The sequence below is a fragment of the Capricornis sumatraensis genome, chromosome 4, assembly GCF_032405125.1.
Source record: "Capricornis sumatraensis isolate serow.1 chromosome 4, serow.2, whole genome shotgun sequence".
NCBI classification, from domain to species: Eukaryota; Metazoa; Chordata; class Mammalia; order Artiodactyla; family Bovidae; genus Capricornis; species Capricornis sumatraensis.
The window spans coordinates 60,287,341-60,431,519 of NC_091072.1; the positions used below are offsets into that span (position 1 = coordinate 60,287,341).

General features: G+C 38.0%; 2 protein-coding genes across 2 annotated transcripts; one reads left to right on the forward strand and one right to left on the reverse strand.

The window, feature by feature from the left end:
- Window positions 1-30,925: 30,925 nt before the first annotated feature.
- RASSF9 (Ras association domain family member 9) lies at window positions 30,926-84,620 on the reverse strand. Its single transcript, XM_068971407.1, has 3 exons — window positions 84,526-84,620; window positions 61,750-61,950; window positions 30,926-32,183 (listed from the first exon to the last, which is right to left on the reverse strand). Exons 1-3 carry the CDS (start codon window positions 84,618-84,620, stop codon window positions 30,926-30,928), a joined length of 1,554 nt encoding a protein of 517 aa, XP_068827508.1.
- Window positions 84,621-90,584: 5,964 nt separating this feature from the next.
- Window positions 90,585-101,671, forward strand: NTS (neurotensin). Its single transcript, XM_068972102.1, has 4 exons — window positions 90,585-90,715; window positions 92,435-92,496; window positions 98,785-99,009; window positions 101,519-101,671. The coding sequence occupies exons 1-4, from the start codon at window positions 90,643-90,645 to the stop codon at window positions 101,669-101,671; spliced, it is 513 nt and encodes a 170-aa protein (XP_068828203.1). The 5' UTR covers window positions 90,585-90,642.
- Window positions 101,672-144,179: the final 42,508 nt, after the last annotated feature.

Below are 144,179 nucleotides of genomic sequence, written 5' to 3' on the forward strand. Positions count from 1 at the left end.
ACCTGAGTTCGATCCTTGGGTTGGGAAGTTCCCCTGGAGAAAGAAAAGGCTACTCACTCCAGTATTCTGGCCTGGAGAATTCCGATGACTTTATAGTCCATGGGATCATGAAGAGTAGGACACAACTCAGTGACTTTCACTTACTTGGCATTTGTTGCTGAGAAACGGAATTTACAGGGTGCAGTGGACTTGGTTTTCCACATTTAGTTCATTACAGTTATAATTATTTCAAATGAGAAAACTGAGATTTAGAGATGTTTTTCAAACAGCCAAGGTGAATAAGGATTCTATTTCAGAATTCCAGACCTCAATTCCTGTTTCTCTTCTTTTGTTTTTGTTTTTCAAATGTGAATGAAATTGCAAAGTAGGTCCAGATATTGATGCATTTTATCATCTTATTTATTTATTTGAATTTCTGTACTATCATTAGCCTGTCTTTTGAAGCCAACTATATCCCAAAGCCAGTAAAATTCCAAATGTGGCTTTCATTTCAATGGACACTGATAGATTACTTTTTGGTGAATGAGAAACAATGATTCCATTTACAATATAAGACTTCCTAGTTCTTGATGAAATTGCTAATTTGTATCAATAGAATTAGAAAAAATCACCTTGGTTCTTACAACAATATTGTTAAGTGAGCATCTTTCTTAATTTTCTGTTCATTTTGTAGAAGAAAATTTGAGCATCATTAGCCTAAGGCTTTATTCAGGAATACTGGACACGAGAATGTTCACGAGCATTGTCATGAAGAAGGAAAGAAAACTGTAACTGAGTTTTATTTAGCAAGGTCATTGTACACAATTGAGCTAATTTTGGAAACAGTTGGTTTCAAAATCAGTTCTAGGAAGAGGGAGAAATTGTTTTGCAGATTGGTAATTTATTTGTTGGTCCATTCGAATTTCTCAAGAAGCATGAGAGAAAGAGCGACTAAAGTCCTGTGTCAGAAGGGTGGGAAGAAACAGCTGTGTGAGACAGGGAGCTGCCTTGATGGAAATAGTCAGTCTTTCAACTCTCTTACAATTCTATTCTAGTTTATGGCGTGTAGACTCATCTCCCTTCATTTATGTTTAGCTAACATTGTCTGTCTGCACTGCTATTAACAGAACTCTATTAATGTACCTTAAGATTTATTTATAAGAAGATCCAGCTTTTTAAATTCCTTTTTAAAATGAGTTTCTTGGGGACCTCCCTGTCAGTCCAGTGGTTAAAACTCCCTTGCCAGTGTAGGGAACTAATCATGGATTAGGTAACTAAGATCCTACATGCCCTGTGGTACAGCATAAATAAATAAGTTATTTGTACTTAACCTAATCAAAACCCCAAATTTAACTAAAACAAAACAAATATTTAAAACCCTCTTTCACTCATTGTCACTCAATGTTTTTAAAAATATTCCCTTGATAGCTTTGATCTGCATTCTAATATCAGCTATAATTGGACAATAAGAAACAGCTAGGGCTTGCATAATACATGAATATAATATTATACATAATTTAACACAGTAGTTAAAAGGGTGAATTAGTATACCTTAATGTAAGCTAACATTTGAAATCTGTGTTGCTTAAATGTATTACTTGGAAAATAACATCAAAAATTCTTTTCACTGGAAACCATATAATAGGGGTCCTGAAAATGTATGAGAACTAAATAACATTCATTATGGAAATTCATTTTCTAATAACATATCAGTGTAGCCCCTTCCATTGTATTAATATAATATGCTCAGCTGATTTACAGGGCACCTTATATAAAAGTTATCAGGTCACACATAGTTAATAATTCAATTTATCAGCCTAATTTGAAATAACTGATTGCTTTATTGAGCAATATAATTAAAAAATATGTCCATTCTGTTCTGCATTTAACTTATTAACATGGTGACAAAACATTTAAAGGTTCCCAGTCATCACCACAAAACAACATGGAAGGAAGAGCAAAGAAGCCAAGAGGTACCTGTTTATGCACAGTGTGTTCATTGGACCCATTGTATCTTTGGATCAGACTGGTTTTGAAAACAGAGTGTTTGTAAAAATAATAAATGCAGTCACCACAACAGAGAATCTCTCTGTTTTGACAATAATAAAAAATAAAATATATCAGTTGCATAATTTCTTCCACAACATTGCTGTAATCTGGGAAGCGCAAATGTTTCACCTTGTCAATATTTCATTGTCCATATGGAGACCAGTCCTGGGTGTTCATTGGAAGGACTGATGCTGAAGCTGAAACTCCAATATTTTGGCCACCTCATGTGAAGAGTTGACTCATTGGAAAAGACTGTGATGCTGGGAGGGACTGGGGGCAGGAGAAGAAGGGGACGACAGAGGATAAGATGGCTGGATGGCATCACTGACTCAATGCACATGAGTTTGGGTGAATTCCAGGAGTTGGTGATGGACAGGGAGGCCTGGCCTGCTGCGATTCATGGGGTCTCAAAGAGTCGGACATGACTGAGTGGCTGAACTGAACTGACTGACTGATACATTTTAAACAAATGTTGGTATAATACTTTTTGTCTTTGTACCTATAATGCATAGGAAGCCATTTCCATAAATCCAATAATTGATGTTACTCAAGCACAACTTCCTAGCATTTGATTGAATTGAAAATATATAGCAAAATTAACTGAAGGTTTGACCAAATAGTCAATTTCTTATGAGTAAATTTAAATGTAACTTCTCTCTTGACTAAGATCTTCCCAGGAATAAATGCAGCAGATGAGTGACATTAACTGCCTCGCACCAAAATAAAGTTTAAAGTGTATCAAAGCTGCTGTACACCGTGGCCCACAGCCTTCCCCCTCCTGCAGAAATCCAGTGATATTAAAGACTCTTGACTGCCTGAGAGGTTAGAAACAGAGATTCTAGAGATAGTACTTGGGTTCAGACTTTGACTCTCCCACTCACTGCCTTTGGACAAACTGCTTAAATTATCTACTTTAGTGTGCTTTTCAAATAAGAGAAAGAAGAAATAAAAACCTATCTCACAGCATTGCTGTGATAGTTACACTGTTGGGTAAACGCAAAGGACTTTAAAACAGTGCCTGTTTCATAGTGTGACCTGTGTACATGTGAGTTCATGTTACTGTTTAGCTCCATCCCTGTTCTAGATGTCCAGGGTGTTTTTCTGTGAGGGAAATGACTAAATAAATATTAAGGCATAACTCTGAGCAGAGACATGGGTCTTCCCAGGTGGCGCTAGTGGTAAAGAATCTGCCTGCTGATGCAGGAGATGCAGGAGCCCCAGGTTCAATCCCTGGATAGGCAAGATCCCCTGGAGAAGGAAATGACAACCCGCTCAAGTATTCTTGCCTTGGAAATCCCATGGACAGAGGAGACTGGTGGGCTACATTCCATGATGATACAAGAGAGTCAGACATGGTGAGCACAAGCACATATATAGAAACAGCAGAGACATAGAATTTGAATGACTAACGACTAACTTGAGCATCCCAGGAAAGTGGACTCAATGATAATTTCCATCAAAATTCAAACTTTAGGATCATGCACGGAGACAAGAATGAAAGGTCAGATTTTTATATTTTTGCTCTTTTTTCTCTTTCTCAGGTTATTCCTAGAGAGTCAACTACTACACGGGCCTCCCTGGTAGCTCAGCTGGTAAAAAATCAGCCTGCAATGCAGGAGACCCCGGTTTGATTCCTGGTTCAGGAAGATCCCCTGGAGAAGGCATAGGCTACCGACTCTAGTATTCTTGGGCTTCCCTGGTGGCTCAGATGACAAAGAATCCCTCTGCAATGCAGGAGACCTGGGTTTGATCCCTGGGTTGGGAAGATCCCCTGGAAGAAGGCATGGCAATCCACTCCAGTGTTCTTGCCTGGAGAATCTCCATGGATAGAGGAACTTGGCAAGCTACAATCCATGGGGTTGCAAAGAGTCAGACATGACTGAGTGATTAAGCACAGCACCACTAACCACTACAGGTCCACTTTCAATGTAGTTTTGGTTCAAAGTATTAGTTCTAAATCTGTCTCCAAGAAAATACTCAGAAAATATGTGAATTTTGAAAGTAATTCTAATTATCTTTTTACAGATAAAATAACTCAACTTAAAAATGATTACTTAATCTTAGTCATATAAGCAATTACAATAGTTAATCCATATTGGTATCAACTAGTCAGGCATCTAGTTAAACTCATACATTAAATACTTCCATTTGGGATTTCACTATATCAAACCAATGAAGGGTAAATTCAGTTTAAAAAATAAAATGGCTGAGCTACAGTCAAATGAAAGATTTTAGCATTAGAACAGACCATGCTGTCTAGGTTGAAATCATAAGGCAAGATTTGTAATCCAGATGCATAAGCAATTTTATTCTGAAGTTATCAAAACTGCGTGTTTTCCTAAGTTTTGTTTGTGCTCCTCTGATGCTCTCTCTCCAGTGTTAATAAGTATCATTTTTTCAACGTGAATGATACTATGGTGTTTCATCTTAGACTTTACCTTCTCTTGCCCCTACTTCTTTGCAAAAAGCCCAATTATTATACTTCAAAATCCCTCTTTGTCTCCTCTCTATCCCCCATCCATTCATATCTCTAGCTCACTTCAATATTTTACCAGTTTTGCCTGGATTGTTTCTTGATCTCTTTTCTCAATAATCTTCCCATTGAAATCTGAGTATCAAAACCTTAGTATTATATATGAAGGCCGTACATAATGAGACCTAATCCCTTCCACCACCTCTTTACTCCTTAAGTGAAAATGTGAAAGTGAAAGATATTCAGTCTCGTCTGACTCTTGGCGACCACACAGACTGTAGCCCGCCAGGCTCCTCTGTCCAAGGGCTTCTCCAGGCATGAATACCAGAGTGGGTTACCATTTCCTTGAGGGGATCTTCCTGACGCAGGGACCAAAACCCAGTCTGCCACATTGCAGACAGATTCTTAACCATCTGAGCCATCAGGGAAGCCCTTACTCCTTAAGATGAGTATCAAATGTTTCCTGCTCTAAATTTTCATGTTCTAGGTTGACCACTGGGTAAGTTATTGCTTTGCTATTATTGTTTCCTGCTCAGACTTCTTTCCTTTTCCTTACCTCTCACAAAAGTAGGAGGACAGATGGCCCCAGCTTGCTGGTCTCAGTATCCTCACTCTACTGGCAATGGTTACTGGTCTAGAACTGATTTATCCTGTCCAAACAAAGTCTGTTTCCAGTGTTTTTCTTATGATACTAACAAGAAAACTCTATTGTTCTGTAAACATGGAACAGGAAACATGGGATCTGGGTCAGCTAATGGCCATGTTCCCCATTACATGAAAAAGCCTGTTTGTAGGATAACAAATAATGCTAAACGGAGGGGAAAGATGGATAGAAAAATAGTATTGCCAGAGGTGAATTCCTCGTATAAACCCTGAAGTTTCTAGAGATGCCAGGGTTGCAATAGAATTTCCTTTAATTGTGAGATAATCTTTTCTTTACAACATACCTCCTTTTTTGTATAAGCAAATTAACTAGGTTTCTGTCACTCACAACCTCAGAGTCCTAACTATAAAAATACCCAACCTGAACCACATGCTATCTGAGTACTCTCATTTTCTGTTGATTTATGTTTGTATATTTCATTCCCCAAATAAGACTGAAAATTTAAGGGATGAGAAGAGAGGGTGATGCTTGGTGTATGATTCTGCAAATATTAACACAATAAACAATACATAATTATTGAATAAATATGTTAGATTATAAACTTAGCAAAGCTTCCAAAATAAAGCAAATTTAAACTCATGCACAATTATGGATTTTAAAATAATGAATTTTTATAAATCAGTTTTAAAATGTTTTCTCATAATAAAATTGTAAATTATATTTGACCACAGTACTCTTATTGCCCGATGTTACCATTTTGCAGATGAAAGATATAGGCCCCATACTGGTTACAGTTAACCAAAATCCAATCTCCTCAACCTTACACAGACATGAGGCAAAAAAATAAAAATAGTTTTATAGCATTTGCTTGGAATATTCTAGCAAAAGTAATTCAGTGAGTTAAGTTAGATAAAATTACTTAGTCATCTTTATTAGTGCCATTGCTTTGTTAATTTTATTTATTGTTTCTGCTTTTAACAACAAATTTGCAAGGAATTAAAGTTCTAGTCACTATAAAAAATCGGATGACCCAGAGAGATGATATGGCTAGGGAGGTGGGAGAGGGGGTTCAGGATTGGGAACTCATGTACACCCGTGGCAGATTCATGTCAATGTATGGCAAGACCAATACAGTATTGTAAAGTAAAATAAAAAATAAATAAATAAATAAAATAGATTTCTTTCCTTTTTGTGTACTTATGTTTATCCAACAGAGAGTAAATCAATAGTGAAAAAGAGAGTGAGTCTGTCAATATGACACTCCAGGATACATAATTGACTCTTAAGCTTTTTGATATTTGCCCTGAGTATATATTGAGCATCAGTCATCATGACTTTTAAAAGATTTTTTAGTTTATTATAAATAAACAGTGAAAGTTGAGATGAAGCAATCTTACAACATTTTCTCTGAGACAGGCTTCTCACAGATTACTTAGTGAAAAATGAAATATTTCAGAAATATTTGTAAATGTTTTAGTGTTAAAGCTATTAAAACTTCTACATCAAATAAAGAGCTTGTGAAATTTAAAAAGACAAAATTCTTTTTTTTCAGTAAAAAATATTATTTCCTTCAAGAAACCTAGTTTAAACTGTTTATATGAAAAGTTCATCAGTAATATTAGGGATTAATTTTCTGTTTAATTAAGCATCTGCAAAAGAAGAAAAAACACAGCTTCCTTTGTTTTGCTTTTATATAGCATCTAATTTTTTAGTAAAAATTTCACCACACATCACAGTATATACCAAACTTGGCCCTTTTCACCACCTTCATTTCTGTCACCATTATCTAAGCCACTGTTTCCCATCTGAACTGCTTCGGTGGATTTTTACTGTCTTGTATACCCCATATATATAGAACAGCTTTCTGTTCTATATACAATATCCATAGGGATCTTGTTAAAGCAAAGCTTTAATTTTGTGCCTCCCATGTCTTCCCAGTTTACCCAGAGAAATGGTAACCTGTATGATGGCCTAACAGGCCTACACAATATAGCAGTTTCCTCTCAGACTTCCTCCTCTCCATGCTTCTAACCATCCTCTCTTCTTTTCTGTTCTATAAAAACATCATACATGCCCACTCTTCAGGTTATGCACCTGCTCTTCCCTCTGAAGTGCTCTTCAACCTGTCATTTTGTAATACATTTTGCTTATTTCCTTCAAGCATCTGCATAAATGTCACCTGTTCAGGGAGACATGGATTGACCATTGTGCATAAAATTAGTCATACTTTTATAACATGCATTTCTTTTTCATAGCAAGTTACACCAGCTAATATATTGAATATTTTTCTATCCCTAATAACATAATATTAGTTGAATGAGCACAGGGACATTGTTTTGCTCACTGACATATTCTCAGAAACAAGTGAGGGTTCAAAAATAGAGTGTGAAAGAATAGGTAAAAAAATCAATGAATCAGTGAATTAACAGAGTAATAGCATCTAAAATCTATATTGAGACATTTAAGAATGTTTTGTTTCTAACTATTGTCATTGCTTCAGTCATTTTCATTTCAAAGTTTGCAATTTTTATTCCAAATAATTTGGACTGATTCTACAGTTGAAGTTAGATGTGTGACTTTAAGGTAACTAAGGCATGTATTTCTTCCAAGTTAGTGCTTGAGGGCATAATCCTTCCTAAATTGAGCCTTCAGATGAGACCACCTTGATCACAATCTTGTGAACAATTTTGAAGAAGACCTAGCTCAGCTCTTTCTAGGCTGCCAACCTACAAACACTGTGAAATAATAAATTTGTATTGTTTTTAGGCTGCTAAGCTTTGAGATAATTTGTTGTGTACCAATAGATAAATGATCATATTAGGTAATTTTATGTGAATTTCTTTGTGCATAGAACTTGAGATATTAATATAAAGGTTTCTGGTGTGTTCTCTAGACATTTTTTGCTCTTTTGGCAGTGCGGTCATTTATCATTAGCAAAGTATACCTTCTTCATCACTCAGGTATCATCACTGAGGTTTAAGAATAATCAAAACTTCTTGAACTTTTTCAGTTTTTTTAGTATAAAGGAGCTGTTAGAGATTCCCCTGGTGATCTAGTGGTTAAGACTCCATGCTTCCAAAGCAGGGAACACAGGTTTGATCCCTGGTTGGGGACTAAGGATCCCACATGCCTCAGGGTATGGCAAAAAACAAACAAGCTAAAAGAGATGTTAAAGAAATGATTTCATCATATATTATATGCAAAGATTAAATGTGCTCTGATTTATTTATTGTGCTCAGTTTGTTTCTCACATATTCTATTACGTTGTTTCTAAGGAAAGTTGCTTACCTGTGGAACTTTCCATTCCATATCTCTCATAGAGTCTTGATTATTTGCTTTTTGATTTTGGCACATCTCTGAGATTTTTCTTTGCCTACATAATCTGTCACTCAATTGTATGACCATTTTTTTTTCTTTGTGACTCACTACTATTTTTTTGATTTACTGTACTATTTTTTCCTCACAGTGGTATATTAACATTTCTTCTTTCACCTTTTGTCATTAAGAACTTGTATTCAAACATGACAAGCCAAAACAAACAACAACTAAAACAAATAAGCAAAAATGCCACAAAGGCTTTAGGGGTTACTATTATACTTCAACAAACCAGCTCAGTATATTTGTGTTACGACACAGTAGCAGATCATTTGTAAAAACAAGAGCAGCTTTTAAAAAAAATAGTTGAATGTAGCTAAAGTTAATAGAATTTAGAAGTCATAAAACCAGCATTATTAACCTAGAATTTCTGTCTCTAAACTTTCATGAAAGAAGTAGGTGGTCAATATCTTGATTAGTAAGAGTATCATGGGATCGAATAAAATATGCTCAGTTTTCAACAGGTGAGGATGGAAACCAGAGAGAATCTTTTTATTTTAAGACAACTTCATTCTAGAAAGAAAGCCGGAGAAGGCAATGGCACCCCACTCCAGTACTTTTGCCTGGAAAGTCCCATGGACAGAGGAACCTGGTAGGCTGCAGTCCATGGGTTCGCTAAGAGTCAGCATGACTGAGCGACTTCACTTTCGCTTTTCACTTTCATGCATTGGAGAAGGCAATGGCACTTCACTCCAGTATTCTTGCCTGGAGAATCCCAGAGACAGAGGAGCCTAGTGGGCTTCCGTCTATGGGGTCGCACAGAGTCAGACACGACTGAAGCGACTTAGCAGCAGCAGCAGCAGTAACTGCAGAAAGAAAGCAATTGCTGTGCCCTTTTCTCCTATTGGTGAGTTACATTATATGTCCATATAATTAAACGTTTACTGTAATTTGGCCTAAACCCTTCATCTCATTGTTGCTTAGTCATGTCCGGCTCTTTGTGACCCTATGGATAGTAGCCCTCCAGGCTCATGTCCATGTCCCCATGTCCATGAGGATTCTCCAAGCAAGAATACTGGAGTGGGTTGCCGTGCCTTCCTCCAGGGGATTGTCCCAACCCAGGGATCAAACCCAGGTCTCCCTCATTGCAGGTAGATTGTTTACCATCTGAACCACCAGCGAAGGCTATCATCTCATTAGATTCCTGCTCATCACTTGTAATATGTATTTCTGTGTATAGCTGCAACATATAGCTTAATTATGTGTCTTAAATATAGTACAAATCAAACTATTAATTATTTGTCCTTGGAAATCTTTTCCATCAGATACAAGGAAATAAGAAAAGGAAAACAACAGAATGACTTTTCAATCCTAAACAGCAAAGTACTTTCTATTTTCAATTTATTTTCTCACAGGAACTAGTCCTCAATTCAATAGATACATTTTGTTGTAAATGATTAACCTCCTGATTGTAGGCATGTTCAAGTGTTAGTTTGAGCCAAATGAATTTGAAGATTTCTTAAGTGAAAAATAGTTTAATAACAGTAACTTAATATTGTTTAACCTAGCAGGACACCTGATGTTCAATTATTCTTTTAAGAAAGGTTAACCTATGTTTGGATTATTGTTCACTTGAAAGGAGATATTTTTTTCCCACATTGTTTTTAAAATCCACTGAACACCTTTGCATGTGAGATTTTATCTTTCCCACACTCATTTATAATCATATTTTTCAGCATATGTCTAGATGTGAGACACCACAGTATTACATATAATACCACTAGATTACCTCTCGACCCAGGTGTGGACCTGCACTGGTGCAGGCTTACATTTGTCTTTCAGTTGTCTGTAATTTTCTATGAGAATGTGAAACAGCCTTTTAAAGTCCAAACTGAATTTCTCTTGTGATCAGGGCAGCATTTGGTCAAGGAGTTTTTTTTTTTTTTTTAATTGTAGATATAGTATATGCTTATGGTAAAAACCTTAGAATATATAATTGGACCAAATGGAAAAAAAAAATTGAAACCAGTTTCTCTAGAGTACAGTCCAAGGGTTTGCAAAGAGTCAGACACTACTAGGTGACTGAGCACACACACACACACACACACACACACACACACACACTACTATTCTAATGCGTGTTCGTTTAATTTTCTTAAGCCTATGTTATATTTACATGAATCAATATATGTACTTTCATCATATATTTTTTGTATGTGTATGGCATGTATGTATATACAATTGCACGGAAAAAAATAAATGGTTGATGGACCTGTTAATATGTTCTTCTTATGAGTTTTTATTATTGTGGTACCCTCTATTCCTCTGTATCTACAAATATTTTGAGGCCAACACTAACATATTCATAATAATTAAAATTCTTTCATATTGTTTTAGAAATATGAGTATTTGTACATTTCTATAACACCAGTACACAAATATGTGCTTTAATGACTGTAAAATCAAATATTCAATAGAAGCTTCAGTAGAAATGAAGCTTTGTTTACTAAGTTAAAGACAAAGGAGAAATTAGCTGGCTACTTATTTCAATAAAGTAGAATTAGAAACAGTAAAAGATTCCAGAATAATTTACTTCCCAATGAAAGTGAAAAAATAATTGCTAAGACTACAATTTAATTTTATCAGGCAAGCCATTGTTTCCCCAAATGTCTCATAAAATGCTACTTTAGTGAATGTTTTATAGATGTAACAGAAAAAATAAAGTTCAGAAACCAAATAATCTTGGACATAGTTATCTTAAATGAACCAGGTTATTTGTTATTGTGTTGTTCTTATTGTGTATTTTTGTTTGTTTTTAGCACAGGTATTCTCAGATATTTTAACCTGTTAATATGCATTGCAAATAACCAATAATAGTAGGATACACTATTTCCCAAAATATTGGACCATGGCACTCCCCCATTTCTTTTTTTTTTTTCCTAATAACTGACAAGTGTTTTAGTGAAAAATCCCTGGTGAATGCTTGTGTAAAAATATCAGAAATGATTTTTCTTGAATATTTAGCATGTTCTTTCTTTAGTAGCTTCCACTTAGCTACTAAGTGGTCTATATAGACTAGATTAGAAATGTTATGCAATTTTTTTACACAATAGCCTTACAAGGCTTCAAACTCTTTAAATTCAGTGATCTTTAGTCTTTTGACTCTTTAGTCCTCAAGGTATTTGGATGTTAATTTCCATATTTCAAAAAAAATTTTGGCCATGCTGTGCAACATGTGATATCTTAATTCCCTGATTAGGGCTTGAACCTGCATCGCCTGCCTTGAAGTACAGAGTATTAACCACTGGACACCCAGAGAAATTCTTTCCATGGCTTAATCTTAAATTCTGAAATATTTTTCTCTTATCATCTCCTCTATTATACTTCTTTACTTACCTGAGCAAATTCCCAATAATTAGGCATCACAGTCAGTATATCAGTGAACCTCTTCCTTCTTTATCCTACTTTGGTTTTATCAATATAATCATCAGAGCTCTTCTTAAAATCATTATAAGGAATAACCAAGGCTCAAGACTTGGACTGCTAGGAAATCCAACCAGTCTATCCTAAAGGAAATCAGTCCTGAATATTCATTGGAAGGACTGATGCTAAAGATGAAACCCCAGTACTTTGGCTACCTGATGTGAAGAACTGACTCATTGGAAAAGATCCTGATGCTGGGAAAGATTGAAGGCAGGAGGAGAGGGGATGACAGAGGATGAGGTGGTTGGATTGCATCACTGACTCAATGGACATGAGTTTGAACAAGCTCTGGGAGTTGGTGATGGACAGGGAAGTCTGCAATGCTGCAGTCCATGGCGTTGCAAAGAGTCACACATGACTGAGCGACTGAACCGACTGAAGGCCACTGCTCCATGAATTTTCTCTTACTGATAGCAACCGATTTTTTAATTTGAATGAAACCTCAAACCTCAAAATCAGCAAATCAGAATCTTTAATTTTTTATCTACCTTGGTTCTACTAGTCAGTCAGTCAGTCGATTCAGTTGCTCATTGTGTCCAACTCTTTGCCACCCCATGAATCGCAGCACGCCAGGCCTCCCTGTCCATCACCAACTGCTGGAGTTCACTCAGACTCACGTCCAGCAAGTTGGTGATGCCATCCAGCCAACTCATCCTCTGTCGTCCCCTTCTCCTCCTGCCCCCAATCCCTCCCAGCATCAGAGTCTTTTCCAATGAGTCAACTCTTCGCATAAGGTGGCCAAAGTACTGGAGTTTCAGCTTTAGCATCAGTCCTTCCAAAGAAAACCCAGGGTTGATCTCCTTCAGAATGGACTGGTTGGATCTCCTTGCAGTCCAAGGGAATCTCAAGAGTCTTCTCCAGCACCACAGTTCAAAAGCATCAATTCTTCGGTGCTCAGCTTTCTTGACAGTCCAACTTTCACATCCATACATGACCACTGGAAAAACCATAGCCTTGACTAGACGGACCTTAGTCAGCAAAGTAATGTCTCTGCTTTTGAATATGCTATCTAGGTTGGTCATAACTTTTCTTCCAAGGGGTAAGCGTCTTTTAATTTCCTGGCTGCAGTCACCATCTGCACTGATTTTGGAGCCTCCAAAAATAAAGTCTGACACTGTTTCCACCGTTTCCCCATCTATTTCCCATGAAGTGATGGGACCGAATGCCATGATCTTCGTTTTCTGAATGTTGAGCTTTAAGACAACTTTTTCACTCTCCTCTTTCACTTTCATCAAGAGGCTTTTTAGTTCCTCTTCACTTTCTGGCATAAGGGTGGTGTCATCTGCATATCTGAGCTTATTGATATTTCTCCCAGCCATCTTGATTCCAGCTTGTGTTTCTTCCAGTCCAGCGTTTCTCATGATGTACTCTGCATAGAAGTTAAATAAGCAGGGTGACAATATATAGCCTTGACATGCTCTTTTTCTTATTTGGAACCAGTCTGTTGTTCCATGTCCAGTTCTAACTGTTGCTTCCTGACCTGCATACAGATTTCTCAAGAGGCAAGTCAGGGGGTCTGATATTCCCATCTCTTTCAGAATTTTCCACAGTTTATTGTGATCCACAGAGTCAAAGGCTTCGGCATAGTCAATAGAGCAGAAATAGATGTTTTTCTGGAGCTCTCTTGCTTTTTCGATGATCCAGCAGTTGTTGGCTATTTGATTTCTGGTTCATCTGCCTTTTCTAAAACCAGCTTGAACATCAGGAAGTTCACTGTTCACGTATTGCTGAAGCCTGGCTTGGAGAATTTTGAGCATTACTTTACTAGTGTGTGAGATGAGTGCAATTGTGTGGTAGTTTGAGCATTCTTTGGCATTGCCTTTCTTTGGAATTGGAATGAAAACTGACCTTTTCCAGTCCTGTGGCCACTGCTGAGTTTTCCAAATTTGTTGGCATATTCAGTGCAGCACTTCACAGCATCATCTTTCAGGATTTGAAACAGCTCAACTGGAATTCCATCACCTCCACTAGCTTTGTTCATAGTGACACTTTCTAAGGCCCACTTGACTTCACATTCCAGGATGTCTGGCTCTAGATGAGTGATCACACCATCATGATTATCCGGGTCATGAAGATCTTTTTTGTACAGTTCTTCTGTATTCTTGCCACCTGTTCTTAATATCTTCTGCTTTTGTTAGGTCCATACAATTTCTGTCCTTTATAGAGCCCATCTTTGCATGAAATGTTCCCTTAGTATCTCTAATTTTCTTGAAGAGATCTCCAGTCTTTCCCAGTTTGTTGTTTTCCTCTATTTCCTTGCATTGATCACTGAAGAAGGCTGTCTTATCTCTTCTTGCTATTCTTTGGAACTCTGCATTCAGATGCTTATATCTTTCCTTTTCTCCTTTGCTTTTCACTTCTCTTCTTTTCACCGGTATTTGTAAGGCCTCCCCAGACAGCCATTTTGCTTTTTCGCATTTGTTTTCCATGGGGATGGTCTTGATCCCTGTCTCCTGTACAATGTCATGAACCTCATTCCAGAGTTCATCAGGCACTCTCTCTATCAGATCTAGGCCCTTAAATCTATTTCTCACTTCCACTGTAAAATCATAAGGGATTTGATTTAGGTCATATCTGAATGGTCTAGTGGTTTTCCCTACTTTCTTCAATTTGAGTCTGAATTTGGTAATAAAGAGTTCATGATTTGAGCCACAGTCAGCTCCTGGTCTTGATTTTGTAGACTATATAGAGCTTCTCCAACTTTGGCTGCAAAGAATATAATCAATGTGATTTCGGTGTTGACCATCTGGTGATGTCCATGTGTAGAGTCTTCTCTTGTGTTGTTGGAAGAGGGTGTTTGCTATGACCAGTGCGTTTTCTTGGCAAAACTCTATTAGCCTTTGCCCTGCTTCATTATGCAGTAAGTCCTACTCAATTTACAATTTTATGTATGTTTTGTCTCCTTCCTGAACCATAGCCCAATATTTCAAACACTTTCCTACAGTTAATATTCCCGAGTATCTCTCCTATTTTCCCCTCTATAATCAGCCAACCTTTAGTACCTCATTCCCCCCAACTACATTTTGCTATACCATCTATTCAGTTTATCCTTCCAGAATGGTAATCTCAAAAAAGTTTTGATCATGTTATTGCCAATTTATTAACTGTTTAAATTAAATACAAACAAACACAACATTTGTTTATCACTTTTCCCAAGTCTGTTTCCTTTAGCCAGGCTAGACTATTCAGATCTCTTTCTCATTTGTTAATCTTTGTATTCCTTTGTTTACATTTTTTTCTCTCTACCAACTATCGAGACTTCCCTAAGGGTAAAGAGTCTGCCTGCCAATGCAGGAGACCCTGATTTTTATCTCTGGGTAGGGAAGATCCCTTGGAGAAGGACATGGAAGCCTATTAAGTATTCTTGCTAGGGAAATCCAATTAACAGAGGAGCCTTGCAGGCCATAATCTATGGGGTCATAAAGAGTCAAACACAATTTAGGGACTAAATAACAACAACTTCCCAAGTCCTTCAGGGTCCAAAATAAGATCTTTGGCATCATGCACTTAGTTTCATATCTGACTGTATTATCCTGGGAAATATGCTTATCCTCTTTTAATCTCAAGGTTTTTTTGTTTGTTTGTTTGTTAATCTGGATGGTTGAGATGATAATATCTATCGCAAGCTTGTGCAATTGAAATGAGATAATGATTGGAAAGTCCCTAGTTAAATATAGACCCTCAAAAGTGTTAACTTTCTTACCTAATTGATTTTCCCTTCCTTACAGATTTTCTTTAAAATTCTGCCATGTTACTTTTTAATTATAATCATCACTTCCTCTCTTTTCATGGCTGTATGTCTGTCTTGCTTTGAGACTGCCCCCATCGTAAATCATACTTCTTTTGTCTTCACCACAGTACTAAGCATGTTTTGCTTTCATTGTTAGGATCATCAAATATTAGTTGAATGGATTTTGCTAAATAAGTTATACATTCTTCATTTAAGTATAATCTAAAATCTTGAAAATTTAAATTGTGAAGAATTTCATGGGTGCTCCTAATCTGTAGATGAAAAAAAAAAGAAAGCCATCTAACCTCTGGTATTTAAAAAATGAACATAAAAGAGAGGAAAGAGGGGAGGGAGGGAGGGAATAAAAGAGGAAGGAAGGTCAAGAAGAGCAATTAAAATGTAGCTTTTAAAAAGTAAAATGTGTATACAATTTAAGATAAGAAACTGATATGAGAGAACTAAAAGACAAGTTTTATTCTCTGCCTACCACCTTGGAGGATAATGCTTGGAGAAAAATACTTTGATATGCTTTTGTTTTAGCATCTATAAAATGCAGTAAATTCACTTAACTCTCTTCCATGTGAATTATGGTGGTAGGATGATATCATATATGGAAATCTTTTGAGATTTTTTGGAAAGTTTCAATTACTGCTATTTATAAAGTGGAGTCATCATTGTATATACTATAAATATTGCATAGATGTAGTTCTTCCAAATTTAAAATATTAGTTTATTTTTATAATTTCTTCTTGTTAGTGATGATTTCATGTTTACATAGCATTCAGTTTACCTGATATGATCTACTCTTTCTTCCCTCCCTCTCTTGCTGAATATGCTCCCTGAAACTGGGACCTACCTAAGTTCAGCTTCTTCAGTCATCCCTAAAAGTTTTGTACCATAAGTTTTCGGCTAAAGCTCAAAATGTTTGTTATTATAATTAGAGTACAGTAAGCTCTCAATTATCTATGATAATGGGTTACTGGGAGAGCCTATATAAACAGATTGGTTTGGAGATTTTTCACCTTGAGTAAACTCTCCCAGGGTGTCCCCTGGGAGTGGCAAAAAGGGTAGGGTGAGAGGAAAAGGCAGGCTGACTCCCCACAATGACTGGAACTCCAGCGGGTGGCTTAACAGATCACTTCTGGAATGTTCCTGTGTCATTTATCCCTGCAGAATGAAAGGACTGACAAAACTGAAAGCCTTTAGCAAGAAACCTTTGTTGAGTAAATGAGTGAGTGAGAGGATTTACTTGGTGTGGCTCCAGCAGAGAAAACTCTTCTTTTATTTCCATCACAAGTTTGGAGTAAATAAATGCATCCACGGAAGAAAGACTATGGCTGTGCAAACTCTTGTCTCAGGAATGTAGACTTCAACAAGAGATACTCTGTCAGCCTTTTTGTAAAATATATTCACAGCAACAAAGCAACAAATAATAATGAAATATTTTAAAATCTGATAAATATGAAATAGTACTTCTTTAAAGATTGTCTAATACTTATGGCATTCAGAAACAACATTTATTCTGCCCCTTTGGAAACTGCTGCTGATTTTCCTGTAGTTATTTTTATTCAGTCACAAAGTCATGTCCAACTCTTTGTGACCCAGTGGACTACAATAGCATGCCAGGCTTCCCTGTCCTTCACAATCTCCTAGAGTTTGCTCAAACTCACGTCCATTGAGTTGGTGATATTGTTACGCGAGTGTATGTTCCTCGGTTCTTTGTCTCATCACAACAAAGATTTGGAGTGATGGACATTAAAGCCCTCGGCGCATCACAGCTCTCGGGTCTTGGACAAACCGTGTTATAGCTCTTAGGCAAATAAGTGTTACAGCTCTTTTATTTAGAAGATAGCAGGAGAATCCATCCTTGAAGCGTGAGGGCATGCCAACCCAAAGATTTGGAAGAGAGTGGAGGAGCACGTGGGAGGGGGGAGAGAGAGGCAGAGAGAGAGAGAGAAAGAGCGCATGCATGCGGGAGAGGAAGAGAGAGAGAGAGCACACGCATGTGGGAGAGAAAGAGAGAGCGCTTTGGCTCCTCCTTTTATATGTTTGTGCCTCCTCTTTTTATGTTTGTGCCTCCACCTGGGCCTGCCCTATGCAAATTGGGCTTAGCCAGGAGTGCTGTTCATTCTATCTGAAGTCTTCACTCTGGTCCTCGGACCTTCCTTTGACCTTCCTTGGTTTTTAGCCACCACCATTTTGGACTCCGTTTCCCTATTCTACCTACCTAACAATATCATCCAACCATCTCATCCTCTGTCACCCTCTTCTTCTCCTGCTCTTCAGTTTCGCAGTGTCAGGGTCTTTTCCAATGAGTCAGCTCTTCACATCAGGTAGGCAAAGTATTGGAGCTTCAGCTTCAGTGCCAGTTCTTTGAATGAATATTCAAGGTTGATTTCCTTTAGGATCAACTGGTTTGATCTCCTTGCTTTCCAAAGGACTCTCAACAGTCCTGTAGTAGATACACTGAAAAATGTTAACTGCTTATTGAGATAGGGAGATGGTACATGTCTTTGAATTGTATAACCAGTTGTTTAAAATGACTAGTTCATTTGAATTCAACTAATATTCATGAAATACTTGTCAGGTCTAGCATTTTCTAGTACTTAAGATTGAAAAGGTAAACAAAATACTGCAGTTGTCCATTTGTTGCTTCTGTGAGTGTGTGCTATGAGTTACAGAGGGCTTTGATCCCAGACTCTAAAGCTTCCAGGGCTTCATGAGACTTCTCTAACAATACTGTTTTGTTTTCTTATTTTTTTTTCCCCTCAAAGAAGGAAAAGATACTAAGATAAATATTCTTAGAATATTAGAATTGGGACAGTAAGTGGTAAGTTAATACAGAGACTGCAAATATTCTACTTTCCTAAAGGCAACAGGAAGAAAGAGAAAAAAGAATGAGGTCTGAATCTCAGTTATAATTCTGGCACTAACTGTCTTTAAAACATCAGGTGTCTGGAATTTTTTTCATAATATGAGAAACATGAAGTACAGGAACTCTTAAATTTGTCTCAGGCCCTAAATGCAATAGTCATGTCCGACTCTTTGTGACCCCATGAACTGTAGGCTACCAGGCTCCTCCGTCCATGGGATTTTCCAGGCAAGAGTACTGGAATGGCTTGCCATTTCCTTCTCCAGGGGATCTTCCAGACCCAGGGATCGAACCCAGGGCTTCTGCATTGCAGGCAGATGCTTTAACCTCTGAGCCACCAGAGAAGCCCCTAACTGCAATAAGACCATAATAATATGGGATTTTTGAGAACTACGTGGATGACCTAAATAATGGATCATTTAATGTGAGGATTTGATATAGTGAAGAGTCTAAGGAGTTATTGAGGTTTCCAATTGGATAACCTTTGTCTGGGTAAATGTTTTAGAGAGGTTAGTTAACTATTAACTCCTTCCTAATACACCTGAAATAAGAAGGAAGCAGCAGCCAGGGTGATTCATATACTTGACAATTAAGCACTGATTGCCTAAGAAAACTATAATCAATCTTCTTCCTTTTCCTTTCCCTGACTTGCATGTTCTTGTTCTACCCATCTAGAAAAATTCCCCTGGCATATGTGTTAAAAATTCATAACTCACTTAGCATAGAGTAAGCATACACTCTTCAAGCCTCATTTAATTTGTATCTACAAGGAATGATGAATGCTCAGCAAGGGCTGTAATTATAATTTTAAGATAGTGGAGTAAGACATAAAGAAATGACCACCCATGATCCCAGTTAATGGTGGTATTAAGTACAATCAGGTGGAGACGGAGACTTACAGAGCCAGTTTCAGCTGAACTTCCATGGTGACTGAGGCCTGTACACAATGCTTGTAAAAGTCTATTTGTGATGACACATCACTGCATCAAGGCTTTAAAGTATTCAACTCACATCACATCCTTCAATTCCATTATATATAAAAAAAATGTTGCTTACTTATTTATGTGTGTATGTATGAAAAGACATAAGATTTCAGTTCAAAATAAGTATATATTTTATCTTTTTATAGCATTTTGGGATTCTTCATCTTTAATCATTATTGATACCTTGGTTATATGGTAATAGCCATTTAATTTTTTCCTGTAGTATTTTTATTGCTTGAATCTCGAAAATAATTGATATGATTTGCTAAAGTAATCTTTTCTTTTCATTAATGTGACATGGAGATAGAGATTGGAGTTGGTCTCTTTCCAGCTGTTTCATAACTATCATCTATTTCCTCATGTGCTGAAGTCACATACTGCCTCCCTAGCTCAATTAAACTGAAGTAACATTAGAGAAAGCTGGTCAGCAGCCTTTGTTTCTTTGGAAATTGGGGTTTTGTTTATGTCTTTCATGATGTTATCTGTTATGAAATAATAGTGGTAAGATAAAATGTACTATACACAGAATAATGTGTATTTGTTCAGTAATGCTTTTTGAGGAATGAAAGAAACACTACATGTTATAACATTTTTAGCCAACCATTGTATCACTAACTTTTCTGTTATAACAAAAGTGCAGGTCAGTCTTCCTCTTAAGAACTCCTAAATTGTTCTAAATCACAAAGTATTGACAATTATGACTACTTCATATGTACCTATGGAGAAGGCAATGGCAACCCACTCCAGTACTCTTGCCTGGAAAATCTCATGGCGTGAGGAGCCTGATAGGCTGCAGTCCATGGGGTTGGTAAGAGTCAGACACGACTGAGCGACTTCACTTTGAGTTTTCACTTTCATGCATTGGAGAAGGAATTGGCAACCCACTCCAGTGTTCTTGCCTGGAGAATCCCAGGGACGGGGGGGCGTGGTGGACTGCCATCCATGGGGCGCACAGAGTCAGACACAACTGAAGCAACTTAGCAGCAGCATATGTACATAAAATCCTGGTTTCATAACAAATATTTATGAACTTGATCTCATTATCTTGAGAAACAGAGAATGTAAACACTCTATAATAGCTTGATTCCTTAACATAATTGAATAATATTGGAAATTAATTTTTCCTAACAATCAGTCAGATGTTTTTGAAAAACTGTCATTTGGTGTCTGAGAGATATTCTGCACCATACATAATTCACTCACACCAACATTTCTTAACTTTGAAAATTTTGTGGTCTATTTTGAGATTCTAGGCAATTTTTGCTGCCTTTAATTGTCTGTTTTATGAATACACAATCTCTTCATAATTGTCTCAATGACCAAGTATAGTGCAACTTTATCTTATTAATTTCATTAAAATTTTGGTTGTTGCTTCAAATTAAGTATAAATGCAGTCATTCTCCAAGAAAGGAAGGCTGAGCACCGATGAATTGATGCTTTAGAACTGTGGTGTTGGAGATGACTCTTGAGAGGCCCTTGGACTGCAAGGAGATCCAACCAGTCCATTCTAAAGGAGATCAGCCCTGGGTGTTCTTTGGAAGGAATGATGCTAAAGCTGAAGCTCCAGTACTTTGGCCACCTCATGGGAAGAGTTGACTCATTGGAAAAGACTCTGATGCTGGGAGGGATTGGGGACAGGAGGAGAAGGGGACGACAGAGGATGAGATGGCTGGATGGCATCATGGACTCGATGAACGTGAGTCTGAGTGAACTCTGTCAGATGGTGATGGACAGGGAGGCCTGGCGTGCTGCGATTCATGGGGTCGCAAAGATTAGCACACAGCTGAGCGACTGAACTGAACTGAATAAAACTTGCATTTATATTTCAATATATAGCTCTATTTCCATTCTTTTTTTGTACAAAATTTTAATTTTCAGGCTGGATTGTAGTCAAGAATGTTAAATGAAATTTTATGGTGTAGTACAAACTGTGTAAATACATAGCTGGAATGACAAATGGGATGAATAGATGGACACTCTGTAAATAATCCCCCAAAACTGACAGCAAAAACTGTAACATAGCCTACTCTTCAACCCGATGGGCATTTAAATTTTTTTGACATAAATGAAATGATACATGATTATTTCATTATCCTTAACATATTAAAAAGTAATAAGATCGAGAACATATTGTTGTAGTAATACTTGCTGCAATTAAAAAAGGCCTACAGGTGCCATGCTCAGTATTTTTATGCTACATCATTTATCCTTAAAGCGTTACAAAAATTCAGATACTGTTACCTCAATTTTTCAGTTGAGAAAATTCAAGCACAAAATGCTTGAACAATTTGACTAAAATCATGTAGGAAAACAGCCTGATATCCAAATTGAACAGAATTGACCTGGCTTCTTGAGTGAAAACTCAGCTATTTTATGATGAAAGAAATCGTATTTAATTTAAGCTTATAAAACACAACAGGTTGGATAGTTTATAATTCTCAATGTGCAAGCCTACTTACTTGCCTCTTTGAGGAAAAGAGTATGAGACACACATACAAAATACCTACAGTACTTATATGTCAACAGTAGCCCCCACAATAGTCTAATTTCTTCTATCATTTTCACCTCATATTACATGCTGTTTGAAAGCGATACAATAAGGGTTGTGTCCTTGGGCACCTGCCATCTCTGGAGCTGCCTTTTAACAAATTTAGTGTCTGTTTTCAGATTGCCTTTGGCTTCAGACCCTAGAACTGTTTACATCTTTCCTAAGCCAATGATCTCTCTTATTCAGTTTGAGAATTCTTGCTCCTCACATCCTTTATTTTAGCGTAGTAAAGCCTTTAGATACTCACCAGCTCTGCTAGAATTAATAAAACACAGTTGAATGTTGTTGCTTTAGAAACATTAGGGTAGCTGTTGAACAGCACAAAAAATTGGGGCTACGATCTAGACCTCCTTTAGTCCAGTTCTCCAGGGTGAAGTTTAGGAATTTTTAACAAGCACTCTTTGTGAGTCTGTTGTGGAGATAGGTTTGGGGAATTACTGCAGAAAGCTTCACGGCTCAGAATGCCTAAAAAGTTAACTCTCCAACCCAGGGCATATTCCTCCCTAGTCTGACATACTTTTGAATTATAAATCCCAGTTAGCATTACCATGCTTCATGCCAGGAAACTGCTGTTCCTCTCAGGACTGACATTTGTCATGATATAATCTTTTGGAAGATGACCTCAGGAGTGGGTAGTGTGAGTAGATGCTGAAAAGAGGGTAGTTAGCTTTCCTGTCCATCTTTGGGCTCTTTCTCCTTAAGGTAATTTAGCTTTTTGTCAATACTTGAAAAATCAGAAAAAAATATTGGCAACAAAGTGAGAAAACTTATCGGCAATCACTATGTCAAACACTTGCACTTGCTAGAGGAGTGATTCATGAAACTTACATATGCGAAAGGTAATGCTAAGAAGCATTTCAAAGTCTTAGTTTCAGTTCTGAAATGGTATAAAACTCTCTCCATTCTCTTGTGTGAGGTATGACAAATGCTACTTAGAATGAAAAATAAACTTTAAAAATAGGACTCAGAAGGGAAAAACTTTACCTTGAATGTGCCTCTGTATAAGTGCCAGTGTATTTGTACTGAGTGATAGACATTAGGATATAATATTTCCAAGATAGTTAAATTATAATAAAAAAATTATTGGATAGAAATGTCACTTTTTGCATTACTTACAAAATAATAGTTAACATTTATAGAACAGCTTTTATGGTCTAAGAACTGTGCTAGAACTCTTAGTTACACATCTGATTTTACTAAAAAATTTTTGGTAAATATTAGGTGTTAAAATCTGTTAGATTCTGGAGCAATATAAATATAAATAATACAGGCTATTTTTCTCTCCAACTCTATTTCCAGCATAGTTTTTCTGTTCTGGAAACATAAATGATGTTCTTTTTCCCTGGACATGTTTAATTAACATAACCATGACTCCTTTGTCTACCAAGGGCTATGCTAACAGCCTTACAGCCCTGTCCTAACTAATTTGGAAAGAGATAAGAGTGAAAATATTGGGAAAGGCAGAATTTTTAGTTTTAACTCCTTCTTTCTTCAATGGGTTATTTTGATTTAACCTTGCATAGCTGCTGCCAGAAATAAAAGAGAACAGAGCCCAAAACAAGAAATATATCTAGTGTTTGTTGTCATTTACCAAGGCCATTGAATGCATTATCTTACATAATTTAATCAAGCTAGAAAGAACCATTGCTTTTGTTGTTTAGTGGCTAAGTTATGTTCTTCTCTTTGCAAAGTGGACTCTGGCTTACCAGGCTCCTCTGTCCATATGATTTCCCAGGCAAGAATACTGAAGTGGGTTGCAATTTCCTTCTCCAGGGGATCTTCCTGACCCAGGGATAAAACCTGTGTCTCTTGCTTTGGCAGGTGGATTCTTTACACTCAGCCACCAGAGAAGCCAAATGTGGATTAGCTAATTTATTTTTTTAACTTTTCATTTTCTTTTAAAACATTATTTTATAGGTAGGAATTTGATATTCTTGGATTCAAAAGGTTTGCTTATAGCATTCAGGCTTTCTGTTCCCAGTTGGTTAATCATCATTATTCATCACTCTAGCTGTTTGATGTACATGAAATTCTCTAAAAAGTCTCAGAAAAAAATATAAGAAAGTCAGAGGGATATTCTATTATGTACAGAAAACACTTTTAATGTCTTTAGGTTATGATGTGTATATATGAAGTATATTGTGAACCAAATTTTCACCTTAATACAAAAACTCTTAGCAAAAAATATGCATCTTCATTTTTATATGAATTTGCTGTTTGGTATGCATTTTTTAAAAAACAAAATTGGTCAATATACATTTTGACAACATATTAAAAAACAGAGATGTCACTTTGCCAACAGAGTCTGTATGGTTTTTCAAGTAGTTATATATGGATGTGAGAGTTGGACCATAAAGAAGGCTAAGTGACAAAGAATTGATTTTTTCAAACTGTGGTGCTGGAGAAAACTTTTGAGAGTCCCATGGATTGCAAGGAGATCAAACCAGGCATTCTAAAGGAAATCAACCCTGTATATTCATTGGCAGAACTGATATTGAAGTGGAAACTCCAATATTTGGCCATGTGACAGGAAGAGCCAACTCATTGGAAAAGACCCTGATGCTGGGAAAAATTGAAGGCAAACGGAGAGGGTGGCAGAGGATGAGATGGTTAGATAGTATTACCAACTCAATGGTCATGAATTTGAGCAAACTCTGGGAGATAGCGTAGGACAGGGGAGCCTAGAGTGATGCGGTCCATGAGATCCCAAAGAGTTGGACATGTCTTAGCGACTGCAACAGCAATATGCATGCTTTTATTTTTTTTTTAACAGGATTGGTCAATATATATTTGTAATTCCTTCTTTCAAACTAGATTTTTCTGTTGTATGGTCTTATAAAAACATCAGTATTAATGTTTATAAATTTCTCACACAAGTAATACCTCAGAATTTACCTAATTCCTCTATTATTGGGCTTTTAATTTACTATTTTTCATAAAAACTTGATAAATACTTGAATGTATATGTGTTTTCACAAATTTTGGAATATTTTCTTGCCATTTATTATGAAAAATAGGAGTACTGAAAGCTGTGAATAATTGGAGTTGTTGATAGATACCAGTACTTCCAAATTACTTTCTAATGTTAGTTATAGCAATCACCAGGTAAAGCACAAATTCTAATTAAATACACATCTAAATCAATGGAATGCTATAGAAAATCCAGAAATAGACCCAAAAAACATACCAGAGATTGGTTCACCAAAAAAAGGTGGACAGATTTATTTAGTAAGTGATGAGGGATAACTGGTAACTATCAAAATAATTCTCTTTCTAGTAACTATCAAAAAAATTGTCTTTCTACTTTTGAACATTGTGGTAAACTCAATTTCAGATAGTTCAAATGTTTAAAAATAAGACATGAAACAAATATAGCATACAGAAGATATGATAGAAACAGTCTTAAAATCACTTATTATGAAAGGGAAAGGCAGTTTTAAAGAATAATCCCCCCCAAAAAAACCCTCATGTGCTATTAATGAGAAAAATCCATAAATTCAAAATACTTTTTTTTTAATTTTTACATTCAAATAAACAAGCAGCACACACTGTGGAAGGAATGAGTATGATTCCAATTCAGTTCTTAAAGAGCTAATTTCCTTAAAGAATAATTAGCAATGTTCATTAAATTTTTAAAAATCCATTTTTCATTCTTTAACACAGTATTTCTATATCTAGTAATCTAGCCTAACAGAAATGCATTGATGAGATAACAGTAAATGATTGTTAATAATAATAAATGATTGGAATATACCTAAATGTCCATCAGAAGAGGACTAGTGAAATAAAATTATGATTGATATAGTGGAATTCCCTGCTATAATTAAACCTCTACATGAATAATGTAGGAATATATGTGTGCGTGTATATATATACATATATATGCACAGGTTATCTCTATAACAATAAATAACAGTGATATTTCTGAGGAGGATATCTAGATAATTAAGTCATGGGATAGAAGGAAGACTTACTTTTCCTGGTACACATTTTTTGAGTATTTGAATTATAGTAATAATAATAATTTGAATATCATATGTCTATTTTACTTGAAAACACACTCAATGGTATTACATATACATTATATATATATACATATGTGATGTAGGGAGAGACTTAGCAGTCTTCTATAAAAATGTGTCTGATATTTGTATTCAAAAAAATTCAATAAATTCCTTTTTTAAAAACATGAAAGCATTTAGTTTTTCACTTCCTGATATGAAACTATTCATTATGGACCTTACAAACTGTGATTCTCAATTCCAAGGGTTATTGAAAACACACATTAATTTTAGGTTAAGAAAATGACTACTGTGTATTTTCTGTCACTATTGAGATACACTAAAACAATGTTAACTTATTTCTATGTGTCACTACTAAATATTATATACAATCTTTTAAGAGCAATTTCATGGTCATTTATAAAGTGAACAAATGAGTTTCCTTATTTTCCAAATTATTGAGTTATTTCCAAAATTAAAGGTAATTAAAATTACTGTTGCTTGAGAAATAAGGGTAATGACAAACTGAATAATAGCAGGGTAGATATATACTTGAGTATTTTTATTTTTAACTGGATTTCATTATAGAAAGTAAGATAGCCATCTAGTATCCATCTAGTATAAATCCAGCCATCTAGTATAAAAGGGAGGACATTCTTTCATGATAAGTTGAAACAAATATGTATGAAACCCAAAACAAAAAGTTTTGTTAGAGCATTTTGCTCTATATTCATATTGTTATGAAACGATGCCTGATATTAACTTGTGTGAGTCAGCATGAAAATTATATAATTTCAATGGATAAAAAATTTATTTTTAATATAGACAGGTAACACACCCCGAAAGACAAACAATATCACATAAAAATATGCAACTATTCCTTTTATTATTTCGGACCGGTTGCACCTGAAGAAATTGTTTGTATTTTGTACTTGTCACATCAAGTTATTAAACCAATCAGGTAGTATGAAAAGAAATAGCCTAATATTTAAAAGAAATCTATATCACATTAAAAGGTATTCCTTTTGTCTCAAGAAAAATACATTTCAATTAAAATAATAATCCTACCTTGAAAAATTAGAAAACAGCCACAGATATATATTTTGTCATGTACAGTAGATGTTTAAATAAATATAAAAATAAAATTTTAATGGATTAAAATAGCTTCTACACACCAATGAAAGGCCATTTATTTATATTTTTAATGAAAAAGAGAAAATAAAATAGTTAAGATATTTCAAAGTTATTTTGTGTGTCTACCACTTAAAACCGAGCTCTATAAAATATTTTTTATTAAATGCAGGGATGCAGGGAAAAACACCATAATTTAACCACTGATGCTTTTATAAAGAAAATATTCCCATTGTTTGTAATCAGTAACTCTGTGAATTAAAAATAAAATAGAAAATAGTACAGTAACATTTTTTCATAATGACACTAAGATGTAGTCTCTCTTCCAAAGGATTTATAAGTAGAATTGTTAATGTTTTAAGTTTGCTAAAATGCATATTTATGTATAAAATGCACCGGTATCATTTACCACGTATAGAAATAATTTTTTTAAAGTTATAATCTTCTAAAATTTAGCAATTCAATTTCAGAATTGAGTAGGGGCAAAGAGACTGATTAGAGGAAGTAAGGTTAACAAGACAGACAAGTAACAAGACAATAAAAAAATGTTGAGGGAGGGAAGTTAGGTAAGTACATATATAAATATATGCTAAGCCAGAATATAAATGCTAAGCCAGAATATAAATGCTCCTTTATGAAAAATACACCTAAAATAATTGTGGGTTCAGAGATAAATTATTACAATGGTTGAATAGAAAAACATGTTTCATAGAAAGAGATAACACATCGAAAAGCTTGAAACGGATGGTATTTCAGTATATAGCAGATGGAAGAAAAAAAGAGACATTTCAAGTGGGAGAATGAACAAGACACAGTCTGTGAAAACCTGTCTTGTTACAGGGAAAAGTAGTCAGGTTTTGTTTGCTATTTCTAGCTTCATATAACAATTTCATAGCTAATCTGTTAGGTTACTCAAGAATTTATAAACATTTTATTTTAAAGCTTCTATAAATAATTAAAATACTACAGTTTCTATCAAGTTCTAAATTTAGAATATACATTCTCATTTAATTCTGCATTGCTCAGTATCCAGAGATGCTGCTACTGCTGCTAAGTCGCTTCAGTCTTGTCCAACTCTGTGTGACCCCATAGACAGAAACCTGCCAGGCTCCCCTGTCCTTGGGATTCTCCAGGCAAGAATATTGGAGTGGGTTGCCATTTCCTTCTCCAATGCATGAAAGTGAAAAGTCAAAGTGAAGTCGCTCAGTCGTGTCCTGACTCCTAGCGACCTCATGGACTGCAGCCTATCAGGCTCTTCCATCCATGGGATTTTCCAGGCAAGAGTACTGGAGTGGGGTGCCACTGCCTTCTCCAATTCAGAGATGAGGGTACTGCATTTTAGTATTTTTATTTGTATTAATATATTATTCTAAATTAGAGATTCACCATGGTAATTGATGATTTAATACTGTAATGAATCAAAGGCACAAATACATTTGAATAACAACAGAACAAGTTGAAATTGTAATATGATTTTAAAACTCAATAGTCTTGCTTTTAGACAAGAGTTTTTAACATTATTTACTGAAAAAAATAGAAGAATTAGCCCTTAGAATGCTTCACTATGCTTAATTGTATAAAATCAGACATTGTATAAAATCAGGCAAAGTTTCTAAAATGCCATTATCCAACTAGTTCTATTTCTTACCAGATTTGGATTCAGATAATTAATCAAATTATATAGCAGATAACAATGTTCTTTTCATTATTTTCTCACTAGAGAATAATCCAAAGAGATTACTTTTGAAAAACAATACTACAACTGTTTTATCTTTGATGATGATCTTCTGAGTTTAATCCCGAGAAGAGAATAATGAATATGTCAACAGCTTTCCATTGTACTGAATGATTAATGAGATATTAGGCAAATAAACTTCCCTTTCTTAAATGACTATTTAATTCTCTTCTTATTTCAAATTAATCCCACGTTTGTGTTATTACTTATTATCATACTTTCCCTACAGTGGAAATGCCTACTTTTCTTACCATGCAACTTCAGATAAGGCATTTATCATGTAACTGCAAGTAAGGCCTTCAGCAGAATCTTAGTATGAAAAATGGTAACATTAGATACTCCCCAAAACTGAAATATTAAGAAAATTCTAAATATCTTCCCAAAGGTTGGCAAAATGTCTGGAGGATGGAGAAATTTTAAAAAAGATTAGGAAACTGAGTTAAAACATATTGTGCAGTAAGCATAAAGATAAAAAGGAAAGAAATGAGAAATACTGAGAATTTTAACCAATATCCACATATTAAAACTAAGTAAAATAATCTTTCTGTCTACTCACATGTGGGAAAGTTGTTAGCTAAAAGAAAAATGAACTGCAGCTGTATTCATGTAATAGTACAACAAAACAGTTTTTAATATGATTATGTCATGTGTTCAATAGCAGGAAACAAGTCAGGGAAAGAAGGAGATAAGAGAGAGAAAGAGAAAGAAAGGAACTTCCTAACAAAAAACCAAGCCAAACCAAGCCTCTTCTGGCACTATAATGATTGTCAGTCAAGACAGAATCTAAATCATCTATCCAATTTGTTGGATACTTACTTTCATGCTTGAGAGTGGGCTAGAGTAGAGCTACTTTTTTTGTTGTTTGTTTGTTTGCACCTTAGATGAAGGACCGTATAGACAATCTGAATTATAGTGTAGCAGAATGAAAGGTTTTTGTTCACATGAGTTCCTATCTCTATTTTCAGAGGAAAAATACTAATATTTATGGGTGTTTTTTTGTGTGTGCCAAGTTGCTTCAGTCGTGTCTGACCCTTTGTGATCCTATGAACTGTAGCCCTCCAAGTTCCTCTGTTCATGGGATTCTCCAAGCAAAAATACTGGAGTGGGTTGCCATGCCCTCCTCCAGGGGATACTTAAGGTACATGGAACTCTATTTTACCCACACAAAAGACCCCAAGCTGCATCCCTTTACTTTTTTTAAATAAGGTATAATCAAATAGGACTATGACCCTGTGATTTTTCTCTGTAACCCACACCGTATCTCACTCAAAGAATGAACCTGCACAGATGACTGATCTGATCTAAAGGTTTGCATATCAGATAGAGAAAGCACATAAATATCTCTTATTAATTTTCAGCTTTTTTAGAAAAGTTGCTGTTGTCTGCAAAACTTGGCTTTTCTTATTTATACCACTGTCTGATCCACTGAAGGTATTTGTACATGTCCCAGTAACGACCCTTCCATCTCCTGTAATCTAAACCTAAACAGGTAGGGGGGTTCAGGAAGTAACAGAGATGCTATACATTCTAAACAGCAAAGAAATGAACAATGATTTGAATTAATACAGTTACAATATAAGAGTTATCATATACTTTACAGATTATAAAATACCAATGATACAGTGTTGAAAACTCTATAACAATACATCTTATTTTTAGATGTTCACGTGTATAGTTTCAATATATTGATGTCTAATATTAAGAATTAGTTTGACGTTTGAATAAATCACTTCTCATAGAAACAGATTATAATTCACATCAAATTATTTCTCTGTTATATACCTACCAGCTATTTTTGCTGCATTCCTAATAAACAGCTCATTGTTTGAACTTGTAATAATTAGATAACACTGGAACTCTTCATTCAAAAACAAACCAACAAACAAAATTCTCTAGTTCTTACTAGCCACTGAATTCCTTAACATTATTTATATTTTCCTCCAGAGTGGAATATTTAAATTTTCCTACTAAATTAAACAAACACAAACAATATTAAAGTAGGTCAGAGTGAAGCCATTTAAATTACGTTGACAACAGCACATCTCCTGCAGTTGCTTCCGAGTCCTGACTGTGGTTAGAGCTGATACCAGTGTCTGAGTCTGTGTCATTTGTATACATGTTAAATATTCTTTGAGTAAAAGGAGAAACCACCCCATTGCTGGTGGGCACCTCAGATTCCTTTCCTCTGTTTTCCTTTAGCTGGCACTCATCTGTGTTGCTGATATGAAGGGAACTGAACTCCTTGGCGAGGAGCTCGTATTCCTTCGCTTTCATCTGAAGCAATGAGTCACTGTATTTAATCTCCTTCTGGATGCCACTCAAGTGAGAGTAGATTTTCAAACCAGCTTTCATGCTTTTCTCCAAATCACACTTAACACTCTCTAAATTAGAGCTTTCAAGTTCACTGGCAGCTGCCCCTTCTGCATCTTCATTCATCTCCATGCAAACACTTTTTACTTCTTTTTCTATTTCAGCAGAGAGCTTATCAATGAGCTTTCTGTAGTAGGTCAGTCGTTCCTCCAGCTGTACAATTCCATCACTTTCTCTCAGGTCCTCCAGAATCTGCCTTTCATCATATTCCAAGCCTAGCTTTTGCTCAACTTCACTGAAACCGGGCATCAAATATGCATCCTGGACATAATTTTCTCCATTATTTTCTACCCGATCAAGATGAAATTTAGCTTCACACTTTTCAATTTCCAGATCCAGCTCTTTCATTCTCTTGACTTGTTGATTAATAGTGTGATCCTGGGAAATAATCAGATGAACTAATGTCTCCATACTATCTCGCTCTTGGGAAACTGTGTCCTGCTTAATTTTAGCCAGTTTCCGGAAAGTTTTCCTGACTATTCTTTTTTGTTTATCTGGTGGTAATGTCTTCATGTAATTTGCCGGGCTGAGCTCCCACAGTTTTTCTGTGTTTTGCACTAATTTGGCTTCAGCTGTCCGCCACAAGGGAACTGGAAGAAAAGCATCTGCTTTAACCAAAACAAACTGCATATTAGGCTGCTCGTCTCCCCATGCTTTCCAAAGCTTCAGGATTCTAGTTAGGGGAGGAAGAACCCGTTCAGAGCCTCTCCACTTTTCTATGATGCAGTAATCACTGGGCTTTCCCAGAAGAAATCGTTTCTCCCCAAATGCAGTCTCGTGTTCCTCAAGCAAAGCCTGGATGACGTCGGCAGAGGTGGTGCGTTTGGTTAGCCCACAGATAATCTTCTCTTCTTGGCAAACCCAAACCACAATTTCCTTCTCTTCTGAATCCATTTCTTTAGTTGGAGATCTAAAAGAAAAACAAAGTACATTATTCTCCTGTCATCACTGTATAAACTCAGAAAGATGGTTTAATTTTAATACCCTCTCTAAATCTTTCCCTTAGCGAGAGATGCATTTTGAGGTGAGACGACATAATCATCAGATGTTTTATGGTAATAAAGAAAATTTAAGACCATGAAAAATATCTTAGTTTTCTTTTTAACTCTTATTGGGTTCTGGAACAAGCAAATTGTCGTCAAAGATAATGGAGGCTATTTTATCTTTAGAAAGCCAGACACAATATACCTGCAGTTAGAATTACCAGAGTTAAGATAATAATCAACGTGGTGATGAATAAAAGGTAGAATAAGACTATTCTGGGACTTCCCAGAGTGGTGCTAGTGGTAAAGAACCTCCTTGCCAATGCAGGAGACGTGAGTCGCCGGTTCAATCCCTCGGTCAGGAAGATCGCTTGGAGGAGCACAAGGCAACCTACTCCAGTATTCTCGCCTGGAGAATCCCATGGACAGAGGAGCTACAGTTCATAGGGTCACGAAGAGTAGGACACAACTGAAGTGACTTAGCATGCACACCCGAGATTATTTTGCTGGAGACATCGGACTAGGGAATAACCATGGAAATGTAAATAGAATGTTAATAGAGTAAAATAATAGGAAATAGTCCTTTATTGAAATTAGTGATTATTTCATCCTGCAAATATTTACCATATGTCAACCATGTGCCAGATATGCCTAAAGATGCTAAAGATATAGCAATAAGCAAGGGAGACAAAGACATGGACATAAATGTGTAATTAATATATGGTAGTGGTAAATGCTAGGAAGAGAATTAAAGAGGATGAAGTGATAGAGAATGACTTGGAAGAGGAGAGGTCTACTTTATTTAGAGAGCTCAGGAGAGACTTCTCTAAGAAGGTGACATGTGAATTGGAACAAAGTCACACAGTTAGCAGTGACAGAGTGAAGATTCAGCCTAAGCAAAAAAGCTGACTGGAGTGTACTTTTAATTGATGCACTGTAAAAACAAGTTTATGAGTTTAATGGCTTAGACATGTGGATTAAATTGGAAGAAAAATCATAAACTACTTCTTAAAGAGGAACTTTATCACATAAATTAGCCTTTGATAGCAGTGGAACCATAATGCCTCATTAGAGCACCCAACTGGTCAAGGAAGGACATTTCCCAATAGCCAGCCATGGAGAAAAGTATGTGGAAATGTATTACCTTCTATGCCTTTTTCTTATTAATCTTGTTCCTGCTTTCATACAGCAATAAAGGGTTTTGACTGGCCTGGATGCCTCCCTTAGCTGACAAAACTCTCATAACTATAAAAGCCCTACTGCTAACTCCTTAGAGTAATCCTTATGTCCTGTTCCATTTTCTAGATGGGAGACATCAGTTCTGGGTCTGTAGCTAAGGATGACACATGACTTATAAACACTTCAGCTCTACACTGCACCTGTGAAGACTGGAAAACAGGGATCAGGGAGTCTTTATGTACGCTAGAATAATAATGACAGACAATGAGAATTCCCCAGTTCTTCCATAATCCCTGCTCTAATTGGGATTCTCTTGTTTTGGAAGGAGCAAGGGCTTATATGTTATGGCTTCCACTAGAGACCTGATAGTTTTCAGCTCATGTGGATGATATAACCCTAACAGTCATTATGCACAATCAAGAAAGATTATTATTTCCATATTATATATGATAAATTGAGTATCTTTATTAATAGTCTCACAGGCTAACTGGTTCCAAACACTTTAAAAGTTTGCTCTAAATGTCCTTTTAGTTTCTTGAGTCAATTATTCTCTAAATATTTTGAGGAATTTTTATTATCATCATTCAAACTAGGTAATTTTCAAAACTTCTGCCACTTGACTGAGCATGTTTAAAAGTAATGACCATTCTTTATTGAATGTAGGCAGTAAATCTTCCATACCTAGTATAAGCTTCATTATGTTTAATTCTACTTTATAGCAGGCTTAGGATTTTGCAAACTTTGTTTATTTTATAGTATGACTCCAATTGAGTTTTTATTCACTCATTCATTTGACAAATATTTGCTGAGCATCTCTTCAGTGGTTGATACCATCATGGAAATGTGGATCACAGAAATATTTGTATGATTTAGAAAACATTTGCTGTTTAGTTACTAAGTCATGTTGGCCTCTTTTATCACCCATGGACTGTAGCCCTCCAGGCACCTATGTCCATGGGATTTCCCAGGCAAGAATACTGGAGTGGGTGGTCATTTTCTTCTCCAGGGGATATTCCTGATCCAGGGATAGACTTGTCTCTTGCATCTCCTGCATTGGCAGGTGGATTCTTTTACCCCTGAGTCCCCTGGAAATCCTGATATATAAGTATACTGCATCTATAATTATGTAGTATTAAAGTGTGTTCGTTGCTCAGTCGTGTCAGACTCTTTGTGACCCCATGGACTATAGCCTGCCAGGCTCCTCTGTCCATGAGATTTCCCAGGCAAGAATATTGGAGTGGATTTCCATTTCCTCCTCCAGGGGATCCTGATCCAGGATTGGAACCCAGGTTTCCTGCATTGCAGGTGGATTCTTTACCATCTAAGCCACGTAGGAAGTCCTTATTATTATATACACAATATATACTACATAATTATTTAGTATATATTATGACCTTTCCCATATGTACACTTTAAAAAATTATATATGTATTTTACACTTTATTAAATTTGATATTATAGAATATATTCAAAGATTCTAATTAAGTATTGTTTTGTTTGGGATCCAGATTTCTGGGAGAAATATCAGTAGCCTCAGATATGCAGATGACACCATCCTTATGGCAGAAAGTGAAGAGGAACTAAAGAGCCTCTTGATGAAGGTGAAAGAGGAGAGTGAAAAAGCTGGCTTAAAGCTCAACATTCAAAAAACTAAGATCATGGCATCCAATCCCATTATTTCTTGGCAAACAGATGGGGAAACAATGAAAACAGTGACAGATTTTATTTTCTTGGGCTCCAAAATCACTGCAGATGGAAACTGCAGCCACGAAATTAAAAGACGCTTGCTCTGTGACCAACTTAGACAGCATATTAAAAAGCAGAGACGTTACTTTGCCAACAAAGGTCCATATAGTCAAAGCTATGGTTTTTCCAGTAGTCATATTCTTGGCTGGAGAATCCCGTGGACAGAGGAGCCTGTTAGGCTACAGGCCATGGGGTCATAAGAGTCAGAAACGACTTAGCGGCTAAACCCCCGCTACCATGTTTGGATGTGAGAGTTGGACCATAAAGAAGGCTGAGTGCCAAAGAATTGATGCTTTTGAACTGTGGTGTTGGAGAAGACTCTTGAGCGTCCCTTGGACTGTGAGGAGATCAAATCAGTCAATCTTAAAGGAAATCAATCCTGAATATTCATTGGAAGGACTGATGCTGAAGCTGAAGCTCCAATACCTGATGCGAAGAGCATTAGAAAAGACCCTGTTGCTGAGAAAGACTGAAGGCTGGAGGAGAAGGGGATGACAGAGGATGAGATGGTTGGATGGCATCACTGACTCAATGGACATGAGTTTGAGCAAGCTCCGGGAGATGGTAAAAGACAGGGAGTCCTGGTGTGCTGCAGCCCATGGGGTCGCAAAGAGTCGGACATGACTGAGACTGAATAACAACAACACACTCTGTTTATGTTTTCAAATAGTTTATAATCAGAAAATATGCTTAACAATTATTTACGTATATAAAGGAAAGTAAAAAACACTCATAGTACCACAGTATCCATTTTTATCTGATGCTTTAAATTCTTTTTTGCCTTCTGAAACATTAACAAGATTTATTTGCAAAGATTTTCAAAAAAGGAATAGTAGGAACAATACTTGATAGTTTAAAATATGATTTCATCTTAATTTTCACTAACAACTCATTTTCACTAACTAATTCATTTTGAATTCTGAGAAACTATTTTAATGTATGGAATTTATTCATAAATTTATTTATGAATTTATAATTAGAAAAATTATAAATTTTTCTAATCTTCTGTACTCATCACTGTAATATTGCTCTCTCTCTCTCTATATATATATATCTGACTCATATTTCTCACAAGATTCCTTCAAATATCAGAAGGAAAAAGAGTGCTTTGAAAGTTGTGGAAAATGTACTGGGTAAATATAGGTTATTAACACTAATGGTAAAATTACTGTTATTACTTAATGATGAGAAGGGTGTGGTATTATTCAGTAACATTACTGAGCTTGCTACAGTAGTTAACCGTATTATTTTCAAAATATTTTCCAATCTATCCCACAATATTTTTTTACCTGTTTTCAGTTAGTCAATATTTTTGCATGTACACTTCCAATATAACACAACTGTTTATCTAATAAAAGATGTTTAAAAGGATCATTAATATAATATTTGGATCACAGATGAGCTGAGAATCTTTTTAATCTTTCTCTGATTTATAACTCTCTAATTTTAACACTGTGCAAATAAAGTTTATTACACTGAAAATAAATCTATATATATTTTTTATTTCATCTGACTACTCTTCTATAACTATTTCATTATTCAGTTTTTGCCTTTTAGACTATCTTCTTCAGACAATTAAGAAAATTTATACGCCAAATGAAACTCTTCAGCAACATGTGTTAGCCTCACAGGTACTTTTCCAGATTTATTCTGAAATAGAGTGAAAATTATATATGAGGATTTTTGCATTCACCCTGTATTCAATCATGAACTTAAAAATGTCTCCACTGATAATTAGCTTTAATACCACAAAACACACAGAAATAAGATGAATTGGCTTGGAATTACATATGCAAATTCATACAACTAAATATTTCTTCAGCAAGTTTCCATTGAATAACTATGGTGCATAAAGCAGTAGGGAATAAATCAACTATTTAAATCTGGAAATCTTAAATTTTAAATAAGACATTTTAATGTCAAATTGAAGATCCACAACATAAGTATTTACAGAAAAAAGGTTAAGTGTGAAGGCAGAGAAAAATTAAGATAAATAGATAATATTTGGCTACCTTTATTAAGTTGTACCACCAAAAAAAAAAAACTGAACTTGGGGCCCAGGAGAATAATTTTAAAAATGGCATTTCTTCCTAGTATGGTAGACATTGAAGTTTAATTGAAATTTGATGTATAAAATTTATCAGGACAAATATTTCATATTAAGCCCTACTTAAAAAAAAATAAGAATCATTAAAATGAGAAATTATTAAGAATAATTACATTATAAAATATGCTAAAACCCAGTATATGTAAACTAGCAATCCATGGTATTTATAAAAAATATTTAGATCTCTGAATGCATTTTTCCAAAGAATCTGCATTATAACTTTTTATTTCCTAGGCCAGCCTGGAAGTATGATACTAACATAATCCAGCTGCCATATATAGGAGTGATTCTAAGTGAAATGCTCTTATTGCTCAACTCTGCAGAATCATATTCCATGCTTGGAAATCAAAAGTTATACTTTTATCAGTTTCAAGCAATTGGTGGAACCTCTGTCTGCAGACAGTGATGGAAGTCTCCAACAGTTTGAAGGATACAGACCTGTGAAGCTTTACGGGCATCTTGTATGTATCTCTTAGTGTTGCCTCATTGCCCAAAGACTGTTCTGTTTCTTTTTATTACCATTGCTTATTATGTAAACTGAACACTCTCCTTCTAAACCAGTGGTTCTCTACCAGCGGTGATTTTGCCTGAAATGTGTGGGGACATTTCAGGTTTTCACATTAGGGTCTGGGGATGCTAGGAGCATGGGAATGATCTAGCCTAAAATGTCAACAAGTGGTGCTGTTGAAGAACTGTGTATGCACGCATGAGTCGGCTCATTGCTTAGTCATGTCTGACTCTCTGTGACCCCGTGGACGTCCACCAGGCTCCTCTGTCCATGGGATTGTCCAGGCAAGAATACGGAATGGGTTGCCATTTACTCCTCCAGGGGATCTTCCCCACCCAGGGATTGAATCTGCATCTCTTGTGGCTCCTGAATTGCAGGCAGATTCTTCACTGCTGAGTCACAGAGGAAGCCCGTTGAGGAATCCTGATCCATATATACAACAAAATATACTTTCATCACAGCTTTGTCTATTCTGTTTTTTCTTACATCTTGTGGAGAATCTAACAGTATAATATATTAAAACAAAAATAACAAATAAGTGAGACATTTCCAAAATAAGTGATGCAAGTTGGCATTCTACTTAATGGGTTACTAATGGAACTTTTTCTCCTTTCACCCTCATGGCCAGTCTTTATGATTATTATTATTAATCCTGCCCAACTGGACTTCCCTCAGTTAGTCCCAGAACTGGTCCTAAAGAATACTGATAGCTGCATTAAGATGCTATAGAAACACAAGTATTCAGAATAGGATTAATTTTAGTTCAGGGGAAAAAACCCAAACTTGCATTCATAGATTTCATTAAGAAATAGTAAATCTTCCTTCTTCATTAAGAAATAGTATTCGAATATCTGACCATTAAATGGGGAATGGACAGTAGGAAGAAAAGATGTGGGGATGAAATGACAGGATAGAAGTGGCCAAGGAGACTAGGGCAGTGCCAGAGGCATGGAGTGGGTTGGAAGTCAGCAGAAAGGGTTTCATTGTATTTCTCCCTTACTCTTTCTTTGCAGGTTTATGCTGCCCTGTGACAGAGTGGACAACCAAAGACCAGAACTAGGAATGAAAGTTTTGAGACACCTTCAGTTTAGGGGAAGTAGTCAAGATAATATCCGCAGTCCTTACAGGACCAAAGGGAAATTCTCAGAGATAACCAGGGGAAATGAGAAAAAAATATAAATCTATCACTTAGTTAAGGCTGTGGACAGTACAGGCATGTGTGACATGTCTAGACAAGTTAGAAAGTATCTTTAAAAATACCCTAGCAATAAAACTACACTGAATATAACATTTTCTTGCTTTCGTTATTCAAAGGCACCCTGGAATATAATACTGTCTTGAAGCCACATTATTCAAATGAATTGGAATACAATACTGTATTTTTAAAAATCTGGTTATTTGTGCTTTTCTGATTGCTGAATACAAAACAAAGGTTGCTATTATTCTAAATTTTATCAGACTTTTGGCCAAACTAAGATATTGTCTTAGTATTTTTTTTTACATGCAGTGCAAATTAAGTGAATGCTTTCCAGTCAAACTTCTCATTCTATAGAGAAGTAGGAATTACCTCCTTAATATTTCCTAACACATAGTAAAATTAATTCCCTTTGAAATTTTGATTAAACCTCAAAATATATTTAAACTCCTCAAAAGACAGACATTTATTTTTCCCTGATATCATCATGCAGTTCAAAGCCATAGCAAGGACCACAACCAGAATTAATACAACATATGTTATTCATTTATGTATCCTATAATAAAAATAAGAATACAGAGAAGAAAAATACATGTTGCACTGAGATTCTGATCCAGTACAGAAAACAGATTTCAATGCCTCATAATAGTCAGATTTTTCCATGGAAAACATAGATGCCTGTGGAATTATAAAAATCCTTCTTATGAAGTCTGTTCTCAAAATATCTTGACCAAATAAATTATCACAGGGAACTAGACCCAGTCTATATAAGTCTTCAGTGTCTAACCCACTACATGTGACTTTCATATTTAAAACAAGTCAGTAAATAACACTTGGAGACAGACTAACTCAACAATGCAAGATTCAGAACTAATGATTAGGAATGGCAGCTATAATACAGTAATAAAAGAAATTCAAATTCAGGATATTTATCTCAGGCTCAAATCTAAAATAACCTTGTAGAAGTTTACATTGTCTTGAATAAAAGCATATAATTCATTAAAGAATAAAGACAGGTGAAGATAAAGGGCAAGTTTACTAAATCACACTCCATACCAAAGATAATAAACTGGTATTTTAACTTACAAACACAACTCTATACCAATTATGAAGTTTAAAATACTGAGGGATGCCATAAGTAATTAGTTTGGGTAGTCAGGGTTTAAATTACATGACACATCTCTTTTCAAACTAAAAGGTCAAGTTTCCAAATGTAATAGCATATTTTCCCAATAATCAAAATTATCACAATCCAAATACTGGTTTGGCCATAACATCTTACAGAAAAACTCGAATGAACATTTTATCCAATTCACTACAATGAGTTTAGCTAATTAATTAGTTAACATCACTACTATTATGTAAGATAAAAATTTATATTTTGTGTACTATAACTGGGTGGCTTTGTCGTAAGAGAAAAAGAATGACCCAAACAGAAATTTCAAGACAGACTGGTAAAGATAAAAGTTTAAATATATGATTGAAAAAAAGTTCTATGTAAATCAATTGAATCTATCCTGATAACTAATAAGTTAGTTATTCCCCAAATAAATTGTCCATTTTGAATTATAGCATATATATTTTTATAACTTGATTCGACATTCATTTCTTAACACATTACTGACCAGAGGCATTAGTTTCTGCAAAAAATCCCCTGGTCAATAATGTGTTCACAGAACTATGATTTTACTAAATGTGAATAAATAATGAGGGTAAAATTCTATAGAAGATAAGATGATCTTTAAGTTCAGAAATGCATTATATAGCTAGGGAAGGAGAAAAGATATGCTTAGAGAGAAAGAGATTTTAAAAATTCGAGACCATCTTAAATATTATTGGAAATCATGAGATATTAACATTCTGTATAAAAATGCTACAAAATTTTTAAAAAAGCAATAATAATCAAAGTTAGGTGATATGTAATAAACCACAAGAAGACATAGAAGTTGACCCCAATATCTTCAAGACATTCTCAATTCCCATAACCCTTTAAAGTCAAATTAGGTATAAGAACCTCATGAGATTTCATTTGGGACAGGATCTTGGATCCTGGATCTAAGATCCTTGGATCTTATCTGTGAGGAGGACTCTTTCAGTTTACTACTTAACATGATGATGTTTAGGCTGGGTAGTTAAGGAACAGTTACTTAGAAAATAAGTCAGGTGACTGGGGAAAAGAACAGTGGGGAGTGTGTAAAAGGAAACATTAGATAACAATAGCTCACATTTATCGCATGCTTAATATGTGCCAGGCATTGTTTTAAGTGCTTTACATATATCAACTAATATAATTCTCATCACAACCCTATCAGTTATGTCCTGTAATCAAATTCATTATAAAGATTAAAAATCTGAAGCACAAGAAATTAAGAATTTGTTCAATACCACCCTCAGTTAGTATGTGGGAGAAAATACAGATCATGTAGAAATAAGGAAAATAAAAAGAATTTGGATTAAATGAGTTAGAATTGAATCCATATTGATGAACTCCCTATTGCCTACTACAATAATCAACATATTTCATTAAGTTTTCTCTCTGGAAAAAGATACTAAATCTGAGTCAGATATAGTCATCTACTGAAGATGGAAAAAAAAACCCAACTTTTGTGATATTATGATAAAAGTATTTTATATATTTACTTACTACCTGCTTCTATACATTGTCAATACATACAGGATCATTTATTAATGTGATATTTAATGACTGACTTTCTTGGAAGTCTGGAGGTTTGTCAGTACACAGACTCTTAATTCTTTCACCTGTTTTAAGAAGCAACTATAAAATTATTTTATAGTTCCTCTAGTAGACCTCTGGGTAAAATGCTGAATTGCGCATTCAATTCAGATTTTTTTAAAAGTACTTTATTCATCCCAGCAAATAGAATTAATATTTTTTCTATACATATGCTACATTTTTAGTAAGTTCTAAAGCATGACATGGTCCCTAATTATTTAAAAGCTATATTGAGCACTTCCCTGTGATCCAGTGGTTAAGAATCCACCTGCCAATGCAGGGTACACAGGTTCAATCCCTGGTCTGGGAAGAGTCCACATTCCACAGGGCAACTAAGGCTGTGAGCCACAACTGCTGAGCCGGTGCGCTAGAGCTCACACTCCACAACAAGAGAAGCCACCACGGTAAGAAGCCCACTCGCCACAACTAGAGAGTCTGTGCACAGCAATGAAGACCCAGCATGATCAAAACTAAACACATTTTTAAAGCTATATTGACTTTCAAAATCTATTTTGTTTGGGCTATTTTCTGTACTTAAACATTGATCACCTTAATGCACCATGAAGTCATGTTAAGTAAAGCAAATATACTATTGATGGGATTCAATACATGATACTTCAAAATATGGTACCTTGAGTATTTTAAGCGGAAGGAGTTCTAGAAAATGGGAGAAAGGGGGAGTTCACGTGGACATTCCATCCAAGCCTCTCCCCTAAAAGTGATCCTAGCACCCTCAGGTGAGAGATGCTCTTCCTATATCTGAAGGAAAGGAGCACTCTTATCTCTGAATACAAAGTGAAGAGAAGAATCCAAACAGACTCCATTAAATTTCTCCCAGTTTACTATACTTTCTTTGTATTCTTTGACCTACCTACCACACTTCTCCATGACTGTGCATTCTTCATTAAACCTAGCATAAAACATTTGGGATTTAACCATTTCTTTAGGTCTTCATTTCCTTAAGAAGGCTCCTGTGTTGTGTAAAACTTACAATAAATCAATTTAAATGCTTTTCTCTTGTCAGTCTGTTTTTGGTCGTTTAATTTTCAGAACCAGGCATGGAACTTAACAGGGTCAAGGAAAACTTTGTATTCCCCTACATTACCCATAAAATTAAAAAAAAAAAAAAAACAAAAACTACTAAGTGACAATTTTGACTCTGTAATGTTTACACACTTAAGTTCAGTCGCTCAGTCGTGTCCGACTCTTTGCGACCCCATGAATCGAAGCACACCAGGCCTCCCTGTCCATCACCAACTCCCAGAGTTCACTCAAACTCATGTCTATAGAGTTAGTGATGCCATCCAGCCATCTCATCCTCTGTCGTCCCCTTTTCCTCCTGCCCCCAATCCTCCCAGCATCAGAGTCTTTTCCAATGAGTCAGCTCTTCACATCAGGTGGCCAAAGTACTGGAGTTTCAGCTTCAACATCAGTCCTTCCAATGAACAACCAGGACTGATCTCCTTTAAAATGGACTGGTTGGATCTCCTTGCAGTCCAAGGGACTCTTAAGAATTTTCTCCAGCACCACAGTTCAAAAGCATCAGTTCTTCGGTGCTCAGCTTTCTTCACAGTCCAACTCTCACATCCATACATGACCACTGGAAAAACCATAGCCTTGACTAGATGGACCTTTGTTGGCAAAGTAATGTCTCTGCTTTTGAATATGCTGTCTAGATTGATCATAACTTTCCTTCCAAGGAGTAAGCATCTTTTAACGTCATGGCTGCAGTCACCATCTGCAGTGATTTTGGAGCCCACAAAAATAAGGGAATGGTTTACACACTTCAGTTCAGTTCAGTTCAGTTCAGTCACTCAGTCGTGTCCAACTCCTTGCAACACACTTAGACACACACAGAAAACAAAGTCTGAACAAAACTAAAATTAATGAAGCAGACAAATGGTGAGGAATCTCTCTGCATCCAAAAGCTAAAATAACTGGTTATTTTACCCAGAGAATAACGCATGCCCTCTGAAGTAACATTTTTGAGATCATAGTACTGCAGTCTCAGGAAGAGATAATCACAGATCGATCGTGTCAGTCACAAATAATACAAGTCCTTGCTTAGGCTGCTATGCAAATTTGGATTACTATTTTGATAGATAAATCATGAAAATAGTGCCATCAAATAGTTTTCATTAAGCACAAACTATTTATTTTATTCACATAGTTTTAAAACTAGAGTCCTTCAGAAAATTAATCATTCTATGAAAAATAAGGGCAGCAAAATATTAAAACTATCTTGGAAATTTAAATTTTATGCATAAATATATGCAGAAAAAATCACTAGTTCTATGCATTACTAATATCAGTTTTAATTTTCTAGGGTGTAATAATATAAACCAGTCATTTAGGCTAAGAAAAACTCTAAACATTCCATCACTGCAGGGTCTTATAAATACTATACATAATTTCCATAAACAGAGAAAAGGGAAGGGGATGTGTAAAGAATGTGTATTGGAGATTACTGGGGGTTAAGTAAACTAAGCTTATAGTTCAGATTCCGGAAGTTGATTATACTCAAAATGTAAATATTAACATGTAGTGTTTACCAGATGAAATGCTGAGAAAATATCTAATCTTATTGGAAATTCTAGGGCTTACTTCCAAGTGTTACTTGTGCTTCGCAAATACCTAAAGTTTCCTTATTGATTTGTACTTTGTAAAGAAATATTTCATAACAACAGAGCATATTCATTAAAGGAAAGTTACCCAGCCTGAATATTTAGTTTAACAATAGCTATAGCTATGTCAACTACTAAAATTCGTTTTCCTTTTGGCAGCTAAGCCCATAATTGGTTTTGCCTTCTTAGTGGAAGCTGTTTTCTAATGACGGTGATTTTCAGCTTGTATTTGCCTGCAGCCACCTACTCATCCCCTCTCTAAATGTGTTCTGAAATATGCTGGCAGATTTGAATGGCACTAGAAATGTGTAAGAATTTAAATTTCCAGTAGGATAGCTGAAAACATAAGAGGAGCCCCTTTACTCCTGATTTCTATATTCTGAACATGGTCTATAATAAACAGTAATAAACTGTGACTTCCAACTGGAAGTTTTATCTAAAATAATCATCTCTTCACATTAGTCACAGATCAATTACCTAAAGAGCAACAAGTAAATTACTTATAGAAATAAGAATATACCAGGGCCTCATGCCATTTTTTTAAAGAGCTACTTGAAAATGTTACCAATAAAAGAAAAACATTGAAAAGTATCTTATATCCATTTACCTTCTCAAAGTTTTTAACTCTTTAATAGCCTCTGAATGTCACCGTCTCCACATCCTCTAGGACTTTGCTTCATTTATCCCTTCTTTTATAATGTTTTAAAATAACTTCATTTTTATTTATTTATTTGGCTGAGTGGGATCTCAGCTGCAGCACATGGGATCTTCATTGCATCATGTGGGATCTTTTGTTGCGATGCACAGAATTCTCTAATTGTGGAGCTCAGGCTAAGTAGCTGCAGTGCAGGGGCTCAGCTGCTCAGGGGCATGTGTGATCTTAGTTCACCAACCAGGGGTCAAACCCCTGTTCCCTGCATTGCAGGGTGGATTCTTAACCACTGGACCACCAGGGAAGTCCCAGTTTATCCCTTCTTGCTTTCCTGGTAGCTTGGACAGAAAAGCGTCTGCCTACAACGTGGGAGACCCGGTTTCGATCCCTGGGTCAGGAAGATCCCCTGGAGAAGGAAATGGCAACCCACTCCATTATTCACACCTGGAAAATCCCATGGACCGAGGAGCCTGGTGGGCTAAAGTCCATGGGGTCGCAAAGAGTCGGACACAACTGAGCGACTTCTCTTCACTCTTCAAACTCTTTATATCTCCTATCTTTACTTCTGGTTGTTCCTACAATCAGGTCACGCAATTTGACCACATACACACCTCAACTATCTTTCCTTCACAAACTCAAATAATAACCCACAGTCACTTTCTCCAATTCACCTCTTTCCAATAACAACCACTTTAAAGTGACTTCCACCACCACACACCCACAGTAGACACATTTTTTCCTAGCTTTATTAAACATGTAATTTCTAAATCCAATTGCTATTTTTGGAACTGATCTGACTTGACCTCTTTATAAGATTTTTGTTGTGACCTTTTCCTCTCATTATTGCAGTAGTCTGTTCCCTTGACTTCATAACTTTATTCTCTCTTCCTTTCCCTTTCTACTTTTCAGTTCCGACGTGGCCCTTGCTTCTGCATATTCAATAAATGTAGATGTCATGCAGGGGTGGCCACTAATTCTTTGCAGCTTTTTCCATTGAAACATGGAATCTATTTCTTTTTCCTTGAATAGACCTTAGGACTAAGTATGGCCAATAGAATGCGATGAAAACCACATGTGCAAGTTCTAGAGTCCAGGCTTCAAGAAATCTTGCAACTTTTCCTTCTTCCTCCTGGAATGCTGTTCTGAGACCACTGTTTAATGAAAAAACTTGAGATGAAAGACGACATGGAGAGACGGGGAGATCCAGCCATCTCAGCTGACCAGCTGACCCACTGGACCCTAAGACTTGACAGACTCACAGTGGCTCATGAGAGAGCTCAAGTAAAAACCAGAATAATGATCCCAGTTTACCCAGAAAATCAAAGCAAATAATGCTTTGCTAGAACTTACCTGGTAGTCCAATGGCTAACACTCCATTTTTCCAATGCAAGATGCCCAGGTTCGATCCTTGGTTGGGAAACTAGACCCCATATGCTGCAACTAAGACCCCATGTGGCCAAAAAAAAAAAAAAATGTTGTTTCAACCACTAATTTTTATGATGCTTTTATTATCAGTAAATGATAACTGATACGATAGGTATCTTCCAGGTTTTTAATGACTCATTTCTTGTCTCACTATATACACAGGACTGGAAAAGGTCAGTTTTCATTCCAATCCCAAAGAAAGGCAATGCCAAAGATGCTCAAACTACCACACAATTGCACTTGTCTCACACGCTAGTAAAGTAATGCTCAAAATTCTCCAAGCCAGGCTTCAGCAATATGTGAACTGTGAACTTCCAAATATTCAAGCTGGTTTTAGAAAAGGCAGAGGAACCAGAGATCAAATTGAAACATCCGCTGGAACATCAAAAAAGCAAGAGAATTCCAGAAAAACATCTATTTCTGCTTTATTGACTTTGCCAAAGCCTTTGACTTTGTGGATCACAAGAAACTGTGGAAAATTCTGAAACAGATGGGAATACCAGGCCACCTGATCTGCCTCTTGGGAAACCTGTATGCAGGTCAGGAAGCAACAGTTAGAACTGGACATGGAACAACAGACTGATTCCAAATAGGAAAAAGAGTATGTTAAGGCTGTATACTGTCACCCTGCTTATTTAACTTATATGTAGAGTACATCATAAGAAACCCTGGGCTGGAGGAAGCACAAGCTGGAATCAAGATTGCCGGGAGAAATATCAATAACCTCAGATATGCAGATGACACCACCCTTATGGCAGAAAGAGAAGAAGAACTAAAGAGCCTCTTGATGAAAGTGAAAGAGGAAAGTGCAAAAGTTGGCTTAAAGCTCAACATTCAGAAAACTAAGTTCATGGCATCCATTCCCATCACTTTGGGGAAACAGTGGAAACAGTGGCTGAATTTATTTTGGGGGGCTCCAAAATCACTGCAGATGGTGATTGCAGCCGTGAAATTAAAAGATGCTTACTCCTTGGAAAGAAAGTTATGACCAACCCAGAGAGCATATTAAAAGCAGAGACATCACTTTGTCAACAAAGGTCCATCTAGTCAAGGCTATGGTTTTTCCAGTGGTCATGTATGGATGTGAGAGTTGGACTATAAAGAAAGCTGAGTGTCAAAGAATTGATGCTTTTGAACTGTGGTGTTGGAGAAGACTCTTGAGAGTCCCTTGGACTGCAAGGAGATCCGACCAGTCCATTCTAAGGAGATCAGTCCTGGGTGTTCATTGGAAGGACTGATGTTGAAGCTGAAACTCCAATACTTTGGCCACCTGATGCGAAGAACTGACTCATTTGAAAAGACCCTGATGCTGGGAAAGATTGAATGTAGGAGGAGAAGGGGACAACAGAGGATGAGATGGTTGGATGTCATCACCAACTCAATGGACGTGGGTTTGTGTGGACTCCGGGAGTTGCTGATGGACTGGGAGGCCTGGTGTGCTGTGGTTCATGGGGTCGCAGAGTCAGACATGACTGAGTGACTGAACTGAGCCGAACTGATATATATCTTAAGGGTGACTGTAATGTCAGCCACAACTTTATCAAACAACTGTATGATGATAGTTCCAAAATCTATTATTTTTCCCTTTGAGCTCTAGACCAATATTCCCAACTTTGTATTTACATGTTTACTTGATCTTTATTTATATTATGGCCACCTCAAACATGGCCCATCAAAATGAATTCACCACTTCTTCCTCCCACATCTCAAACTCTTCCATCTCTTGATTTCCCATCCTATCAAATGGGAATCACTATCACCCTGCCATTTCACTCAAGTTTGCAAATTGGGAGTCCTCCTAGATTTTTTCTCTATCTCATCCCCCTTTAACACAGTCACCATGTCTACCTGTCTAAGTGTTCTTTTATTTACTTATTTTTTTTTGGAGCATGAGTGGTGGAAGGGTTTTGAGGGAGAAATAAATAAAAGGAATTTTTCAGTCAACTGGGACCTGCTGATTATAACTATCCACTCCATGTAAACAAAAATTGGTTTATGTACAGTCACACCCACTTAATTCTGAATTGTCTATTTCACACCACATGGACAGAGTTGAGTGGTTGAGACAGTATGATAGGAATAACCTAAACATTTATTATACGACCTTTTACACAAAAAGTTTGCCAACTCCTGACCTAGATGATTTACTTGCATCAAAAATCTAGATTTTGTTTATTTAATTACTAAAATATTATTTGAACTCTGATATCTATACAATAGTTCTGTCTATTGTTCTTTCAGTTCAGTTCAGCTCAGTCGCTCAGTCGTGTCCGACTCTTTGAGACCCTGTGAATCGCAGCACGCCAGGCCTCCTTGTCCACCACCAACTCCCAGAGTTCGAACTACTCAAACTCACGTCCATCGAGTCGGTGATGCCTTCCAGCCATCTCATCCTTGGTTGTCCCCTTTTCCTCCTACCCCCAATCCCTCCCAGCATCAGAGTCTTTTCCAATGAGTCAACTCTTCACATGAAGTGGCCAAAGTACTGGAGCTTCAGCTTTAGCATCATTCCTTCCAAAGAAATCCCAGGGCTGATCTCCTTCAGAATGGACTGGTTGGATCTCCTTGCAGTCCAAGGGACTCTCAAGAGTCTTCTCCAACACCACAGTTCAAAAGCATCAATTCTTCATCACTCAGCTTTCTTCACAGTCCAACTCTCACATCCATACATGACCACAGGAAAAACCATAGCCTTGACTAGATGGACCTTTGTTGGCAAAGTAATGTCTTTGCTTTTCAATATGCTACCTAGGATGGTCATAACTTTTCTTTCAAGGATTAAGTGTCTTTTAGGGGATAAGAAAGTAAAAATATTGTGAGGGAGGTTCAAGAGGGAGTGGATATATGTATATTTATAGCTGATTCATGTTGTTGTACAGCAATTATCCTCCAATTAAAAGAAAGTAAAAATAATCTGGTCTTTATACAGTAGAATGCATAATCTCATGGAAGTCATGACCATGTTTGGAAGTAATTTCAACCAAAGGCAATGAGTGAAGGCTCACTAAGATGATGGCAGTGAAATGCTGTATGAAGAATGAGTGGGTTTAACATAGGATTAGTCAGCTTGAAGCTCTTGGCTGGGAAACTAGTGTGTTTTGCCTTTAAAGTCCCATTCCAGGTGCAGTATGTTCCATATTAATCAGTCCCATATGGATGTCAGGCGGGATGGGAGTAGGCTGGATGAAAGGCTGCTTTCAAAGTGCAGTGTGTCCAAACACCAGGTGTTTGGAGGTGGAATATTTGGTAACATTCAAAGGACACCTTGAATTTTTTTACTCTTCACCCTCATGTTCTTCTCTCCCTCAAATTACTCTTGCCGTTTTTTTCTTTTCTTTATGATGATACGACTATATTCCTATTTATTCAGAGCCCAAATTGTAGTTCTCATTGATTGGGTTTTTTTTCCCATCCTGATACTTTCTATCATGCCCTTCCACTCAGTTTTGAATTCTTATAAGCTCTGTCTCTATAGTGATTCCTATAACTGTAATCTCTACCTGAAATTTCTTGTTCATTTATTGTTTGCTTACTGTCTGCCTGTCCACCACGGCACTATAACTTCAATAAGAACAGAGAGGTTGACTGTCTGACTTTTTTATCTGCAACACATAGAAAAGCATGTGGCACACATCTTAAGGTAAATAAATGTTTTTGTTGAAAATATAGATTTTATTATGATGTTTTAAAATACCTGCTTGTATTTTAATTATTTAAAGTATGTCTGTGTGTCTACCGAGCAACAATTTCCTTAAAGTAAGGTCCATGTTTGATTCACATTTAATTTTAATAATGCCCCCAAAGAAAGAGATTCATTTGATATTTTTGAATTTTAAAAAATCATCAAATAACCATTATCTTGAGTCCAAACAAGGGAAATATATACACGTAGATGCCAAATCTGATAGAGTGGGAGAGTTGAGAATGTTTTATTTTCAGATGCTAAGGTAGATAATAAAGCGATACTGTTATATGCTGAGACTACATAAGGCATTGCATAGCAAAAGCTGCCATTTTACTTAATTCTCTAAACTGCGATTAAGCAAGTTCTCCTAACTAAAAGTAGAACCACTAAAAATGATCATTAAAAAAAAAAAAAAACTTAGTCTAAGTTCCATGCCTATTATTAATAATTCTAAGAAAAAGTTCTTTGACTTTCACTACCAAAGTAGAAGAACAAGCAGTCAAGAAATTAAATATAATACTTTGTGGTTGCCTGCTATAAAGTGCTTGACTTCCTGTGCATTAAAAATGGTAGAACTCAAAGGTCCACTGTAGTTTCATAAGTGCTTTTGCTGCTGCTGCTGCTGCTGCTAAGTCGCGTCAGTTGTGTCCGACTCTCTGCGACCCCATAGACAGCAGCCCACCAGGCTTTCCCGTCCCTGGGATTCTCCCGGCAAGAACACTGGAGTGGGTTGCCATTGCCTTCTCCAGTGCTTTTGCTAATTGTGTACAATTCTTTTCTTCTTATGAGATTGTAGTTATTATATGTCTACTCCATGGAGACATCCATGGTTGTTCAATGGCATCTCTCATAGCTTCCAGACAAAGGTAATTATGTGCTGAGTTAAAAATACACATCTACAAGTTCTACTCTCAAGGTCTGTGGGGGTGTGCACGCTAAGTCACTTCAGTCATGTTTGATTCTTTGCTACCCTACAGGCTGGAGCCTTCCAGGCTCGTCTGTCCATGGGATTTTCCAGGCAAGAATACTGGAGTGGGCTGCCATGCTCTCCTCCAGTGGATCTTCCCAGGGATCAAAGCCATGTCTATTGTTGCCTGTGTTGGCAGATGGGTCCTTTAGCAATAGCGCCAGCTGGGAAGCCCAAGAAGGTCTGTGGTCTCCCTTAAGCTGATTCACTGCTAAGAGTTCTTACGTACCTCCAATTAATCATAATTGCAGGGAATTCTAGAAGGATTGAAAAAAAAATAAGAGTAAATGAGGAGCATAAGCGTAACCAAAGACATCTTAGGTGGCTATAAAATATCTCAGTCATTGGTTGAGACCAAGTATATACTGTGTAGTACATCAGTAAAACCCAGACACAAAATTCCTACCAATTATAATCATAATTAGTGAGGATGAAAATTTGTTGAAATTGTACCACTATCTGCATTAGTAGAGCTAAAATTCAAAAAGATCCACAAAATAGCAGAACAACTCAATTCTATAAACTGATAGACTGACCAGTTTAACATGATTATTAGAATAAACATCAGTCAATTAAAGTTGACTGTAAGTCTATTACTCTTATATAAACACATCCTTAACACTTTTCTCAATTGTAAAATCAGCAAGATTCTGGATTCTTGCCAAACTGACCTTTTTTCTGCCTGCTTCCTGAATTCTTCTCTTTTGATCACCCTGAGTCATTCCTAGCTTTGTACGATTCAGTCCCCTCCCACCTCTCTTTATAAACCTTGTTGTGTTCCCTTCTCTTGTCCAAGCCTGTCACCTAACTGTGGGAGTTTAATAAACACTATCTAATTATGACGATGCTCCTTTTATTTTTATTTTTCTCCATTTACTTCTCTATTATGTATTTCTATTTAGAGTCAATCAAAAACATTTAGTGAGCAGCTACTCTACAGAAGAACAGCCTTCCTCAACTTTAAAAGATTATACTTTCATTTTTTAAAATTGTAGTATAAAGATTATGACTTTATTTACCCTGTCAATGATAGTTTCCCATGGAAGAGTGATTTTTAGAAAACAATTTCATGCATGAGCTACTATAGTGCTGTTTTCTCAATTAGGAGTTTAATCTCTTAGGAATGAGGTTGTGTCTTTGCATGTTTGGTACAATACAAAATACAGAGTTTACCAGTCCTGAATAAATAAAATAAAATGATAGCTATTCCTAACATTTTTACATTTATGCTACTAAATTTAAAATTGTGCTTAGCAAATACTCAATAATTCTTAGATATTATAATTTATAAACTAATCATGTCTCTTTATAATTGAAAATAAACCATCTGACTTTTACCATGTTACCTATCATGGTGGAGGTTATGTGGCAATGCATGAGATGTTTAAGTAAAATAAAATTACAAGAAAAAAATCTTTCTTTCAATTCCATTTTTAAAAGTTTTCTTGAAAAGGCATAAAAAGCAGGACAAGAGAATTGAATTATATTCTGCAGAGGGAATTTTAAAATCACAGAAGCTTGAAACATGAAAGACACCTTAAGTATCTAATTCAGTCTCACGTATTATTAAACAAAGATAATACTAAAATATTCAAATTATGTATCATTTTGTTTTAGTTAAAGTTCACAGAGGCACATAAAGAACTGTCTCTTAAACTATGCCGAGCATCGCTGCATGCTAAGTCACTTCACTCGTGTCTGACTGCACCCTATGAACTGTAGCCCACTAGGCTCCCCGGTCCATGGGATTCTCTAGACAAGAACACCAGAGTGAGTTGTCATGCCTTCCTCCAGGGGATCTTCCCTACCCAGGGATGGAACTCATGTCTCTTACGTCCCCTGCATTGGCAGGAGGTCCTTGACCACTAGCGCCACCTGGGAAGCCCTATGCTATACATTGCAAAATCATTAATCATCTAATAATTTTGCTAAGATGAGGTGTGACAATTAAAGGTAAAACTGTCAGCATTGAAATATTTCATCAAGATCCAAAGTTAGTACTGTGCAACATTTATATATTTATTTTTAATTACATTTGGTAATTTTTGATGTTACGTCTTTGTATCTAGGGAAGAAAAGAGATCAGTGGTGATCAGGAAAAGAGACCAGGGTTCTAGTGAGTCAAGATTGAAATTTTGAAGCCCAAAATATCATGTTTAGGTATTAAAAACTTAAGATATACTTCATAACATATTTAATCCTAGAGACTTGAACAAGGAGTGAATATTTACTGAATTTTTACTGTCCTAGTACTGTGCTAAGTTTTTATTTATATTCAGATTTAATCCAAATTCTTGATAGTTTAGGATTAACTCTGTTTTAGAGATGAGAAAACTAAATACTAAATAAACCATGCAAAATAATGGTTAACAGGATGGATTCAAATTCTGTCTCTGTCAGTTATTAACTGTTGTACTACTCTGGGTCTTAACTAATGTATGAAATGGGGGAAAATTCGTACCTTCTTCACAGGGCAATTTTAAGTATTATGTAAATTACTTAGTGCACATAGTAAGTGTTTTAAGATGTGTTATAAATGGATTTACTCTGCCCCATAATGACTTTAGTGTATTATTAATCATAATTGTGTATTTCCTCTACTTAAAGAGCAGCCTCTTTAACTGTCAACCTTAACATTTTGCCTTTGCAGGATAACTGCTTTACAGAGTTTTTCTGTTTTCTGTTAAAAAAAAAATTGCCTTTGCTTGCTCTTGTTACTGTTGTTGTTGTATTAGAAAGATAAAATAGGGACTGCCCAGGCAGTCCAGTAATTAAGACTTTGCCTTCCAGTGCAGAGGGTTTGGGTTCCATCCCTACTCAGGAGAGAAGATCCTACATGCCTTGAGGCCAAAAACCAAAACATAAAACAGAAGCAATATTGTAACAAATTCAATAAAGACTAAAAAAAAGATGCACACAACCAGTGATGGCAAATCCAAGATAAGACCTAAACTCTAGGTGCCTAGAGAACTGGAGTTCTCAATTAAGATTACTTTCTGCCTATTTCTAGCACTGGCCCGTTGTCTCATAACTGTAATTGTCTCATACAAAGAGCATAAATCCTCCTTTCATGTGAGAAAACGAACAGTTCCCCAATTGTATTTCCCTCTTGTCTCCACAGAAGGAGGAAATGTGCTACATTCAGCAGTGGGGTCTAGAGTAGCCAGCTACCGTCACCCGCCAAACCTAACTCACATACACACGTGGCTACATTCAAGGAGCATGAGCGGAAGTGAAAGCATCCCTAGAGAAGAATGAATCACCCTGTGCCTTGGTTTGTTTTTTACCAGGAGTACAGTAAAAGTCTCTTACAGCCTCTATTTCTCATAGATGGCCCTTAACCATCTGAAGGCAAGGACTTGAGCCTAGAAGCAGGGATGATGAGAGGTCAGCCATGAATTTATGGATTCATTCTTTGACTACCCATGATCTGTTCACCACAAATGTATGACTCTGATGCAAATGCTTTATGGGGACCAGCTGTATTTGGAGAGTATATGAATTCATTTATTCAATCAACAAGTTTTATTGAGCACCTACTCAATCTTATCTAGAAAGAAACAAGATAGGAGAGGTCCCTGATCTCACTGAGTGTACACTCTATGAGATTTTCTTATAGGTATCTTAAGTCACTTTACTTATAAAAACAGAGGGCATTCTAGCCTGCAGATATAAACCACTGAGAGTAATTTGCCTTGTCAGTCAGCATATTTAATACCCATCACTCATTTTTGTTCTTGAAATAGTTTACTGATCACTGCCAATGCTAAACATCTCCCTGAGACTCTATTTCATTCACACAAGTAATTATTACATACTTTGCTGTTGGGTGACCATTTGCATTAGTAATTACTTCAAATTACAATCAACAGATATGCAAACTTTCTCTAAAAGGTGTAGCCTTGCAATAGTCTCCACAATAATTGAATCACAATCCATTTTATAAAAAAAGAGATATAGAGAAATCAATGTTGTATGTGTTATGCATGTTTGGCCGAATGGATATCTTTTAAAACTCCTAAGCAAGTATACACTAAAGAACATTATTACACAGAAGTATGCTGAATGTTTTCCGGCCACGTGTACATAATGCAGATGGCATGTTGCCTTGTTTAAGAAAGCCAATATGTTACTAATAGATTTCTTATTAAGGACTGGCATCCACATTTACCTAGAAGAGGTAAACTCATACTACTACTTCAACTTTCTTCCATTTTTAGAAATAAAATCAAAAGGAAAGAGCCATAGTTTTGTGAATTACTTAGAGCCATTATCAAATATACTATTTGGTATATACTACCCAAATATATACCAAACAAATAACATCAAAACTTTCTAAGTTAGTCTAGCTAATAAAAAGGCCATATAAATAAAACTGTTAACTAGCTACAAACTTTTAAATACTTAGAAAAAAATCCTTAAGATTTTCATCTGTACATGTTTCACGAATTGATATGGTGCATAATAAAGCATCTTATGTACTGGGCTCTAAGTTGGCTTATAGTTTTTTGAGTAACAATTCAAGATTTAACCTAGGGCTCAATTTCACCGCAGCCACTGCTCTCAGGGTATTTTTGCCAGGGTTAGAGAATTCCAATCATTGTTCCTAATGCACTGTCTACTGCCAAGTAATAACTACTTAAGTTACCAGGTATCATCAGGGGAAATCTCTTTCAGGAACACCTGGGAACTGAAAAGATGTACGTACTCAAATATCTGGCATTTCTCAAGTCAGTTTCAGGGGCATTTCAAATATTTACTGGAGGTTAGACAAAATAGAACATGATAATTTCCTGTTTTACAGAATTCATAAATTACCATACTTCTAATTACAAAAAGAAAACATCCGGCTTGCCAGTAATTTCTATCATGAGCACAAAACTTAATTCTTCCTTCTGATGAAGTATTTGTGGCATTCGGAGCTTCAGAGAGCAATATGAGGCACCTGGTTTTAGAAAACTTGATTAGATATGTTTTCATTCATTTAAAAGCAAATTTTAAAGCAAATTATATGTCAATCATAAAACAATATAGCTGTGTTATTTACTACTAATAATTTTTTTACAAAATGTTTGGAGACTTTTGATTTCAAGTTGATATTAGGACAAAGTTTGTTATTACCTCTGATATAGGTATAGTAAAATGCCAAAGGAAAGACAAGTTGTCTGAATTGTACATCCATGCATGCTAAGTCACTTCAGTCAGGTCAGAATCTTTGCAACCCCATGGACTATAGCCTGTTAGCCTCCTCTGTCTGTGGGATTCTCCAGGCAAGAATACTGGAGTGAGTTGGCAAGGCCTCCTCCAGGGGAATCTTCCCTACCCAGGGATCAAAAACATGTCTCCTGCATTGGCATGAGGGTTCTTTACCACTGGCCCCACCTGAGAAGCCCAGCTGAATGACACCTAACGATAATTATAAGGTCTTATTCACACAATTAGACTATTTCATAATCATTGTTAATTTTCAGTGAATCACCTGAAAAAAGTATTCTAATTTTATATTTCCAACAAACGTATGAAGTACTGCTTTACAATGGCAATTTTTTTGCTTCTAGCAAGGTTTGGTAAAAAGTCCAACCAATTCTCTGCCCCCAAATGTTACTAAACACCAAGGAATTGTAGGGGTTTCCCAGGTGGTGCTATTGGTAAAGAACCCGCCTGCCACTGCAGGAGATATAAAAGACGCAGGTTTGATCCCTGGGTTGGGAAGATCCCCTGGAGGAGGGCATGGCAACCCACTCCAGTATTCTTGCCTGGAGAATTCCATGGACAGAGGAGCCTGCCAGGGTCACAAAGAGCTGGACACGACAATACAAAGATAAACACACTCACAGATGGAACTTATATGAATACCTAAATATGTTAATAATCTAAATTCAATTATTGAATGTCCATTTAAAATACCAGTGAATTCGCACTTCATTATTTGCTTCTCTGGATTTTCTATGAGAAACAAAAGCCACTTAGCAACTTTGTAAAAACATTTTCATAAACTTTAAGTGTTCGTTGAAAAGAAAATATCTAGACTCTCCAACATTTTTATTCTTTATGTGAACAAAAAGTTGCATAAGAAGGTAATCCTCAATCTTTGGGATTCAGTCACAGGACATTCTAATTATTATTGGAAACAAAGTAAACAGTCCACTTCCTGAGACCAAAGGGTCTTCTGAAAAGTGTACTCTTCCTGTTAAATATTATAACGATCAGAATGTTGTAAAACAATTATTCTGATTGAAGCATAAAGATTTTAGATTGGCTCCATTTCTTTCAAATATTTACATGAAAGTTAGAAATGAAAAGCATAAAATGTTTATGTGTCCAATTAAAATTGCTTTGTGACCAAGCATTATCCTCAGTATTCCTGAAGACTATTTTCCAGTTTTTTGAACTGACTGATTCTCAACATTTAGAAAATATGTTCTGGTAGGGGAGGATTATCTTAGTGTTCAAATCCATATAATTTTTTTGTCCATCTCCCTGGTTTTTGGATTGCACCAATTGTCAACCAATCCTTTATAGAGTATTCACATTTATATAATACCAGGTGATATCAGATGATGACGAGAGAATGGAATGTTGCTGTTGTTTTATTTGAGTACAAGTAACAATTTTAGTTTATAAAACTACATAAACAACTGTACTATATAAGTCCATCACACGTCTGGCACTGTCCTGAGAATTAGAACCAATGGGGACTAGACAATGGTGATGGTTGGTGATGGACAGGCAAGCCTGGCGTGCTGCAGTCCAAGGGGCCACGAAGAGTCGGACAAGACTGAGCGACTGAGCCGACTGGGGACTAGACAGATACGGCTCTACCCTCCTCAATATTTACAGGGCATGTTTCCTAAAAGTTTTTATGCTTCATACTTTGAAGTTTCATTTGTTTTTCATCTGTCTTTAAGACTCAAATATCCATGTATTATGAGACTACTGACAGAACTGCCTTAAGAGGTTCAGTCTTGGGTGATTAAATATCATTCTATTAATAAGAGTGAACAAAACTGAAAAGAGAGAGAACATGACGCAGGAAACTTCAATAAACAAACTTTCTTCAAATTTTATGATCTCAAAATCCTAATATTCCCCCCAAAAATCCTCATTTTTTCCTGCCAACAAAGATAAAATAATCTTTTAACTGCATACACTTTATATTACAGTGTACACAAATACATTGCTCAAATTCTTCCTTTACTTTTTACAAGGAATTGTATACTATGTACTTGAAGAATGCATTGGCTGTTATCAGATAACTGTTTTATCATCAAAGAATGAATCGATCAAAGGATGAATCACCTGTCATTTAAGGAAAGTTATTTGGTTTCTATGTTCTGGAGTATAATTATTTAAATCATTATAGAACTCAGGAACTGAAACTGATAAACTTAATCCTGTAACTAAATTTCACTTGTAGTTTCACCTTTGAGAATATGGAAAAACAAAACAGACAAAACAAAAGAAATCTCATCTATAGCAAAACTAAACCTTGAAGCAAACAAATATACATTAATTCTCTTTCAACACACCACGTGGCTTATTTAGCTGCTTAGTTGGAAATACCCACAGTTTTTTCGTCGCAAGTCACCTCTGTGGTTTAAGTGTTTCTTAAGGATTGGAAAAATACAAATCTTTAATAACACAGTTATTACAGTCATTACAGACTGTTACCACTTTCACCAAAACACATGTTCATAATAAAGCATCGCCTTCGATTGCTTCAATACCATTCCATTTTCTCAGAGCAACTTAAAATACTATTAAGCTTCCTGTCTTTCATTGTCTGCTTCCACTTTTTCATAATTTTGCATAGAAAAGGTCATCTTAAAATGTTCGTATACTCACCTCCCTGAACAAAAGCCAGTTGTATGGGTAGATGTTGAAGAGTCAATTTGAGGCAACGGAAGTAGACATGGGAGGGAATCTCCCAGGGGTGTATCCAGGTTTGTTGTACTGTTATTTGGCGTACCAATGACAGAATTCTTGAATTATTTAAAACACACACACACAAATACAAAACAACTCTTATCTACAGGGGTGCTATTCAGAAAGATCACTATGCCAAAAACATAACTTGTTTCATAATACCATGAACTTTCCCAAAGTAATCTTTGTATCTCTCTACAGCATTAAACAAACACACTTCAGAAATAATGGTACTGAAATACCCTTCAAAAAGCAGTAAGGATTTTCTTTTGGCAAAGGGAGTTGTTTGAAATAATTTTTAATGCATCAGCAGTACTAAAATACAAGCCTATTTTTGATAACTATCACTACCATATTTTTAAAGACTACCCTGGTAGCTCAGACAGTAAAAATTCCGCCTGCACGCTGTGCAGGAGACCTGGGTTCAATGCCTGGGTTGGGAAGATCCCTTGGAGAAGGGAATGGCTACTCTCTCCAGTATTCTTGTCTGGAGAATTCCATGGACAGAGGAGCCTGGCGGGCTACCGTCCATGGGATTACAAAGAGTTGGACACTGAGTGACTAATACTTTCACTTTCTTTAAGATACATTTAACATACACATAGTCTCATTAACTATCAGAAATATTTGTGATATGTATTCAAATTATTAGATAATAAAACATATTTAGAAAGTTTGATAGTACTGATTATTGTTGCTTTCATTTCTTAAGTTAATTTAGTCAACTAAATTATAAAGACACTTGGAAAGAGATAATGACAGTGTTTTTCAAGTAGACATTCAGGCCCAAATTAAAGTCTAGAGATTGACTTTAAAGTTGTACTACTATAATGTCATGCAGACCCTCTAAAATAATCATATCATTTCCTGCCATGTAATTATATGCTTTCAAATTTATACTAAGTAAACTTTGACAAGTACAAACAAGTGTGTTTGAGAGAAAAGTTGTGGAAAAGCCCTTGTGTCAAAATATATTAAAAAAGTAAAGCCCATCTCTACAGTTACCCTCACATTTTTTTAGGCATAAAAATGTGGTATTTGAGTTAATAAAATATTTAATAGGACTGACACACACATAAATACATATCAAGAAAAATTTGCATGTATGTGAAATAATGTATTTACACTATGGGCATTGCTGGCTTGAAAAATGGCAAATCAAATCAAACAGTAATAATAAGGATTAAGGAGGACATCTGTTTGAATCGTTTTTTAGTGCCTAAAATCACCTAAGGTTCTCAAAGATTTTCGAAAGAATGAGTTCACAAAAAGTTTCTCTACAGAGTATTTTCACTTTGGGAACTTTCCAGGTTTCAAGAATGTCCCACTCAAAGGGGAGCCAAAGCATTGTTTCCAGATTATATCAGCAGTTCTGTGTGTTGTTTTTTTTTTTCCTAATTAGTAGCTAATAAATTCTAGTTCTATCTTCATCTAATACATTAAAATCCTGTCTGACACAAAAGAAAACTTGCCATTCCAGTACTATCAAAAAGCAAGGCAACAAGCACAAAGAGCGGGATGCTAGCGGTGGAACCAGCAGTGGCCAAAGGAAGAAAAAGAGTTAAAAACATCATTTTTTATTTTCAGAGATCCTTCAGCTGCGGTCACTGCAGTCACTGCGACTGGAACAATATCGTTACCAGCGGAGTACAAATACAAGCCCCAACTCTACAGGACTTTATTCCAAGAGCATTTTTAATCAGAATCTAACTACCACAGTACACATACTTTCACACAGAAGCTTCCGAACACACACACGCTGAACTTTTACCTGTTTTTATGCCGAGTCTTTAGCAAGTTTCTTCCAAAGGGAGCCATGGTCCGCCAGGCCAGCGAACAGCAAGGATGATATCTTAAAGTTCTCGCGGGTGAGAGTGGGGGTGGGATGCGGGGGGGGAGGTGTTGGATTTGTAGAGTGGAGGGAGAACTGAGAGCTTCCTCTTCACCTCCTCAGATGCTCCTGGTTTCTTAGCTCATTAGTAGCCGCCTAAAGAGAGCGGCTGAAAGTTGTGCAACTGCTGCTTAACTTTGAACTGCGGGATTGTTGTGACTGCTGCACCTTTGGAGACCTGCCCAGCTTCAGCCTCCAAGAAGGCGTTTGGAGGCAGGAAAAGGAAAAAAAAAAAAGAGAGAGAGAGAGAGCAAGAGAGGAAGGGAGGGGGACTGTATTGTGTTCTGTAGTTATTTGCAGACTTGCTAAACTTTAAAGAACTGCCAACCCCACAGGCATGATAATACCCACGAATGGGAATTTCACTAGATTTGGAAACCCCCCCCCTCCCCCGCTCTCCACACCCAACCACACAAGGTGTAGTGAACACATACAAAAGATTTAAAAGTAAATGCCCCCACCTCCCAGCCAGCTCCAGTCTGTGAAAAGTAATCTGACCGAGGCCAGCAGGAGTGAGGGTCAAGAATTCTTTGCCTACCGATTCGCCACAAAAATCCCTGCCTGGGGTTTCAGACTTAGAGGAGCGAAGCTGGAGGCTGGGTCCTGGTGGACTCGAAGACCACTTGGGAATCTGAGCCCCCCGAGTTCAGGCGGTTAAGAGGTCCCCAGCTCCTCCACTCTTCCAGTTCATCTTTCAAAAGTTGGAAGACCTGAAGGACCAAAGGGCTCCAGGGCTGAAAGATCGCAGCACGGGCACAGGAACCAGCCAGGGTTTGGGGTCTCGACCCCGCCCCATCTTTGTCATTGACTAGCCCTTTTGGAGTTTGAAGGAAGAGCCAACTGCTTGCTCTCACCGCTGGACGAGTAAATTGAGATAGGACGCGCCGGGCGCCTCCTGGGAACGAAAGTGTGTAGTGCTGGTCGAGGGACTGGGAGCATCGCCCGGTCCCGCGTAGGCTCGAACCCGGGACCCTGGCAACCCGTGGGTGCGGGGCGGGCGTTGCTCGCCTGCGCGAAACACCGTGAGAAACAAAGCGCTGTCCAGGGGCGAGGCCCTGCAGAATTTTCCCAAGACATTTTTTTCTCAGGTTTCATTTCCACCCCTCTCCTCCGACTTCCCTCTCGTCTACCAGCCCCCAGCCCCGCCGCTCTTCTGATCTTTGCTTGGAGGAAGGGAGGGGAAAAAAAAAAAAAAATCAAAGCACTGTGGCTTCAATCTGAGTAACACTTCATGCTGGTGGATCTCTAGTCCTCAGCAAAGAACATGAAAGGCTCATACTTTGGGAGCACACTCCTGACCCTCAACAAAAGCACACCGAAAAAAGGGTGATCTCTAAGTTTCCTATAGTTTTTATATGCACTGATTTATACAGAATTGTACAGAGCTCAAAAAACTCGTTTTTCCAAAATTTACTATCATAATTCTTACCTAGTCCTCTGTGCTATATATACATATATGTATTTTATATGGCACTATTATTTAAAATTTACTATTTGTAATTGTACATAAATATTACAAGCCACATATATATCCCTAATTGCTATAAGTTAGCTCATTTATTACAATAGCCAGTGCTTTAATTCCATTCAGTTCGGTTCAGTCATTCAGTCGTGTCCAACTCTTGTGACCCCATGGACTGAAGCACTGATAGGGTTCCCTTACCTTTTATCTACTCCTGGAGGATAGGATAATTTTTTAAAAATGCAGTCATCTTTTAAATGCATCTGTGGCAATGATGCCAGAGAAAATCTTTAAAATACTAACAGTAGTAAGTATTAATGACATTTTGTTTTATATGTTTATATATATATACATATTAATTTATACCTGTATGGGGCTTCCCAGGTGGCTCAGTGATAAAGAATCTGCCAGCCAAGCAGGAGACTCAGGTTTAATCCCTGGGAAATGGCAACTCACTCCAGTATTCATGCCTGGGAAATCCCACGGACAGAGGAGCTTGGCAGGCTACAGTCCATGGGATTGGAAAGAGTCAGAGAGGACTTAGCAACTAAACCACCATCACCACCACCACCATACACATGTATGTGTATATATACGTGTATATATATACACATACACACTTTACATGCAACATAAATAAAACAATTTTGGATATAATTCAGCTTCAGTCCTTGACTTTATTTACAAGCACATCCCCCCAAAATGATACTATCATGGAAACTTGCCCAGTTATTCTAAGTTGTTCAAAATAGAATCCCCTAAAGCTATACTGTTCACTTATTAACAATGGCTGCAGCCAAGTTGGAAAGAATTTTGCATTTACAAATATCCTTGCGTTTCCTGTAGCTTCAGTCCTCGACCCTTATTAACATTATTTATATATGTAGTTTTCATATAAAACAATTTTTAATAGAGCAGTTTAATGGAACAAGAGGAAACAACATTATATCTTTATTAGCATAATCTTATGTTGAGTTTCAAGTTAGCACAAATGAACCTCATTTAGGATGTAATTATTCCTCACATAAAATATTCTAGCAATACTATTTATGACAAGCTCTTTGATATATGAGAATTAAACACAAAGGATTAATATCCCTCAGATATCAAAAGCTGAAAGGAATCGAAAACATGGTCACTTTTATCTAAATAGAAATTCAAGCAAACAATAATTTGAAAGAAAATAACAAAACCACATTTTTAAAAAACAGCTATTAACCAGATATTATGTAGATAAATTGAGATGAGATTTTATTTTTCATCTACCAAATTGCCTGATTTTTAAAATGATAATGCTCAGCTGTGTCAGTTGATGGTCAGAGTATTCTACTCGACATGAATAGTACAGATGGTCATATCCCTGATAGAAATGAATTTGGCTATGTACATCAATAACCTTTAAAATATTTGAACTCTTTTATCCAAGTTTTTCCTCATAAGAATTTTTCTTAAGGAAATATTCAATTTCATAAAAAGGCTTATGCTCTGTTGAGAACTAAATAAAAATTACACATGAAGTGTTGACACAGTAATAGACAAGGAACTGGGTATTTTTCTTTATTAGGCAGAAAGTAGTATAAAAATTATCTTATATTGAAAATAAGGCAAACTAATAACTGCATAACCATTCAGTGATATAGTGGAACTTTTTCTAACAGTTCCTCTCAAAGACTATTCAGTTCCCTGGAAGAATGAGATTTTTTGAACTTACTATTTACTACTGATTAGGCCCAAGCTCTGTGAAATAAGGGCTTAAGTTGTATAAGAAAAAAGAAACAGAAGAAAAGAAAGATGCAAGTAGAAAGATAACTCAAAAGATTATAGTTTTCTTGCCCTGTGAGACATCAACCAGTTTTACATCTAACTTAGAACTACTTCAGCCTTCTTTCTTTAATTCACTAACTATTAATATATATGGCAATCTTTCCTATCCGCTTTTGGACTGGCTTTACAATTCTATTGAATTCCTGATTAATACGTTAATCATTGACACTTGCACACTATATATTAATATTTGTATGAGATTCGTACAGCTCAGGTTTTTTAATGATATACTTTAGAAAAATTCTGAGCATGCATCTATTCTTTTCTGAACCAATGGGAAATCTTCATAGCAAAAATATGGTTAACTACCTATACAATCCCTATCTTTATTAAAAGATAAAAAGTGTAAAATGTGTTTTGATGGTAGAAAATGGAATCTTCCTTTAATCATAGTTAAGTATGCAGCTCAGCCAAAATAAATAAAAATAGTATATTTCTTTATATATTTAAATTAGGATGAAAATCAACAAGGAAGATGCTACATTATAGTTAATAATAGAAGAATCAATGTTCTCCTGAATCATATGAATGCTGTTGAATCTGTGGTTAAGCTGTTATCAGCAGCTAAACAGTGTTAAAACACGTATTCTGATAGAAAGGCCTGTTTTAGAAGGAGGCATAACAAGATATTTGTATGAATTTGGGGTCCAGTTTATTCAGAGCCTCTCTTCATATTAAGACTTTTTTTTTTTGGCTGCACCATGCTGGATCTTAGTTCCCTGACCAGGGATCTAACCTGTGTTCCCTGAAATGGAAGCATGCAGTCCATTGGACCACCAAGGAATTTCCTAGGGAGTCTTTTTTAAACTGAATTTTCCCAGTTTTATTGGGATATAATGGACATATATCACTGTATGTTTAAGGGGAATGGCATAATTGTTTGACTGACATGTATTGTGAAGTGATTACTATAATAGGTTTAGCCAGCATCCATTTTATAGATAAAATAAAAAGAGAAAACAAAAAAAGAAAAAAAAAATTTCTTGTGAGAACTCTCAGGATTTACTCTCTTCAAGTTAGTATACCTTTTGAAAACGAAAGTGTTAATTGCTCAGTCATGTCTGACTCTTTGGGATCCCATGGAGTGTAGACCGCCAGGCTACTCTGTCCATGGAATTCTACAGGCAAGAGTACTGAAGTGGGTTGCCATTCCCTTCTCCATGGGATCTTCTCGATCCAGGGATCAAACCTAGGACACCTGCATGCAGGCAGATTCTTTACCATCTGAGCCACCAGGGAAGCCCAATGTACTTATACACCAGTGTTAACTATAGCTATCATGCTGTTTGTTGTATCCCAACACTTATTTATCTTGTAACTAGAAGTTTGTACCACCTACCTCCAATTCCCCCTCCCTCAACCCTGTCCACACTTCTGCTGGCCTTTTTATTATATGCATTTGGCTGACTTTTAGCTTTAGCAGTGTTACTTCATTAAAAGGATAGTAGATATGAGTACCCACTCCAGTACTCTTGCCTGGAAAATCCCATGGATGGAGAAGCCTGGTAGGCTGCAGTCCATGGGGTCACTAAGGGTCAGACACGACTGAGCGACTTCACTTTCAATTTTCACTTTCATGCATTGGAGAAGGCAATGGCAACCCACTCCAGTGTTCTTGCCTGGAGAATCCCAGGGACAGAGAAGCCTGGTAGGAGGCCGTCTCTGGGGTCGCACAGAGTCGGACACAACAGAAGTGCTTAGCAGCAGATATGAGTACAGCCTTCCCAGGTGGCACTAGTGATAAAGAACCTTCCTGCTAGTGCAGGGGACATGAGAGATGCGGATTCAGCCCCCGAGTCAGGAAGATCCCCTGGAGGAGGGCAGGGCCACCCACTCCAATATTCTTGCCTGGAGAATCCCTTGCACAGAGGAGCCTTGTGGCCTACCGTCCATGTGGTCACATGAATGAGTGGCTAATCACTCCACTCCATATGGTAATCTGTGAAGAAATAGCATACTATATGTTATTATATTTTACTAAATATAACAGCTTGTTATAATCAATTAGTTTACTGATTTACTGAAAACCGCACTTTCAATTTAGAGAAGAATAGTAAGACAGAGAGGGCTTCTCAGGTGGTGCTAGTAATGAAGAACATACTTGCCAATTCAGGAGATGTAAGAGACTCAGGTCTGATCCCTGGGTTGGGAAGATCCCTTGGAGGAGGGTGTAGAAACCCACTGTGGTTTTCTTGCCTGGAGAGTCCCATGGACAGAGGACACTGGCAGACTGCAGTCCATGAGGTCACAAAGGTAGACACAACTGAAGTGACTTAGCACAGCACAGCATAGCACAGTAAGACAGAGAACCTGTTTTATTTGGACAGTGAAGAACTCAGAGATAATTAAAACTAGCCAGAAGAGTGGAATCCAAACTTGGATGAGAATCTTTGGCCAGTCAAGATGTGGCAAAAGGGCACCCTGTGGAACAGAGCTGTTTAAAGCAAAAGGTAAAAAATCTAAAAAAAAAAAGTGAGTGGAAAATGTGGTCAAATGGAATTCCAGAGCTATTATTACTGTTATCATTATTCCAATAAGTGCCTATCTTCTAAAGTTCATTCCTCTCTTAAGGGTGCTCATGGAAGAAGAAAGCACGTCTAAAAAGGGGAATGGATGTACTTTTTCTCACAGAATCTTTTAAATAATGGATGTGTTATGGGTTATGAAATAACCTCTCTAAAAGTTTGAGCAAGGAAGAAGTAACAATCTTGAATGGTTGAAGAAAAGCCCAGAAACACAGGTTCATTTCAGTTCTGGGATTCTACAGTGGCAATGCTCTTTTGATTCTCCAAAAAGAAAAATTTTAGAATGGCACTTTGAAGCTTTTGAAGGTTTTACGTAAGCACATCTCTAGTTAGTCATACAGCTTCAATAGGTGGCTTCAAGCTTTTAATTGATTAAACAGTATTTGAAAAGCTGGCTTGTTGGGTGTTGGCCAGGTACCTGTGTCCTAAATAAAAGGCCAAATTTCTTCCCTTATCAGCCATGGCTATTATTAACCCTAAATGAGATAAAGTGACAAATCCACATAAGGAAGGCTGTTCCTAGAAACTGATCAACTTCAATGATTATGTTGTGAAACACAGCTACTTTAATACAATAAAATGGGTGTATATGAATATATAAGCATCCTCAAATATAAATTCACCTGTTATATGAAATAATATAATTATAACATTATGTTTTAGTGCTTTACACAAAGCATTTATACACTTGATCCCAGTATGTTCAGCAAAAGAGAAAATATTGTTTTAGTTTTATAAATAAGAAAAACTGAGGTGTAGAGCCATGTGACAGTTTAACTATTACTCAAAACAAAGAACAAAATGTGGAGTCAAAGATGACTTTAGTATAAGTAAGAAGCATAGCTCTAGCCGCTATTTCGAATCTCTCATTATGTAAATGAAGAAGATGAGACTCAGATATAAACGCACTTGCTCAAAAACATGTGTTAGCATGAAGTGGAACCAAGAACAGACCTTGTTGGCTATATTAACAACTCAAATATAGCTTTTTGATTAACATTAAAATAGAACAAAATAAAAATATACAGCCTAAATAGCATAATTAAAATCACAGACCTTAGAATTCATCTGTGCAAGGGCTCATTTTACTGCTTAAGTGCAGAGGAGAGGAGATTTCCAAATTTAATGCAGTAGTAGGCTTTAAACACAGTTCTCCCAATTCAGTATTCTTGTAAAATTATATAACTGTATGTCCTTAATCTATTTTCAAGCATTTAAATGACCAGTTCAAATTTCATAGGCCTAAATGACCTCTATTTCATAGTTAATAAAGAAGGAAAACTATTTTAATTCAGTGACAGGAATTTTATGAACTCATGAAGCACTAACAGATTTTGCTGCAAAAATTATATGTCTTATAGAGACATGTGATGTGTTTATTATGAGAAATTTACTATTCAAGTTTTAATATGCCAGAAACTAACAATTTTAACATTCAAACCTCTCCTTTAGCAAATATAATATGGAATGAATAGGAGAAGGTGATACAATATGTTTTCTATAAGGAAATTAAACACTACTTTAGGTAGTTCAAGATAAGTGAGGTTTGATGCAGTGAATTGGTTACAAAGGTGTTGGAAAGACTGGAGAAATACAAGCAGAATATCAGGAAGTTGCTACCATGATTGTACTGAAACCCATGAGCTAGCACCAGATTCTCAGCTTCTGGAGAAACTTCTTCAACTTCTTCCACTTGTGTTTTAACTATTCCTGGTGAAAATCCTGAAGTGTGCACTCCAATAGCACTGGGTCAATTTTTGCCAATCTCTCAGCTTCTCCAGCTTTCCAAACACTGCCCACATTTCTCAATGTTAGAATTTAAGAGAAAGTTTGTACTGAAGCCACTAGCTTGGCAAGTTCAGTTCAATCACTCAGTCATGTCTGACACGACTGAGCTTGGCAAAGCATCTCATAAATATAGTTTGCAGGCTTCTAACCCTGTTGACGTGGGGAAATAAGAGAATGATATGGAATTAAGAACATCATACACAATTTGACATTTGGTAAATAGTATTTCCAGAGAAGGCAATGGCACCTCATTCCAGTACTCTTGCCTGGAAAATCCCATGGATGGAGGAGCCTGGTAGGCTGCAGTCCATGGGGTCACAAAGAGTTGGACACGACTGAGCAACTTCCCTTTCACTTTTCACTTTCATGCATTGGAGAAGGAAATGGCAACCCACTCCAGTGTTCTTGCCTGGAGAATCCCAAGGACGGGGGAGCCTGGTGGGCTGCCGTCTATGGGGCTGCACAGAATCGGACACGACTGAAGCAACTTAACAGCAGCAGCCGCAGCAAATAGTATTTCAGTGTAGAGCCACCAGGAAGATTTCAGAGACAAAAGACATGCTTTCTGTGTATGAACTAAATGAGTGAAAAAAAAAAAAAATTCTAGAACATGGTCCAAAGAGCCTGAGTAAATAGGCAGACTGTTGGTATGGCCCATCTTATGACTGATGTAAAGAGAAAACTATACAGAGGGTGCTCAAGGCTTGGTTCATACTGTTAATGGAAGCTCCCAGTCAACATTCCCTTCTCTAAGAAAAGGGTCTAATGTTCTAAGAGAGAGAATTATTGTCAATAATATAATTTCCTAACTAATTTCAAATAGAATCCATACCTAATGTGACTATTATGAAAATTAGTATAGTAACAGAGATAACATTCAAAGTACATTATACCTGATCAATAAAAGTCAGCTCCATAAACCTGCAGTCCTTGCCACTCTGGGTGTGTATGTTCAGCTCAGTTCAGTTGTTCAGTCATGTCCAGCCTTTTGCAAACCCATAAACTGCAGCATGCCAGGCCTCCCTATTCATCACCAACGCCTGGACTTTAGTTAAACTCATGTCCATTGAGTTGGTGATGCCATCCAATCATTTCATTCTCTGTTGTCCCCTTCTCTTCCTACCCTCGATCTTTCCCAGCATAAGGATCTTTTCGAATAAGTCAGTTCTTCGGATCACATGGCCACAGTAACAGAGTTTCAGCTTCAGCATCAGTCCTTCCAATGAATATTCAGGACTGATTTCCTTTAGGATGGTCTGAATGGATATCCTTGCAGTCCAAGGGACTCTCAAGAGTCTTCTCCAACACCACAGTTGAAAAGCATCAGCTCTTCTGTGCTCAGATTTCTTTATAGTCCAACTCTCACATCCATACATGACTACTGGAAAAAACATAGCTTTGACTAGACTGACCTTTGTTGGCAAAGTAATGCCTCTGCTTTTAACTATGCTGTCTAGGTTGGTCATAACTTTTCTTCCAAGGAATAAGCATCTTTTAATTTCATGGCTGCAGTCACCATCTGCTGTGAATTTGGAGCCCAAGAAAATAAAAGTCTGTCACTGTTTCCATTGTTTCCCCATCTATTTCTCATGAAGTGATGGGACCAGATGCCATGATCTTCGTTTTCTGAATGCTGAGTTTTAGGCCAACTTTTTCAATCTCCTCTTTCACATTCATCAAGAAACTCTTTAGTTCTTCTTCACTTTCTGCCATAAGGGTGGTGTCATCTGCATATCTGAGGTTATTGATATTTCTCCTGGCAGTCTTGATTCCAGTTTGTGCTTCATCCAGCCCAGCATTTCTCATGATGTACTCTGCATAGAAGTTAAATAAGCAGGGTGACAATATACAGCCTTGACATACTCCTTTCCCTATTTGGCACCAGTCTGTTGTTCCACATCCAGTTCTAACTGTTGCTTCTTGACCTGCATGCAGATTTCTCAGAAGGAGGGTCAGATGGACTGGTATTCCCATCTCTTTAAGAATTTTTCAGTTTGTTGTGATACAAAGGCTTTGGCATAGTCAATAAAGCAGAAGTAGATTTTTTTTTTTTTGGAACTCTATTGCTTTTTCAATGATCCAACAGATGTTGACAATTTGATCTCTAGTTCTTCTGCCTTTTCTAAATCCAGCTTGAACATCTGGAAGTTCATGGTTCATGTACTATTGAAGCTTGGCTTGGAGAATTATGAGCATCACTTTGTTAGTGTGTGAGATGAGTGCAATTGTGTGGTAGTTTGAGCATTCTTTGGCATTCCTTTTCTTTGGAATTGGAATGAAAACTGACATTTTCCAGTCCTGTGGCCAATGCTGAGTTTTCCAAATTTGCTGGCATATTTAATGCAGCACTTTCACAGCATCATCTTTTAGGATTTGAGATAGCTCAACTGGAATTCCATCCACTAGCTTTGTTCATAGTGATGCTTTCTAAGGCCCACTTGACCTCACATTCCAGGATGTCTGGCTCTAGGTGAGTGATCACAGCATTGTGATTATCTGGGTTGTGAAGATCTTTTTTTGTACAGTTCTTCTGTGTATTCTTGCTACCTCTTAATATCTTCTGATTCTGTTAGGTCTATACCATTTCTCTCCTTTATTGAGCCCATCCTTGCATGAAATGTTCCCTTGGCATCTCTAATTTTTTTGAAGAGATCTTTCCCATTCTATTGTTTTCCTCTATTTCTTTGCATTGATCACTGAGGAAGGCTTTCTTATTTCTTGTTGCTCTTCTTTGGATTTCTACATTCAAATGTGTATGTCTTTCCTTTTCTCCTTTGCCTTTCACTTCTCTTCCTTTCACAGCTGTTTATAAGGCCTCTTCAGACAACCATTTTGCCTTCTAGCATTTCTTTTTCCTGGGGATGGTCTTGCTCACTGCCTCCTGTACAATGTATGACTCAGGCTCAAATTATCCCATTGGATGGATTGTTCTTGGACAGAATCAGGTCACCTCTTCTCTTCTCACTTCCTCAACCACTCACAAATGAAATTGATAGAATTATTACTAGAGAAAAATTAAAATTGGTTGTCAACCTTCAGGTTTGACTAGGTTATAGTTATTATTAGTAAATATTTAAAAGGAGTTAACTTTTATATGTTGAAGATGAGAAATAATTGGACTATTCTTCAATCAGAGCATTTAAAAATGTTACAAAGGACAATCATCTATTCATTTAAGACTCTTGGACTGTGTCAAGTATTATAGCTAAAATTAAAACCTTAAATCTGGTTTTCTTCTTTGAAATACATTTTGTGAGTGAGAAATTCAAATTAATTTGTGGTAATTCACAAAGAATTTTAGAGAATGGCAAATTTTGATGATTTTTTAACAAAGGTTAAAAAGTTACATTATTAGTGTTAAAAAGATACAAGCATAATCTTAATACATTTGCTAATTAGTATTTCTTCTCATTTATGTTTGGTTCATATTTAACAAGCACATTGGCTTAAGGCTAATAAGTTCTTTGACAGAATAAATGTTTATTAGACACTAGAGTATGCAAAGCACTGAATTAAAAGTCTGCTCTTAAAAGGTGAGAAGGCACTGTTCTAGTTTTCAAAGAGTTTGAGTTGAATGTGAAAAACAATGGTAATATAAAGCATCATCCCTTGAATTAAGCTGTGCATGAAACACAGTGGTTATACGGGGGAGAAGCAATTAAATCTATTAAGGCATGACAGAGGAAAATCATAATAGCTCTGAGAACTAGGTATTATTATTTCCATTTTATGAATGTTTGCAACAATAATAATTTAGAATTATAATATAATCATGTGATCTTTGGAAAATTTTCCTCAGATGATACTTAATAGATATGTTATTAAGTACATTTGTTTCCCTTTGTTTCCTTTTTTCCCATTGTTTCCTTTTTTAAACTTAGTAAAGATTTTGTGAATGTAACTTTAGTTCACCACACTATCAGCCATCTTTCTTTATGATGTGTAGAAAGTAGTAGCCTCATATGTGTCAAAGCACTAATATTGATTGTTATGGACAGAATTGTGTCCTCCCCGAATTAATAAACTGAAGCTCTAACCCCCAGTGTGACTGTATTTGAACAGAGGATATTTGGGGAATCACCTAAATGAGGTTAAATGAGGTAAGTGTGGAGTGCTGCTCCCATAGGGCTGGCGTCCTTATAAGAAGAGGAAGAGACACCAGCACCTTGTCTCACTGTAGGCATGGAGAGGAAGGTCATTAGGACAAGAGAGAAGACAGCTGTTTATGAGCCAGGAGGAACATCCTCATCAGAAGCTACATTTGCCAGCACCTTTGTTTTGAGTTTCTAGCTTCCACAACTCTGAGAAAATGAATTTCTGTCGCTTAAGTAACCCAGTTTGTGATATTTTGTTATGACAGGCGGAGCAGACTAATATACCAATAATATGAAGCAGATACATTTGCACTAATCTTTCTTGAGGAAGAACAAACCAGAACCTTTTGTCCCAAAGGAAAAAGCCCCCTCCTTTAATATTCCTTGTGTTCTTGGAGAAGAGGTGGGGGAGTTTGCGCTTTGATCTGGGAGCCTCCTGAGAAGTGCAGGGGTCTCAGTCCATACCTTCCCTTTGAGATTTAATATTAAAGAATTTCTCAGTGAATAAAGGTGCCATTCTGGACCAAAAAGATACCAGGGTGGCCAAGGGTGATTCAAGTTCAACTTGAAGGAAGTTTTCAGGTTGTGTCTTTCTCACTAGTGTTCTATCAGAAAACTCTAGTCTGTGAGGGAAGACTTATTCTGGAAAACTGTCAAAGCACAGCCACCAAAGACTTTCCAATTCTACCTATGTTTGTTAGTGTAGGTTAGGAAGAAATGTGTGACCTTCCAAGCTGCCTTTTCTGCACTTGCTTTTTAGGGCAGTGGACACAGATCTGACTTTCTGGTTCCAGTTTTTGAGACTGTAACCTTGTGAGAGCGAAAGGGACAAGGACAGGTAAAAATCTAGAACTGCAAGTAAGCTGTTCACATTTGCAAAATTTCCTTCCCGGCATTTTCTGTGAGCAGGATTGCTTTGTTTTTCTAAAGAAGGAAGAAAGTAAAGGAGAGAGGGAGAGGTGATACTAGATTTCCTCATAAATATAGGCATTTACTCAGGTGATTGATGCGAGAGATATATTTTTAAAACGTGACTCTGTTGCTACTCCAATCTCGTGGCTTACAATTTGTAGATTCTCAGATGCAGCAGAGCTGTAAAACCTATGACTTTAAAATAAATGGTCATGTTTGTAAACGGAAAGTTCATAGAAAGATTAGAAATATCCAGTGTTGAAGTGTTAAAAATATTTCCACAGGTTCTTTGATGCTTCTTCCTTCAATAAGATGAAGCTTAATTCTCCTCCCCTTGTGTGTTGACAGGTCTTAGAGACACACTTAATAGCCGTAGGTTTGACTTAGTGACTTTCTTCTAACAAATAATGGCAGACGAGACCATATGGCCGATTTATTATAAAAGGATATAACTCGGGAACAGCCAGATGGAAGAGACATCCAAGGCGAGATACGGGGAAAGGATGCAGAGCTTCCACGCCCTCTCAGAACGCTCCACTCTCCTCCCAGTTTCAAATGCAGGTACTCTCTGAACCCCATCCTTTTAAAATTTTATGGAGGTGATGTTACCTAGGCATGATTGATTTAATCAATAGCTATTTGTGATTGAACTCAACCTCCAGCCCCTCTCCCCTCCCTGGAGTCGATGGGGGGCAGGGGACTGACAAGTGTAACCTCTAATCAAATGGTTAGATCTTCTGGCAACTAGACCCCCATCCAAAATTCACATCATTTACATAAAAAAGACAGACATCCTTATCATTCTCACATAGTAAATGCCAAGGGTTTTAGGACCTCTGTGCCAGAAATGGGGATGAAAATCAAATAAATATTTCTTATTATCCCATCCAAAATTCATCTCATTTACATAAAAAGACAGACATCTTTACCATTCTCACCTAGTAAATTCCAAGGGTTTTACAACCTCTGTGCCAGAAATGGGGATGAAAATCAAATAAATATTTATCATTATAAATCACAATATTACACAATATTATATGGTTAGATAACTATTATAATCAGATTTACTAGATACCAGAGAAATGCTAAATAGAACAACAAAGTCAAGTAACTTTTTCAACATTACATTGGCCAAATTTTGAAAATAACATTCACCAGGGTATACACATTTTGTGGGTATTTAATCAAAATGATCTGTTTGGAGAATAATTTTCCAGTGTACACTCTATAAAAATGTAAAGTACACATTGCTTTGATTCAGTGGTTCTGCTTCTAAAAATCTAACCTAAAGGAGTATTTGTAAGTGTCCAAATGGTGCACTATTGTATCATTGTGTGTAATAGTGAAAAACAAATTGTGTAACGATCACATTACATGTTAGCACTTTCCTTAATTCTTTTGAGGATCTATGCTGTAAGCTCATTTTTTACATCACTCAGTTCAGTTCAGTTCAGTCACTCAGTCGTGTCTGACTCTTTGCAATCGCAACACGCCAGGCCTCCCTGTCCATCACCAACTCCCGGAGTCCACCCAAACTCATGTCCATTGAGTCCGTGATGCCATCCAACCATCTCATCCTCTGTCATCCCCTTCTCCTCCTGCCCTCAATCTTTCCCAGCATCAGGGTCTTTTCAAATGAGTCAGCTCTTTGCATCAGGTGGCCAAAGTATTGGAGTTTCAGCTTCAACATTTATATAATTATGTCACAGATAAGGGAGACTGGAATGTGCAGAAGTGAACTAACTTCCTTGAGGTTGCAAAGCTACTAAACAGCAGGACAGAGAAGCAAAGCTATGTTCTTATCAATTACAATAGGCTGCCTCTCATAAAAAGAAGCATTTTGAATACAGTTTAATAAGAAAGTATTTAAATAAATAACGTACTCCAATTTTAGGCAACTCTATTAAAAATAGTAAGTTAGATCTACATACAGTTTGATGAAATAATTTCAGAAATGATTCCTTCAAGCTAAGCTACATATCAGGGATATGTAAGGAAAACACCTGAAGTTGTTAATAGCTGATGCTAATGAATACAGTGCCCTGGACAGCTCAAGCAGATTGGAGTGATGTGGAATATGAGTCCATTGGAGCTATGCTGTATGTGACCCTGTATTGCCCTGTAGCAAAGCAGTTGAGAACTTGGGCCCTTGAGCCAGATACCATGTTGAATGCCAACTCTACCACTTGCTAGGTGCTCAATCTTTCTGTGAGAGAGTACCTCTGTTTGTAAAACAGGGATTATAATAGTATGTACCACTTCAAAATACTGTGAGAAAATAACAGCTGAATAAATATTACCTATTATAACTGTGCAAGCAAAGTATTAGATTACCAGAACCTGGTGCCAGAAACCATTCTTATCATTTAGCAATCTTTATGCTGATTTCATTCTCACAAAACAACTCTTGATTATAATAGACTTCTATAAAATGAAAGAATGTTTTGGTCTAAGGGTGTGTCAGCATACTTTGAGGGCAGTTGAGAGACCTCAGTATATATTAAGAAATTGCTCTTTCAGAGTAAATTGCTGTTTACACTTCAGTGAGTTCAGTTATCATGAATTAAGTTGTCTAGGATTCAATTATATCTAAAACTAAGACATGGTCATTTTTCTGGATTCTAAATCATGACAAATTCACTAATAGAGATACTAACCAAAGATAACTCTTGGTATCTAGGCGGTTGAAATGCTCTATTTTTTGTTTTCCACTGTGAGATTTGTCTTTCAGCTTTCTCTCTTAAAATTGAAAGAAAAAATTATGTCTCTCTTCCTCATTGTTTAATTCCCAATCTTTAACCCAGTGCTTGACAAAAAGTCACTGTTCAATAAATATAAATGAATCAACAATTAAAAAACAATTTTCTTTGCATCAGCTGGTTTGTTGCCATTTAACTTGTTTCAATCGAAGTGTTACTTTAGAGAATGATTTCTCTTTCATTGACTTTCCCTTTTAGTTGAGTTCCAAGTATTGAGTATTTTGCTGTGTCTCTTACAATTGGAGCAGGAATTGGAGAGTGGAAAATGAGGAGTGGAGGAAAAGAAAAGCAATGAGCTATTTGAGAGAACATCTTTCATTCCTTTGAGGGTAAGAGTTTGCGATAATCATTTATATACACAGCCAGAATACTGGCCACAGCAGAATACTGAATGTCAGGTTTATCTTCCTGCCATAAAAAATGAACAAAATAGGGTAAAATATATGAAACACCTTTTTAAGCATTGGGAAAAAACACAGCATATAACCATAATTCATGAAAGAGGGATAACTCCAGAACTGAGTCCCACATTCCCTTCGATTTTCTACCTGGGCACATTCAAACTGCTGCCTAAGGATGAAGAACTCCCAGAGAAGAGAGCAAAGCTTCTGGTCAAAGGAAACAGTGATTCTATTTTGTTGCTGCTAAAGCTGCTATATTCCATGGCATAGGCCAGCAGAGATGAGGCAGAGGCAAGAGAAGGAGCCTCAGAAATTTGCATAGTGGCCCCTTCAGATGTCCGACTAAACAAACGCTTGGCAATACCTTGCAAGACTTGACTCCACATACAGGCACACAGTAATTGCTCAGAAAGTGAGAGCAGAGATTCTGGAAGTAGCCCAGTATTGGAAGAAATTGGGTTTCCAAACTGCCAGAGAGAAGAATCTTCAGAAGGGTCATCCTTGGGGAATAAGGACCATGCCTGAGTGCAGCCTTAGCATCATTTGGGAATTTGTTGGAAATGCTGATTATGAGACTCCAACCTGGTCTACACAATAAGGGCTTTTCAGGGTGGGATCCAGCACTTTGTGGATCAGAGAGAAAACCTGTGAGTAAATTAGAAAATATTTTAAAATAAATCGTAGTGAAAATACACTTTAATTGGAATTAGTGAGAAACAGCTAAAACCATGATCTGATAAAACAGTTAAAATGCTTAAATGTTTATATTGGGGAAAAAAAAAGAAGAGGTTTGAAATTAATGTTCTAAACTTAACCTTTAAAAGATAGAGAAGGAAGAATAAGCCAAAAGTAAGAAAAAGGAAATAGGAATAAAGCTAAGACTGAAAATCAATAAAATAAAGATCAAATGATGGAAAAAATAAAGACAAATGTAGCTTTTTTTGAAAGATGAATAAAACTAAAAAATCTGTCACAAAATTGATCAAGAAAAAATGAAAAAAGAAAAGCACAAGCAATATCTGCAAAGAAAAAGAGAATGTTGCTGTAGAAATCTCAGACAATAAAAAGATATAAATAATAAAAAATACTTTTAAAAAAAAAGTAAAGAAATATTACCAAAAATTGTATATGAATAACTTTGATAACTTAGACAATTTAATAAAATTTATTGAAGGATATCAACTACTAAGAAAAGGATAATTCAATCAGGTAGCATACATGCATTTTAAAATAGTGAAATATTGAGATAGCATCTCAAACTGATATGGTGATCATGTTGCCAGATTATCAGACAACTTCCTAAGATGACATAATGAAAGACAATTATTGAGAAGTGTTGGTGTTAGCATGTATGCTCATTTAAACTGTTGGTTATCCCTGCCTTAAATAATTTGTGATGTCAGAGAAGTTTACTGGGAATGTGTGCGTGTGCTTGCTAAATCACTTCAGTCGTGTCTGACACTTTTTAACCCCATGGGCTGTAGCCTGTCAGGCTCCTCTGTCCATGGGATTCTCCAGGCAAGAATACTGGTGTGGGTTGCCAGTCCCTTCTACAGGGGATCTTTCCAACCCAGGGATGGAACCCAGGTCTCCCACATTGCAGGCGGCCGATTCTTTACCATCTGCATCACCAAGGAAGACTGAAATTATTATTTTCAATTTACAAATGATAATACAGGCTCAGATAATTAAAGTCTAAAGCCACAAGGAGAAAGTTGTTGGAATAGGACTAAAAGCAGGGAGTAGCAGAATGGTGGATATTGAGGCTGAATTCAGTACACAGACATTTCAGTTTGCTTGGTACTGCAAAAGAGAAAATTGAAGAAAATATGTGCGTTTAAAGATTGTGACTTTCCATAAGAATCTAAAATTTTGGAAAATACTGAAAAAAATTTAAAATTTGCCATTTGGGGTCTGTTTCCATGTGGAAAAAAATCATCTGAAACTCGGTATCAAGCAGAAAGTTAATGTTAGTCGCTCAGTTGTGTCTGACTCTTTGCCACCACATGGACTGTAACCAACCAGGCTAATCCATGGGATTCTCCAGGTCAGAATACTGGAATGGGTTGCCATTCCTTTCTTCAAGGGATCTTCCTGACCCAGGGATTGAACCTGGATGTCCTGCATTGCAAGTGGATTCTTTACCATCTGAGCCAGCAGGGAAGTCCCAGTATCAAACAGATGATCCCCTTAAATAGGACTTAAATAGGACAAGTCACCTCCTTGTCCCTAAAGGCATTTGAGGCTCAGTGGTAAAGAACCCAGCTTGCCAATGCAGGAGACAAAGGAGTCTCAGGTTTGATCCCTGAGTTGGGAAGATCCCCTGGAGGAGGAAATGGCAAGCCACTCCAGTATTCTTGCCTGGAAATTCCCATGGACAGAGGAGCCTGGGCTACAGTCTGTAGTGTCGCAAAGAGTGGGACACGAATGAGAAGGCATACATGCACCACATTTATGACCATGTTTTTCTGAATTCAGGGCCAGAGAAGACATAGGGGAAAAGGTCATATTACACTGTGATATGACAAAAGATCATATGAGTAAGTAAATCTATGATGTAGAAGCTAAAGGATTTGTGTTTACTGAAAGAGAGCAACAAAACCTGATAATGCCCAAAGCAAGATATTATATAAACGAACAAAACAAAAAAACAGACCTGTCCAAAGTAAAAGTCCATTCTACAGTGACTAATACCCATTGGATGCTTTCCAGCTTGTCGTGGGGATGCTGTACTGTAACAGAGAGACTAATAGAAGATAAATTAATTTCTCAAAATCACTTGACTGATATTGAAAAATAACCTCCCTCTGGGATAAGAATTGAAGTTAGACTCTGTGCAGTCATGACCAATGTGATGAAGAGTTGGAAAATAGAGGAGATTTGTAACTCATTTAGAATGTCTAGATCTGTGTTCCCTTCTCTAAAATTTAAATGTAAAACCGCTTAGTAATTTGGCTTAATCCATTCTTTGGCTTCATGAATTAAGATGACATTAAAATATGACCTGAGTCCCCAGAGTGCTTGTGTGGTGTTTTCATACTATACATACAAATGCCTCCACCCAGAGTCCGAAGTGGGAAGTGTGCTCCTTTTCAGATGACTCACTGCAACTCTCCACAAACTGTAACCTCACTTAATTTCCTGATTTTTCTTCCATACTTTCTAATTTACGGCCCCAGTTGAAACATTTCAATGCATGTAGAGCCACTGAGATGTAACATAGCCCTTATAATGAACCCTGCTCCATAGTAGGTTATATCACATGAAATCAAATTAATTTGGCACCATAGATTGTCACAGAGTAGATTTTCAATAAATAAATTTCAAGTTTAATCTTCAAGTTACTCTGAGGTCTATGGTATTCGTTACGGTGGTTGTTTCTAGACTCAGAAGAAGAGGATTCTGAGATTATTTTTATGATTATTTATTCATTTGTTTAATATGTGCAGCACATCTAAACCTGAAAAGGGAGAAAAACAAGGCTAAGCTGATGAATTAGAATCAATTTAAAAATACAATCCAATCTGACTTTTACTAAATGTACTTTTAGGTTAAAAGTATTAGCCAGCCGTTTATTTGGCATAGCATTTTCTATAGCATGTTAATACAAGATTTTCTCTGACTTGTACTTGGATCCAGCATTAATATTACAAAGATTAGTTGTTGCTTTAGAAATGAAAGCCTTGTTCAGTCCTATCCAAGTTCTACTTAATAAGTCTCTTTATCCTTATTTAAACTCACTATGGCCTTAGTTTTTTTAAACCAACACAATGGGAATAATATCATTCTGTGAACCCTGCTTCATAGTATGTTATGTTACATGAAATCAAATTAATCTCGCACAGTGTCTATCATAGCGCAGGATTTCAATAAATAAATTTCAAGTTTAATCTTTATATTACTCTGAGGGCTGTGGTATTGGTTACAGTGGCTGTTTCTAGATGCAGAATGCTATATTGTTGGCTGTAGGCCTCTGCCTCTAACAACTTGTCCCTCTATCTACTTTCTGTACAAATTGGAAACATCAACATGTGCTTTTAGGACCGCCATACTCCCACTTTTCCTTAATGATAACTTGCAAAATATTAATTGCAATTAAAAATAAAATTCAAGACTCCCCTGAAGGGAAGCATTCTCTTATATCATTTGAGTAAAATTCTCTCCAAAAGAAATTTGCTTCCTGGATTTCATTGTACACAGACTGCAGAGTGAAAATGTCTTTGTGAGAGATGAGAAGAAATAGCCACCCTAAAACTATCAGGGATGGGTACTAAGAATTTTGTTAGTTCATTAATTCATCCACTTGACAGTATTCACTGAGTCCCTACCATGGAAAAGTATTATTTCATGTTCTGGTAATATGAAAAATAAGACCAAAAAAAAGTCCTGCTTTTATGCACAAAAGACAAAAATAAGTGGACAAATAAAGACTATAGAGATTGAATCAAGTAGCAGTGGGATAAGTTTTAAAATGACAGTTGCTTCAGTCAACCATTGCTGCGAAAATGTGGCATAACAAGCTACCCTAAAACTCAGCCACTTAAATAATTTAATTCTCTTTGCATAGCTGTGAGTTAGTCAGCATGACCCTGCCTTAGGCTCAGGAAGCTCTGCTTCACCATTGCAGTTTTGCAAGTTGACTAGTTCTGCTTTGCTTGATGTTTCTTCTCATTCTGGGGTAAAGCAGGGAAAGTTCTTCTTGTGGCAGTGGCAGAGAAGCAAGAGGGCAAGTCCCAAGATGCAACTGATATTAAGTCTTTGTTTTCCTTATGTGTACTAATATCTCCTGTCTACTAATATCTCCTTGGCTAAAGCAAGCCTCATGGCCAAAGTCATAGTCAAGGGTATGGAAGTATATTCTACCCACTCTGGGAGGGCGCACGAGATGAGTATTTGCTGAATGAAGGTCACAGAGAGTCAGACAGGACTGAGTGACTGACACTTTCAGTTTCTATCTAATTCCAATATTTATCGAAGATCTCCGAAGGAAAATGTTGGCTTCTTTCGGGAAAAGTCAGAAGCCCAGTGTGCTTGAAATATACAGACAGAGAAGGAATCAGAGGCCCATTCAGGATAATAAAGGTCACAGTCAGAAGTTCTTCCTAAATACAGCAGGACACCTTTAGAGAGTAATAAGAATAGATTTACCTAAGAAAGAAAGAAGACAAAAACAGCAAAAATCAACAAAAAACTTCTCGGTATGGTGACTGGATTGAAATGGAGTAAGACTGTTGGTAGGTGTACTATGTAAGTGACTATTACTGCGGCCCAGAGGAGCAGTGGCAGCTCAGGCCTGAATGGTGATAAGAAGATGATAGCTTGGAGCTGAATGGTGATGGTGGAGTCAGGAAAAGGACTGGGCCTTGGAATACTTTTGGGTGACAGGCCTGCATCCTAGGGAGATCTGATAACTTGGAAGTGATGGGAGCGTGGAAATTGTAAATGACTTCCAGTTTTTGGATCTGTGCAATTCAGTGAATGATGCTTCTAATTGCTGAAACAGGGAACACTAAGGGAGGAGGATATTTTTAGAAAGGTGTTCAAAGGCCTCAAAAGTTTTATTTTGGGCATGCCATGGCCTCGGGTGGAAACCCTGACACCCTGGAAACAGAAGTGAGTCTTTCTGGAGGCCCTTGACTGGACCCCAGGTCCTGGCAGAGGGACTTATCTTCTTGGGCCAGCGGAGGGTCAAGGGCAAGGAGTGTCCTTTGTGAAGGGCGACAAGGGCAGCCCCTGTGCCTCACCGGTGGTGCTCAGCTACCCTGAACTCAAGGTCCTCCAGGAAGCCCCCTTCAACCTGCAAGACCAGGAGTCCTCCCGGTGTTCCCTCATTTCTCTTCATCACCCTGGAATGGAACTCACCTGTTCATCTCCCCTGCATGCTAAGTCGCTTCAGTCATGTCTGACTCTTTGAGACCCCAGGGGCTGTAGCCCACCAGGCTCCACTGTCCTTGGGATTCTCCAGGCAAGAATACTGGAGTGGGTTGCCTTGCCCTCCTCCAGGGATCTTCGTGGCCCAGGGATTGAACCCGAGTCTCTTAGGTCTCCTGCAGTGGCAGCTGGGTTCTTCACCACTAGTGCCATCTGAGAGCCCTCAGCTGCCCTGCTAGAATATAAACGCTATGATGGGTGATAGGAACCATGCTGTCTTGCCCACCAGCTGTAGCCTTGGCACCTAACACAATGCCTGGCACACAGAAGACACTCGAATAGACACACAATTCATGAACTTTGGAGTCAGTGGCTCAGGGAGAACTGGCTAAAGAGCTTGAGGAGGAAGCTTCAATGTTTCCCATCCCTGCTCCCCTGCCTGCTCCCAGGCTGCCACCCCCCTGCCTCAGTGTCTCTGTGGTTTACTCGGAAGACCCTTTAGTCAAAGTTACACTAGCAGAAATGAATTGATACCCCGCTGACAGTTTGGTGAGGATTAAATGAGATCACACAGAAAGCAAATTAGCATCATGGGGCTGTGGTAAGCACTCAATGAGTAAACGGGCTGCTGCTGCTCAGTCATGTCTGACTCCTTGTGACCCCCACAGACTGTAGCCCACCAGGCCCCTTTGTCCATGGGGTTTTCCAGGCAAGACTACTGAAGTGGGTGGCCATTTCCTCCTCCAGGGGATCTTCCTGATCCAGGGATCGAACCCGTGTCTCTTGCGTCCCTGCATTGGCAGGCGGATTCTTTACTGCTGAGGCACCTGGGAAGCATGTAAGCAAATGTAAATCCCTATTAATTCTGAAGGTGACTTCTTGCTTTTCAAGACACAATTCCCTTGTTCCTATCACTCTGTCCCTTTCTCTAGCAGCGGAATTAACCCCCTTGTCGTCTGTGTCCTAGGCCTCTTTCTTGCGTGTGTGCTGTTACAGTACCTCTCACACTGTATTAAAATTACTAGTTTAGGAGATGCGTGCACACCTGCGACCTGTGATCAGAGCACTCTTCCTATTACAAGAGTCCTCCATTCACTGTAATAGTTGTTTTCAATAAAGTCTCTCCTTACCTAAAAAAAAAAAAAAAAAAAGCTGTCTTTTGGACAGTAAGTATACTTTAAGTAGAGCTGCTGAAGATGGGTAGGCAATCTGAGAAGTTGGAGATGCAAATTGATGGGATATTAGGGAACAGATAGGACTCATAGCCATGAGATTTAACAAGATCAGCAGGCAAAGAATCTAACTTGAAAAAAATAGTAAGACAAAGGAGTAGTAAAAATATATACCATTATATTCCAAATTGAGTGTCTAATATAGTCTTCAGATAAAGAAAAAAGTCACTGAACCTGCTTCTGGTAAATGGGGACTCAAGTACATTTGTTCAGTTTTGTGTGTTACAAGTGATAGAGAAATCTTCTTAGAGTTTATAATCAAAAGATAGAGATGGTTTTCTTTAAAATAAAACTCATTCATCTCATTTTTTTACTCAAAATAATTACACTCTAATTTGTAAAACTAAAAAAAAAAGAAGAAGAAGATTGTTAAGACCTTTTCCTGTAATTCTTTCATTTTGATCTTGTCAGGCGAGTGTATTCTCCTCGGTTCTGTCTCGTCTCAACAAAGATTTGGAGTGATGGACATTAAAGCCCTTGCATGTCATAGCTCTCAGGTCTTGGATAGACTGTGTTATAGCTCTTAGATCAGCTCTGTTACAGCTCTGTGTTGCAGCTCAGTTTTATTTAGAAAATAGCAGGAAAATCCATCCTCGAAGCGTGAGGGCATGCCGAACCAAAGACGCAAAGAGAAGACAGTGGAGGAGTGCGCCAGTGCGCGGGAGAGAGACCCCCGGTCCTTTGGCCCCTCTTTTTATGATTTTCCTCCCCCTGGGCCTGCCCTATGTAAATTGGGCTCTCCAGGAGAGCTGTTTGTTCTACCTGAGGTCCTCATTCTGGTCCTCAGACCTTCCTTTGACCTCCTTTTGTGCTATTTTCACGGGCTTTTCCCTTCCTCGTCTTTTAGCCACTGCCATTCTAGACTCGTGTTTCCTATTCTACCTACCTAACAATCTTACTCAAAAAGGCTTATAAGGACAATTGCTGGAGCAATATGTCCCCACATATAGAGGGGAGTAATTTTTGTGAACATATAATTTTTTTCTTTGATATGAGAAATGAGATTATGTGAGATCAGCAGAAACTACAATATGGAAAATCCTTAGTCAAATATGGCAACTCATTAACATGTGAATCCCAGGCAATGCTTGTGTTATAATTGGAGTTCAAGTTGCAAAATATGCTTTGGCTGCAGAAATCCGTCGTCAAGTTTCCCAAGTTAATTACCACTACAGATGCAAGAGCAGAGACAGGAAGAGCCAAGGGGAAAGAAGCTGGGAATTTATGGGGATTACGGGCAAAGCACGATTACACATAGATTGGAAAATTGGACATTTGCTTTACATTTACCTAACTCTCCAAGGACTGGATTATACCTGCTTTGTGTGTACAATAGTATATGTGGGTGTGGGTCTGTGAATGCATTTAATTGTCTGTTTGTTTAGAAAATGGACCTTAACTGAACAGAAAAATCAATTGAGTTTACAAAGAGATTGGCATCATTGTTTGTTCAGAGGAATCACAGTTCCAGTTCCAAACCAGAGACCCATTTAGAGGAATGGAGTAAACCTGCAATTTATTCACTCAACTGGTGAATGCTCATGATCCCAGGTTGTATTTCTTAAATATCCTTTTAAAGTTGACTTCCCCAGTCAGGGAGGACACTAATGACTAGAGTGAAGTCTGAGAGAATTGACCTCATTAGTGAAGACTCATATCAAATATTAAGATTAGTGATAACAGGAGTTCTCAGTCATTGAAATTAGAGATGTGGCTAAAAGAAATGTCATAAAAAGAAACATGGAAGAACAAGTTAGAAATTTAAAATAATCAGCATTTCAATTCAATTTAGTGATTATTGGCTCAGACGGTAAAGCGTCTGTCTACAATGCAGGAGACCCAGGTTCGATCCCTGGGTTGGGAAGATCCCCTGGAGAAGGAAATGGCAATCCACTCCAGGACTATTGCCTGGAAAATCCCACGTACAGAGGAGCCTGGTAGGCTACAGTCCATGGGGTAGCAAAGAGTCGGATACAACTGAGCAACTTCACTATCACTATGTATTGAGTACCTACAGACTGTAAACCTTGGAAGAAGGGAATATATAATCATGTATGAGCATCCTTTTTTTCTATAAGTTTATAGTTGAGTGTGTGTGCTTAGTTGCTCAGCTGTGTCTGATTCCTTGGGATCTCATGAACTGCAGCCTGCAGGCTTCTCTGTCTATGGGATTCTCCAGGCAAGAATACTGGAGTGGATTACCGGTCTCTTCTCCAGGGGATCTTCCCAATCCAGGGATCAAACCCAGGTCTCCTGCCATCTCCTCAGAATCTCCTCAGATTCCTTACCATCTGAGCCATCAGTGAATCCCTATTACAGTTGTAGGGGAGGGGAAAATTTTTTCCCTCTACCCTTCCAGGTTTTCATTGAGATCCCCATCCCCACCCTCTGCACCATAGTAACTGATTAACAGTTTACAAACAGAAGTTTAATACCAGGTACACTTCCTGCATACATGGGAGATACCCAGAAAAACTGAGCTGCTCCCCAAAACGGTCCAAGCCACCACAATAAATATCGTTTTCAGCTAAAAACAAAAGAGAGATGTTGGGAAGGGGCTTGGGAAAGGCCTGTTAATGGGAGATTATCAGCAAAAGCACAGTAAACCAGGATATAATTGCTATGCAATTGGTGCCTTCTCCACTGGGGAGAGTTTTCAGAGGTGCAGTCATCCTTCCCTTCCAGGCATAGCTTTGAGAGGAAGATAACCTTACAAGAGGAGATTCTCCTTGTTAAAGTAAAGGTCCCTTAAAAATGGGGTAACTTTTACTCAGTTTTCAGAGCTTCTCTTGTCTCAGCTGTGTCTTAAAAATAACCAGCTTAAGATAATCAACACAGCAAAGAGGCATATTTTGGGAGTGCAAATTCTGCTTCCCTTCACAGTTGACCACAAACAGCTAGCAGAAACTGGAAGGAACAGAAACAGATGAGACTTTCAGGATTCAAACTTGGAAAAGTTTACCTTGAAAAGGTCATAAAGCCTTTTTAAAATGAAAGATAATGTCAGAAAGTGAAAGACAGAGAGGTCACAGAGAAGAAGGAAGGAAGATTCCAGATGATAGAAACGCTACAGGGTAAATTTTAGGTATTAAAGTATAAAAAGGTCAGAGAGGCCAGGAAGCTCTATGTAAATGGGTTACTGGAACTTCCAAAGGTAGAGGAAGAAATCACCTGAAAGTGAAGAAACACTATTTATTAAACAGTTCCTGAGCTTTCCCATCTCCATATTAAATATGTTTACAGACCACTCTTCACAGTTGCCAATCCTTCAGGTATTTCTGTTGATTTTTTTAAAATCAATAATCAACTAATACAGGTCTGAATTAAGCCACAGTAGAAACTCGGAACGGAGAAGGCAATGGCACCCCACTCCAGTACTCTTGCCTGGAGAATCCCATGCACAGAGGAGCCTGGTGAGCCCATGGGGTAGCAAAGAGTTGGACATGACTGATGTGATTTAGCACTCAAGTATTCAAGGATTCAGATAAATAGATAAAACCTGTTTAGAATTAGCTGCCCCATGATGACCTCAACCTGCTGCTGCTGCTGCTAAGTCACTTCAGTTGTGTCCGACTCTGTGTGACCCCATAGACGGCAGCCCACCAGGCTCCCCATCCCTGGGATTCTCCAGGCAAGAACACTGGAGTGGGTTGCCATTTCCTTCTCCAATGCGTGAAAGTGAAAAGTGAAAGTGAAGTTTCTCAGTCGTGTATGACTCTTAGCGACCCCATGGACTGCAGCCCACCAGGCTCCTCTGTCCATGGGATTTTCCAGGCTAGAGTACTGGAGTGGGGTGCCATTGCCTTCTCCAGACCTCAACCTGGAAGGCCAACAAATAAAGATTGTACTCAATCACTTCAATCGTGTCTGACTCTTGCAAACCCATGGACTGTAGCCTGTGAGGCCCCTCTGTTCATGGGATTTTCCAGGAAAGAATACTGGAGCCGGTTGCCATTTCCCTTCTCCAGGAGCTCTTCCTGACCCAGGGATGGAACCTGGGTCTCCTGCATTGCAGGGAGATTCTTTACCAACTGGGCCACTAGGGAATCCCAGGGTAATGTTCAAACTCTTCACTAGTATTTCAAGAGCTAAATAAAAATTAGGGCTTTAGGCATAAAATCTTTAGAATAAAGATATTTCACCCATCTCCATAGAAAGGAGCCTGAAATCCTGCATAAAAGGCATCATCGTGGTACTTCTTAAAATACTTTAAAAGGCAAATATCCACACATAACTTTCCTTTTCTTAGAACAGATAATTTAATTGGCTTTCCGTAGCTTAAAGGCATTGGGGCTGAAAAACAAAGGTGTAACAGACTTTTTAAAAATACCATTTCAAGGTCAGATAATGTTTATCTATATCATAATTTTACCACAAAAGTCACATACCTTCTTTTCCCCACAAAGAAAAATAGTGTATACAATCTATCTGATTTTGAATCATTTGACATTTGTTTATACATTTCCCCCAATTCTTTCAGTTTATCATATTTAAAATAATTTCTACACTGACAACTAATATTAAAGTGATACATTTAAAACAAGGAGAAGGCAATGGCAGCCCACTCTAGTACTCTTGCCTGGAGAATCTCATGGCAGGAGGAGCCTGGTAGGCTGCAGTCCATGGGGTAGCTAAGAGTCGGACATGACTGAGCAACTTCACTTTCACTTTTCCCTTTCATGCATTGGAGAAGGAAATGGCAACCCACTCCAGTGTTCTTGCCTGGAGAATCCCAGGGATGGGGGAGCCTGGTGGGCTTCAATTTGTTTTAAATGGGGCTGCCGTCTATGGGGTCACAGAGTCAGACATGACTGAAGCGACTTAGCAGCAGCAGCAGCAGCCCCATTTAAAACAAATTGAATTCCCATTATCCATTCTTCCCCCTTTTCATCTAACTAATTAGGAATAAATTTTGCCAACATTTCCCTGAGCCTCATGTATTAAAGAAATCAGTTGAGATAAATAGGAATCACACTTACTTTTTACAATCTGGCTGCTATCACACATTTGAAAAGATTAGTTTTCCTATTTGCAAGTCAGAAGCTCATAAAATGACTAATTTAAATGTGATGCAAAGAATATAAAATTTCTTGCTATATTTATTAAAGTGCCCTTGAAGTATTCTGTCACAAAGATTCTCTAACAGTGAGAAGAAAGTAAGCATAATGCTCAAAATTCTAATATGATCAGTTAAGTGAAAATAAAGCTTTTTAGACCTCTGTTGTGCTCCCTAGTGGCGGGAAAGCAAATTCAGAGTACATATTTCACATTTCTTTGCTAGTTAATTACACTGTATACACAAAACTTTCCTCAAGTGAGTCGTGTTCAGTGCTGTTTGGCATGTAGGCCTGTAAAACAAACTAAAAGTAGTAAAAATATCAGCCATTGTTAAATTCCTAAATATTAAATTACATGAATGACTATTTAAAATTATTATTAACAGTTGGAAATTGGTCCTTCTTCTTAGGTGTAGGGTAAAATAGAGTAGCCAATCCCATAGACACATACTATAGGGAATAAATCAACTCTCTGTAGTAATCAAGACTTCTTTTCTAGATTGTTACTATCTGATCTGTTTCAGAAGTGAGCAAGTCTCAGACCCCTTAACCTCAAATATTCACATTTCTAACAGCACCATCTTTTCAGCTCACATCATATATCCTGAAATACTTAATGCAAGAAGAAAACTTCACTCCAAAAAACATTTTGAGCAATTTTCTACTGATAACCCCGAGAGGGAATGAGTGTCATTGTAACTCATGTGAAGTTGCTATCTTAGAAACAGGACTGGTGGACAGTGGTTATTTAGAATTGGCTCCTTTCCAGAAGCGCAGTCTCATTTTTGTGACTGTCATGGGGAAGAAATCTGATACAATGGTGAGAAACAGTGAGAAGGGGGTTACAGACAGAACAGAATGTGGCAGCAAGAATGAATGTCAAAGGAAATGCAGACAGAAAAAGAGGAAAGTATCAGAAAACAGCAGTCAGTGATACAGCAATACATGCCTGCTAGCACATAAATGATTTATAGATGGATTTTGTAAACATGAAATTATTTTTCTAAAACATTCAACCATAAGTCAGCATATGTAATTCAATCATCCTTCCAGTTACTGGTATAGATTTTACGATTTGTTAGGAAATAATACTCTTAGAGCTACTAGTCTCCCTTAAAATTCGTTTTCTCTCCTTTCTCTAAATTTTCTTGCTTAACCTAGTATTATAACTGATTCTCTGCTTATCTTCCACCTCCTTTCTTCTTCCAGAGCATTGGCAACAGCATATAACAGAACTATATTATTCCTGAAACCACAAAACACTTGTTCAAAAGTGTGGATTATCAGAAAAGAATCCTAACTCTTTAACAACTTCCAAACCTAAAGAATTACTGACTTTAGGCATTCATCCTGAAGATTTTACTCACACTAGAAATAACAGATCTTATGCTTCACAAAATCAGAATGACAACTTCTTAGAGTCAGAGAATGAGAGGAAATGGGGGAAAGAATAGTACTGGAAGTTCTTTTCCAGTATGCTCTATATGGAATTGCTTTTGAATGACTCCTTTTGTGCGTCATTAATCTGGAGCACCGGTGGCAATTAGGGAAGATGTCACTGTTCCTGGAGGTTCAGAAGTGGGGGTGAGGTGTGAGGGGACAAAGGAAAAGGGGAGGAGGAAGTGGGGTGGGTTGGAGATGAAGGGTACATCGTGAAGAGATAATCTCTGTGTACTCATGACATCATCTCCTGCATATATATATATATAGGGAATGGTCAAAGCATCGCTCATAGTTCAGTACTTCCAAAGTCAGCTGTGCTAGAGAGCCCCCTTCAGCCTGTCCCTGACGTTTATGAACTTGGCTTGCTAGAAGGCTCAAGATGATGGCAGGAATGAAAATCCAGCTGCTGTGCGTGATGCTCCTGGCTTTCAGCTCCTGGAGTCTGTGCTCAGGTAAGCTCAGCTGCATTTCACAACTCCTTGAAATGATATCTTTTTCTGTTTTTGCAATGTGTTGCTACTATGTTAATGTATCTGGGGAGAAGAGTTTCTCCCTTATTCTGATTTGCTTTTTAGTGATAGAAACTGTATATTTTCTTTCTCTGTCTTTATGATTACAAGAACTGAAAATTTTCCTTTCCCTTTTAAAATTTGCTAGGTAGTAAAAGGGATTTCAATAAGACACTTCATGTTCCCGTTTGCAATGTAATCACTAGGAAAAAAAAAAATGTAAAACTTAAGCTGATCTAATGAAAAGTACAGAAGTGGTGCCTGTCAAAATGCAAACTCATAATTCAAACTGATTCTATTTGAAATGTTTTATATCATCTTCATTCACTCTCTTAAGACATGGTGGCTTCTCCCTTTCAAAAATTATTTTCTTCATAGTGTGTGTATTAAGATAAAATGAATATTGATGTTTAATGAATCAACAGAAAAAAGCATTATTTGTAGAAAATGATCTCTAGGAAAATACAAAAAAATGCCAAGCTTTTTTTAAGAATATATTTTAAATAACTTTTTTTCTGTGACAAGTAGACATATTACAAATTTCACCATTTTCTTGCATGTCATTTAAGTTAATACATAATGTAACTAGAATAATATTATTCTTATATTGATAACAATTATTTCCCTATAGTATATTTTGCATGTGGTAATTAAGAAGTCATACATTACTAAATATCTTTCAATAGCTTACCTTGAAAATAAATTTCATATTTTAGAGAGTAATATGAAATATAATAATTGCAATATGCTCCAATTAATGTTTGAAAAATGATTGAATGATCACATCAAGGTAAAAAAAAACAAGGGATAAGTTTAGCAAAAATCATTTAACTTGTTTTATACTGTAATGTCATAAATATGACACTGAAATGTTTAATTCAAATTCCTGTTCTGATTTTCATTTAGTGTTCCATAACTTTATTTCTATTACCTTATGTATTTTCCAAGATTTTCTTCTCTGTGAAATATTTATTAGTGGAAACTGAACGGGTGTTCTAAAAAATATCGGAAGTCCATTTTCAACACTCTTGTACATGTATTGGTGGACATCTTTACTTTTGCTTAAATGATTTTTTAATAGCCTGTGATAAAATTGCCAAGTACACATAATTCTAAATCCTTGCTAATATAGAGAAACAAATCTTTCAAAGGGTGTTTTGTAAAATAGCATCTCAAATAAAATAAATCTCAGTGTCTTTCTTATTCCAAAATTATCAATAAGTAACTTCCTTTGGTTTTGTCTTTAAAAATCATCTCGTACTTACCTTTTCATTATGTTACTTTGAAAATATCAATGTGTATATACTCTATATATATGTAAACTACTGCCAGTAAAAATTAACCAGCATATTTGATGACATCTTTGTAGTATAATCAGGTTTTATTATCCTGAGATTCAGAGATTTAACAACTCCAAATCATCAAGAGCTCTCTTGGCATAAAATCATGTGCCTATTTTCATAAAAGTGCTTCTATTGTTCTGTTCTGTTAGCCTAAAATAAAACTATAATTTTTTTTAAAATATTATTATAAGGAGAATAAATACATAGCAAAGACAATAAACTTCTAAGACAAAGTTTTTTGAGATTAAACTTAACTATTCAAGTTATAATTATATGATATGTGGTTATATAGTAAACATGTGCTTTTGATTTTACTCAGATTCAGAAGAGGAAATGAAAGCGTTAGAAACAGATTTATTGACCAATATGCATACATCAAAGGTAACTTTTTCTTTCTTTCTAAACCAAAGCCTGAAAACATATGAACTCTTGTTATAAACATGGTGTCCTCTTCCTATAGTAATAGCTTCCCATTGAGACTGAAAAGCTCATTGGGAGGCATTTCCTTTTGGGGGGAACTGTTCCTTAAGTTCAAAGGACTTAATGGTATCGATGTGGCAGGGACAAAAGTTTGGTGATATCAATCACTACATTGCAAATTTAATTAAGTAGTCACATATTATTTATGTGGAAATCCTCTCTCCATTTCAATCACATTATTTATGATGAAAGATACACTGACTTCAGGTTAAAGACATAAATGAAAATTAAGTGACATTTTTACCTTTTGTTTTGCTATTGGGGAGAGTGAAATGGAGTTCCTAAATTAAGAATGAAAGTTTGTGAAATCCATGAAGAAATGTGACAGAAAGTAAAGAGCAAAGACCGGCAAACAGAAACCTGGAGATCTAAGCCTGCAACTGTGACTTGTGAACAATTTGATCTTAAGCAAGGGGGCTAGTTAATAATGCTTGCCTTTGTATCCTCATTTTCAAATGTTGGAGTGGGAGTTTATGATCTCCTAGTTATTTTTGATTAGTTGCTAAGTCATGTCCAATTCTTTTGCGACCCTTAGGCTGTAGCCTGCCAGGCTCTTCTGTCCAAGAGATTTCCCAGGCAAGAATACCGTAGTGGGACATTAACATGAAGTCCTCCTCTGGATTTAAATTCTCCGCATAACACAAATGTTTTGGAACCTGCTTATTGTTTGTATTGAATCAGATAAAACTTTGTACTGGACCTTTTTATTCCTCTCTTGGGATCTTGAAAGCAAGGTTTTTAGACTCCAGCCTATACCTAAGAATAAAACTCAATTAGAATATCCCCAGGTACCACGCTACTACACAGTTTTGATTTACCCAGAATGAAATAATCGGAATATATCTAAATGTAGAGTTAGAGAACAGGGTTCCCAACCAAAAGATGTTTCTCAACAAAACAAAACCAAAAATCAAAAATATATTTTGAAGTGAGGCCCCTGTGTAATCACTGTTGTAACACACGTCCCAAAGTTGAGGACCCAAGATTCCACAGATGCTGTGATTAGAAAGTAGATGTTCAGAATTCCTCCTGCCACCTCAGGTCTGCCCTAATTAGATGATGAAAGATATATTGGGCAGATATCCAGGGCAATACCTCTGGCATATAAGTAGAATTATGTTCAATAGTGGATGTGAAGGGGAAATACCCATTTGTGTGTGTGTTTAAGAGTGTGAGGCATTATTATCTAAAAGCTAACAGACATATTTTCTACTATGGTCCTCAAAAGACATTTGGGTATTTCCACAATTGTCCAGATCTATAAAAGTTGAACACATTGAAACCAAATTCTACCATAACTTGTTAGACTTCCTATCACAAATGATCAAATTTTATTTAGTCATTAAAACTCAGTGACCAGATATATTTAACTTTAAGAAAATAGATCCTTTGGTTAATATTCAATCAGAATATCCATGACTACAATCACTTCAACTCATAAATAGGAAGACAAGTGAAGTCAATAGTCTTATTTAAATAATGAAACAGATTAGTATGCCTTAGTGTCTTGGTAGAGATTTTGCCTTTATGATTTCAAGTTTAAATTGATAAATAAAGGTCCTAAGTAATCTCTAATATGTGTTATGGTTCAGGGAGTGGTAGCTACTTTGCAAAAACATGGGAGTGGTTATGATTCCTTCCCTGATGAAGATACTGCAAGGGAAAAGCAATTCCAGTATATGGTATGGTTTAGTTTTATTCTTAAGAAAAATACATAGCAAAAGTGTAGACACAAATATATATTTCTCTTTCATTCAGTTATGGAATATATCTTTAAAACAGATCGTGGAAGAAAATCTGAATCCCATTGCCTCTTTGAAATAAGTAAAATACAGACTACTATGAGGAAGCACTCAGAAGTGTAATTATCCCAATTTTGGTGCTAAAATTGGAACAAAAAGCTCATTTCTTGCTTTGTACCAAACTACTACCACTTATTTCTCTCTGATTCAATTCATGTTTACTGTGGGTATTCTATGCAAATAAGGACTCTAAACTTTTGACCATTTTAAGCAAATTACTGTATTTCAATTTTTAAAAGGATAGTATTATTAAGACTATTTATTAATTAGTAACACTATTAATAATTCCATTATTAAAAGCTTCCAAAAACTCTAGCTTTCCTCTTCCCACTCTAAAGGTAGAATATGTGAGCAGTTTCAATTTTAAAGTAAAACGGTTTAGACACAGAAATGTAGCAACAGAAAGTCAAGAGAAATGGCAGTTTGACAAGAAGTGGAAGATAAGGATTTTTTTCTCACAATACAATTCTCTTCATTACTGATCCTAGTGCTTTGGTATAGATTTACTAAGAAAGAGAACTATCCACAGTATGCAGAAAGGTCAAGTTCAACTCCAAATACAACAAAGGCAAGTGTGGGTTTCCAGCCAAGGAGCAGGGTTGGAGTGTGGGGTAGGGGTGGGGGTCAGTGCATGGAAAATTACTAAAAGGAAACTCTAAATCTAGGAGGATTCTTGCTAGACTACTCAGCAGAATTCTAGGATGTTCAGATACCAACAGTGAGGCATTTTTACGAACTTGACTCCAAAGGATTCTTGCTAAAATTGGACTCAGTTGGATGAAGGACAAAGACCAAGTTTGGGACCTCATCAGGAAGAGGGTTCAGGGGAGCCTGACTCAGATTTCATCAAAGAGAGAGTCTTTGTCATTTTCTTGAGCAAACTATTTAAACATCGTAAGAAATGTTCTCAAATATTAATGCCTGTCTATTTAGACACCATATGGTCCAAAGCACTCTCTCTGCTATGCTTCCAGAGTATGACAGGGGCTAAGGTGATATTAAATAGTAGCACTAAGTGTTACAGTGACTGTTTTAACTGGCAGAAGAGAGCAAAATGCTTTACTGTTTTCTCAACCAAAAATTAATCAGACAACACAAGTCCTGACAAATAATTGATGAATAAAGCATTCTGTGGCTAATTAGTTTGAGGAGCATTGGATATTATGTTGGCGCAATTGAAAAGTTGGCTTCCCTGGGGGTTCAGATGGTAAAGAATGTGCCTGCAATGCAGGAGACCTGGGTTCGATCCCTGGGTTGGGAAGATCCTCTGGAGAAGGGAATGGCTACCCACTCCAGTATTCTTGCCTGGAGAATTCCATGGACAGAGGAGCCTGGCTGGCTCCAATCGATGGGGCTGCAAGCAGTCAGACATAACTGAGTGACTGACATACACATATACTAAAAAGTTTTAATGAATATTTGCAAGCAAAAAATTCTGGGGATACTAAATTCAAGAAGCTTTTAAGTTTCCTTTAAACTCAAGTTTTCCAATTTACTTGACAGCAAAACTCCTTTTCAAAAACAGTGAGTACAAAGCTAGTGTTTTAAAGAACATATTCAGACGATCTCTAAAGAACTTTCTGGATATAAAATTGTATCATTGCCTTAATTAGCAAGACATCAGGTGTTGCTGCCACAGAATGCAGCATGCTGCCTCTTAAGTTTCCCATGGCAGAAAAATTGAAGCAATGGACTAACAATCATGTTCAAGGGGCATAAGTGAAAGGGTTTCCAAACTGGTTGGAAACATTATAGTGAATATCTTTGTACTTATAGGTTTTCATGTCCCTAGGATAAAATCTTAATCAAAAGGTATGCATATTTACAATTTTAATACATATTGCTAAAAACACTTTTCAAGAAGTTATTGCAAGGTTTACTCAGACCAACAAATATTTGGAAGATAAAGTGTTGTTCCTCCATATTCTCATAAGTACATCGAGTGTACTTATACTTTTAGGGTCCTCGATTTGCTAGTAGCCAAGCTGAACGTCATTCCACATATTTCTGTTACAAATTTCTTCTTTGATGAGTGATTCTGTGCCTGTCTGCTCATATTATTTGCCTGAGGCTTAAATTTTTTTTTTAATTTTTATTTTCACTTTATTTTGCTTTACAATGCTGTATTGGTTTTGCCACACATTGACATGAATCCACCACGGGTGTACATGCGATCCCAAACATGAACCCCCCTCCCACCCCCCTCCCCACAACATCCCTCTGGGTCATCCCCGTTTTTATGGAGTATTCCCCAGTTTCTTTTTGAAGAGCTCCTCCTGTGTTAAGTATATTAGCATTTTGTGACAGCTTTTACACTATATCTTGCTTTTGATTTCAGTTAAGGCTGTTAGCATTCTAGAGATAATTTACAAATTTATGCATGTAAAATTATCTTTTTCTTTATGAATTCTGGTTTGGCTATTTGCTTAACAATATTTTTCCAAATTTATAAAATAAATTCTATACATTTACATATTTTTATTTTTACTCATATTTAACCCATCTGGATATTGTTAGACTATAATATATCAATAAAAGTTATAACTAGATCTAAATCCAGATTTCCCCTGAACCAACTGTCTCAAGGACTTCAAATGCACACTTTGCTATGTGCTTTTCAATCATATGGACTTGGATCAAATTTTGGACATTATATTCTCTTTTGAGTTTAATATTTATTCTTGCTGTATTGATATACTCTTTGATTCAGTCCAGTTCAGTTCAGTCGCTCAGTCATGTCCGACTCTTTGTGACCCCATGGACTGCAGCACGCCAGGCCTCCCTGTCCATCACCAACTCCCAGAGTTTACTCAAACTCATGTCCATTGAGTCAATGATGACATCCAACCATCTCATCCTCTGTTGTCCCCTTCTCTAGCCTTCAATCTTTCCCAGCATCAGGGTCTTTTCAAATCTGTCAGTTCTTCGCATCAGGTGGCCAAAATATTGGAGTTTCAACTTCAGCATCAGTCCTTCCAATGAACACCCAGGACTGATCTCCTTTAGGATGGACTGATTGGATCTCCTTGCAGTCCCAGGGACTCTCAAGAGTCTTCTCCAACACCACAGTTCAGAAGCATAGATCCTTCAGCGCTCAGCTCTCTTTGATCACTCTCTGATCACTCTCTGATTACTCTCTGATCACTCTTTGATCACTGAGCTCTAAGATATCTTTCAATATCTGGCAGAGTAAGTCCTGCCTCATGACCTTTTTATCTTCCTAAATTTTCTTGGTTCTCACACATTCATACTTGGAAATTAACTTCATAATTATTTCCCTACACTCCCTCTTCTTCCAGTCTCCCCATATTTTCCAGATTGGTACATTGATTTGCAACTGCACTGCATTTGGAAAATAATTCAGAGTGAATTGATGCCAATAGAATTGATACTAATATTTTTGAGTCTTCTGATCACAGCTTTGTGTTCATTACAAAAAATTTTTTATGTTCTTTAGAAAAAATTGATGCTTTTCTTCATCTGTGTCCTTTGAGGTTTATTAATTTTTAAAAGTTATTTCACATTTAGTTTCTCCTAAAATTGACAAATGAGAAGGCTGTTTACTATGGTAATAATGATTTCATATAGGGAGAAGGCAATGGCACCCCACTCCAGTACTCTTGCCTGGAAAATCCCATGGACGGAGGAGCCTGGTGGGCTGCAGTCCATGGGGTCGCTGAGAGTTGGACACGACTCAGTGACTTCACTTCCACTTTCACTTTCATGCATTGGAGAAAGAAATGGCAACCCACTCCAGTGTTCTTGCCTGGAGAATCCCAGGGATGGTGGAGCCTGGTGGGCTGCTGTCTATGGGGTCGCACAGAGGCAGACACGACTGAAGCAACTTAGCAGCAGCAGCAGTAGCATAGGGTCTTATTAGAAAAGGATAGTTAGTTTAGAAACTATTATAATTTTCAGATAAATAAATTAGTCAGCTTTGATGGTACCTATGACAACTATTAATGTGTGGAATAGATTTGTGGTCTCACAATACTATAATTGCCAATATTTATTAGTATCATCATAGTTGCTGTTCCATTAGACACTAACCTGAAATATAATAAAGAGAGAGTGGTATTTGAATATTTTCACCTGTGCTGTATACATATATATTTATGCATTTCTATTTACTGTAATTTCTATTTTCTTTCTTGCTTTGCTTGTGTATGTGTGTGTTTATGTATGTTAGCTAAAGCCTTTGTTAAATAGAGGATATGAAGTATTTGGAGCTATTCAATTTTGTGATATGAAGTTACTAAGTTAATAACAGTGTTAGGCTAGAGTAACAGTTAGATCCTAAAAGGTAATGGGTTAGCACAGTAGAAATTTATTTCTAACTCATACAACACAAGGTTAATTACAATAGCTATTTCTTTCTACATTTCAGATCAGTAAGGGAAGTGTTCCCTCTTGGAAAATGAGCCTGCTGAATGTCTGCAGTCTTATAAATAACCTGAACAGCCAAGCCGAGGAAACAGGAGAGTTTCATGAGGAGGAGCTCATTACAAGAAGGAAATTTCCTGCTGCCTTAGATGGCTTTAGCTTGGAAGCAATGTTGACGATATATCAGCTCCGAAAAATCTGTCACAGCAGGGCCTTTCAACACTGGGAGGTAAAACAAAAGAAAAATATGAATATGATTATGGTTATACTAGTTAACTCTCATTTATACTGATTGTTTTAATCCTGATAATTATCATAACAGGAAGACTTACAAATATTAAGGAGGAATAAACCATGTGTTGAGGTTAACATTCCTTCAGATCTGCAAAATGTTTTGCAAATATTTGAAGTTTAGCAAAATATCTCTTCTTTGGTCTTTAAAGGGGGGTCTATCTTCAGGCAGATTTGATCCACATGCTTTTATTGTGGATGGCATGCTTAGGCAACTTTTGGTGCTGGTGGTGATAGTGGCATACTGACGAAATTTAAGAAACTCAAAATGCTTCCTTAGAAACACTAAGTCCTGTGTGTTTGTTTATAAATAAACATAGAACACAAAAGATTTCATTTGTATTTGAAAATATTAGGTAAATAAAACTGGAATGATAAGTGTGTGTGTATATATATATATATATATATATAATTTCCACTTATACTTCTATTTCTATTTTAATTGAATGTGTGGGTTGTGGATTTTAATCATCCTTAGAAGCTGAATTAATTTGATTTGGCTAATAAAGCCAAATTTCACTATACAGAACTACAGTGAAGGAATGGATGCATATTATACACCAAATGTGTAAAATAGATATCTAGTGGGAAACTGTTATTTAACACAGGGAGCCCAGCCAGTGCTCTGTGATTACCTAGAAGGGTGGAATGGGGGTAGGTGGGATGGAGGCTCTAAAGGGAGGGAATATATGTGTATACTTATGGCTGATTTGCGTTGTTGTTTGGCAGAAACCAATACAACATCATAAAGCAATTCTCCTCCAATTAAAAATTTTAAAATGAAATTAAAATAAAAAAATACTACACTGGTGACTCACCACCTTTGGTTTGAAAATATTTGGAGGAGAAATGGAAGATGAAAATGCCTTAAGAAAATTTGTAATTTTCCCAACAAGGGAAACATTTCTTTCAGATTAACCCCTAAGAGAAATTTACTTCATGTTTCATATTCTGGGCTTACATCAACATCAGGGATCTGAGGGTCTGAGGGTGCCTTTCCTGCTAATATAACCATCTCTATAACATGCTATCACAGAGATACCCTGTAGAAAAGAGGAAATGCAGTGCAGAACTTCTAGTATTTATTCTAACTTGTAAACAAAAAAAGTATTTTCCAGATTAAAATAAAATGAAAAAACGTTTTTTAATTTTTCCTGCTGGATTGTTTATCCTCTAATTCCAATTCCAGTTAAATGATTTTCTCTTTAAAATATTATGTCAATAAAACATGGAAAATTGGAAAATGTCAATTATGTGCTCTTTATTCAGAAAAAAAAAAAAAACCCTTAGTAAACTATAATACACAAAAATCAGGTGCGCAAAAGATTAAAACTTTTGCTATTTGAAATGTTACAGAGTGATTTAAAGTGAAATGATGATATTATTCAGAATGTGGTACAAGTAATTACAGACTATGTGCACAGAGAAACAAAAGATTAAGGAACTAGATTGTCTGACAGTAGCTGTTTTTCCTTCTCTGAAATTGAATAGCTGTGGGTTGAAATAAAGTATTTGTGATATGATCAATGCATACAGATTATGATTAAAAACTTAGTCTCCTATTAGTACTAATTATAGTCACCCCAAAGTTTAGAAGACAATCACAAATATGAATATAATTCTTATCTTGAGCATTAGCATTGATTTTTTAAGAAATCTTATGGAAATCATGTGCAAAACTCTGGGAAGAGTTTCTAAATATTTTGTGCTGGTTGAACATTTTGAATCAGAGCAGTACTATCTGAAAAAGTGTTTGGAACTAATTTTAGAATACAGTGAGTTCAATGAGATATTAGGCAAGATTTTACATGAAGATTAACTCCCTTGAGTTTTTGAATGTGAACTTGATTTTAATGATTAATTAAAGAAGCACAAGCCAAAGATCTTTAACACTTAAACAGAGCCTTCACATATGTTAATTCTAAAACAGATAAGCAAGTAGGCAGAACAAGCATTCCTCTCTCTATGACTGAGAAACGGATCTCTAGAATGGCTTTCAATTCAAATCATTAATTAACTGCAATTTAAATTTCTATTGACCTTTGAGGCCAAACTTGGTTCACTAAATTCAGATCTCTATATTTGTTGTGACTTATGATATATTTCCATCTTTTGATCTATCATACATTGAAGAAAAATACTGAAAGTAACTTTAAGTGAATTTTTTTCATTTGGAGGTAGTAATATGGCCTCGACAAATAATAAAAGTTTAAAGCTAGCTTGATGAACGAGGAAGAACATTGAACAGAGAACAAGAAAAATCATGTTTTCATCCTCTCAGCCACCTGTATCTACTTGTCCTCAAGCAAAACACTTAATTGCTATGAACCACATCATCCACATATGTCTTATGTCTGAATGCAAATGAGATAAAAGGTAGATGAAACACCTTGAAATGGAAGACTTTAATGCATGTAAGTTTGATTCATATTCTGTCTATCTTGCAGTTGATTCAGGAAGACATTCTTGATGCTGGAAATGACAAAAATGAAAAGGAAGAAGTGATAAAGAGAAAAATTCCTTACATTCTGAAACGGCAGCTGTATGAGAATAAACCCAGAAGACCCTACATACTCAAAAGAGGTTCTTACTACTACTGAGAGGATAAATATTTTATTTACATGTGATTGTGATTTCTTTTAATGAAATATCATTATATTTGTGTGGAAATGTGACAGAGCACAATTATTTTGTCTCTTCTGCAGTTGTGGTTTATTAGATGTGATTTTTTCTGCATTACTATAAATTGGACTAAATGTTTAAAAATAAATCTAGATCTTGAGCATGAAGTGTTGTGTATAATTGGAGTAGATATTAATTAAGTCACATAGAATGTTTTGTCATTTTGCAAAACACTTAATGGGTTGTTGAAGCAGTTAAAATGTTTGCCATTCTAAACCAAATTAAAAGAGATTAGAATAGTTTTACCGCAAAGTCTAGCCTACCTGTCATTAACCCAGAACAAAGTAATACTTGTTTTATTATTTGAATGTTTCATTGACCTGAAACACATGCTCTTTTCCAAGACTCACTCATTAATCTCAGATATGGGGAAGATAATAGCAGTAAAATAGGACCATCTTCAAAGAATGATTAATGAATTATTGTTAATTATGCTTATCCTAATGAATGATCTTAGACTGAATTTGTTTTTCTGTTAAATGAACGTAGTAGCTAATAAAAAGACAACAGCCATCAGAACTATGTTTCTTTGCAAATTTACTTCCATTAGAATAGTTACCCTTATCCACTTTTCCCCCTCACATTCAGTAAATGATAGCTTTATTTTTAACTTCACTGAGGAATTTGTATGACTAATATGTTTCCCACTTAGGAGAACATTTCTGAGGCAAAAGGAATACTTTAAATGACTCCTCATAAATTTCCTTTAAGACTGTAGTTACGGTCTCGTAAATCCTCACAGTCCTTCCAACCCACCATTAATGGTGGTCTCCTAGACTGCTGCTTTGACAGGTGGCCTATGAGGACCTCTATTTACAGCACTGCAACCAAGTCCCATAGTCTTCTATGAAGGAAGATTACCAGGTTTTGAGTTATTCTGGAATTAAGGAGTTTTGAGAAGTCTGTGTCCTTTAGTTGAGAGCACTCTCTCCCATAGGCTAAACTCCGCTTAATAAGATTTAAGTGTAGCCCACCAATCTCCGAGTTTTTTTCTGGTAAAATCATGATTTCTCATAACCACCTCCCCACCATCTTTTACAATCCTATCAGCTTCAACATTAAAAAGTGCTCAAGGAACTGATCCTAAAAAGGAAACTATTCCATAGTGCTTAGGAGTGTCCACTGTGGAGTCGGAACACCTAGCTTCAGCCCCACTGTTCACTAGTAGTCTTGGACACCTTTCTGTTTCCTCAACTACAAAATGTCAGATCTAGGTGAGGGCAAAGTGGTCTGATATGGCATAAAATGCTTAGAACAGTGCCTGGAATATATCAACCACACTACATTTAACAGTTCTTCTAGCCACTTTCATACCAGTTTTCCTTTCTCCTTCAAAAAACCACAGAGCATAAAACAATTTCATGGTCTAACCCTTGGCGTTTTGAACAATGGCTGATCTCTTATTACTTGCTTCATTCATTATCCATGAGAAGTTTCACCTACGTGGGCAAAATCCCTCCACAATCGCCCTCCTCAGTCCCTGACATCTTCACTTCCAATAATGAACAGTTTAACCATTTCATCTCATCCCATCATTTCCACAGTCATACTATAGAACTTATTATACTCTCAATAAATTCAACTTCTCCAAAAATCTCAGTTTCAGACACTCTGCTCACTCTATCCATGTCATCTTCTCTTTTCAGTTCATATAATCTATCGTTCTCACTCTACCATTGATGATCTTACTGAATCTATTGCCCACCTCTGTTCACTTTTCAACTACTAATCACACTATCACTTTGCACTTTACTTAGATTTTATCATCCAAAACTAAAATCACTATCTTACTACCCTCAACATCCTGTCCTTCCACCTTATATGAGCCTGTGGAAACACCATTAGTTAAACTGAAATCTCCCCTGATTCTGGCCTCACCTGAGAAGCTGAACACAGCTGGAGAAAAACCCCCAACTTGTTGATGAGACACACTTCAAATTTGTGATCTCCAATCTCAAGTTGGGTCCTTAGTCCTGCCCAATATCCCTATTTCATTTGCCTGATAAATTTTGCCTCTAATTCTCTCTGCTGGTTGTTTTATATCTTATCTTTTTCCCTGAATTGCAACTCTCATCCTTCTCCTCACATTTGTCAGATGTCTTTCTAAGGATCTCACCTAAAATTCAAAGCAATAAGGAGAAAATTATATTGTTTCCCTCCAATTGAATGTTACAATCCCCTAGCATTTCCCTTTACTCTGTTCCATTTCAATGGAGGAAATGTCTCTTCTCTTCTGAGGTTCACTGCTTCATTTCTGCTTGTCAGTAAATGGTCCCACCACCTGCTGAGGTAAAAAAAAAAAAAATCTAGTCATGATTCTTAACTCTTCTTTGTAACACGCCACCACCCAAGTGGCTCAGAGGAAAAGAATCTGCCTGCCAAGCAGGAGACATAGGTTTAATCCTTGTGTGGGGAAGATCCCCTGGAGAAAGAAATGGCAACCCACTCCAATATTCTTGCCTGGACAAACCCATGGATGGAGGAGCCTGGCAGGCTACAGTCCATGGGGTCTCAAAGACTCAGACATGACTTTGTGACTGAGCATGCACTCACACTCTTTAATACGAACCTGGGATTTCATCTGTTAAGAACTTTTGCTGTTTTGCATTCAAAAGACATCTCATATCTGTCTGCTTCTTGCCACATCATCCAGCATTACCACCTTAATTTGCAAGTTTCCCCCTCTTGCAGGACTGTGACAATCTCTTCCTAACCACTTTCCCATTGCCTTTCTATTTATCTACATCCATATAGAAGAATAAGGTTTCAAAAAATATTAATTAGATTACGCCATATGTCTCTTCTCTACCCCCCACAATGTCTTTCCATTTCACTTTGAATAAAATCAAATATTGTCATGAAAGGCCTGAAATGCTGTGGTATTTGTCTATTCTATTGAATTCCACTCATCCTCCTCTGGTCTCAGGGCTTTCCTGGTGGCTTGGAGGGTAAAGCATCTGCCTGCAATGCGGGAGACCTGGGTTCGATCCCTGGGTTGGGAAGATCCCCTGGAGAAGGAAATGGCTGCCCACTCCACTTCTCTTGCCTGGAAAATCTCATGGGCGGAGGAGCCTGGTAGGCTACAGTCCAAAGGGTCGCAAAGAGTCAGGCACGATTGAGTGGCTTCACTTCCTCTGGTCACACTGGCCTTCTTGCCATTCCTTTAACATATCTGGTTTGTTCTGCTCCAGAGCCTATACAGATGCTGAAACTTCTTTTCTGGAAAGCTCTTCTGGCTAAAAATCTTTTTTCTCTGTACACAGGACACCCACTAAAAGACAAGCCTCCCTTTTCATAGGAATGCCTAAGTTAGAGCCAACAGATAATGGGTAGAAAAAATGTAAAAATATAACTTGTGGCTCTATTATAACTTAAAGAGAAACTTCATTCCCTGAACTTTGACTTTTTCCTTATTTTGGTTTTTTCTTGGTCTTAAATGTGAATTTATTTTAACCACACGAATGAATACCACTCTCTTGAAGATGACATTGATTGATAGAGCTTAAATCCTTTAACAATTCTGTGGACCAAATCTGCCTTACCACCCTGGATCAACCAGACTGTTACTTGAAAGAGAAATGTATTTCTAACTTATTTCAGGCACTGCATTTTTCAGCCTCCTTGCTATGCCTCAACCATTATTTTAATTGCTACGGTCTTCTCCAGAGCTTCTCATAGTTTATTTTTCACATCATTTAGACCTCTGCACATGTGATATGCATACAGTAAAGACTTTTCTTAAATTGCCTTTATCCCTGAGTCAACATCCATCTAACTTTCTTTATTTGTCCACGGCCATACTTCTCTGAATGCGTTCCATCTCATTTCATCTAACTTACTTTATTTTTCTTCATATGTGAAAAAGAAAAGAAAAGCAGCCACTGACAGCAATCAACTGGGAGTTGTCCTGGCACCAGCAGCGAGGCTATGGTGCCCTCCTGTTAAATGATTTCATAGTATAAAACTTCAGACAGGGTCATTCTAACCCTGATGGCGAAAGACAATAAACAAGACCACTCTGTAATTGTGTCTGAGCAAAATCAAAAACAAGAACACCACAAACCACAGAAATGATCAAACATCTTCCTTTCCACATAAGTTGATCGAGGCCATTTTCAGCTCTATTTTTCTACCTCTAGCGTAAAACCACCATCATATCTAGTCAAAAAACTACCCTTATTTTTCTGAAAACACCCAAAGCAGAGTAAAACCACACTTTCAGAATGTTCCTCCAATCACAAATCTAACTCCTGTATAAAAAGAAAGTGTTAGTAGCTCAGTCGCGCCCGATTCTTTGCGACCCCATGGACTATCGTTCGCCAGGCTCCTCTATCCATGGAATTCTCCAGGCAAGAATACTGGAATGGGTTGCCATTCTCTTCTCCAGAAGATCTTCCCAACCCAGGAACTGAACCCGGGTCTCCTGCAATGCAGGCAGATTCTTTACCGTCTGAGCCACTAGGACCCTTACATATACCCTCTTATTGGGATCCCATGATTTTCCACTGAATGAGGTTTCCAGCACCGGCAAACTCAATTTTGTGGGAGTGTGCTTTCTGTGGTCTTTGGCTGGCAGGCATCAGCAAAGCACATGTCGTAACGTGAAGCTATATAGCCATTTATTTGTGTACTTGTATATAATTTCTCACCCCCACCCAAATGTATAATCTTTGTGAGGACAGAGATTTTGCCTTTCTTATTCAAAGCTGAATTCCCAAGGTTGAGCACCAGTCCTGCTAAGCATGAGTAAGGATTTGTTAACAAATGAATAAATTAGCAGCAAGAGGGTTTTTCTCTTATAATAATGTGACCTAACTCAGGCCAGCTGCTCACTGCTCAAAAGCCAATAAAGAGGCCAAGCTGGTGGAAAGGGAAGTTTGCTTTATTTTGGATACCAGCAACGAGGGGAGAGAGGGAGGCAGACCTCGGTCCAAAGGCCAGCTCCCCCCAGCTGACAAACAGTGGGCAAGAGCTTTTATAGTCTGAGGGAGCGAGATACATGCAGAGAGAGCACAGTCAGCTCTGACAGTCGTCTTGAAATTGGTCATAGGTGGGCTGATCAGCATCATTTTGTTTTAGGTACACTTTATCTTCAGTTCCAGGGTCAGTGTGTTTCCATTTCTTTGAGGCCAGTTCTCAGAACTGTGGCACCTTTTGTCATGGCCAGAGTCTGCTCATCATGTAGTTAACTTCTCCACCTAGTGGGGGTTTCAGTGTCTATAAGACATAAGACAGCTCCCAAGTTACGGCTCAGAATATTATCTATAGCACCTGAGAAGGAATAGAAGATCCTTGATGATGCTTAATGACTGCATTAATATTATTTGGTCTTTTTGGACTGTTTTCCCTTGTTTCTGCATGTTCTCATTTCTTTGCTTCAACTCATTCTTTGGGTAAAAATTTCCACAGACAAAAGGCAGGCTGAAGACATAGGGGGCAAGGACCACACGGTCTTGCTCCATTTCAGTAAGAGGTTTTCCACATAGCTTCTACATATTTTTAAGCCCCAACTTAGTGCTTCCACTTCAGAGGGGTTGGTTATGAGCTCAGGTATCTATACAATGTCCCTGATTTTATATGAAACAACACAGAATCTAGGTAAAAACTCACCTTCATCAGTGGCAGCCTGGGAAATTATGCCTCAGTTTTTGTCTCTTAGATTCTGTTCTGAGAAGAAAACAAAAATGTCAAGTGAAATTGACAGTGTTGCTGGTCCTTGAATAACATGGAGGTTAGGGGCACTGACACCCTGTGTAGTTGGAAACTCATATAACTTTACAATCAGCTCCTTATTTATTGCATCTTCAGGTTCAACCAACAGGGATTGTGCAGTACTGTAGAATGTTGCTGCTAAGTCACTTCAGTCGTGTCTGACTCTGTGTGACCCCATAGATGGCAGCCCACCAGGCTCCCCCGTCCTTGGGATTCTCCAGGCAAGAACACTGGAGTGGGTTGCCATTTCCTTCTCCAATGCGTGAAAGTGAAAAGTGAAAGGAAAGTCTCTCAGTCGTGTCCGACTCTTCGCGACCCCATGGACTGCAGCCTACGAGGCTCCTCCGTCCATGGGATTTTCCAGGCAAGAGTACTGGAGTGGGGTGCCATCGCCTTGTCTGAGTACTGTAGAATATATTCATTTAAAAAAATCCGTATGTAAGTGGGTCTGTGTGGTTCAATTTCATGTCATTCAGGGTCAACTGTAGTTTAAATGGGAAAGAATAGATTTGTGAAATACAAAGAGAAAGAACTACTTGAATGTGGAGGAAATAATACGGGTATATTCTCAATTATTTTGAGATGTAAAGTTAGGAACCTCGCTCTGTATTTGCACTTTTTGAGATTTCTCAATCACTGTTGGGTTAATTTGAACTATGTGAGACTTAAATTTAAATCCACCCCCCGCCTGAGGTCCACCACGATGACAGCATCAAAGGCTCCTGAACCCCTTCACCGGAAGGCATGCCAAATTTACAAGCATCCATGGAGAAGACTCTTGAGAGTCCCTTGGACTGAAAGGAGATCCAACCAGGCCATTCTAAAGGAGATCAGTCCTGGGTGTTCTTCGGAAGGACTGATGCTAAAGCTGAAACTCCAATGCTTTGGCCACCTCATGCGAAGAGTTGACTCATTGGAAAAGACCTTGATGTTGGGAGGGATTGGGGGCAGGAGGAAAAGGGGACGACAGAGGATGAGATGGTTGGATGGCATCACCAACTCAATGGACATGAGTTTGAGTGAACTCCGGGAATTGGTGATGGACAGGGAGGCCTGGCGTGCTGTGATTCATGGGGTTGCAAAGAGTCGGACATGACTGAGTGACTGAAATGAACTGAACTTAACTGATGGAACCATTCCCTTTGAAAGAAATCAAGAAACTAGCTGAGCAACTCCTACACATTGGGCAAATGAGACTATACCACGTTGAAACAGGTAAGAAAAGCTGAAACATGCCTTGGCAATACAACCCAATCTTGGCACCGTGGCATACAATTGGGAGGGAATACCCAACTCCTAGTGTCACCTGCAGAAGCAGAGGATTTGGACTGCACATCTGGTGCCCTTACTTTTTACACTTCCACTTGAGGGACAGACCCCACCCCCCCCACCCCAACACTCAGTCCTGAAAGCCAACATGGTTTATGTCCATGAGACCTATAAGACTGTGGTAAACAAAGGAGCGGTTCTTAACAGGCATGCTCACACTTGTGCAGTGTTGGGTATTGGTTGATATGATTCAAAATCCACTTGTTTTTTTGTTCTAATGAAGTTGTTTTCTAATGAAGTTGTTTACATTGAGAAAGCTGTGTCAGGATATCATCATTAGCAGGAACACTCAGTAGCTCAGCTATTGACACGTACAGCTGGGATCTTATTGAGAAGCACTTTGGGGACTTCCCCAAGTGGTCCAGTGGTTAAGAATCCATGTTGCAATTCAGGAGACATGGGTTTGATCCCTTGTCCCAGAACAGCCCACATGCCGTGGAGCCACAAAGCCCATACACAACTACTGAGCCAGCATTCCAGAGCCAGTGAGCCTCAACTACTGAGCCCACGTGCTGCAACTCCTGAAGCCTACCACTGAGAACCCACACTCCACAATGAGAGACACCTCCACAACGAGAAACCTGTGCACCATAATGAAGAGTAGCCCCCACCCACTAGAGAAAGCCTGTGAGCAGCATCAAAGACCCACCACAGCCAAAAAATTAAGTAAATAAATCTTTTTTTAACTGAAAGAACTTTTGTGAAAGAGTGACTCTGGCTAGAGGATTTTAAGCTTTAAATATTAAGAGGTTTGACCAGCAACTGAAGAGTGTTTAGCCTGAGGAAGGCAACGTTTCCTTGTTAATCAAAATAGCTTTCCAAAGACCTTGGGGGTACTAGCTTCTAGCTGGGCAAGTCGATTCTTTGCTGGCAGTGGTGAAAACCATGCAGAGGCTCCAAGAAGAAAATCATCTTTCCCATCAAAGCTGGCATCTTTGTACCCTAGCAACGACCCTAGCAACAACGGACTTTTGCTTTTGCACCAGCAGTTGGACAACTCTCCCAAGAACCACACATAGAAAGGTACTGCTCCACTAAATTTGGGCTTTATTCCTTTTATCTTCCTTGCCTGAAACAATATTGTGATTAATCTATTGATGGTTTGGAGTAGATTATTTCTTTATTGGCTTATTAAGAGACATTATCCTGTATACTATTGGCTTGTGAAATTATTACAATTCCTGCAGTGAACCTGTGGTGGACAAATTATTGGCAAAGCAGTCTCTGTGTCTGAACATAATTTGCTGCCAGATGAAGCATGTTTTAATACTACCTATCCCCCAGGGCTCAGTAGAGGGAAAGCAGGCCAAGACTCTCATCTCTCAGTCTTTTCCTACAAGGGGTCTACCTTCATATTCTACAAGCTCTGCCTGAGGATCTGACTTCTAATTTTAACACACATCTAGGGCCTGACTGTGATCCTCCCCAGAGAACAAAAAAATGTGGACATTTTCCTCACCTTCTCCTTCTGGCTCTCTATAGTGATAAAACGAATATCTCCCTGTTGCTACTGCTGCTAAGTCGCTTCAGTCGTGTCCGACTCCGTGCGACCCATAGACGGCAGCCTACTAGGCTCCCCCGTCCCTGGGATTCTCCAGGCACACTGGAGTGGGTTGCCATTGCCTTCTCCAATGGATGAAAGTGAAAAGTGAAAGTGAAGTTGCTCAGTCGTGTCCGACTCTTAGCGACCCCATGGACTGCAGCCTACCAGGCTCCTCCATACATGGGATTTTCCAGGCAAGAGTACTGGAGTGGGGTGCCATTGCCTTCTCCGGAATATCTCCCTAGAAGGAGCTTACTCACACATCTGGTGCCCCAGACTTTGTAGCTGCTGCCTGAAGGATGGATTCCCCAAACCACGCCCATGCCTATCTCTATTTTGAAAGTCAGAGATAATCTTCGACAAAATCAATGTTTTCTTTTTCCTATTTACCTTATGCCACCTAACTTGGTGGTACCTAAAGAGTTGGCAGCTCTCACAAACATTTTCACATTTTCAACATGTATGATATTTATCTTTTCACTTTGATAAAACAAGAACATTTCTAAAGCACAAAACTCTTTGCATATATCTAACCACTCCCTAAATAATTCCAAACAAAGCTTAGCATACCCAAAGGCTAAAAATTCTAAGGAACTGATATAAGAATATAATTCAGTATGGAGACTGAATTAATGGCCTGGTACTTAGTATGTCAGGGGCTTCCCAGGCAACACAGTGATAAAGAATCAGACTGTCCATGCAGGAGATGCAAGAGATGCCACTGGGTTCAGTCACTGGGTCAGGAAGATCACTTGGAGTAGGAAATGACAACCCACTCCAATATTCTTGCCTGGATAATCCCATGGACAGAGGAGCCTGGTGGGTTACAGATCACGGGGTCACAAAGAGTCGACATGACTGAAGCCACTGAGCATGCATGCATTTTATTGATGGAGACTTATTTTCCACCTGACAATCTGTTTGACTTAATTAGACCTCCTCTGTATCAAGTTCCAGGTTAAAAGGACTTCCGTGGTTATCCAGTGATTAAGAACCCACCTTGCAATGCAGCGAACACAGGTTTGATCCCTGGTTGGGGAATTAAGATCTCACACACTGGGAACTAGTGAGCTCACATGCTCTGGAACTTGCAAGCCACAACCAGAGAGCCTGTGCATCACAAGGAAAGGTCTCACATGCTGCAACTAAGACTGAATACAGCCAGGAAAAGTTACGGGTTAAATTAACAACTTACTATTGCCTCAAGTAAGGGGACATGATAAACTAAAGTTGTCTTAAAATTCCCTAGTCTTTCTTATAGGGTTACAAATATATATACTGCTGCTGCTGCTAAGTCACTTCAGTTGTGTCCGACTCTGCGACCCCATAGACGGCAGCCCACCAGGCTCCCCTGTCCCTGGGATTCTCCAGGCAAGAACACTTGGAGTGGGTTGCCATTTCCTTCTCCAATACATGAAAGTGAAAAGTGAAAGTGAAGTCGCTCAGTCGTGTCTGACTCTTCGCGACCCCATGGACTGCAGCCCACCAGGGTCCTCCATCCAGGCAAAAGTACTGGAGTGGGGTGCCATTGCCTTCTCTGATATATACTAGAAACTCTAAAATCACTAAATAAAGTTTTATTATGCTACCTTCCATTACCATTCATACATGTAAGTAAGTTGAGGAGGGAAGGGAGGATCCCATTTTAACTTGTCTGCCCTGGTTTTCTACTCTGCCAAACTCCACCTCATACTAAGATGAGAAATCTGATGAGGTGCCACATCTGGGGCAGAGTTTCTTTCTGGTAACTGATTCAGTTTTCATCTGAATGATTATTAATGGCATAGAAGTACTCTTGAAGTCAAAAGAACTTGATGTAATGAATCTTTAATTTCACAGGATCAGAATATTGCAATGTTTTAAAGTTATGTCAATGATAAAATCTAAAACTATATTGAAAATGAGTCTGAACTTTCCTTCTGCTCTGAATTCACTTAAGTGTAAAAATACCTCTAAATAAGCCATCCCTCATCCAACACGGCATACACTAACACTTAGTATATGACCAATCTCTCCAGCTTCATCTTCCCTCACAGTCATGCTCTGTGTGTTTACTTTAAACCACTTCATGATTTGTGATTTTTCTTTTGTGCTTTTTGCTCCACACTTTCTCTTGCTTTTTATTCTACTTAACATTTACTTCTTGGCTTGTCCAACTGATCATGTCCCTTTCTTTTTGAGATTGAGATAAAATCCCACTTCTTGGAAACATTTTTAACCTATCAACTCACCACCCAAAGCTTAGTTAGGTCTCCTTTGTATTTGTCCCAATAAAAAGGGATTATTGCTATAATTCCTTGTGTATGTTCCTGTTAGCACATTTCCTGCATGGTATAATAATAAATTGCATGCTCCTCTGAAAATAGGTCAATGCATGCAGATCCTGGTACATTTAAGAAGATCTTTGTTGATGAATAAACCATTCTTTAGCTGAGATAGGCAGTGGTTGTAACTCTTATTCTCATTTCACTCCTTTGAGGATAACCCTCTGGAAAGATGCCCCTGAGAAAGAACCAAATCTATCCCCTTGTAGATTCAACTATAACATTCTCTATGGATACAGAGATTGTACCTGTATCAGTCATCATGTTCTTATTTCACAAGGACCATGGAGCTCTCCCCAAATTTGGAGTGTCATTAGCTTCTTAATGAGCTAATGGCTTCAGGGATTGACTTATCCAGCTCAGTATGTGATAGTTCAGTTCAGTTCAGTTCAGTCGCTCAGTAAGTGGCATACAAAATGAAGTCCTAGAGAGAAAGCAATCCTACCTGTCTGATATTCATCCAGGAAGCATCTCTGACCCATTCAGGAAGCACTGGGAATTTGTTATCCTCTTATAGAGCCCAGCTACCCTGGACAACAAATTGGCTCCTTCCGCCAGGCATTGCTACCCTGATCAAGACCAACACAAACCAGTTTTTCCTCTAATTGAGAATAGCAGGCTAAATATAGTTAGGCTTTCTAGGATAGGAAATCTTCTAGTGCTTTGAAGATTTTTGCAAAGCTTCATTAGATTGCATCTGATTTTACCTTGTTCAAATTTAAATTACTTCAGACATTTATAGGGCATTCAGTATATGGACTTTCACTTTAAGAGAACTCAGATAAATACTGAAATACTAGCAGCTGAAAACACGTGTAAATGAATCAAAGTAAGAGTTTTTGAGTGTTTTCAGCAAGGCCCTGGGGAAGAAGAAAGTGAGGGAATTGAAGTCATTTCTTGTGATATTGGTAACTTTCAAAGGAGGTGTGAAATAACAAAGTGTGTGACTGCATTTACCATGACACAGCCTCATGAAGACAACACATCTGGCATTTACAAGAGAAGACTTTATGTTTCTTGATTTGAATTCAGTAAGTGTTAAGATACCCTCTGGGTCGTGCTTGTAAAGCTGAATTTCTATTCATTTATGAATTCCCCACTTCCTTAGTAGATAGAAGCCTGCTGTTTAACTGTCTTGAAGGAAGCAATCTGACTCACTGTTTCTAACCAATTTTTAATCAAGAGAAAGCTGCCTACAGACAGAGCAGTTCAGAGATGTTAGATATTTATTTCTTCCTGAAATGTCTTCCTGGTATCTAAAATGTGCCGAAATGAAACAGACATAGGACTGCCAAAATATTTTCATGAAATACCTGGGAAACAGTCACAAAGATGCTAGAGTGAGTTCCAAGTCCATATCACCTTTCTGAGACCATCATTCTTTCAGATTTAAAGTTTTAGATTTTTTCAAAAATTTCCCCAAGATTTCTGATTTCTTCAGAGTTCAGTTGATAATTTGGTTACTCTTTTAATTAACAAGTATTTCCTCTGTATGTACTCCCTGAGGTACTGTGCAAAGCACTGGCACACCAAGTTAAAGTCATGCTTCCTATTGTGTAAAAATATGTGCATGTGTGCGTGTTCAGCCGTGTCTGACTCTTTGCCACCCCAGGGACTGTAGCCCACCGTGCTCCTCTGTCCACAGAATATTCCAGGCAAGAATACTGGAGTGGTTTGTCATTTCCTCCTCCAGGGAATCTCCCCTCCAGATCCAGGGATCAAATCCGCAGCTCCTGTATTGGCAGGCAGATTCTTGACCAGCTCTTCACCTAGGTACAAATAATACATTCCCAAATCACATACTACGTCAGTGTGACTGAGTTGGCCATTGGGATACAAGAGGAAGGGTTAACATGACAACTTCCTAGAATCTCCTTGAACATACAACTGACACACAGTCATTGTACCTTGTGTTTGATCTCTTCTCCATCCTACCTCCTGGAATGTAAATACCATCTTGGACTTTAATATCTAGGGCAACACACAGTGTGGCATGGTGACCTAGAAGGAGTTCAAGTCCCTGAGAAGCAGAGCCAACTGACCAGCACTGAATTGTGCACTTTCAAATTTGCAGGTGAGAAATGCTATGTACACTGGGGGCACATGAATGTTTTCATCTTTTTCAGATTTATATCCAGGGATAGTATTGCTGGGTCATATGGTAGATCTTTTTCTAGTTTCTTGAGGAACCGCCACACTGTTTTCCATAGTGGTTGCACCAATTTATATCCCATCAACAATGTAGAGGTGCTCCCTTTTCTCCACATCCTCGTCAACGTTTGTTCTGTGTAAACTTTTTGATAATTGCCATTCTGACAGGTATGAGGTAATATCTCACTGTGGTTTTGGTTCCCATTTCTCTTATGGCTAGTGACGTTGAATATCTTTTCATGTGCCTGTTGGCCATCTATATATATTCTTTGGAAGAATGTCTATTCAGGTCTTCTGTCCATTTCTTGGTTAGGTGGGGTTTTTTTGATACTGTTTTGATACTGTGTGTGCTGTTTATATAGTTTGGATATTAATCCCTTATTGAAAGTGATGCAAATATTGTCTCTATTCAGAAGATTGTCTTTTATCAATGATTCTAATTAAGAACTTTAACAAACTAAAAAAAAAAGAAAGAAAGAAAACTTTTACAAACTGGAGAATATATAAATAGTGAAGATAAGAATAATAAGAGTGCTTTTAAAATGAGTTATAAGGAATTGGGGGAGAAGGCAATGGCACCCCACTCCAGTACTCTTGCCTGGCAAATCCCATGGACAGAGGAGCCTGGTAGGCTGCAGTCCATGGGGTCACTAAGGGTTGGACACAACTAAGCAACTTCACTTTCACTTTCCCCTTTCATGCATTGGAGAAGGCAATGGCAACCCACTCCAGTGTTCTTGCCTGGAGAATCCCAGGGACTGCAGAGCCTGGTGGGCTGCCATCTATGGGGTCACACAGAGTAAACATGACTGAATAGACTTAGCAGCAGCAGCATAAGGAATTGGAGCTCATATCTTTGAAAAAAGAAATTTTAAGAGGGGCATAAGTGACTTCAAATAGAGAATTTTATGCATAAGAAGTCTGGATTATCACTGATTTGCTAGTAAGTGGAGAGAATGACTCCTAGGATTCCAGCCTGAGGAATTAAGATGCACTAAAAGACAGTGGTATTGTTTCATTTATTTTCTGCTCAGTGGTTACTGTTGAGTTTGGGGAGTGGGTAGGTAGACGTACTAGTTTCCAAGGGCCGCTAGAACAAAGTCTCATGACTTAAATGGCTTAAAGAGCAGACATTCATTGTCTCACAGTCTGGAGGCTTGAAGTCTTAGCTCAAGATATCTGCAGGATAGGCACCTTCTGGGGGCTGTGAGGAAGAATCTGTCTCTTCTGTAGCTTCTAGTTGTCTGCTAGCAATTGCTGGCCCTCCTCGGCTCATGGACACATCAGCTCAAGCTCTGCTTTCACCTTCACTGACATTCTCCTGGTGTATGTGTGTGTGTGTGTGTGTGTGTGTGTGTGTGTGTGTGTGGCCAAATGTCCCGTTTTTATAAGGACACCATCACACTGGATGAGCGGCTCACCTTACTTCAGTATGACCTCATTGAAACTCATTACAATTAAATGAAGTGTTAGTTGCTCAGTTGTGTCCAACTCCATGGGCTGTAGCCCATCAGATTCCTCTTTTCATGGAATTCTCCAGGGAGAGATACTGGAATGGATTGCCATTCTCTTCTCCAGGGGATCTTCCTGACCCAGGGATGGAACCGAGGTCTCCTGCATTGCAGGCAGACTGTTTACCACTGAGCAACCTGGGAAAGTTTATTGGCAATCGCCTTATCTCCAAATAAGTTCACATTCTAAGGTACTGTTTTTAGAAGTTCCACATAGGATTTTTGAAGGGACACAATTCAACCCACAACAATAGGGAAGTCACAGTTCAGGAGTTGACCTTGCTCATATTGGGTTTCATATATGTCTGAGACATCCTTCGATATTCCCAAATGTAAATTGTTTGGTAAGTGGCTGAATAAAGGAGATAGCATTTTAAGGAGAGGTCAAGCTGGATGTACAGATTGTGAAATTAAAAATCATAATTATATAGATAGTATTTGATGGCCTATGCATTACTGATATTAATTAGTGAACAATAATAGAGAAGAGAACTTAGGACTGTATATTGAACTTTGTTCAAGAAAAATGAGAAGAATCACATTCATTCATAATATTATTTAACTATCTGTAAGGGTATAGGGAAGTACTATATGGAAGACAGTCATGAAACTCATTAAAGGAAATGCTATAACATCCTCACCTTTCAGAATAAAATATGAAAGTGACATAGGCTGACCTTCACCCTGTTATCATGTCACTCTCTCTCATTCTCTCTCATTGCAATAATAATCAATTTAAAAATCCATTTCCTACCTAACGCAGTGTGCATATTTCTATGTCAGACTGACTGGAGTTATTGAGGGCAAGATTTGGAATAAGGGTATTTTGGATGGAAACTTTTAAAAAAATGTTTAGATTAAAGAACTGCTAGAGTTATTCCAAACTAATCTTGTTTTCCACCAGCCACCAATGACCTTTTCATTTTTAGTTCAGTTCTTCAATCCTAGTTTGGGAAATCATGTTATAAGTTTACGTGCTGAGACCAGAGTCAGAATCTCTCTATATTAATGGACAAAGAACCAACATATATTTTGGACATTTCTGTGAACTACAAAGGAGCATGATGACTTCAAAAAATCTATGATTTGATGCAAAGGGACTACTGTGAATCTTATTTTGCCCTCTTCTCAGGAACCTAAACAGTCTTTGAAATAAGTACACAGTTCTATTTGGATCCTTCAACAAAATGCAAAGATGAAAAGTACCCAGGACATCACTGCCTTGCTCTTTGAAAGGAATCTCTCATCTCTTTGTGGTGGGCTATACTTTGACCTGGGTCATTCCTGTGCTTTTGGCAATAGATGATTTCTGAGAATCATTCTCACTGTAGCTCTTATTGAAGCAATCAGCATGCTGCATCAGTTCCAAGGAATTATGTGTAATGATGCAAAACCTTCCATTGCCGCCATTATTTGTGACTAAAAGCTAGAGAAAATAGCTCCTAGAAGCATTCTGCCTCTGCAGCAAGGTTACACTTATTAACTAAGGGGTAGAATAATAAGTTTAGCCAAATGCTCTGGCCTAGGGGTCAGAAAGATTGCCATAAATACGTAAAGGAAAATAGCTTCTGGGATTTCATAAGGGAGTAGAGAAATCAATGCCACTTTGGGAGTGATGGAATAAAGCCTTTCTCCTTTCTATAGCTCAGTGACGGGAAGTGATGAAATGGCTCAATCTTGCAATATAAGAGGAAAAGTTAATGAAACCCAAAATTTTGTATATCTTGAAGATTTTTTCTCAAAGAATAAAAAGTGAACCAATTTTTACCTCCAGGTCAGGATGGCCTGAAAAGTATCAAGTTAATTGGCACTGATTACATTTACATGATATATCAGTGAAAATTGAGACACTGTCAATGAATTGTCACCCCAAATATTCAGTTAATGTATATATATTGCATTGCCTAGCCAAGTGTTTTTAAAATATTTACATGTAACACTAATTTCCTGGGATATGAATGTTTGTTTTTTAAAGAAGTTTTCCAGACATTGCACATAAACAATTGTGCATGTCCTGTGACTGCTCATTACACTCTAGGTTTAATGGAATGCCATGGTTTTGATGCCTGGTCATATTTATAAGCACTTTCCTATGGATGGGGCTATAGGGAGCAATTTTATCCCAAGCTTGGATGTGAAATCCAGGAGCTTCAGCTTGCAAAAAGTAACTTTTGCACCAATGTAAGGTGATTATGCTGAGGTTTCATAGTGACATGTAAGAGGTTTGAAGAACACCAGAGAGACCTCTACCAAGGCAAGCAGAATAGCACCATGAGCTATTCCATTGTGTCTTCCAGGAGGAATTGGAGACTTGGGAATTCAGGTCCATGAAACATTTCCACAATCTGCTAAGGTCTGTATGTTTTGCTGAATCTGCCATGACTTCTTTAGGATTTATTTTTCACCTTGTTCATTTTTGGCAAGACTCTGGCCTGCTACTCACAAAAAATGCATGACACAAAATTTGGGAAACGCTCTGCTAAGCAATGTTAAACAACTCATTTTACTTCTGGATTCTGAGGGCATCTCTGGTAGCTCAGATGGTAAAAATTCTGTCTGCAATGCACAGGACCCAGGTTCAATCTTGGGTCAGGAAGATCCCATGGAGAAGGGAATGGCTATCCTCTTTAGTATGCTTTCCTGGAGAAATCCATGGATAGAGGAACCTGGTGGGCTACAGTCCATGGGATCACAAAGAGTTGGACACGACTGAGCAATTAATACACTCAGCCCTTCAATGTCATCATGAGGAAATGTAAGGTATATGATTTCCTAAAGTTATTGAACCAGAGAACTCCCTTTCATATAATATTTCTTGACATTGTCCATGTATGCATTTCAAAAAATATCAACTGCACCAACACTAACTTATTTCATGTACTCCTATTACATGCCAGACAAGGTTGTAAGTGCTAGAAATCCAAGGAGAATAGCTATCCAAGGCCACTGCTCTGAGAAGTCTCATTTCTAGACCCAGGTACAAAGACAATAATAAATAAGGAAAAAATGAATGAACAAAATAATTTAACTCAGTAAGCAGGACTAAAAAAACAAAATTATATGGAAATTTACATGCATAACTTTAGGGTGGGCGATCAGATCCAGAGAAAGACATGAAATGGCTACTTCCTGGGTTAAAATTTCAACTTCAGATTCCCGATAGAATCAAATTAATTATCTAAATATTTGAAAAATTTTTGGTAGAGTTTTTGACCAGTTTCTATTTTCCTTGATAAGTGTAATAAGAGCAAAATGAGGATAAATGTATTAAAAAAAAAAGGAACCATCCCAAATTTACTCTCTGACAGACAGCACCAGCAGGTAAAAACTATAGGGATTTCTTTATAAATCATACATTCACAAGACATCATTAACAAGTGAGAAAGCTTCTGATGTATTTTCTGTAACAATAACCACTTCACAGTGTAAACGGGGACTACCAATGTGTTCACTTACAATTCCAGAAAGAAAGGCACAACTTGGCAAAACAAAAAGTTTCTTTGGATTCTAAAGTTAAGTGCCATTATTGAAAGGCAGACTTGAGAACAGTCATGATCCATTCTTAAGCATAGAGGGGCAAAGACTGCTCCACCCAGAAAGGTGAGTCTTTCTCCTTCCTTGTTAAATCCTCAAAAGTAATGCTTTGTTGTCTGCTTAATATCATCTGTATAGAAAGGGAATTGAGAAAAAAAGGAATCACAACAATATCTTGAACTTCCAGCTGCTCCCACCAATACATCGACTCAGGTTTCCCACAGGGACTAGGAGCACTTCAGTTCAGTTCAGTTCAGTTCAGTCGCTCAGTCGTGCCCAACTCTTTGCAACCCCATGAATCGCAGCATGCCAGGCCTCCCTGTCCATCACCAACTCCAGGAGTTCACTCAGACCCACGTCCATCGAGTCAGTGATGCCATCCAGCCATCTCATCCTCTGTCGTCCCCTTCTCCTTCTGCCCCCAATCCCTCCCAGCATCAAGGTCTTATCCAATGAGTCAACTCTTCGCATGAGGTGGCCAAAGTATTGGAGTTTCAGCTTCAGCATCAGTCCTTCCAATGAACACCCAGGACTGATCTCCTTTAGAATGGACTGGTTGGATCTCCTTGTAGTCCAAGGGACTCTTAAGAGTCTTCTCCAACACCACAGCAATCATCAGATAGGAAAACAGAGACTAATCGCTTCAAAAATGACACATGAATGAGGTTGATAAATTAAAGCTTTCACATCTATTATTTGCCTGTTCCAACTTGGTAGCATTCATGCAATACCAGAAAGAAAAAAAAAAACAAAACAAAACAAAAAACTTCATAATCATTTGGCATTAGTCACAATTAAGGGGATTTTAGTACAAATTTAGTACATGTACTGACTAGTATATATAATAAGAAAGACACTCTTTCTTGAGTGTCTTTCTTCAAGAATGGACATCCAGCTCTTCAACAGGGTAGGCACTGGTGAGCTAAGCTATGTCACCTGAAATTCCCTGCTCAGGTGTTCACCTCTCCTGGTTTTAGGAAAAAGAAGGCATTTGGAAAGCATCTGGAGGATCTTGGTGCTCTAGGGGCACCACGAACTGTGTTTAAATAAGCAGCAACACTCAGGCCCTGACTCTCTAGTGACTAAAATCAGTCTACTTGAAAGCATCCTATTTAAGGTTTCAAGGTTGAAAAAAATATTGGAATTCTACAGCCTTGGCTTTTAAAAAAAGTACTTTCAAAAAACAAAAGAAAACTGGGTTTGGGGTTGGAAGAATACAAAACAGTTCCCTAAAGAGACCACAGGCCTTGTCCACTTATCTGCATACGTGTCACCACAGAAGTAAGTATAAAGTACCCCCAACTCAGCCCACTCCTCAGAATCTCTTCTAGGACTAACCCCAAGGATCTCATGGATGGTGCACTGCCTAACCGCCTGCACTCGAGGCCTTCTCCAGAAAGTGAGGATGGATTCATCCTATTGGATGGAAAGTGAAAGTGAAAGTGAAATTGAAGTCGTGTCCTACTTTTTGCGACTCCGTCAACTCTAGCCGGCCAGGCTCCTCTGTCCATGGGATTCTCCAGGCAAGAATACTGGAGTGGGTTGCCATTTCCTTCTCCAGGGGATCTTCCCGACCCAGGGATCGAACCCAGGTCTCCCGCATTGTAGGCAGACGCTTTAACCTCTAATTCCCCAAGGGTTGGTGGCTTCCAAGGGAGTGGGACAGCCAAGCTAGGGTCAGAGACCCTGAGACTACAGCAGCAGGTGGAAAACATCCACAAGACCACCATCAACCCCAACAAATGTCTCATTTGCCACCCTGTCCTAAGCTGCGAAAGCTCCCTCAAGAGGCGTCACTGTACTCATAACGGGGAGAAGCCGTTCCAGTGTAAGATCTGTGATTGGCCTTCTCCACCAAAGGCAGCCTGAAGACGCAGCTCGGGGTCCACCCAAACAACATGCAGGTAAAGATGCAGCATTAATGCTGAATCTGCTGGAAGAAGTTTACCAATATTTGAAAGCACATGGGTGATCAGATTCTCAGATGCCTCTGCCGGAGAATCCCTGTAACTTTATGGGTCCTGAGCCAAGGATGATCAGGGGAAATGGGACCCTCTGACATAGGGATGTTGTCGAAGTCATCGATGTAGATGAAATCTGCACCCAGGAGGCCCCAGGGAGCTCCTCGAAGGTCTCCGAGCGGCATCCCAGCATCCACTTGTCATCACCTTCCTCTAGGGTTGGCCACGGTGCCATCCCAAGATGTCCCAGTGAAGGCAGGTCTCACTAATTTTGTCCTGATGCTGCAGAGCAGCAGAGAAATGCGTTCCGTGCAGAGCAATGGCTTAACCAACAACTCTTCCTCCCCAGTGATGGGGGACAAGGAGGATCCTGTATCCGAGTTGGAAGTCCAAACATCCTGGAGACCACATCCTTCCAGGAAGTCTTCCTCGCCAACAGCCAAGGGGAGAGTGTCAAGTCCAAGTCTGCTGATGCTGGCGGCAACGCGGACAGCTCCCAGAACAGCTGCACTGAGATGATGGAAGGTTGGAGCAGTGTCCCTTCGACATGTATCCGAGCCCAGCCAACCTATGCCAAAGTTGAAGTTTCTGGTGTTGCTCATTGATCCTGAGACCATGTTTCCATGGATGACAACTTACTTAGTGGCCCAGCCAAGCAACAGGGCTCAGCACCCATAGAGTCACAGGGACTCTCTGGCAGAGGCATCTGACCGCTACAAATATCATCCACTCTCCGCTTGATGGACATTTGGATTCTTTTTGCTGTTGTTGTTTTGCACTCTAATCCTATGTTTATTCAGCACAATTCTTTTACTCTACACAACAAGGTACAAATACAACATTATCTAAAATGCTACAAAGTTACAAAACTCGAAACAGAAAACTTATAGTACTGACCGTGCATTAAAAGCCAACAAAAGCAATGCACACGTTGCCAAGGTAACCTGCAGGACCACTATTAATATCAACACACCAAGGGGTTCTGTGGTGACCCTACAGAGCTGTCAACTTACCAGTTTCAGGATGGAAGGGAGACGTGGGTGTGTGTTTGCGTGTGCACAGGAGTACATGTGAAAGGAACCATTTGGGTAGGCTGGGATGCATCACACCACCTAGAATCCTTTGCTTATCCCCACTGGCTTTGCCACTAACCTGGCTTTCAGGAACTAGAAATATAGAAGCTTTCTAGCAGAAAACTGGAGGGCACCTTTATAAGCAGGACCCCCAAACCAGCAACTCCTGCAGCCAGAACTCTGCCGGCTTGAAAAGTGACAGAAGTGAGTTGGATGGGATACAAGTCACAGGGGCAGACCTCGGGTGGCCCTGCTCGTGGAGGGAAGGAGTTGAAGCTGGAGAGGCTCCTGTGTCGGTGACTGGGGGGAGGGGAATAGGATCTCCAGCCCCCAGGGGACATGTGGCAGTTCTTTCCCAGCAGGGCTGAATCGCCTGGGGGAATGGGGAGGCAGGTAGGGCGGGTGGCTGAGGCCAGGGGGTCAGCACCTTGGTGGCAGTGATCTGGCCATTGACTTGTCCTCCATTCATGCGCTTCAGCACCTTCTTAGCCTCATCTGGACGCTCAAATTCCACATATGCGGAGGCTTTATAGACAGATGGGGGTTCATCCTTTCTACAGGCGTGTCAATCATCTGAATCTTCCCATAGGTGGAGCTACCAGAGCTTCCCTGGTTGCTCAGTTGGTAAAGAATCTGCCTGCAGTGCAGGAGACCCGGGTTCAATATTTAGGTTGGGAAGATCCCCTGGCAAAGGAGATGACAACCCACTCCAGTACACTTGCTTGGAAAACCCCATGGGCAGAGGAGCCTGGTGGGCTACATACAGTCCATGGGATCGCAAGAATCACACATGACTTAGCGACTAAACCACCACCAATAGGTGAAGAATATATGATGTGAACCTTGGTCACACTCCTGCTGAGCCTGCCAATGTGGGGAAGGGCTTGGCCTCTACCTTATCTCTTTTGGGACCTAGGCCTGGGGCTGCTGCTACCACGGGAAGTGCTGCGCCTCTTTCAAGTTTTATCCCTGATACTAGCCTTCTCGCTTGACTCATTCAGTTCAGTCGCTCAGTTGTGTCTGACTCTTGGTGACCACATGGACTGCCGCACGCCAGGCCTCCCTGTCCATCATCAACTCCTGAGGTTTACTCAAACTCATGTCCATTGAGTTGGTGATGCCATCCAGCCATCTCATCCTCTGTCATTCCCTTCTCCTCCCTCCTTCAGTCTTTCCCAGCATCAGGGTCTTTTCAAATGAGTCAGTTCTTTGTATCAGGTGGCCAGAGTATTGGAGTTTCAGTTTCAGCATCAGTCCTTCCAATGAATATTCAGGACTGATTTGCTTTAGGATGGACTGGTTGGATCTCCTTGCAGTCCAAGGGACTCTCCAGAGTCTTCTCCAAGACCACAGTTCAAAAGCTGATCAATTCTTCAGCGCTCAGCCTTCTTCACAGTCCAACTCTCACATCCGTACATGACTACTGGAAAAACTATAGTTTTGACTAGACAGGTCTTTGTTGGCAAAGTAATGTCTCTGCTTTTCGATATGCTGTCTAGGTTGGTCATAGCTTTTCTTCCAAGGAGTAAGAGTCTTTTAATTTCATGGCTGCAGTCACCATCTGCAGTGATTTTGGAGGCAAAAAAAAAAAAAAGATCTGTCATTGTTCCCACTGTTTCCCTATCTATTTGCCATGAAGTGATGGGACCAGATGCCATAATCTTAATTTTCTGAGTGTTGAGTTTTAAGAAAACTTTTTCACTCTCCTGTTTCACTTTCATCAAGAGGCTCTTTAGTTTTTCTTCACTTTCTGCCATAAAGGTGGTATCATTTGCATATCTGATGTTATTGATATTTCTCCTGGCAATCTTGATTTCAGCTCGTGATTCATCCAGCCCAGCGTTCCTCATGATGTACTCTGCATATAAGTTAAATAAACAGGGTGACAATATAAAGCCTTGATATACTCCTTTCCCTATTTGGAACCAGTTTGTTGTTCCATGTCCAATTCTAACTGTTGCTTCCTGACCTGCATACAGATTTCTCAAGAGAAAGGTCAGGTGGTCTGGTATTCCCATCTCTTTAAGAATTTTCCAGTTTGTTGTGCTCCACACAGTCAAAGACATTGGCATAGTCAATAAAGCAGAAATAGATGTTTTTCTGGAATTCTCTTGCCTTTTCAATGATCCAACAGAATTTGGCAATTTGATCTTTGGTTCCTCTGCCTTTTCTAAATCCAGCTTGAACATCTGGAAGTTCATGGTTCACGTATTGTTGAATCCTGGCTTGGAGAATTTTGAGCATTACTTTACTAGCATGTGAGATGAGTGCAATAGTGAGGTAGTTTGAACATTCTTTGGCATTGCCTTTCTTTGGGACTGGAATGAAAACTGACCATTTCCAGTCCTGTGGCCACTGCTGAGTTTTCCAGATTTTTCTGGCATATTGAATGTAGCACTTTCACAGCATCATATTTTAGGATACAAAATAGCTCAACTGGAATTCCATCACCTCCACTAGCTTTGTTTGTAGTGATGCTTCCTAAGACCCACTTTTTGCATTCTAGCTTGACTCATTGGTGGCCCCTTTATCTTTAGAGTGTTCCTTGGACATCTCATCAGAGTAGTGTTTTAATTTAATAGGAGAAGGAGCCCCAGTGCTAGACTTTTTATTATTTTCTTGGCCTCATAGCAAGCTCTTTTTTTTCTCTGCTGATAAATCTCTTCTCTCATCCTGTGGTGTTCAAAGCAGCAAGGGCAGGCTCACTTATCTGAACTGTCATTTCTATCTTGAGTTTGAGAAAGGATCCCTCATGAATTGCAATTTACCTAAAGTGCAGCATCTTCCCGTGTGCTTGACCTTCTACCATTCTCCTCCACTTTTGGACTTTCAAAAATCTTTTATTGGGATTTTGCCAGTGGTTAAGTGGCTAAGACTCCTGGCTTCCAATGCAGGAGGCACTAGTTCCATCCCTGGTTAGGGACCTGGAGATATCACATGCCAGAGTGGAGATTCTCAATGTGGCAGCTAATATCTGGCACAGCCAAATTAATTAATTAAAACATTAGAAAATAAAAATAAAACCTTTGTTACTACAAAAAGAAATGCTGCTACAAATATTTTTAAATGTTTTTGGTACATACACAATTTCTTCAGTTTTCTATAGAAACCTGACTGCTTTCTAAAGATGTCAAACCAATTTATAGTCCCAATAGTAATGTATGAAAATTCTTCATTCTTATTAACATTTATTAGCCTCAGTCTTTTTGATTTTTGCCATTGTCATGTATACATACACAGTAATACTAAAATTTGCTTTAAGTGTGCAGTTCCCTGATGAATAATGAAATTGAAGACTTTTTTATATCTTACTATTAAAAAAAATCCTCATTTTGGCATTAATCACCTATATATATGTTTGTGTGTATATATATATACATATATATATATGGCATGGTACTGTAAATATCTTTTTAGTAGAATTTCTAGTGCCTTTCATTCTTATAATAGTATTTTAAAAGAAATAACTATTTTTCATTAATTTTAAATTATTTTATTAGCTTTAATTTTATTGTAGTTACAATTGTAAATATTTTCTTTACTATTAATCCTGTTTATGTTTAAGAAATATTTGACTTTCTTGCAAATTTTTTGGTAGTTTTCTCTTTTATATTGATTTCATTTTTCCTAACATTTATTGAATCTTTACATCTCCTACTACTCTAAAGTGCCAAATGTTAAGAATTTAGTATTCTCTTATGGTCTGAAATCTCTACTGTGTTCCCTCAGTTAATCTGTGGATCTTGAAGCAATATCACACTGTAGTAATTACTATAACTTTGTTATAGCTCATTAAGCAAATCCTTATTTTTCTTCCTAAAGAGGGTTTAGAGTTTTCTACATATAATATCATGTTGCCTGCAATAGGATTGTGGAATCAGAACAATTTACCCTAAACAATCTTTTCCAAAAAATTGGAGAAAATTTCCATTTTCTCCAATACATTTCTAGTAGTGAAACTGGGCTAAAGTGAATATTCATGAACAATTTTAACCCTTTAATAATAAGTACTTAATAATTAAGTAAGTAATTTAACAATAACTCAATAAATAATTAAAGGTAATTTGAGGAATGTTGGTGGATGTATGACAGGTTATCTAAACACATCTACCTAGTGGATTTAGAGACTTAATGAGTTTATATGCTTTGAGCTCTTGGACAATGAAATTCATCTGTGTTTCTCAGTTGATTGATGTTCTTAGTCATTGTTAATCTCAAGACCTAATTCACATGTATCCTGGAAGGTCTCCAGGATCCTCTTTTGTTTTTTTTAATTAAAAGATTAATTTACTCATTCATCTATTTATTTTTGGCTGTGCTGGGTCTTTCCTGCTGTGAGCCAGCATCCTCTAGTTGTGGAGAGCTGGGACTACTCCCTAGTTGCAGTGCTTGGGTTTCTTGTTGTGGCGGCTGCTCTGAGGCAGAGCATGAGTTCTAGGGCACATGGGCACAGTAGTTGTGACACATGGGCCAGATGGCTTTTCTTGTACATTTCATAATTTAAGAATGTGACAGGAGGAAAAAAAGATACAAAGATGGGTGCATAGATGATAAGATCTTATTACTATTGAATTAAAGATAAACTTCAGGGAAGCTCAGGAACATATTAATAAGATTATTTGTGAAAAAAGTCAATCTAGAAATTCCTTTTTAAACTATTTTTTTTAATTTTTTGCCTTATAGTGTCACCTAATGGTGACAAGTGGTATGATGAGCAAAGCATTTATAACTCCTAGATGTCTGGAAGCCTTATCATAGTCAATAAATATTGAAAATGGACAAAAGGTAAATATAATATCAGTATCATTTGGTAGATTACTCATATTAATTAAAGAGTGTTTATATATATATGCATATTGGTTGCAGGACTTCCCAGGTTACTCAGTGGTAAGGAATATGCATGCAATTCAGGAGATCTGGATGTGATCCCTGGGCTGGGGAGATCCCCTAGAGAAGGAAATGGCAACCCACTCCAGTATTCTTGCCTGGAGAGCTCCATGACAGAGGAGCCTGGCAGGCTACAGTCCATGGGGTTGCAAAAGAGTAGAACACAGCTTACTGACAAAACAGCAACCACAATGTGGTTGGAGCACTATTTGATTTTAGGCCACTCACATATTTATGAGTATGTTATTGTGCTCCCCATTCTTAATTGACACATTGTAAAACTGGAACTTTAGAATCTTCGCCAGGAAAAGGATAGAGGTATGCTAGAGGAGCTGAAAACATGGTCGACTTTAAGACTTTTAGACTTTCTTAATCCTTCTGGAAAAATCACTTTACTGAAAGATCACGAATCACTGAAAGAATTGCTGTCAACTCTTCTATATTTTGGTGAAGAATAAAATGCATATTCATAAAAACTCAAGCATTTGGTCGAAGAGCTTATTATTTTTTATTTTTTGAAGAGCTTATTATTTAAAATTAAAATTTGACTAATCAAAATTCTGTTAACTATTAATAATTGTATTATTTTCCTTACTTTAAACCTCCTTTTGTACCACTAGCTTTAAAAAAACTATTGTCATTTATACATTATTGAATTTGGTATTTTTAGCTAAAATTGACTTTTATCCAAAGTTTTAAGACACTTCTTTTTTTTTTTTTTTTTTTTGGTACCACCCAAAGGTTTTCCTGGTTATCCTCGAGGAGATAAAAGAGGACATCAGAGAATGGGACTTAACAGTTTCCCAGGCAAGAGATTCTTTCATTCTCTATTGGGGTTTCTGAGCTCTCCCAGGCTCCAGGAGGGGAGGTTCTGCCCCAGCAGTCTCCCAGCTGATGGAAATGAGCACCGAGTCTGCCTGCTTCAAGCTCACCCACACTGAACTCTGAAAGAGACAGAAAAAGTCCTTCAGTGAAGAGTTAACTTGAGTACTCAAAAATCACCCAGAGTAGAACTTGCCATCTTATTGAGATAATGTATATGCTTGTGCTGCGTAAGTGTGTATAGGAGAAAGGAGAAGTGAGGCATGCTGCTGATGAACTAAAGGGCTTCATGTTTATGGGTATTCCCTTTTTCCCTCTCGTCCAAAACTCATTCAACAGCATTTCTCACAGTTCTTTCTTTAATTCCATCATCATCCACCTGAAGATGTCATCACACTTCACATGATAATGGAAATTGCCTCATGGCCCTTTTTGCCTCCTACACAATTTATTTATTTTTTAAAAATTTATTTATTTTTTAATTGAAGGATAATTGCTTTACAGAATTTTGCTGTTTTCTGTCAAGCCTCAATCTGAATTAGCCATAGGTATAAGGAATACGTAAAGGCTGTATATTGTCATCCTGCTTATTTGACTTATATGCAGAGTACATCATGAGAAACGCTGGACTGGAAGAAGCACAAGCTAGAATCAAGATTGCCAGGAGAAATATCAACCACCCTTATGGCAGAAAGTGAAGAGGAACTAAAAAGCCTCTTGATGAAAGTGAAAGTGGAGAGTGAAAAAGTTGGCCTAAAGCATTCAGAAAACGAAGATCATGGCATCTGGTCCCATCACTCCATGGAAAATAGATGGGGAAACAGTGGAAACAGTGTCAGACTTTATTTTTTTGGGGCTCCAAAATCACTGCAGATGGTGACTGCAGCCATGAAATTAAAAGATGCTTACTCCTTGGAAGAAAAGTTATGACCAACCAAGAGAGCATATTGAAAAGCAGAGACATTACTTTGCCGACTAAGGTCCGTCTAGTCAAGGCTATGGTTTTTCCAGTGGTCATGTATGGATGTGAGAGTTGTACTGTGAAGAAGGCTGAGCACCGAAGAATTGATGCTTTTGAACTGTGGTGTTGGAGAAGACTGTTGAGAGTCCCTTGGACTGCAAGGAGATCCAACCAGTCCATTCTGAAGGAGATCAGCCCTGGGTGTTCTTTGGAGGGAATGATGCTGAAGCTGTAACTCCAGTACTTTGGCCACCTCATGTGAAGAGTTGACTCATTGGAAAAGACTCTAATGCTGGGAGGGATTGGGGACAGGAGGAGAAGGGAACGGCAGAGGATGAGATGGCTGGTTGGCATCAGTGACTCGATGGACGTGAGTCTGAGTGAACTCTGGGAGTTGGTGATGGACAGGGAGGCCTGGCATGCTGCGATTCATGGGGTCACAGAGTTGGACACGACTGAGCGACTGAACTGAACTGATTGCTTCTTTCATTTCTTTTTCACTTAGTTCTGTCCTGATATTTATGATTTCTTATCTTTTACTAATTTTGTTTTTTTTGTGTGTGTGTGTTCTTCCTTGTACAATAGTTTTAGGTGCAAAGTTAGGTTGTCTATTCGATGTTTTTTTGTTTCTTGAGGTAGGATTGTATTGCTCTAAACTTCCCTCTTAGGGCTGCTTTTGCTGCCTCCCATAGGTTTTGAATTGTCGTGTTTTCATTGTCATTTGTTTCTAGAATTTTTTTGACTTCCCTTTTGATTTCTTCAGCAACCTGTGGTTATTTAGAAATGTATTTAATCTCCATGTGTTTCTGTTTTTTACAGTATTTTTCTGGTAATTCATCTAGTCTCATAGCATTGTGGTCAGAGAAGATGCTTGATATAATTTCAATTTTCTTAAATTTACTGAGGTTTGGTTTGTGACCCAAGATGTGGTCTATCCTGGGGAATGTTCCATGTGCACTTGAGAAGAAGGTGTATTCTTCTGCATTTGAATGAAATGTCCTGAAGATATCAATGAGATCCATCTCATCTAATGTACTCATTTAAGACTTGTATTTCCTTATTAATTTTCTGTTTTAATGATCCGTCCATTGCTGTGAGTGTGGTGCTAAAATCTCCTACTATTATTGTGTTACTGTCAATTTCTCCTTTTATGTCTGTTAGTGTTTGTCTTATATATTGAGGTGCTCCTATGGTGGGTGCATAGATATTTACAGTTTTTATGTCTTCCTCTTGGATTAATCCCTGGATCATCATTTAGCATCCTTCCTTATCTCTTTTAATATTCTTTATTTTAAGGTCTATTTTATCTTATATGAGGATTGCTACCCCAGCTTTCTTTGGCTTTGCATTTGCATCATGTATATTTTTCCATCCTCTCACTTTCACTCTGTGTATATCTTTAGGTTAGAAGTGGCTTCCTTGTAGACAGCATACATATGGGTTTTGGTTTTGTATCCATTCAGCCAGTCTGTGTCTTTTGGTTGGAGCATTTAATCCATTTGCATTCAAAGTAATTGTTGATATGTGTTCCTATTGCCATTTTCTTAATTGTTTGGGGTTGATTTTGTAGATCTTTTTCTTCTCTTGTATTTCTTAACTATGTCAATCCTAACATTTGTTGTAAAGCTGGTTTGGTGGTGCTGAATTCTCTGAACTTTTGCTTCTCTGAAAAGTTTTTTATTTCTCCATCAATTTCAAATGAGATCCTTGCTGGGTACAATAATCTTGGTTGTAGATTTTTCCCTTTCAGTACTTGAAATATATCCCACCATTCCCTTCTGGCCTGTAGAGTTTCTGCTGAAAGATCAGCTGTTAAATGTATAGGGTTTCCCTTGTATGTTACTTGTTGCTTTTCCCTTGCTGCTTTTAATATTTTTTCTTTCTGTTGCATCTTTGTTAGTTTGATTAGTATGTGTCTTGGCATGTTTCTCCTTGGGTTTATCCTGTATGGGACTCTTTTCTCCTCTTGGACTTGATTGACTATTTCCTTTTCTCTGTTGGGGAAATTTTCAACTATAATCTCTTCAAAAATTTTCTCATATCCTTTCTTTTTCTCTTCTTCTTCTGGGACCACTATAATTTGCATGTTGGTGGGTTTAATATTATCCCAGAGGTCTCGGAGACTATCCTCAATTCTTCTCATTCTTTTTACTTTATTCTGCTCTTCAGAAGTTATCTACACCATTTTATCTTCCAGCTCACTGATTCCTTCTTCTGTTTCAGATATCCTGGTATTCATTCCTTTTAGAGTATTTTTAATTTCGCTGCTTGTGCTATTTGTCTCTGTATGTTTAATTCTTCTAGGTCTTTGTTAATTGATTCTTGCATTTTCTCCAGTATGTTTTCAAGGTTTTTGATCCTCTTTACAATCATTTTTCTGAATTCTTTTTCAGGTAGTTTGCCTATTTCCTCTTCATCTATTTGGACCTCTCTGTTTCTAGTTTGTTGCTTCATTTGTGTAGTATTTCTCTGCCTTGTCATTACTTTTTTTTTTTTAATTTATTGTATTTGAGGTCTCCTTTTCCCAGGCTTCAAGGCTGAATTATTTCTTCTTTTGGTTTCTGCTGTCTTAAGGTTGGTCCAGTGGTTTGTGTAAGGTTCGTTATAGGATGAGATTTGTGCTGAGTTCTTCTTCTTTTTTTTTTTTTATCTCTGATGGGCAAGGCTGAGTGAGGTGGTAATCCTGTCTGCTGATGATTGGGTTTGTATTTCTGTTTTGTGTGTTGTTTAGATGAGGCCTCCTGCACAGGGTGCTACTGGTGGTCGGGTGATGGCAGGTCTTGTATTTAAGTGGTTTCTTTTGTGTGAGTTCTCACTATCTGATACTCCCTGGGGTTAGTTCTCTGGTAGTCTAGGGTGCTGGAGTCAATGCTCCCACTCCAAAGGCTCAGGGCTTGATCTCTTCATCTAGGACTGATGAGATGAAAATAACCTCTTTGTTTTTCAGACTACATCTGGGAAATTCCATGGACACAGGAAGGGGCAGGGTGCAGTCTTCAGTTTCTCTGCATCCAGGGTCATCACAGTCGTAACGGTAGTCTGGATGAACCTGCACTGGCTTAGTGTCCTCCCAGCATGAGCACTCTAGGCCTGGTACGCTTCTTTTGTCTCTCAGGTATCTCTGAGGAGACCGAGGCAGAGCACAGGGATACTAGGCATGAGGCCAGCAGCGATCCACAAGAGGGGTCCCATCCACACTAGGGATCCCGCCACCAGAATAACCCACACTGCCTTCTGCAGCAAGCACCTGCTGCTCAGAGCCAGGATTTTGAGGGCGGACTTTCTTCTTTTTAAATGTTTTTTTCCATTCATCAGCTTACAGAGATGAGTACTGGTCCTATGGAAGGCAGTAAGGGAAAGGGTTCTACCAGCTCACTGGCAGTGAATGTGGCTCAGCTTCTACTAAATTATTTCGTTAAAATCATGCAAATACCATCACTGTGAATTTTACTGTCTTTACAGAGAATAGACAGTATTTAATAAATATATGTCTCCTATTAAATAATTCAGCTTTCATGCTAATGGAGTATTTATCTTACACATTACAAGGAACCTTCATACTGGCTGAGAATTCTGTTAGAATGCAAGAAGAAAAATGGTACTAATATCAAATATACGTGAACCATGAACTTCCTGATGTCCAAGCTCATTTTAGAAAATGCAGAGGAATCAGAGATCAAATTGTCAACATCCACTGGATCATGGAAAAAGCAAGAGAGTTCCAGAAAAACATCTATTTCTGCTGTATTGACTATGCCAAAGCCTTTGACTCTGTGGATCACAATAAACTATGGAAAATTCTGAAAGAGATGGGAATACCAGACCACCTGACCTGCCTCTTGAGAAATCTGTATGCAGGTCAGGAAGCAACAGTTAGAACTGGACGTGGAACAACAGACTGGTTCCAAATAGGAAAAGGAGTACGTCAAGGCTGTATATTGTCACCCTGCTTATTTAACTTATATGCAGAGTACATCATGAGAAACGCTGGACTGGAAGAAGCACAGGCTGGAATCAAGATTGCCGGGAGAAATATCAATAACCTCAGATATACAGATAACACCACCCTTATGGCAGAAAGTGAAGAGGAACTAAAAAGCCTCTTGATGAAAGTGAAAGAGGAGAGTGAAAAAGTTGGCTTAAAGCTCAACATTCAGAAAATGAAGATCATGGCATCTGGTCCCATCACTCCGTGGGAAATGGATGGGGAAACAGTGGAAACAGTGGCAGACTTTATTTTTTGGGGGCTCCAAAATCACTGCAGATGGTGAGTGCAGCCATGAAATTAAAAGATGCTTATTGCTTGGAAGAAAAGTTATGACCAACCTAGATAGCATATTCAAAAGCAGAGACATTACTCTGCCAACAAAGGTCTGTCTAGTCAAGGCTATGGTTTTTCCTGTGGTCATGTATGGATGTGAGAGTTGGACTGTGAAGAAGGCTGAGCCCTGAAGAATTGATGTGTTTGAACTGTGGTGTTGGAGAAGACTGTTGAGAGTCCCTTGGACTGCAAGGAGATCCAACCAGTCCATTCTGAAGGAGATCAGCCCTGGGATTTCTTTAGAAGGAATGATGCTAAAGCTGAAACTCCAGTACTTTGGCCACCTCATGAGAAGAGTTGACTCATTGGAAAAGACTCTGATGCTGGGAGGGATTGAGGGCAGAAAGAGAAGGGGACAACCGAGAATGAGATGGCTGGATGGCATCATGGACTCGATGGACGTGAGTCTGAGTGAACTCTGGGAGATGGTGATGGACAGGGAGGCCTGGCGTGCTGCCATTCATGGGGTCACAGAGTCGGACACGACTGAGCGACTGAACTGAACTGATACCCTGTCTTGAAATTTCTCACTTCATATGAGAAGAGGGGGAATCTATCACTCTCAGTTCAATTCAGTTGCTCAGTCATGTCTGACTCTTTGCAACCCCATGAACTGCAGCACGCCAGGCCTCCCTGCCCATCACCAACTTCCAGAGTTCACTCAGACTCACGTCCATCGAGTCATTGATGCCATCCAGCCATCTCATCCTCTATCATCCCCTTCTCCTCCTGCCCTCAATCTTTCCCAGCATTGGGGTCTTTTCAAATGAGTCAGCTCTTCTTATCAGGTGGCCAAAGTATTAGAGTTTCAGCTTCAGCATCAGTCCTTCTAATGAACACTCAAGACTGATCTCCTTTAGGATGGACTGGTTGGATCTCCTTGCAGTCCAAGGGACTTCAAGAGTCTTCTCCAACACCACAGTTCAAAAGCATCAATTCTTTGGCACTCAGCTGTAATGTTATGGGTAATAAAATTTGAGTTGAATGTGTGCTGACTATAAACTACATGATATAGGTTACATTTTAAATTATGAGTATTACTGTTTGCTTCTTTCTTTGCATGGTCATCTCACATTTAAAATTAAAATAAATATTTCCATTTAATATAAGTTTTTGTGCAAAATGCATTATGAAGCCACCATCTTCGAGTTGTTAATTTGTCACCTAATAGTATATAAATCTCATGTATTATATGTATGATTCTCTGATGCTTACTGGACAAAGAAACCCTGGAAATTGTAATATACCTAGAATACCTAGTATGTGTCTAGAGAAGTAGATCTTGGTAACACACAATGTTACATATTTATTAAATTTATTTAATAAATTAAATTTATTTATTTATTAAATATTTATTACATATTTATTAAATAAGTGAAAGAATGACTAAATGAATAAATAAAAGGCTGGCTGGCTGGGTGGAGTGGCAAACATCTTTAAAATCTTCCTCTTCAGGAATTTAAATAATAGGCATTTAAAAATTCTCACAGCTTTCCCACGAGTGGAACAATTTTTAAAACTTGCCCTTGTTTCTATGAAAGTCCAATCCTACCTCTCCTAAGAATTCTTCGGAAAGGGTCTCCGTTTAAAATGGTAGTTGTCCCTAATAGACCACCCTGATTATTCTCTGTTTATCAGGCCACTTTGGAGATATGGCAGATTTCTCTTACAGACCACTGTGGTAAGTCAAATATCACAATAAAGCAAATCATACAAGTTTTTTGGTTTCTCAGTGCATATAAAAGTTATCTTTATACTATGCTAATAGTCTATTAAGTGTGCAATACAGTAACATTATATCTTAAAAAAACTGTACGTAACTTAATCTAAAAATGCTCTTGCTAAAAACTGCAAACCACCATCTGAGCCTTCAGTGAGTTAGAGTGGTAACATCACATATCAGCAGTCATAGATTACCATAACACATATAATAATAATGGAAAAACTTGAAATATTGCAAGAATTACCAAAGTGTTACACGGAGACACAACGTGAGCAAAATGCTTTTTGAACAATTGTGCCCGTGACGCTGAACACACTGCTGCCACAAACCCCAACATATAAAATCTCAGTATCTGTCAAGACCAATAAAGCAAAGTGTAATAAAACTAGGTATTTCCACAATAACCTGCTAGCAAAAGCAGCAATATATAGTTTACTATAAACATATATTTATAATTATGAATGCTATCTATATGAACCTCAGTGCACTGGAATCCTCCCATGACCGATTCTTTCCTGGGACATGGGAGCCCCATGCCATCTACCTTGAATCCTGGAGCAAAGCCTGCAGGACTGACCTTTGGCAGGGGAAGAGACTGATGTTCAGTACCCGTTGTTATGACTTAGGATAAACATATTGATTAAAAGCTTTAAAAACTGAAGTAAGAATGTACTGGTAAACATCTACATTTTTGTAAGACAATTTTAAAAAGTAACAAAAGAACCAAAGAAAAGAAGAATGAACAAAAGCTCTCTGTGAATGGTTGGCTTTATTAAATGATCTTTGACCAGGGAAGTCATTATCGGTGCTCTACAAAAAATGAGGTATATAAATATCCAACGGCCTGCTTTGCTGAGAAGCTACAAAGAGAAAATTGTTACAAGAGCTTCAGGTTTCAAAGGTGATAGTGGTGGTATTGATGGTCTTGGTGATGGTGTGGGTGAGCTTATAAGCTTCTTGATGATCTTTAGTCACTAAGTTGTGTCTGACTCGCTGGGACCCCATGGACTGTAGCCTGCCAGGGACTTCTGTCCATGGGATTTCCTAGGCAGGAATACTGAAGTGGGTTGCCATTTCCTTTTCCAAGGGATCTTCCAGACCCAAGAATCAAACCTACATTTCCTGCATTAGCAGACAGATTCTTCACTGCTGAGCCTCTTCTTGTATCTTTCTTAAAACTATTTCACAGTACCTTCTTAATTTACTTTATTCTCTAATCCTGGCAAGCATTCTCAGTGTCCTGCTGCTCTCTTTATCCTTCTGAAAGTCTCTACTGATGAACTCCTTCTTAACCTGGGCATTATTTTTTTTTTTTCACAAGGTGGACTACAGTATACAATAGAAAGTGAAAGTGATATTTGCTCAGTCGTGTCTGACTCTTTGTGACCCCATGGACTATACAGTCCAAGGAATTCTACAGGCCAAAATACTGGAGTCAGCACCCTTTCCCTTCTGCAGGGGATCTTCCCAACCCAGGGACTGAACCCAGGTCTCCTGCATTGCAGGCGGATTCTTTTCCAGCTGAGCCACAAGGGAAGACCACAGTAGACAATAAGGGAAGGAAAAAGCTGGAAGCTTTCCATGGAAGCTGGACCCAGGGCAGGTAAGCTATTTCCAGTGGATACATGATATTAGGAAAGCATTTGGAGGCCCTCCCAACCCAGGGATCGAACCAGGCTTTCCTGCATTGTAGGCAGATTCTTTGCTATCAGAGCCACCTGGGAAGCCTGCCAAATGTACCTGGTCATATCACCATGGAATTTTCCAGGCAAGGATACTGGAGTGAGTAACCATTCCCTTCTGTAGGGCATCTTCCCAACTCAGAGATCAAACTCAGGTCTCCTGCATTACAGGTAGATTCCTTACCTTCTGAGCCACCAGGGAAGCTCCCATGTTAATGAGGCCCTTTTAAGAAGCATATGTGAAGATAACTCTGAGTTAAGTGGAAACTTCTGTCAACATTTCTTCTAATAAACCACACTAATAGAGAATGAGAATTTCAACATAAAAAAAAAAAAACCTTTTAGGAAAATACTCAACAAATGTTTATTTTCTTAAGAATACTAATGACAAAGTGTCAAAATCAATTCAGAACTAAAATCCTCACTGAACTCACAGGGCTATTCTGGCTCAAATGAAAACTGTCATTGCTCTGTAACTCACAATTTGTAGCAAGATATTTTCATAAGTTTTCTATTGCTGCTGTAGCAAATGTCCATGAATTCAATATCTTCAAACAATACAATGGCTCCCCTAGTGGTTCAGTGGTTAAAAACACTTAGGGGGGTTGCAGGGGACGCAGGTTCAATCCTTGGTGAGGGAAGTTCCACCTGCTGTGAGGTGTGGCCAAAGAAAAAGAAAAAAAGAAAGGAAAAAAAAATCAAATTTGCAAACTTAAAAAAAAATACAAATGTTGTTTCTTGGTCTTTTCAGCTTCAAGTGGTGGCTTATATTCCTTGTGTGTATAGTTCTGTAGCCCTTTCTCTCGTCTTCAAAGCTCATCACCCCGACTACTGTGTCCAACATCATGTTACCGTCTCTGCTGCCTCTTGCTTTACCTGCCACCCTCTTATGACAACTGTTGCAATGACACTGGACTCACCCAGTTAATCTAAGAGAGTCTCTTGATGGTACAATTGTTAACTTATTCCCCTCTGCAAAGTCCCACCTGCCGTATAAAATAACACTTGCAAGTTCTGGGAATATGCCATGGACATATCTGAGAGGTATTTTTCAGCCTATCACTGTTCCCGGGTAGCTAAAGTAGACAGCTATGAATATTTATTTTAAAGGAAATGCTTTGGAGGTCCATTGACAACTTAATGATCATAGAGATATTTATGAAAATTTATAGTTACCAATATTAATCTCCTAGTCAAATGCTAAAAAGTCAAACAATAGATGGTACTCACATTTTTATGCATTTTTCTTTAATTCTTACTCTCTTTTACATTTCATTTTTTTATTCTATCAAAATGGACTAAATCACAGTGCAAATTAAAAACATTCAGTTGACCATTGAAATACATGGATTTGAGCTACATGGATCCACTTATATACAGATTTTTTTCAGTAGTAAATATGACTACTATTACTACATGATCTGATAGATGAATGCATGAATGCAGAAGTGTGGATACAGAGGAACTGAGCATATGGAGGCCAACTATAAATTATATTAGGACTTTTAACTGTGTGGAGTGTCCATGTCCCTCCCCACCACCACGTTGTTCAAGGTTAACTGTATAATGTTTTCACATATTCTCTTGTATTTCTGCCATTTCATTTTTTGGGCAAATAAGCCCTCATGGGGTTAAAATACCCTTACTTTTATTAAAAATTCAAAACTCTAAATGATTAAGAGAGAATATGCTCAAGGGAAATAAAATGAAGAAGGAAGAGGCAGATATGAAGCATTTACATTAAGGAACAATTAGGGAAGTGTACTGTTTTTGGTGGTGTACACGACTGAGCGACTGAACACCTGAACACCAGCACCAACATTCTTTTGTTGTGACTCAGCTGGCAAAGAATCTGCCTGCAAAGCAGGAGACAAAGGAGATGCACGTTTGATCCCTGGGTCGGGAAGATCCCTTGCAGGAGAACATGGCAACCCACATCAGTTTCCTCCCTGAAAAATCCCATGGGGAGGTGAGCCTGGTGGGCTACAGTCCAAAGGGCTGTAAAGAGCCGGACACAACTGAGCAACTAAGCACACAGCACATATACACAAGCATAAATATTTTTGACCACTAGGTGGTGCTCTTAACCCACAGAACTATAATGAAAAAGCTCTCTAATGATCTCATTCCTTTCAGAACTCAGGTGGTGGTGATTTAGTCTCTAAGTCGTGTCCGACTCTTGGGACCCCATGGACTGTAGCCCGCCAGAACTTTCGCCATTTTATTATCCGTGGCCTAATTTCTAGTGAAAGATTTAGATCAATCAGGGTTTCTGACTTAGTACCTTGCCATTGGATTTCAGTATCACATGAACATATTTTACTTTATGCAATCATGTTTTTTTTTTTTAATGAAGGAATAGAACAGTTTATAGATGACGTGCTTAGTTGCTCAGGCGTGTCCGACTCTGTACCCCTATGGTCTGAAGCTCACCAGGCTCTTCTGTCCATGGTGATTCTCCTGGCAAGAATACTGGAGAAGATTGCCATGTCCTCCTTCTGGGGATCTTCCCAACTCAGGGATGGAACCCAGGTAAGGAAGCCCTTATAGGTGATAGTTCGTCCATTTAAAAAATTAATATAATTTTTGAATTGAAGTACCATAAAGTTAGTGCAAACCAAAAGATAGTTAGCTACTCTTTCCTTTGAGGATTCAACCAAGCATCAATACAGAAAAATTAATATTTTCAAAATAATATGTATTATATATGCTCAGTTTTCAATACAGTTAAATAATTGAATCACCACCTACTTTGGTGTTCCAGATAAATAATACTTTAAACCAGATAATAAAATATATAATATATTCCTCCAATATTTTCATAGCTCTAACATAATACAGGGCCATCGTATGCAGCTGACCTTTGTGTTAATGTCAGAGCACTAAATATCACATTTATATGCATACATTTCCAAAGTATAAATTTCTACAGCAATGTCAGCAGCACTACATTCTTTAGACCATGGTGAGTGTTATCATCTTTGCCAGAAGTAAATACTTGTGAAAATACAATTACAGATGTTGTCTTCCTACTTTCTTTTTTTTTGGCTGTGCAGAGTGGGATGCAGAATCCTAGTTCCAGACCAGGGATTGAACTTGTGTCCCCCGAAGTGGAAGCCTGGAGTCTAAATCACTGGACCACCAGGGAAGTCCCCGTTTATTTCGATGATGTAAGGACACACAACTCAAAAATTAAAAAAAAAAATTATGTGCTATTTTTTTTTCTGATTCAGTTTTTTCTTTTAAATACATTGAGATGTTTCTAGCTCAAGTAGGAGACCAACAAGGCAACTGTGACTGATCCTGTTCTGAAAATGTTTAGACACGCTGGAACATGAAAACGAAAAGTGTGGAAGAGCTAATATTTCAATGAAGGCTTACCACCATTCAGAAGAAAGAAACCCAGAAAAGTGAGCTTGATTTTGGAATTATCTCATTCTGGGGATTTTTTTTCCCCTTTAATTGCTACCCAATGCCTGGTAAACACCCCAGACAATTGTTATTCACCCTGAAGGACCACAGACCATAAGAGCAACTTACAAGTGAACTTGAAATAGACAAGCTATCACACGGATTGAAGTTCAGTTTAGAAACATCTTAGGGTCTTGAAGGTCTAAGAGCTAGGATTCACAGACCTTTTGCATTATACAAGCAAATAAAAATCCTCTTTCAGTTCAGTTCAGTTCAGTTCAGTTCAGTTCAGTTCAGTCACTCAGTCGTGTCTGACTCTTTGCAACCCCATGAATCGCAGCACGCCAGGCCTCCCTGTTCATCACCATCTCCCGCAGTTCACTCAGACTCACGTCCATCGAGTCAGTGATGCCATCCAGCCGTCTCATCCTCTGTCGTCCCCTTCTCCTCCTGCCCCCAATCCCTCCCAGCATCAGACTCTTTTCCAATGAGTCAACTCTTCTCATGAGGTGGCCAGAGTACTGGAGTTTCAGCTTTAGCATCAGTCCTTCCAAAGAAATCCCAGGGTTGATCTCCTTCAGAGTGGACTGGTTGGATCTCCTTGCAGTCCAAGGGACTCTCAAGAGTCTTCTCCAACACCACAGTTCAAAAGCATCAATTCTTTGGCGCTCAGCCTTCTTCACAGTCCAACTCTCACATCCATACATGACCACAGGAAAAACCATAGCCTTGACTAGACGGACCTTAGTCGGCAAAGTAATGTCTCTGCTTTTGAATATACTATCTAGGTTGGTCATAACTTTTCTTCCAAGGAGTAAGCACCTTTTAATTTCATGGCTGCAGTCACCATCTGCAGTGATTCTGGAGCCCCCCAAAATAAAATCTGACACTGTTTCTACTGTTTCCCCATCCATTTCCCATGAAGTGATGGGACCGGATGCCATGATCTTCATTTTCTGAATGTTGATCTTTAGGCCAACTTTTTCACTCACCTCTTTCACTTTCATCAAGAGGCTTTTTAGTTCCTCTTCACTTTCTGCCATAAGGGTGGTGTCCTCTGCATATCTGAGGTGATTGATATTTATCCTGGCAATCTTGATTCCAGCTTGTGTTTCTTCCAGTCCAGCGTTTCTCATGATGTACTCTACATATAAGTTAAATAAGCAGGGTGACAATATACAGCCTTGACATACTCCTTTTCCTATTTGGAACCAGTCTGTTGTTCCATGTCCAGTTCTAACTGTTGCTTCCTGGCCTGCATACAGATTTCTCAAGAGGCAGGTCAGGTGGTCTGGTATTCCCATCTCTTTCAGAATTTTCCACAGTTTCTTGTGATCCACACAGTCAAAGGCTTTGGCATAGTCAGACAGAACGTGGTCCACTGGAGATGGGAATGGCAAACCACTTCAGTATTCTTGCCTTGAGAACCCCATGAATAGTATGAAAAGGCAAAATGATAGGATACCAAAGGAGGAACTCCCCAGGTCAGTAGGTGCCCAATATGCTACTGGAGATCAGAGGAGAAATAACTACAGAAAGAACGAAGGGATGGAGCCAAAACAAAACCAATACCCAGCTGTGAATGTGACTGGTGATAGAAGAAAGATCCGATGCTGTAAAGAGCAATATTGCATAGGAACCTGGAATGTCAGGTCCATGAATCAAGGCAAATTGGAAGTGGTCAAACAAGAGATGGCAAGGGTGAACATCGACATTCTAGGAATCAGCGAACTAAAATGGACTGGAATGGGTGAATTTAACTCAGATGACCATTATATCTACTACTGCAGGCAGGAATCCCTCAGAAGAAATGGAGTAGCCATCAAGGTCAACAAAAGAGTCTGAAATGCAGTTCTTGGATGCAATCTCAAAAATGACAGAATGATCTCTGTTCGTCTCCAAGGCAAACCATTCAATATCACAGTTATCCAAGTCTATGCCCCAACCAGTAATGTTGAAGAAGCTGAAGTTGAACAGTTCTATGAAGACCTACAAGACCTTTTAGAACTAACACACAAAAAAGATGTCCTTTTCATTCTAGGGGACTGGAATGCAAAAGTAGGAAGTCAAGAAACACCTGGAGTAACAGGCAAATTTGGCCTTGGAATGCAGAATGAAGCAGGGCAAAGACTAATAGAGATTTGCCAAGAAAATGCACTGGTCATAGCAAACACTCTCTTCCAACAACACAAGAGAAGACTCTACACATGGACACCACCAGATGGTCAACACCGAAATCAGACTGATTATATTCTTTGCAGCCAAAGATGGAGAAGCTTTATACAGTCAACAAAAACAAGACCAGGAGCTGACTGTGTCTCAGATCATGAACTCCTTGTTACCAAATTCAGACTCAAATTGAAGAAAGTAGGGAAAATCGCTAGACCGTTCAGGTATGACCTAAATCAAATGCCTTATGATTATATAGGGAAAGTGAGAAATAGATTTAAGGGACTAGATCTGATAGGTAGAGCGCCTGATGAACTATGGAATGAGGTTCATGACATTGTACAGGAGACAGGGATCAAGACCATCCCCATGGAAAAGAAATGCAAGAAAGCAAAATGGCTGTCTGGGGAGGCCTTACAAATAGCTGTGAAGAGAAGAGAGGTGAAAAGGAAAGGAGAAAAGGAAAGATATAGGCATCTAAATGCAGAGTTCCAAAGAATAGCAAGAAAATATAAGAAAGCCTTCTTCAGCGATCAATGCAAAGAAATAGAGGAAAACAACAGAATGGGAAAGACTAGAGATCTCTTCAAGAAAATTAGAGATACCAAGGGAACATTTCATGCAAGGATGGGCGTGATAAAGGACAGAAATGGTATGGACCTAACAGAAGCAGAAGATATTAAGAAGAGGTGGCAAGAATACACAGAAGAACTGTACAAAAAAGATCTTCATGACCCAGATAGTCATGATGATGTGATCACTAATCCAGAACCAGACATCTTGGAATGTGAAGTCAAGTGGGCCTTAGAAAGCATCACTGTGAACAAAGCTAGTGGAGGTGATGGAATTCCAATTGAGCTGTTTCAAATCCTGAAAGATGATGCTATGAAAGTGCTGCCCTCAATATGCCAGCAAATTTGGAAACCTCAGCAGTGGCCACAGGACTGGAAAAGGTCAGTTTTCATTCCAATCCCAAAGAAAGGCAATGCAAAAGAATGGACAAACTAAAACACAGTTGCACTCATCTCACATGCTAGTAAAGTAATGCTCAAAATTCTCCAAGCCAGGCTTTAGCAATATGTGAACCGTGAACTTCCTGATGTTCAAGCTGGTTTTAGAAAAAGCAGAGGAACCAGAGATCAAATTGCCAACATTTGCTGGATCATGGAAAAAGCAAGAGAGTTCCAAAAAAAATCCTCTTTAGGGAAAGATAATATTATTCTAGACCTCAAAATGTGAAGTGAGGTGAAAGTCAGTCAGTTGTGTCTGATTCTTTGCGACCCCATGGACTGTAGCCCATCGGGCTACTCTG

Coding starts and splice junctions, on each gene's coding strand:
- RASSF9 (XM_068971407.1), bottom strand. CDS start 84,620: ATGGCAGTGGCTAAAAGACGAGGAAGGGAAAAGCCCGTGAAAATAGCA. Junction 61,951..84,525: donor GACCAGAATGAGGACCTCAG/GTAGAACAAACA, acceptor AAAATTCTGCAG/GGCCTCGCCCCTGGACAGCG. Junction 32,184..61,749: donor CTCAATTTACTCGTCCAGCG/GTGAGAGCAAGC, acceptor TTTTTCTTTTAG/ATCTCCAACTAAAGAAATGG.
- NTS (XM_068972102.1), top strand. CDS start 90,643: ATGATGGCAGGAATGAAAATCCAGCTGCTGTGCGTGATGCTCCTGGCT. Junction 90,716..92,434: donor CTCCTGGAGTCTGTGCTCAG/GTAAGCTCAGCT, acceptor GATTTTACTCAG/ATTCAGAAGAGGAAATGAAA. Junction 92,497..98,784: donor CCAATATGCATACATCAAAG/GTAACTTTTTCT, acceptor TCTACATTTCAG/ATCAGTAAGGGAAGTGTTCC.